Below are 121,896 nucleotides of genomic sequence, written 5' to 3' on the forward strand. Positions count from 1 at the left end.
CTGTTATAATTTTCCATTATATCTATTTTCTGAGCTAACAGTTCTTGTGTCTCTTTAACTTTTTTATTAGATTCCTCTAATTTCTTTTTTAAGTCCTCTACCTCCATTTCTACTGCTGCTTCACGTTCTTCCACCTTGTCCATTCTTTTTCCCATTTCTGATAAGGTCACATCTATTTTATTCATTTTCTCTTCTGTATTGTTTATTCTTTTTCTTAAATCATTAAATTCTTGCGCTTGCCATTCTTTAAATGACTCCATGTATTCTTTAATAAGAGAAAGTATATCCTTTGTCTTGCCTTTCCCTTCTTCTTCTATTTCACTGTACTCTTCCTCTTCCTCTTCTTCTTCCTCTGGGTTGGCCAACTGTTGTTTCCTTGTTGTCCTTTTCTTCTCTTCTTTCTTGTTTTCGCTGTCTTCTATGTTCTCCTCTTGCTGCAGCTGGTCTGCAGCTGTCATTGCCGGCTGTGGAGATCGACTCCCCAGCTCGCCACCCCTCCTGTCGGTGTGTTTTTTCGCATGCGCGATTGCGCACTTTTACTCGGCTCAGCGAGCCATTTTTGTAGTCCACTTTCTACCGACCTGAGGGAGCAGGTTTCTCTCTCCACCGCGGGCCTCTTCGAACAGGTAAGGCCTTCTCCTTCTTCTTCCGTTGTCTTCTCTTCCTCTCTTCTTACCGTTGGTTTCGATTTTTCTTTTTTCGTTGCCATCTTCTTTCCACCTTTATACTCACTTTACTTTAATTTTTATTTTTGTGCCTTTGTGTTTTCCTTTGTTTTTTCCGACTTTTCTGGAGAGGGCTGGAGTTCACCGTCCGGCCACTACTCCATCATGTGACTCCTTACATAAGAATCTTCTTTGTGACAAGAGCCACCATAAGACTAAGAAAAGGAATGGTAAGGTACAATAGAATGTAGGAAGTTGAGGTAGTCTGGATCAGATAAAGGTCTCCTAGCCCTAGATAGAAGTACCAATCCTACATATCTAATTAGCTAACCTTACACAGATTTATACATAATAAATTAGCCAACCCTAGATAGGATGAGTCAACTCTGCATACCAAGAGATTGTAGCCCCGAGAATCAGGAAGGTGTGAATAAGGACAATGACATGATGGGACACCCACAGGATACCCCCTGGTCCTCCAAGTGTACTGAAACTGCACGTAGGCAGGAAGGATTGCCTATGCCAAACCCATCCAGGGGGCAGAAGAATGTAAGGGGGAGGGCACTCTGATACTGAAATTGACTGTATAAAAGTTGGGTGAGCCCCAGTATGTGTGTGTATTCCCAGGGTAAGGGGAAGCACCCAACTTTGCATTGTTGTTGTAATAAATGTTCTTTGATCTCAATTTTTGTCTCGAGCAATTTCTTTAAAGGTACTTTAATTTCTAACAAATGGGGGCTCGTCCGGGATCACACTCCCTCCACTGACAGAGTGCCCCGACGACGAGAGTAGGTGCACCCCAGCTGATTCAGCTGGACTCACGGGCGACGGGTGGCTGGTCAGTGGATATCCGATATCCGAGAAGAGGCATTGAGAACAAACGACGGGAGGAAACGCGCTAGAGCATTGCTACTGGAACTCGGTAAGAGGAATTTTACTTGCCTATAAGTATGGGAATTATGAGTAGCAAGGAAGAGAGTCCTGGTTCAGGATGTGAACACCAGATAGCTACGTACAGCCCGCTTGGGTTGATGTTATCTGAGTGGGGCACGGGAAAGACCCGTGGGAAAGACAAACTGACAATGGTCAGGTATTGTTGTATTGAATGGGTTAAATGCCCGGTTAAAGGGAGCTCCGTGTACTGGCCAAAGTTCGGATCCGAGGATGAATGGATGTGTCAAGCTTTGAACATCTGGCTCTATCAAAATCAGAGAGACAATGTTGAGAGCAGGGAATATGCAGCCTGCTGGCTCAAGGGACCCATTGAACAACTGGTTTTGAATGAGAAAGAACTCAGGGATAAGAGCGAGGAGGAACCTTTTGTCCCTGAATCACAGGGGTGGGATGTGTTAAATTCCCTCCCTCCACCTTATGTTCCTCCTATGCCGGCTCCTATCTTTTCTTCCCGTCCTATGACCTACCCTTCTGCACCTCCCCCTCCTCCCCCACCACTAGAGAAGAAAGAAGAGAACCGGTATGGTGACTCGCTCACAAAGCGCTCGATTACCACCTCCATTGACAGGAGAGATTCAGAACAGCGTGAGATCCCTCAGGAAGAAGGGGCAGAACCCTGCGATTCACTTCTCAGGGAACAGGAACACAAATTTAAGAAACCAGAAATCAGCTGGATGCGACCCCTGCGGGAGGTTCCCGTGGGAGAAGGTCTTGGGTTCGTAAATGTGCCCCTGACCAGCACTGAAGTACGTAATTTTAAGAAAGAATTGATCTCCCTGATAGAAGATCCCCAGGGATGTGCCGAACAGTTAGACCAATTTTTGGGACCAAACCTGTATACTTGGGAGGAATTAACATCCATCTTTAAGACTCTGTTTACTTTAGATGAGAGGGGAATGATCCGACAAGCAGGCATTAGAGTCTGGGATAAGGAACACCAAGGGGGGCACGAGGCGATCCCTGGAGAAGTCAAATTCCCCCTCACAAAACCTAATTGGGACAAAAATACCAGTGGTGGCTGCACACTGATGGAAGAATACAGGATTAATTTGATCAAAGGAATCAGAGAATCTGTCCCCAAAGGACAGAATTTCAAAAAAGCCTTTGAGGTTCCCCAAGGTCCCGAGGAGACCCCCTCTGCATTTCTCAATAGATTGCGCACGGCAATTCAACAATATGGGGGTCTCGACATAGAATCTCCAGCAGGGGAACAATTGGTTCTAACGGGTTTTGTTACCAACTCAGCCCCAGACATCAGAAGAAAGCTACAAAAGACAGAAAATTGGCACGAGCAAGGAATTACCCAGCTACTGCAGATTGCTCAGAGAGCATTTGTCCAGAGGGCAGAAGATAAACAAAAAGGGAAGGCTAAAATTTTAATACAAACAGTCAAAGGAATAGTAGCTGATCATCACAAAAAAGATAAGGATTACTGGCCAACTTCTGTACGCAGTGAGGGGAGCCACGGGTGGGGAGGTGGGGACCCCAGCAGGTGGAGGAGTAGAGGAGGATTCCGGGGACGACGTGTGCCCCCTAGAAATTTTGGGAGAGATTGGGAAACAGGACCTCTTATCTGTTTCCATTGTAAAAAGGAAGGGCACTTTAAAAAGGAATGCCCACTGCGAGCAATGGACACACGCTCCTATGCCCTGATGGAGGCTGATTACGAATAGGGGGGTCACGGTTCTCAGCCAATACACACCGTGGGGCTGCACGGAGAACCATTAGTTAATTTATGCATAGGACCCCACAGTGATAAGATGATATTTTTAGTCGATTCTGGAGCCGCCCGATCTAGCATTCTACACCAACCCCAGGGGGTTAAAATAGAAGGGACAGTTACAGTTTCTGGGGTGGGAGGACGAGACTTTCCAGTCCCGGTATTGCGAGAGGTCAGAATTCAAATGGGAGATAAGATCATAATTGAGGATCTTCTATTACTTCCCCAAGCCGGAGTATGCTTGCTAGGAAGGGATTTACAGGACTAATTGGCTATCGGTACCCGACCTTTACAATCAGGCATTGGAGTACAATTCTATGTTTTGAACGAGGAAGATCGAAAACTTATAAATCCAAGAGTATGGGCAGGAAAGGGCAATAGAGGAATCCTCGACATTCCTCCACTACAAGTCACTTTAAAGGAATTGTTAGACAGAAACAGTACCCGATTCCGATGGCTGGCTGAAAAGGTTTACAGCCCGTAATTGACCAGTTGATTCAGGACGGCATACTCGAACCCTGTATGTCTCCCTTTAATACCCCGATTTTACCTGTTCAAAAACCAGACGGCACCTACCGCCTAGTACAGGACTTGAGGGAGCTTAACAAATTCATTCTTGCCCGTCACCCGGTTGTACCTAACCCCTATACCATCATGAGTAAAATTGACCCCCATAATCAATGGTTTAGTGTCATTGATCTCAAGGATGCATTTTGGACTTGTCCATTAGCTACAGAGAGCAGAGACATGTTCGCCTTTGAATGGGAGAACCCCTTTACTGGCCGTAAAAACCAATACCGGTGGACTGTCCTTCCACAAGGCTTTACAGAATCACCCAATTTATTTGATCAGGTCCTAGAACAGGTATTAGATGAAGCTCCTCGGAGAGAAAATTGCCAACTCATACAGTACGTTGGTGACTTGCTAATTACAGCGAGGACTTATGAATTAGCTAAAGATTTTATGGTAGCACTTTTAAATTTTTTAAAGAAAGGTCTGAGAGTCAGCGAGTCCAAACCACAATTTGTGCAATCCGAGGTCAAATACTTAGGACATCTAGTGAGTCAAGGAACCAGGAAAATTAGCCCAGAGAGAATAACTGGTATTATACAGATTCCCCCTCCCAAAAATGCCCAGGAACTCAGGAAATTCCTTGGGTTAGTGGGATTCTGTAGAATCTGGATGGAAAATTATTCTAACCTGGTCAAATTCCTTTATGATAAGATTCCCAGTATAGGAACCGAACCCCTTGACTGGACGGATGAAGAGATCAAAAATTTTAACTCTGTTAAACAGTGCCTTACGCGTGCCCCAGTTTTAGCGCTACCCGACCTAAACAAACCTTTTGACTTATACACTAATACCAAAGCTGAGGCAGCCACCGGAGTGCTCACCCAAAGCAGGGCAGGCTATAGACAACCAGTAGCTTTCCTGTCAAAGCTTTTAGACCCCGTTTGTCGCGGCTGGCCAGAATGTATACAAGCCATAGCAGCCACTGCAATTTTGGTTGAAGAAGGGCGAAAGATTACTTTCGGCGCCCCTATGATAGTTCATACCCCTCATACAGTCCGCAATATTCTCTTACAGTGGGCTGGAAGGTGGCTCACGGATTCGAGAATTTTAAAATATGAAACGTTCCTAATGGACAGCAATGATTTGACCTTACTTACAACCAAAACTCTCAACCCAGCAGCCTTCCTCATCTCTCCAACTAATGACCAATCCTCAAACGATTTAGAACATGTGTGCTCAGAGGTTATCGACTTACAAACCAAAATTAGGGAAGACCTAACCGATGTCCCTTTAACTGAAGGAGAAAGATTGTTTATTGACGGCTCTTCACGTTGTATTGCAGGAACCCGCTATAGTGGGTATAGTGTAGTGGACGGTAAACAGGAACTGGTGATCGAAGCCGGTCGCCTCCCTGGTCATTGGTCAGCACAATCCTGTGAGCTATATGCCCTCTGTAGAGCACTCCACGAACTAGAGAACAAGGTAGGAACTATCTACACTGACTCTAAATATGCTTTTGGTGTAGTCCATACCTTCGGTAAGATATGGAAAGAAAGAGGGATGATAACTGGCAAAGGACAGAAGTTAGCCCATGAACAGTTAATTACCCAATCCCTAGAGGCTTTAACACTCCCGTCCGAAATTGCCATTGTACATGTGCGGGGACACCAGACTGGTAACAGTCCTGAAGCTAGAGGAAACAGGCAGGCTGATGCAGCTGCCAAACAGGCAGCATTAGCAGAAAAGATTCACATGCACCAGCTACTGGCCACACCGATAGAGATTAAAAAGACCCCCATCTTTTCACGGGAAGAGGAGGTCTCAATGAAAGATAAGGGATTTTGCCAGACTGCTGACGGGTTGTGGTGGACAGTAGACGGACGGCAAGTCCTTAACAAAGCCATAACTCGCCAAGTCATAGATCAGTTACATCAACAAACACATTGGGGAACCCAGTCCCTTGTTAATACCTTTGGACGTTTCCTTCACTGCCCTGGCATATACAATATTACTAAACTTGCTACTAGATCTTGTCCCATCTGTCAGAGGGTTAATAAGAAATCGATGCGCCAAGTAATACCTGGCGGTCGCGACATTGCCGTTCGCCCGTTCCAGCGCATACAAATAGACTTCACTGAACTTCCTAAGATTGGTATTTACAAATTTCTCCTTGTCCTGGTCGATCATTTTACACGATGGGTTGAAGCTTTTCCTACCCCGAATGATCGCGCCAGCACTGTCATCAGAATACTCATTGAATGTGTCATTCCATGATACGGTATGATGCAGACCATTGATTCAGATCGAGGTACGCATTTCACCTCTCAGATTCTCCAGGGTGTCTGCAAGAACCTAGGAATAGACTGGCAACTACATACCCCATGGCATCCCCAAAGTTCGGGTCGAGTCGAACGTATGAATCAAACGTTGAAACTTCAACTCACCCGACTTCATGAAGAGACTGGTCTTTCCTGGATTAAATCGTTACTATTAGCCCTGATTAGAATTCGGACAGCCCCTCGTAAAGATCTTGCAGTCTCACCGTACGAGATGATGTTTGGGCTCCCATTTATGGGGTTCCACACTGATTCCCCCATTCCTGAGGCTAATGACCAATACATTTCAAAATTTTTACGAGGGCTTTCTACTTCCATCCATGATTTGAAACAAAAGGGACTATTAGCCCAAACACCACCCTTAGACTTTCCTATACATTCTATTAAACCTGGTGATTGGGTTTATGTAAAAGCATGGCAAGAGGATCAACTAAAACCTGCCTGGGATGGTCCCTTCTGTGTACTTTTAATTACAGACACTGCAGTAAGAACAAGAGAGAAAGGCTGGACCCACATTCAAAGAATCAAACCAGCTTCTGAACCACAACATCACGACACACAGACTCAACCCTCAACCTCATCCTTCAGACCTGAAACTTACACTGCGCCGTGACAAAGTGCCGTAATGTTACATTTATTGTTGTATTTTTTTAACTGTTTATACATTTATTGTTGTATTTTTTTAACTGTTTATACATTTATTGTTGTAATTTTAACTGTTTATTTTTTTAACTGTTTATTCATTTATTGGGGTATTGTTTGTTAACTGTTTATGTCACTTCAGTACTCGCTATGTTTTAAGTCCTCCTGGAATAGAGGCAGCAGAGGTTACAATTGTGCTACTTTACAGTGTAGACAGGGCATAGATTTAGGGCATTTTTAATACGGACCAGGGGGAACACAGTAGCGATAGTCAGTTAACAGCCTACATAGTGATTAATCAATGTACATTTCACACACAGGGAGAGACTCACAGGCAAGCTCCAAAGCACAATTAATTCACGAGAAACAATCCCCCCGCAGCTTGGTCTCTTTTCATCACCCCGTGAAGGGGAGCACCAGTTACCAACAACGTGAGCTGCTTGGCACCTCAATATCAGACTCCAGACAGCCTTCGGAGATCGCTGGCCCTAGGGTTCGGGGCTGAAGAGGACATCAGATACTAGCCACAATTCAACGGAACCGCCTGACTCTCGCTACTCGTTCGCTGCTGAAGGCAGCGTTTCTCACAGACTGCTACTCGTTCGCTGCTGAAGGCAGCGTTTCTCACAGACTTCGTCAGGACAATGCTTACAAAAGTCGGGCGGTTAAAGACACTGCTTCAATATTTCAACGTGAATCTGCCCATGCCCATGTTCAGACGTGGCAACTTCGGACTGATGTGGGATGGACTAGACTCTTTACTGAGAACTGGAGCCTGATACCCGCAACCCTAATAAGCAGCTGGACTCGCTACTCTGACCTTCATGGTGCTCCCCTACCTAAAGACTTTACACAGGTATTACAATTCGGTTATTGACCAGCTGGGTAAAACAACAACTTGAAAGATCAGTATTACTGATCTAAAAGAAAAGTGAGGAAGTGGGGGGGAGGGGGGGGGGGATCAGTCACACTGACACCAGTAACCAAAGATCAGTAACACTGATCATGGTGAAAGATCAGTATTACTGATGTAAAAGAAAAGTGAGGATTGTGAGAGATGGGAAAATTGATCTAAAATTATGAACATGGAAGAAACTAAAATTCATCAGTTAATGGCTGTAACCAGTACAAACAGGATGAGCTTGGGGATTAGGATGCAGGAAAGCAGAATCAGCACGATTAACATAAGAATCTTCTTTGTGACAAGAGCCACCATAAGACTAAGAAAAGGAATGGTAAGGTACAATAGAATGTAGGAAGTTGAGGTAGTCTGGATCAGATAAAGGTCTCCTAGCCCTAGATAGAAGTACCAAGTCCTACATATCTAATTAGCTAACCTTACACAGATTTATACATAATAAATTAGCCAACCCTAGATAGGATGAGTCAACTCTGCATACCAAGAGATTGTAGCCCCGAGAATCAGGAAGGTGTGAATAAGGACAATGACATGATAGGACACCCACAGGATACCCCTTGGTCCTCCAAGTTTACTGAAACTGCACGTAGGCAGGAAGGATTGCCTATGCCAAACCCATCCAGGGGGCAGAAGAATGTAAGGGGGAGGGCACTCTGATACTGAAATTGACTGTATAAAAGTTGGGTGAGCCCCAGTGTATGTGTGTATTCCCAGGGTAAGGGGAAGCACCCAACTTTGCATTGTTGTTGTAATAAATGTTCTTTGTTCTCAATTTTTGTCTCGAGCAATTTCTTTAAAGGTACTTTAATTTCTAAGAAAAGGGTTGCGAGTATCAGACTCCAGTAACCGGTGAAAAGTCCAGTCCATCCCGCAGAGGACCGAGGTTGCAAAGTCTGTCCCTGGGCATGGGAAGTTTTTCAACGTCCTGAAGAAGTGTTCTTAACCGCCTGCCCGTTGTGAGTAGTGTCTTTAAGGAGTCCTTCACAAGTGCTGCGTTCAGCAGCGAAGCTGTAATCGAGAGGCAGGCGGTTTTGTTGAAGTGTGTCTGTTAAACGTTGTTTATCTTCAGCCCGTTACCTCAGGGCCATTGTGTTGTGTTGGATGATAATGCCCAAGGCTGCATGGAGTCTGATTAGATGTTTCAGATGGCAAGGAGTGTTAGCGATCTGTAGCTGCTGTTGCCGTTTATAACTGGAACTTCCCTTAACGATGCAGTAGTAAGGATTGTGAATGCCGGCGGAACCCAAAGGATGTTTGAGAAAAGACCAGTCTGGGGAGGATTGTGTATTACAATCAGAGATGTGTGTAACAGTATGAGTAGTCGAAGCCTGTCTGTGTACATTAGCAAACGTCTTCTCTTTCTCTGTCTGACAGGTGTATTGGTTACTAACATTCAGTGTGTCTGTGTCATATCGCTCTCTTTGTGCTACAGATTTAGAACTGATACCTTTAATATCTATGTGGGAAGTTAAGTGCTAGTCTCTACAGCTGTTCTGATCCCCTGGTCCGTATTGGAATCCCTTATTAAAACATATCTTACTATGGCTAAAAACTAAATCTACACCTTGTCTAAACTCTAAAGGAAAAAAATTGTGACCTCTGCTGCCCCTATTCCAGGAGGACTTAATACATTGTGATTAATTAAGTGATGTCCCAGAAATGGAGAAGCAACAATTAAACAATACAATAAAGAATAAAAACAACATTACGGCACTTTTTCACGGCGTAGAGTAAGTTTCAGGTCAGAAGGATGAGGCACTGCACGCCAGGTGGCGGGTTGAGTTTGACTGTCGTGATTCTGTGGTTCGGTAACTGGTTTAATCCGTTGGATGTGGGTCCAGCCTTTTTCTCTTGTTCGCACGGCAGCGTCTGAAATCAAAAGTACACAGTAGGGACCATCCTAGGCAGGTTTCAGTTGGTTATCTTGCCATGCTTTGACATAAACCCAATCACCAGGTTTAATAGAATGGATAGGAAATTCCAGGGGTGGTGTTTGGGCTAATAATCCCTTCTGTTTCAGGTCGTGTATAGAAGTAGAAAGACCCTGTAGAAATTTGGAAATGTATTGATCATTAGCCTCAGGGATAGGGGTATCAGTGTGGAATCCCATAAATGGAAGTCCAAACATCATTTCGTATGGTGAGACTGCAAGGTCTTTACGAGGGGCTGTGCGAATTCTAAGCAGGGCTAATGGTAAAGATTTAATCCAGGAGAGGCCAGTCTCTTCATGAAGCCGAGTGAGTTGATTTTTCAAAGTTTGATTCATTCTTTCAACTCGACCTGAACTTTGGGGGTGCCATGGGGTATGTAGTTGCCAGTCTATTCCCAGTTTCTTGCAGACACCCTGGAGAACCTGAGAGGTAAAATGTGTTCCTCTGTCTGAATCAATGGTTTGAATCAGACCATATCTTGGAATCACAGATTCAATAAGTATTCTGATTACAGTGAGAGCTCGATCATTCGGGGTGGGGAAAGCTTCAACCCATCGTGTAAAATGATCTACCATGACTAGAAGATATTTGTAAATACCAATTTTAGGAAGTTCTGTAAAATCAACTTGTATGCGCTGAAACGGGCGAACTGCGATGTCACGACCGCCAGGCAGTACAGGGCGCATAGATTTCTTATTGATTCTCTGACAGATTGGACAGCTGCGAGTAGTGAGTTTAGCAATTGTATATATACCGGAGCAGTATAAAGATCGTTGAAAGGCATCAACAAGCTCCTGAGTTCCCTAATGTGTCTGTTGGTGTAGCTGATCTAGCACTTGGTGGGTTAATGCTTTGTTAAGGACTTGACGTCCGTCTACTGTCCACCACAACCCGTCGACAGTTTTGCAAAATCCCTGATCTTTCAATGAGACCTCCTCTTCCCGTGAAAAGATGGGTTTTTTTTTAATCTCTAGTGGTGTGGGCAGTAATAGGTGGATGTGAATGTTTTCCGTAAGTGCAGCCTGTTTGGCAGCTGCATCAGCCTGTCTGTTGCCGTTAGCTTCAGGACTGTCACCACTTTGATGTCCTCGGACATGTACTACGGCTATTTCAGTCGGGAGCGTCAGAGCATCTAGGGATTGGACAATTAAGTGTTCATGGGCTAACTTTTGTCCTTTACCAGTTATCATTCCCCGTTCTTTCCAGATCTTCCCAAAGGTGTGGACTACACCAAAAGCGTACTTAGAGTCAGTGTAGATAGTGCCTATTTTGTTCTCTAAACCGTGGAGTGCTCTACATAGGGTGTATAATTCACAGGATTGCGCTGACCAATGACCAGGGAGGCGACCGGCTTCAATCACTAGTCCTTGCTTCCCATCCACTACACTATACCCACTATAGCGAGTTCCTGCAATGCATCGTGAAGAGCCGTCAATAAACCACCTTTCACCTTCTTTTAAAGGGACATCAGTTAGATCTTCCCTAATCTTGGTTTGTAGGTCTATGACTTCTAAGCACTCATGTTCTAATTCATTTGTGGAATTGTCCAAATTTGGAGTAACGAGGAAGGCTGCTGGGTTAAGGGTTTTAGTCGTGAGCAGGGTCAAATCATCCCTATCCATTAGGATTGTTTCATATTTTAAAATTCTAGGGTCCGTGAGCCATCTCCCAGCACGTTGTAACAGAATAGTGCGGACTGTGTGAGGGGTGTGAACTATCATAGGGGCGCCGAAAGTAATTTTCCGTCCTTCCTCAACTAAAACAGCAGTGGCTGCGGTGGCTTGTACACATTCTGGCCAGCCACGACAAACGGGGTCTAAAATCTTTGATAGAAAAGCCACTGGTTGTCTATAGCCTGCCCTGTCCTGGGTCAGTACTCCGGTGGCTGCACCTCCTTTGGCATTAGTATATAAATCAAAAGGCTTATTTAAGTCGGGTAGTGCCAAGACTGGGGCACGCGTAAGGCTATGTTTAACGAAGTCAAAATCTTTAATCTCATCGTCTGTCCAGACTAGAGGTTCGGTCTCTATAGTCGTGAGTTTATCGTAAAGAAATTTGACAAGGCTAGAATAATTTTCCATCCGGATTCTACAGAATCCCACTAAGCCAAGGAATTTCCTAAGTTCCTTGGCATTTTTGGGAGGGGGAATCTGCAGAATACCACGTATCCTCTCTGGACTTATTTTCCTAGTTCCCTGACTTACCAGATGACCTAAGTATTTAACTTCTGATTGAACAAATTGTAATTTGGATTCGCTCACTCTAAGACCTTTCTTTTCTAAAAAATTTAAAAGTGCAACAGTAAATTCTTTAGCCAATTCGTATGTTCTTCCCGTAATTAACAAGTCGTCTACGTATTGTATTAGCTGACAATTGTCTCTCCGTGGAGCCTCATCTAATATCTGTTCCAGGACTTGACCGAATAAATTTGGAGATTCTGTAAAGCCCTGAGGAAGGACAGTCCACCGGTATTGATTTTTACGTCCAGTAAAAGGGTTTTCCCATTCAAAGGCAAACATGTCTCTGCTTTCTGTTGCTAAGGGACAGGTCCAGAAAGCATCTTTGAGGTCAATCACACTAAACCATTTACTCTGGGGATCGATTTTACTCATGATCGTATAGGGATTAGGTACAACAGGGTGACGGGTGAGAATGATTTTGTTCAACTCCCTTTAGTCCTGTACTAATCGATAGGTACCGTCAGGTTTCTGGACAGGTAAAATCGGGGTATTAAAGGGTGACATAAAGGTTCGAGTATACCATCCTTAAGCAGCTGGTCAATTACGGGCTGCAGACTTTTGCGGCCAGCCATAGGAATTGGGTACTGTTTTCTTCTAATTGTTTGTTGCGAGTCTTTTAAAGTAACTTGGAAGGGAGGAATGTCTAAAACTCTTCTATTGCCTTTTTCTTCCCATACTCTTGGATTGATAAGTTCTCGATCTTCCTCGCTTAAAATATAAAATTGAACCCCGATGCCTGATTCTAGTGGTCTGGTACCGATAGCCAATTGGTCCTGTAAGTCTCGTCCTAATAAGCATACCCCAGCCTGGGGAAGTAGTAGAAGATCCTCTACTATTACCTTATTTCCCATTTGAATTCTGACCTCTCTTAATACAGGGACTGTGAAGTCTCTTTCTCCCACCCCTGAAACTATCATTGTCCCTTCTATTCTAACCCCCTTTGGTTGGTGTAAGATACTAGATTGGGCTGCTCCAGAATCAACTAAAAATATCATGTTGTCACTGTGGGGTCCTATGCATAAATTAACTAATGGTTCTCCGTGCAGCCCCACAGTGTGTATTGACTGAGAACCGTGACCCCCCTATTCATAGTCTGCTTCCATCAGGGCATAGGATCGAGTGTCCCTGGCTCGCAGTGGGCAATCCTTTTTAAAGTGTCCTTCCTTTTTACAATGGAAACAGACAAATGTTCCGCACTTCCCCACCCGTGGCTTCCCTCACCGCATACAGGAGCTGGCACACAGTCCCTATCCTTTTTAGGTCGCTCATCTACTACCTCTCTGACTGCTTGGATTAATGTTTTTGCCTTCCCTATTTGCTTATCTTCAGACCTCTGGACAAATGCTTTTTGTGCGATCTGTAGAAGCTGGGTTATTCCCTGCTCATGCCAATTTTCTGTCTTTTGTAACTTTCTTCTAATGTCTGGGGCTGAGTTGGTAACAAAACCAGTTAGTACTAATTGTTGCCCTGCTGGGGATTCTAAGTCGAGACCCCCATATTGCTGTATTGCCGTGCGCAATCTGTTCAGAAATGCGGAAGGGGTCTCGTCGGGACCTTGGGGAACCTCAAAGGCTTTCTTGAAATTCTGTCCCTTTGGGACAGATTCCTTGATTCCTCTTATCAAATTAACCCTGTATTCTTCCATCAATACCTGACCATCATTGGTATTTTTATCCCAATTAGGTCTTGCCAAGGGGAATTTACTGCATCTAGTACTGCATCTAGTCCCCCTTGGTGATCCCTATCCCAGACTTTAATCCCTGCCTGGCGGATCATTCCACGCTCATCCAAAGTAAACAGGGTCCTAAAGATAGATGTTAACTCCTCCCAAGTATATAGATTTGGTCCCAAAAATATGTCTAACTGTTCAGCACATCCCTGGGGATCTTCTATCAGGGAGGTGAGTTCTTTCTTAAAGTTACGCACTTCAGTACTGGTCAGGGGCACATTAACGAAACCGAGACCCTCTCCTACGGGAACCTTCCGCAGGGGTCGCATCCAGTTGGTTTCTGGCTGATTAGGTCTGGGTTCCTGCTCCCTGGGAGATGGATTGGGGGGCTCTGCCCTTTCTTCCTGAAGAGTCTCACACTGTTCTGAATTAAAGTCTCCTCTCTCTCCTGTCAACGGGGGTGGTAATCGAGTACTTTGTGAGCGAGTCATCATACCACTCCTGCTCTCTTCTCTAGTGGTGGGGGAGGTGGGGAAGGTGCAGAAGGGTAGGTTATAGGAGGGGGAGGAAAGATAGGAGCCGGCATAGGAGGAACATAAGGTGGAGGGAGGGAATGTAACACATCCCACCCTTGTGGTTCAGGGACAAAAGGTTCCTCCTCTCTCTTGTCCCTGTACTCTTTTTCTTTCAAAACCAATTGATCAAACGATCCCCTAAGCCAGCAGGCTGCATATTCTCTGCTCTCTAGGTTATCTCTCTGGTTTTGATAGAGCCAGATGTTCAATGCTTGACACATCCAGTCATCCTCGGATCCGAGTTTTGGCCAGTACACGGAGCTCCCTTTTATCGGGTGTTTAACCCAGTCCCTACAACAATACCTGACCATGGTCAGTTTGTCCTTTCCACGGGTCCTTCCCGTGCCCCACTCAGATAACATCAACCCAAGTGGGCTGTGTGTAGTTATCTGATCCTCACATCCTGAACCAGGACTCTGTTCCTTGCTACCTATATTTCCCATACTGAAAGGCAAGTAAAATTCCTCTTACCGGGTTCCAGTAGCAAGGTTCTAGCCTGTTTCCTTAACGTTTCTTCCGTCGTTTGTTCTCAATGCCTCTTCTCGGATATCACTCGCTTCTTCCACTGACCAGCCACCCGTCGTCCGTGAGTCCAGCTGAATCAGCTGGGGTGCACCTACTCTCGTCGTTGGGGTACTCTGTCAGTGGAGGGAGTGTGATCCCAGAGGAGCCCCCATTTGTTAGAAATAGATGTACCTTTAAAGAAATTGCTCGAGACAAAAATTGAGAACAAAGAACATTTATTACAGCAACAATGCAAAGTTGTGTGCTTCCCCTTACCCTGGGAATACACACATACACTGGGGCTCACCCAACTTTTATACAGTAAATTTCAGCATCAGAATACCCTCCCCTTTACATTCTTCTGCCCCCTGGATGGGTTTGGCAGAGGCAATCCTTCCTGCCTACATGCAGTTTCAGTATACTTGGAGGACCAGGGGGTATCCTGTCGGTGTCTTCTTATGCCATTATTCCCATTGTCCTTATTCACATCCTAGCCCTTGTCCCCATTCACACCTTCCCGACTCTCAGGGCTACAGTCCCTTCATCTGCAGGGTTCGTTGATCTTGTCTAGGGTTTACTAGTTAAATATGCATACTTGAAAATTCTGTTGTATGGCTTACTAATTATATATGTATAACTTGCTAATACTATCTAAGGTCTTCTAATTATTTATGCAAGCCTTGCTAATTCTATCTGGGGCTTGGCGACCCTTATCTCATTCTAACTCTACTTCTATTCTCAATTGTCTGTCCTTCTCTCCTTCATTCAGTGAACTTGCTGGTGTAGGAGATTCTTATCTTACTCAGACAGTGTCAGCTTCCTGCCTTCTAATATCCATGTCTCATGTTGTTTGCACTGGCTTCATTCATTTACTTATGTATCAATTTTATTTTCTTCATTTCTTCATGTTCATATTGCAATGTCAGTTTTTCTCATCTCTCACAGGGTTAAGTTAGGTTAGTTAAGTTAAAGTGTGATTCTGTTTTCATGTTTAAAGATAATTAAAAGCAACTTTTGGTGAATATCTCTTGCTGCTGGGCTTTGGGGTCCTCTAGGCTCGTAACACACTCATTACCAAATCAAGAGGGCATAAGCTTATCAGAAGGGAGGAATTTCAGATAGTCTTTCCCCACACACGGTGGTGGGTAGAGAATGTGCTACAGGAGGAGGTGGTCGAGGTAGATACATTTACAATGATTAAAAGGCATTTTGATAGGAAAGGTACATGGGGATAACAGTCCCAACGCAAGCCAATGGGATTTGCGTCACAGCACAGGATGTCTCGCTGTACAGGTCGGTGGTGGGCCGGACGGCCTGTGTCCCGCTGCAGATGGGAGTGGGGTGAACGTCTACCACAAGAGGCTGAGATTCCGGTTCCCCGCGGGGCAGTTGCTGCAGCCTTTATGCCCTTCCCCGGGCAGGGACAGCGGGTGTTGGGAGCCTGGGTCTGCACTAACCGGCGGGCGCTCGGACCCACATTAATGAGGGAATGAGACTACAGCTCCTAGAATGCTGTGCGGGGCCCATCGCGGTCACGTGCATGTAACCCCGTTGATCATCTGACACGCAGCCGGTGTCGGACCGAAGTGGAGCTGGTCGATGTTGGGTGAGCCTTTTCTAGGGGCGAGGGAGATGGGGGGAGCGCGAGACCTCCAGTCTGATGGGGAGTAGGAAGGAGGAGGGGGGGGGGAGAAGGAGGAGGGGGGGGGGGAGAAGGGGGGGGGGGGGAGAAGGGGGGGGGGGGGAGAAGGGGGGGGGGGAAGGGGGGGGGGGGAGAAGGGGGGGGGGGGAGAAGGGGGGGGGGGGGAGAAGGGGGGGGGGGGAGAAGGGGGGGGGGGGAGAAGGGGGGGGGGGGGAGAAGGGGGGGGGGGGGAGAAGGGGGGGGGGGGAGAAGGGGGGGGGGGGGAGAAGGGGGGGGGGGGGAGAAGGGGGGGGGGGGGAGAAGGGGGGGGGGGGGGTCTCCCGTCGGGGGGGGGGGGGGTCTCCCGTCGGGGGGGGGGGGTCTCCCGTCGGGGGGGGGATTGTGGGTAGAGGCAAGGGGGGGTGGGAGAGATCTCCAATCTGGAGGGGCAGAGACTGGGGTGGGGTGGCGGTGCTTTTGCGTACCAGATTTATTAGCCGAGTACATACAAGATATCTCATACCACCCTGTAATTCCTTTTCCTGTGGCTGTGGCAGAATTATCACTATTTGGCAGCGCAAAAAAAACCTGATTCAACATACATATGTAAACAAATAAAGAAATGTTAATGAACTGACTGCAATGCAGGGAGAGAGAACAAAATCAGGGCGGCGTGTTATAGTGGTTAGTGTAACTCCTCTACAAAGCCATCGATTGGGACTGGGGTTTGAATCTCGTGCTGTCTGTAAGGAGTTTGTACATGTCTCCCCATGTCTGCATGAGTTTTCCCTGGGGTTTCTGGTTTCCTCCCACTGTTTGAAACGTACAGGTTGATGGGGTGTAATTGGGCTTCATGGACTCTGAGGGCTGAAATGACCTATTACCATACTGTATGTCTACATTTAAAATTTGTAAAAAGTAAGTCCTTATATGAGTCCCTGATTGAGTTTGTCGTTGAGGAGTCTGATGGTGGAGGGGGAGCAGCTGTTCCTGAACTTGGGGGTGTGAGTCTTGTGGCACCGATACCTATTTCCTGATGGCAGCCACGAGAACAGAGCGTGTGCTGGGTGGTGTGGATCTTTGACGGCAGTGTTTCGTGTAAATGTTCTCAATGGTGGGGAGGGTTTTTTCCTTTGATGGCCTGGGCTGTGTCCACTACCTTTTGCAGTGCTTTACGCTCGGATATTAATGTCCCTATACCAGACTGTAATGCAGCCTGTCAGCACATTTTATTTCCCCTTTGGACCAAGGGATTATCTAATGTAGTTTACTTGGTTTCTAACCAGGACTATTTTTAAGAAATATTGTTAAATAAACAAATGTGAATAGGTTTTTCAATTTACATTTATATTAATTTGTGATATGTATGTGACAGACCCTGTTTTTTGTTTTATTAGAAGATTGTATGTAGGATTTATGTTAAACTCACTAAAAAAAATTTTAAAAGGAAAAGAAAAAGCACACTTAAACGTAGAGATACAGCAGAGAAGCACAAACTGCAGATGCTGGAATCTTGGGTGAACAGTGAGCTGCTGGAGGGGGTCAGCTGATCAGGCAGCATTCGGGGAGAAAAATGTCTTGATAAAGAGTCCTGGCCTGCAACGTTAACTGACCATTTGTGGCTGTGGATGGTGCTGGGCTTTTTTGCACACAGGTACAGGTAGTTTAAGAGGGCACGCTGGCCTTGGATACTGGGGACTTGGGCAGATCACACTTGAAGTGTTGTGTACAGTTTGACCAAAAGAGGATATGCTCTCTCGAGTAGGATGTGCAAAGGTTTACCATGCCAACGTTTGGTTGGTTAGGTTTATGGAGGGATTAGACCAGACTGAGAGGGAGGAATAGCATTCTTCCCCATTGCAACCATCCTGTGATTTTGTGGAATCCTGTTGACATTGTCTGATGTTTCTAAATTTTGTGGAGAATGAGCTTCTCTGCTGCAGGAGAAGGTCATATAATTTTAGTGGCACAGCAACAATGGATCAAAAATTTGAGTTCATGAAAAAGACAATGTATTTCCATTATGCCTTTTGCAAATCCAGTGCCATCTGCTTGAAATAAAGTAAGGGTTTCAGTGGAGTGCCAGCAACCCTTTCTCAGTGGACTAGGACCACTGTCTTAAATGGAGGTTGCATGTTCTCTCTGATTGTGACTTTCCTGTGGTTACTCCAGTTTCCTCGCACTTCCCAAAGTCGTGGGTTGACGGGTTAATTGGACACTAAATGGTCCCTAGTGCGTAGATGAGCATTAGAGTCAAGGTGAGTTTATTGTCATGTGCAGATACACTAACATTCTTTCTTGCGACAAGATGCAGGATATTCAGGTGAGATGCACTCTATAAAAGTACAAAAAATAAATGCAAAACAGTAAAAGAGAAAATAAATATAAAAAAATAAATATTCATATTTGCAGGAAGTGAAAAAACATGATATTTCAGTATTGGTTTTGGTGTAATTTATGGTTAGGATTAGTAAGGAGAGGTTCAAGAGCCTGGAGCCTGATAGCAGTTCTTGAACCTGGACTTCAGGGTTCTGTCCCTTCTGCTTGAAGGGAGGATCAGGAAGAGGTTGTGAGCAGGTGAAGGGGTCCTTAATGATGGTAGCCTTCTTGTGGGAGTGCTTTCAATAGTCAGTACTTGGTTGAGTTCGCCATTCCCCGTGGCCTGTGCTCCTGGGCACTTGGGTTTCCAAAGCCCGGCTGAGAGTTGTGGGCAAGGTGGTGAGAATAAAATAGTGCTGATGTAGGTGTAAATGGGTGACTATTGGAGAGTGTGGAGTGATATATTTTCATGCTGTGTGACACTGACCTTTGTGTCCCGGTTCCTATTGTAAAGTAGGGAAGTATCTGACAACTTAGCAAGTTTCTATATTCATCAGACCAATGGAGAGGGTTAAACCATGGTAGAAATGTTAAAAAAAATTGCAGACGCAGGAAATCTGAAATAAAAAAACATAAATTCCCAAACCACTTAGTAAATCAGGAGGTATCTGTGGAGAGAGAAGCAGAGGCATTAACCTGAATTGGATCTCAGCGCTGCTGATTGAGGGATAAATAACGGCCAGAACCCTGGGAGGAGTTACCATATGGTAGGGTGGGCTGAGGGTGTCAAGTTTGTGTCTCCGCCGGGTGCTGGCCCCTTAAACAGAGCACTTTCAGTGGAGCCTGCATGACACATGCCTTTTGGCCCATCTTGTCCGTTCTGCCTGACCTTCAGCCACCTCTCCCTTGCCAGCAGAAAGTGCTTGACTGGTTACTAGGTAAACGGTGGGGGAGAACCTGTCTGTGTGTCCCACTCAGGAGGTGCTGACCAGCCTGCGGGTTGGTGTACGAGCTCACTGATCGGGTGGAGGAGAGCAGGGGAAGCTTTTGTTCTAGCTGAAGAGTCTTTTCATGTAATTTTCCCCCTCCTCTTTGCTTTTCAGATGCTGTGAGAGACATCGAGAGGGAGATCTGCGGTATTCAGCCCTCAATGGAATAATTACGTTTGTCAGGCTTGTGCACCCACCCCGACTGACCAGAAGCCCTAGTCTTAGCTATTAACCCATACGACACAGCGGTCCTGTGCTTGTGGATGGCCTGCTGTGAAGCCTTGGTGAACAGCAACCGAGGGGATTGGGGCCAGGTTGGAAATACTGGCGAGCTGACTGCCCTCCTGCGGAGCTCTCCCACCCAGCAGCCGGTGAAGCGGGGAGGGACGCCAGCCTTGGCGGCAGTCTTCATCGTGGTGAATGCTGCGCTGGGTGCGGGACTGCTGAACTTCCCCTACGCCTTCTCCACGGCAGGAGGAGTAGTGGCCGGGATAACCCTGCAGGTGGTAAGCTGTAGAAACTCTAGTGGTTCTATCTCTCTCCTTCTTGCCCCGCACCATTAGTGCAAGCACTGGGGACTGTGGGATTCGATCCAGCCCTAAGCCAGGGAAGCTCAGTCGCAAGGTGAGCAGAGCTGCATCTTCCCAGCTCTGGAGTCCCGGGTTTGACCCCCCTTCTCGGGCAATGTCTGTGCAAAGTTTGGACGCACTCCCTGCATCCAAAGACATGCAGGTTGGGAGGTGAATGAGTTGGTGCAAGTTGCCCAGAACGTGTTGCTGAGTGCAGGGAGAAGGTGGCATAGTCTGTGCAACACGACTACAGTCCCAGTGACTCAGGTTCAAATCTAGTGCTGTCTGTGTGGAGTTTGCATATACTCCCTGTGACCGCGTGGGTTACTTCTGGGTGCTTTGGTTTCCTCCCACATTCCAGGCATACGCCATTAACAAGTGTGATTGGACTGTATCTCTAAATTATTTTTAAATGTATTAATCTTGGACAATATTCAAGAGTATTACAAGGGACTGGCATTGATTTAATGCTATGGGGTGTTGATTCTGAGTGAGCTGATGGTCCTGGACTCTGGGCACCTTCCCCTGGAGCTCGTTGAGAGTTTCCCACTCAGATCCCAGAGACTGGTGCCCAAAAGCTCGGGCAAGCACTCAGTGAGGCAGGAGATGGGAGCAGGGTCTTTGGGGAGGTCTGCTTTCGGTGGGTGAGGGTAGCTGAGGTTCGAAAGTGCAGTGCTCTGCCTCCCCGAAGTTTTAGGAAAAAACTTGGCATGTTGCAGAGTGCCAGAGACAGGCAAGGTAGTGCCAGTGAACTGGAATCTCCCGAACCACTCTCCTGAACCCGCTGCTGTCAGCCCTGGAACGTCGTGTGCAGTGAGGTGTGTGTCTTCCCTTGCAGTGCCTGCTGCTGTTTATAATCGCTGGTCTGCTCATTCTGGCTTACTGCTCACAAGTCAGCAACAAGGCCACCTACCAGGAAGTGGTGCGGGCTGCCTGTGGCTGCACTGTGGGCACGACCTGTGACGTCCTTGTGGCCATCTACACCTTCGGCACCTGCACCGCCTTCTTGATAATAGTCGGTGATCAGCTGGACAAGAGTGAGTCCACGGGGGAGAGGGTAAGGTGGGGGTGGGTGGTGGATCAGGGGGTGGGGGTGCCTTAGGGAGTGGGGAGGGTGGAGAGCCTGTGTGGGGAGGGGGTTGGGAGCCAAGGGGATAAGAGGTGCTGTGCTGAGGTGCGGTTTAGGGGGCAGGGAATCAGGGGCATCAGGAGAACATGGTTGTGGGGGGGGGCTGGGGGGGTTCAGCAGCCAGTCAGCAGTGTGGAGTTGGCACAGGACAGCACACTGGGTTCACCCGCTGCCTCCAACTGGGCACCAGCGCTCCCTTCCCCTTCCCCCACCAGGCAAAGAGTTGATGGAGGAATTCAGCAGGTCAGACAATAACCATGGGTGGAAGTGATGGCTAGTAGGTCACACAGTATCCATAGCAGTATCCTCTCCTCCCACTTCTCTCTCTTTCCCTATCCATCTGTTCCTTTTCCTCTAGCTGCCCACCCCTTCCTTCTCCATTCAGCGATCTAATCACTTCTCAGCTCTTCCATCCTCTCGCCTTGTCCCCCTCTTACCTGTAAGCCTGTACCCCCCCCCCCCCATCTGCTCCACCTTTTTATTAAGGTGCCTGCCTGTTTTTTTTCTTGTACCTTGACAAAGGGCCCAGGTTCCGAAATGTTGGTCGCCCTTTGCTTCCTGTGATGGTTTGTGACTTGTGGAGTTCCTCCAGAATGATTGGATGTTGCATTCGACCTCAGCATCTGCAGATTTCCTTACTTAACTCCACTCGTCCAATTTCCAGGCAGTTCCTGAGGCAAAAGTGATTCAGCATTTCAGGATAGAGATTTTGGCCTTGTCCCTCCTCCTCCCAATAAATGTGCTGGTTCAGGGGGCATGGTGAGCATAGCAGTTAGCATAACACTATTTCAGGGCCAGCGACCCGGGTCCGAATCTGGTGCAGTCTGTAAGGAGTTTGTGCGTTCCCCATGTGGCTGGGTGGGTTTTTTTCAGGGGCTCCGGTTTCCTCCCACCCTTAAATGGATGGGGTTTGTCGGGTATTTGGGCAGCACGGGCTCATAGGCCTGTGGCCCTGCTGTATGTCTAAATTTTAAAAATGTAAATTTCAGTCCTAACATTGACACATAAAGCTTGCGTAGTCTCCACCAGTGAGAGGCTCATGTTCGCCTTAGTTTGACTGAACAGAGGGAGATGTTGAAGTGAACAGTGAAGCCCAAGGGAAATCAGTGGGTCAGGAAACATGCTCTAGGTCATGATGGAACTAGATGGGAACTTAGCAAGTAATAAAAGAAAGGAAGGGATAAGAGGTGCGAGGATACCTGACGGCAGGTTGTAGGGGAGGTGGGGAGACGGGTAGGGGAGGGCAAGGTTTGAGGGGAGCAGGTAAAGGAGAGATGGAAACAGTGGGAGCCAATTGGGGTGATGGTTGCCTGATGCAGGGAAATTTAATATTCATGTCATTTAGGTTGTCCAGGAGGGAGGTGATCCTCTAGTTAACATTCAACCTCGCCCTGAGAGTGGATGAAGCTGAGGACAGATGTCTGTGTGGGAATGGGGAACATAGAACATTCTAGCATGTTACAGGCCCTTATGTTGGGCCTGCCTGCAGAAAGCTACTCCACAACAGCCTAATTTTTCCCTACCCCACACCCATAACCCTTGATTTTTCTTACACCCATGTGCCTATCTGAGAGTGCCAATCTGTACTGATTGTTCCAGCCTCCACCACCATCCCCAGCAATGCATTCCAGCCACCCATCACTCTCTGTGTAAATAAATTTAAAAAAACATGCCTCTGACACCTCCCCTGAACTTTCCTCCACTCCTCTTAAGCAGATGTCCTCTGATATTTGCTATTGTTGCTGCAGGAGAAAGGTGCTGGCAGTTAACCCTATCTACGGCCCTCATAATTCTATGCCACTTGTTAAGTCCTCTCTCATCGAAAGTCTCTCTGAAGAGAAAAGCCTTAGCTCTGTCAACTTCGTCTCATGTGAAATGTTCTCTAATCAAAGCAACATCCTGGTAAATCTCCTCAAAACCCTCTCCAAACCTTCTTCATCCTTCCTGTAATGAACCAACCAAAACTGAACGCAATACTCCAGAGTTTTATAGATCCGCAGCATTACCTCTTGGCTCTTGAACTCACTCCCCTGACTAATAAATGCCAGTCCCAACTATGCCCTCTTAACCACCTGATAACCTTGAGGGATCTATGGACCTGGACTAGAAGATCTCCGTTCCTCCACACCATTGAGGATCCTGCCATTATCCACGAACTCCGCCTTCAAGTTTGTCCTTCCAAAGTGTATCACCTCACACTTATCTGATTGAACTCCATCTGCCATATTTCTGCCCAACACTGCATTCTGTTGTAAAGTGACTGGAGCTCTATTTAATGTCAATTTACTCACTCAGATTTGAAATCCCCTGCTGGGATTTGAACTCGTGTCGGTGGAGACAGTGGTCCAGACCTCTGGCTGCTGGTCCAGTGTGTTAGCTATAATTATTACCTCCTGGTATGTTGTTACTCCCCTTCCTCCTTTGAGCATCTTTGAGCATCATCCTGTTAGTTCTACACCTGTTCTCTCCTAATGCTGACAATGTTCCCTTTGGAACTGGTTGAAACTACTTCTGCCCTTTCTTCCACTTGCCTCCCACTAGCTTTAGCAATGCATCCATTCCCCGACATACATCCAAGTACTGTTCTTACCGACCGATCTCAAAATGGATGCAATTCAGATGTATGTTAGCATGGCATGTAGTCCTCACACTGATCCCACTGTCCCACACTCTCCCAACAGCCTATTATCAGTCCCCACACTGTTCCCACTGCCCCATGCTCCTCCGAAAGCCTGCTTTCAGTCCCCACACTGATCCCACTGCCCTGTGCTCCCCTAACAGCCCGCTCTCAGTCCCTACACAGATCCCACTGCCCTGTGCACCCCTAACAGCACACTCTCAGTCCCCACACTGATCTCATTGCCCCACATTCCCCTGACAGTACACTCTCAGTCCCCACACTGATCCCACTGCCATGCACTTTCCCGACTGCCTGCTCTCAGTTCCCACACTGATCCTACCGCCCTGCACTCTCCCGACAGCCGCTATCAGTCCCCACACTGATCCCACTGCCCCGCCCTCTCCCGACAGCCGCTATCAGACCCCACACTGATCCCACTGCCCCGCCCTCTCCCGACAGCCGCTATCAGTCCCCACACTGATCCCACTGCCCCGCCCTCTCCCGACAGCCGCTATCAGTCCCCACACTGATCCCACTGCCCCGCCTTCTCCCAATAGCCCCTATCACTCCCCACACTGATCCCACTGCTCCGCTCTCTCCCGACAGCCGCTCTCAGTCCCCACACTGATCCTACCGTCCTGCACTCTCCCGACAGCCGCTATCAGTCCCCACACTGATCTCACTGCCTCGTCCTCTCCCGACAGCCGCTATCAGTCCCCACACTGATCCCACTGCCCCGCCCTCTCCCGACAGCCTCTATCAGTCCCCACACTGATCCCACTGCCCTGCCTTCTCCCAATAGCCCCTATCAGTCCCCACACTGATTCCACTGCTCCGCTCTCTCCCGACAGCCGCTCTCAGTCCCCACACTGATCCCACTGCCCCGCCCTCTCCCGACAGCCGCTATCAGACCCCATACTGATCCCACTGCCCCACCTTCTCCCGATAACCCCTATCAGTCCCCACACTGATCCCACTGCCCCACACTGATCCCACTGCCCCACCCTCTCCCGACAGCCGCTATCAGTCCCCACACTGATCCCACTGCCCCGCCTTCTCCCAATAGCCCCTATCAGTCCCCACACTGATCCTACTGCCCTGAACTCTCCCGACAGTCCGCTGTACCTGTACAGCATTCTTTTATCCTGAGAACTGAGAGAGATGCTGTGACGTTCACAATGCTGGGATATTGTACGCACGCTGGAATATTGGCGGTGGACGAATGACCAAGTGTAATTTTTATATTAACATAAATTTTCTCTTTTTTAAAAAAAAAAAAAATTTACAGAGTAATTTTCTTCAGTTGGATGTTATCAGTCGTGTAGGACGTAAGTAGGGGAGAGGCTGTAATTACTGCAAACCTGTGTCCTCCGTGGCCACCACGCAGAAGGTGGTGGGTGCCTGGGAGAGAGTGCAACAGCAAAGTTTGCGAGGCACTTAGACTCGTGAACTGGCAGGGGAAGAAAGGGATCAGACTTAGCACGGGTATGGTGGGCGGAAGGGTCTGTTCTTGTGCTGTAGTGAACTTCTAATTCCAAATCAGCAGATGAGGTCTAAAGTGGGATGAGGAGGCCTCTGTCAGAGTAGTTTAGTCAATGCCTCTGCCCTGGGGTTGTCCAGACCCCCCCCCCCCCAAAAGTGTTTGATGAAAGTGTTCTGTGCAGGAGGATTTCAGTCTGTAGAGGCTGGGGCCGGGCTCAATACAGAAATGTGCTGGAGAAACTCAGCAGGTCATGCAGTCTCCACAGGAAGTAAAGGGACAACAAACATATCAGTCCTGGGACCTTTGTCAGGAATAAGTTGTAAAAAAAATAGGCAGAATTAAAAGGTGTGGGGGGGAAGAGCAAAGACTAATAGGTAAGAGGGAGGCCATAGCTGGATACAGGTGAGAGGGTAGATGAAAAAAATGGCTGAAAAGTAATGGGAAAGAAAGGAGTGGGGAGCTGGAGGCAGATGGGTAGGGAACCAGAGAGACATGATAGCAATGGGTTGTTTTGTCTTGCAGTACTGGAGGGATTGCTCCACACAGCTGAAGTCGATGACCACTGGTACAGCGACCGCAAGTTCACCATCTCGGTCCTCTCCGTTCTGGTCATCCTACCTCTCTCCATTCCCAAAGAGATTGGGTTCCAGAAGTATGCCAGGTTTGTGCATTTACTGCTATGAATGGTGGACTTCTTGCCTGTGTGGCTATGAAGGAACATACTCAGTTTCCAGTCTGTTACATCAGCCCTGGTTGACCAGGTTGATGCAGTTAGAGGTGAGGAAGGGGTGAAGAGACAATGTCAGTCAGTCTTCGCTGTCCATCCTCTTGCTATTCAACAGTAAGCTGCGACATTTACTGCTGGCAATGCATGTTACTTCTTAACCTCCTTACCAATCTTGAGTGTGCCCATTGCCCCACTAAGTCCTGGCTGGCATGTGATCCTGTGCCCAGGGACTTGCCTTTCTCTTCCACGCTCCCACCTTTTAGCCTGTGCTCCTCCCCCTCCCCACTTTTTAACTTGGGCATCTACCAGTTTTTCTCGATTCCCAACGAAGGGTTCAGGCCTAAAACTTTAGTTACCCTTTTCTTCCTGTGTATGCTGTGTGAGCTGCTGAGTTTCTCCAGTACATGGCACACAACCCCAGTATCTGCAAACTTTCTTGTTTAACTTCTGCCCTTTGCCATGATCTCCTCCCTCAGCCCGTGAACTGATTCAATGATCATCCTCTCTTGTTTCTCTTCCTCTCCTGAGTTTTCCCATCCCTGAATCTTCTCCAGAACCAAAGTCCTAACTCACTGTTTATTGCAACTCGAATCACGTTTAAACCTCCTCTTCATCTCTTGGCCAAACACACCACCTTGGGCAATTCTGAAGATTGAGAGAAAAGACTTGAGATCATAGTTCAAGTTTATTATCAACTGACTGTACGCATGTACATTTGGTTAACGGCTGGTACAACAGAAACGTTCAAATGACTCTTTGATGGGCATGTGCGTGTAAGAAAGATAGAGGGTGTGAAGTGTGATTGTTGTGGAGTAGGTGTACACCAGTCAGCACAACATTATGGGCTGAAGGGCCCGTACTATCTACAACCAGATGGAACAGCATTTCTCTGGAACATGGTGCCCACAGAATACTTTTCTCACACAGCATATAATAATCACATGTACATAAAAATGTAAAATGAAATAAATGTATAAATATTCTGGAATATTCTATTTCATTAAAGACCCACGGCAACAGGATGCTGTTCATCATTCTCACATCCTGTGGGATGAACTTCTTTCCCAGCCTGGCAGTTGTGATTTTGATGTCCCTGTACCTCCTTCCTAATGGCAGTGGATAAAAGATATTGAAAAGTCTAAAGTAAAAACCAGAAGCTGGTCAAGTCACTTGTGTAGGAAGAGAAACCAAACTGGGAAGGAGGCAAAGGAAACTTGTTCAACCAAATGGAGGGTCAAGTCTAAGTTTATTGTCGTCTGTGCTGAGATGCAGTGAAAGGGAAGAACATGATAAGGGTAAAACCAGGGAGACCATGGGAATGAGCTGTAAACAAGGTAATTTGGCCAATGAGTGAAAGGGGGGAGTTTGAAAATCAGAATTGCAACATTAAGTGCTGGAGTATGTGCCCATCAGGTCAGGCTGGGTTTGTCCCCAACTACTGAGGGGAAGGAAACAAACATCAAAGCCAGCGGTACAGATGGACGAATGATGCAGAAATTAAGTCACCCGAAGCTGTAGAATTCAGTATCAAGTCCCGGCAGAAGGGGAGACGTTCCTCAGACTTCCTTTGGACAGCCGTATGGCTTGGAGAATTGAAGTGGCAGGGAGTGGAGAAGTTAATGATTGCCCCTGCTGGCAGAACACAGGAGCTCCTCAAGGCATTGACCGATTTGGCAATCTCTCCCGTTGTCTGACCTTTGACCCCTCCCCCCCCCCCCCCCCCAGATTTGGAATCTCCTGATCCTCAATTCTGAGGATGTACTGCTCCTTGGCCATTTTCCCAGTGGGTGGTGAACCTGTGGAATTCACTGACCACTGAAGCAGCGGAGGTGACCTCAATAAATATATTAAGACATGGTTGGGTAGATTTTTACATTGTAGGAAAATGGGGCAAAGGCAAATAGGTAGAGATGGGCCTATCATCAGATCAGCCATGATCTTGTTGAATAGCAGGGTAGGCTCGATGGGCTGGATGGCCAACTCCGACTCATACTCCTGTTTCTTATGCCACTGCCGCTCTCACATTCTAATACCCCTGCCCAGCCTCTAAAATCACACCTCTATGCCATGCCCTTTGACAGATTGCAGAGGTCCATCAGGATGAACACCAAGACTCCTTTTTTTTCCAGTTGTTTCCAATTTGCTTGCCCCCACTCCATTTGTGCAGTGAGATGGCGTTGGTGTGTCAATGGGTGGTGAAACTGGTGCAGGAGATGGGGCCCTGGGTGGTTTGGCCTTTGCACATGAACTGACAAGTGTCCTTCATTCAGATCCAACCCAAACCAGTGCCTTTTGTGAGGTTTGGGAAATCACCAACTGCTTCTAGATCAAAGCCCTAAAGTCTCAGGCTGGTATTGAGAGGAATCAGTACAAGCTTATGGCAGTTCACTTGACCGGGGTGGTTAATACTGATACCAAGGGTACAAGCATACCTGGAGGTCAGTGACTAGTGGTGTCCTGGGACCCCTGCTCTTTGTAATTTTTATAAATGGCTCAGATAAAGAACGGGAGGGGTGGGTCAGTAAGTTTTCAGATGACATGAGCTAGGAGGTGTAGTGTGGAAGGTTGTCGTAGGTAGCAACAGGATATACACAGTTTGCAGAGTTGGATGAAATGGCAAGGAGTTCAATCTGGGTAAGTGAGGTGATGCACTTTGGAAGGTCAAACCTGAGTGCGTGGTTCATGGCAGGATTCTTAACAGTGTGGTGGGAACAGAGGAATTTGGGGGTACACATCCATAGATCCTTCAAGGTTTCCGCACAGGTTGGTGGGAAAGTTAAGAAGGTGTATGGTGTGTTGCCAACATTAGCAGTTCAGGGGATTAAGTTCAAGAGCTGTGAGGTAATGTTGCAGCTCTATAAACCTCTGGTTGGACCACACTTTCAGTATTGTGTTCAGTTCTGGTCACCTTACTGCAGGATATGGAAGAGGGTGAAGAGGAGATTTACCAGGATGTTGCCTGGATTGGACAATGTGTTTTATGAAGCAAGGTTGAGAGAACTGGTGCTTTTCTCTCTGGAGTGAAGAAGGATGAGTTGACCCACTAGAGGTGTATAAGATTGAGAGGCATGGCTAGGGTGGACAGCCAGCACCTTTTTACAAGGGCGACAACAGCAAATACCAGAGGACATCTGTTTAAGGTGAGTGGAGGAAAGTTTAGGGGAGAGGTAAGATACTTTGCTCATGGGGTTCGTTCAGTAGTTTGATGGCAGCAGGAAAGAGACTGACCTTGAAGAAATTGCAAACCACCAGGGTCTTCTTTCTAATAGGAATCAATTCCTTTATTGTCATATAATAAAAAACAGTGTAATATTACACGGAGTTTGCCTTTTGCCTGCCATAAGGCAGACAGATTTGCCACTGGCAGAAATTGCCTGAAACGCCTCTTACAGTGAGAGAAAGAGAAGCAAAAGAGAATTCCCCCCAGAGTCACTAAGAGTCTGTGCATTCGCCTCCAGCACTCCCGCAGCCTCACAGTCCAGTTCAAACCATCAGTGTCCTGAGCTCCGGATCTGATCCTCTGGCACAATCAGGAACCCTCCAGCACCCTCTCGCCGCTTGGTTCCGATACCTGGTAACCCCTCAGCCACTCAAACCAGCAATTCGCCACATGATGTGAATCCCCAGTTGCAGTTGCCAGCTGCCTGTGTGGGTTCCTCACCTCGAGTCTCCACCAGCCTGCCACCTGCAGAACCCCTCCCTGGTCCGCCACCATGGTCACCTTCCTGTGGTCTTCTCTTTTGCTTCTCCTTCTCAAACAGGGTGTCCTGCGCCAGTCCTCTGCTTCCTCGGAGTCTGCAACCCCTTGTGGCTGCTGCCGATTGTAGGCACTGCCATCTTGGGCACAGACCCCGCGGTTGCATTATTTTTAAATAACTCAGCTGTCAGCTCCATTAACAGGCCATTGCAAGCCTGTATGGAGCTGATGGCGGTCGAACTCCACAGAAGTGCTGTCTCCACTCCCAGCAGCAGCACTGAGGTTACAGCAGGTCCACCATTTTGTTTTGAAGAGACTCTGTGGGTGGGGGGGGGGTGAGATGGGTTCTTTGGTACATTGGCTGCTTTGCCAAGGCATTGAGGTGTCAGAAGAGGGGAGGTTGGTCTGTGTGATGGCTCTCTGCATCTTCCCTTAATGCGTTGGTGATTGGCTATCATTTTTTTTTCTTTCTCTTCAGCACCCTGAGCGTGTTGGGGACTTGTTATATAACTGTTATAGTTATCATCAAATACATCTGGCCAGATGAAGACATCATTATTGGGGACATCCCGACCAGGTAAGTGTTGTCACCCTGGCGTGTGCTTTGCCTAATGTGGTCAATTAGATCATGTTTGCAGATGACACAAAGATTGGAGGTGTAGTGGGCAGTGAGGAAGCTTTCAAAGTTGAAGCAGGGCCTGGCCTGGCTGGAAAAATGGGCTGCAAAATGGCAGATGGAATTAAATGCACATGTATGGTGCTGCACTTTGGTGGGGGTGGGGGTGGGGGGGACAAAGCAAAGTCGGACTGGAGGAACTCAGCAGGTCTCGCAGCGTAAAGTGACGTTTTGGCCGGAGCCTTTCTTCAAGGTGTGAATGGAAAAATAGGCATGCAGAGAGTGGTGGGAGTCTGAAGTGGTGAATCTGGGCTTGATTTCACCATTAAGAGAAAGGTTGATAGGAATGTGGACAGGAGAGGTATTTGGGAGGGTGAGGATATGGTTTTTGTGCAGGTCAATGAGACTAAGCAGAATAATAGTTTAGCATGGACTAGATGGGCCCAAGGGCCTCCATTTTATGGTTCTCTTCATTTTGAGGGGTTGCTGAACCAGAGAATATTGCACCTTTCAGGGAAATGAGAGGGATTTTTGGAGTGTGGGTTAGGGGACTGGATGTGGGCTGGGATCACAGCACAAACCAGCCCCTCGTTTTCTTTCTATGTATCAAGACATGCAAGAATAGAACCACACATCTAGAGTTTCTGTGCTCAGTCAACCCATACATATGTGTGTAGCTGAGCAGAGAGGAGGGGGAATTGTGCTGAGAAACAGCAACGGAATTTGTGCTCTGCCTGTCTGCTGTGGCAGCTCGGAGTGACCAGGGACCAACCAAGAAAGTTGCCATTGTGCTGTATTGGCTTGTGGGGTAGAAGTGCAAGGCATCACTGAGTTAAACAAGATCATCTGCAGGTGTTAGGGTCGTGTACGAATCGCAAACATGCTGGAGAAACTCAGCAGTGTCCGTAGGGAGTAAAAGGCCTGGGCTCTTCGTCAGGTATAAGCAGAAACTTTATCTGTAAAAAGTGAAGGGAGGGAAGTTTAGGGGAGACATCAGGGGTAAATTTTTTACAGAGAGTTGTGGGGGCCTGGAATGCCTTGCAGGGATGGTGGTGGAGGCTGGAACATTAGGGGCATTTAAGAAAATCTTAGGCACATGGGTGAAGGAACTATAGAGGGCAGGGGAGAAGAGGGAGGAAGGGGGCATGGGGAGAAGAGAGGAAGGAAGGGGACATGGGGAGAAGAGAGGAAGGAAGGGGACATGGGGAGAAGAGAGGGAGGAAGGGGGCATGGGGAGGAGGAAGGGGGCATGGGGAGAAGAGAGGGAGGAAGGGGGCAGGAGGAGAAGAGAGGAGGGTGGATCAAAGGGAGAAGAGAGGAGGGAGGAAGGGGCAGGGGAGGAGGGAGGAAGGGGTCAGGAGGAGAAGGGAAGCGGGGGAGGAGGGAGGAAGGGGGAGAAGAGAGAAGGGGGTAATGGGCAGGGGGAGAAAGAGAGAAGGGAGGCAGGGGAGGAAGGGGGCAGGGGAGGAGAGGAGGGAGGAAGGGGGCAGGGGAGGAGAGGAGGGAGGAAGGGGCAGGGGAGAAGAGGAGGGAGGGAGGGAGGAGGGTGAAAGGGGGCAAAGGGAGAAGAGAGGGAGGAAGGGGCAGGGGAGAAGGGGTCAGGGGAGAAGAGAGGAAGGGGACAGGGGAGAAGGAGGAAGGACTCAAAAGGAGGAAGGGCTCAGGGGAGAAGGAGGAAGGGCTCAGGGGAGAAGGAGGAAGGGCTCGGGAGAAGGAGGAAGGGCTCAGGGGAGAAGGAGGAAGGGCTCAGGGGAGAAGGAGGAAGGGCTCAGGGGAGAAGGAGGAAGGGCTCAGGGGAGAAGGAGGAAGGGCTCAGGGGAGAAGGAGGAAGGGCTCAGGGGAGAAGGAGGAAGGGCTCAGGGGAGAAGGAGGAAGGGCTCAGGGGAGAAGGAGGAAGGGCTCAGGGGAGAAGGAGGAAGGGCTCAGGGGAGAAGGAGGAAGGGCTCAGGGGAGAAGGAGGAAGGGCTCAGGGGAGAAGGAGGAAGGGCTCAGGGGAGAAGGAGGGAGGAATGGCTCAGGGGAGAAGGAGGGAGGAAGGGCTCAGGGGAGAAGGAGGGAGGAAGGGCTCAGGGGAGAAGGAGGGAGGAAGGGCTCAGGGGAGAAGGAGGGAGGAAGGGCTCAGGGGAGAAGGAGGGAGGAAGGGCTCAGGGGAGAAGGAGGGAGGAAGGGCTCAGGGGAGAAGGAGGGAGGAAGGGCTCAGGGGAGAAGGAGGGAGGAAGGGCTCAGGGGAGAAGGAGGGAGGAAGGGCTCAGGGGAGAAGGAGGGAGGAAGGGCTCAGGGGAGAAGGAGGGAGGAAGGGCTCAGGGGAGAAGGAGGGAGGAAGGGCTCAGGGGAGAAGGAGGGAGGAAGGGCTCAGGGGAGAAGGAGGGAGGAAGGGCTCAGGGGAGAAGGAGGGAGGAAGGGCTCAGGGGAGAAGGAGGGAGGAAGGGCTCAGGGGAGAAGGAGGGAGGAAGGGCTCAGGGGAGAAGGAGGGAGGGCTCAGGGGAGAAGGAGGAAGGGCTCAGGGGAGAAGGAGGGAGGAAGGGCTCAGGGGAGAAGGAGGGAGGAGGGGCTCAGGGGAGAAGGAGGGAGGAAGGGCTCAGGGGAGAAGGAGGGAGGAAGGGCTCAGGGGAGAAGGAGGGAGGAGGGCTCAGGGGAGAAGGAGGGAGGAAGGGCTCAGGGGAGAAGGAGGAAGTGCTCAGGGGAGAAGGAGGGAGGAAGGGCTCAGGGGAGAAGGAGGGAGGAAGGACTCAGGGGAGAAGGAGGGAGGAAGGGCTCAGGGGAGAAGGAGGGAGGAAGGGCTCAGGGGAGGAGGGAGGGAGGAAGGGCTCAGGGGAGAAGGGAGGGAGGAAGGGCTCAGGGGAGGAGGGAGGGAGGAAGGGCTCAGGGGAGGAGGGAGGGAGGAAGGGCTCAGGGGAGGAGGGAGGGAGGAAGGGCTCAGGGGAGGAGGGAGGGAGGAAGGGCTCAGGGGAGAAGGGAGGGAGGAAGGGCTCAGGGGAGGAGGGAGGGAGGAAGGAAGGGCTCAGGGGAGGAGGGAGGGAGGAAGGAAGGGCTCAGGGGAGGAGGGAGGGAGGAAGGGCTCAGGGGAGGAGGGAGGGAGGAAGGAGGGAGGAAGGGCTCAGGGGAGGAGGGAGGGAGGAAGGGCTCAGGGGAGAAGGAGGGAGGAAGGGAAGAAGAGAGGAGGGAAGAAGGGGGCAGGGGGAGAAGAGATGAAAGGGCAGAGAGAAGAGAGGAAGGTGGGCAGGGGAGGAAGAGAGGAGGGAGGAAGGGGCAGTGATTGGGAGGTGGGTGAGGGAGCATGTTGTGAATTTTGAGAGCTGGTTAACATTTTTGTCTCTGTTGGTAGGCCTTCCTCCTGGATGGCAGTGTTCAATGCTATCCCAACCATCTGTTTTGGCTTCCAGGTATGGTTTCTCCCTCTCCCTTCTAGTTTTGTGTTGCTGGCTTCCATCGTGGTGAATGAAGCTCTCAGATGCAGCTCAGTACTTGAATGAATGGGTTCTCAGGCAGCAGGACATCTGAGTTCTGCAGAGGAGGGTGGCGCAGCAGATCTGAGAGGAGGCTATAGATGTATCGCTGCATCATGCTGCTTGATTATGGCCAAGTTTCATCTCCTTGTGGGAAGGACCTGTATCAAGACAGTGGGTGAGGAAGGGTTTGGGTTTGCCCGTGATACTTCCTCCATGTGATGACCTGTCTGGAGTCGATGATCACAGCCGCAGGGAGCCAATTCAGGAGTACCCCTGCAGGTGTCCTCTCAGGTTTCTAATGATGATATTTGGGGAGGCACGGTTAGTGTGGTAATTAAGCCCAACATTACACAGCACCAGTGACCTGGTTCGAATCCAGTACATTCTGTAAGGTGTTGGTGCTTCCTGTGATTGATGTGGCTTTCCCGTGGCTGCTCCGCTTTCCTACCACATTTCAAAGACGTACAGCATTGGTAGGTTAATTGGTCACGTGGGTGTATTTGGGTGGCACAGGCTTGTTGGCCAGAAGGGTCTGCTACCGTGCTGAGTCTCTAAATTAAAATTTAAAATTAAATGAAATAATCAGGCAAGAGCAATCCGAGGTACAATCCACTTTCAGGCTCCTGCTGGAAGAGAGGGGTGGGGATGTTTCCCAACGTCCCAATTATCGTGGAGTTGTAGAGATTTACAATAGGCCCTTTGGCCTACAGAGGCCCTACTAGTCTTCACACACCTATCTGCATGCACCACACTACACCTATCTGGCAGCTATTCCCTGGATGAGCTACCGGTAATTCAGTAAATAGGTCTTGGATTAAATTTTTTAATTTTTAAAATGTTGCCTGTAGTCGTATTTTTAAATCTTTCATAATATACAGCATTATTCAATAGAACAAATAAGGCTTAAAAAATGTACTGATTTTTTTTTCCATTATTGACCACTTTCCTGTGGGAGAAAATCAAAATGTGTTTTCAACCCAAAAGAGGATAGAAGTGCTCAAAAGTGCAGTGAGCATGTCAGAAGACTGATAGTGATCTAAATATTGATACAGATATACCCCACTTTACGAATTATGAAAATTTGCTTTTGTAATCAAAGCCATGTTTGCTTTTATGAAAGGATTTGAATGGGTTTTTAGCTGTTATGAAAACACCTCCAATAGTAGTGAATGGGTCTTCATTTTACGCCATTTTGGATAACAAAAGTTTCCTAGGAATGCTCTAGTATGGTAAAGTGGGATATACCTGTACTAGATAATTGGGACTCGTCAAGATCCATCTAAAAGCTTTTTAGCATCCATCCATTATCAAGGTTGGGGCTGCACTAGGGAGAGCAGAGAGGTTTCCCAGCATGTTGCCTCATTTGCAGGACGCAGTTCTAGTGAGAGATTGGATAGGCTGGGCTTGTTTTCAAGTCTGACTGTACGTGTGCAACCTGACGAAGCAGCTGGGCTGAACACTTTTCTAACCTACTCAATAGGCTGACCACAATTGATCCTGATGTCTTACAGCAGATCCCTCAGCCAGTCCTGGATGACCTAGACCTTTCGCCCTCTACTGATGAGATAAATAAAGTGATCTGGCAGATGAATTCAAATAAAGCAACAGGACAAAATGGTATTCCTGCCAAGATCTACAAAGCTCTAAGCCCAAGCACATTAGAGGCATTCTAGGACCTCCTGGAAGACATCTGGATCACAAAGGAGATGCCTGATGACTTCCACAATGCCTTCATTAAGGGTCTCTACAAAAATAAGGGAAGCAAATCAAACTGCAGGAACTACAAGACTATCTTACAGCTGTCCATCGCAGGCAAGAATTTTACCTGCATCCTCCTGAACAGACTTGTCACTGTCTCAGAAAGGAATCTCCGGGAAGTGTAGTGTAACTTCAGCCAGACGGAGTACAGTGGACATGATATTTGCCGCGAGTCAAGTTCAGGAGAAGTACATCGAGTAGAACAAACCTCTTCACTCTGTCTTCATTAACCTGACGAAGGCATTTGACACTGTAAACAGGGAGGCCCTCTGGATCATCCTGAGACGTTATGGATGCCCAAGGAAATTTGTAAAAATGATTCAGCTACTCCACGATGGAATGTCAGGACTGTTCCTCTGCAGTTGCATTTGCCATTTCCAATGGGGTGAAGCAAGGCTGGGTACTAACCCCAATCTTGTTCAATCTTTTCTTCACTTGCATGTTGTCACGTGCTGTCCAAGTCTGGAGGAGGGAATGTACATCAGGTACCAACTGGATGGCTCTCTCTTTGATTTTTGCCACTTGAATGTACAGATGAAGTGCCTGCACACTGTCATCCAAGAAACCCTTTTTGCTGATGACTGTGTGCTCTTGGCGCACAAAGACAGTGATCTACAGTTGATGCTGAACAAAGTCTCAGACACTGCTACGCTCTTTGGCTTGACCATCAACCTGAACAAGACTGAAGTACGCCATCAGTCTGTGCCAAACACCAACACCATTGAACCAAAAATCACTGTTGATGACACCCAGCTGACAATACTTGGGGAGCATCATCTTAAGTGATGGATCTTTGGACAAAGTTGACTCCAGGATCAGCAAGAGATTGACTCCAGGCTCTGGGGGGGGGCTGTGTACCAGAGTGCTCAATCAGCTGAAAGTCTACAGAGCTGTGGTCATCCCTTTCTCCTATATGGATGTGAGACCTGGACTCTGTACTGATGTCACATCAAACAACTGGGGAAATTCCACATATGTGCCCTCCATTCCATCCTTGGAATCCATTGGCAAGACCGTGTCTCCAACCTGAAAACCTGATGTACAAAGTCCACTAGCATTGAGTCCCTGATCATCAGAGCTCAGATGCAGTGGGTGGGACATGTTATCAGAATGGACAGCCACCGTATGCCTCTATCGTGAACTGAAGACTGGAAGGAGACCTCAAGTTCATCCACGCAAGTGCTATAAAGATGCTTAGGAATCCCTATGCTACTGTGGCAACCAGCCAAGAGAACTAGAAGCTGCAACTGCTGACAGGTCTGGTTGAAGAGCCCTGTGCTATGAAGCCTACACTAGTTTTGAAGACAGGCCATGAATGGCGTCGCAGAGCAGCAGCTACAGTTTTTATAGTGCCCCCATTGGGGCACTAGACGCTGCGCTTCCAGACTGGGACTGCAGTCACCTTCGTGTCCACAGATGAACTGCACAACAACGTGTCTTCTTTGAACTGAAGGACGACCAATATAATATCATCTGACTGCATGTGAGCAATCTGACAAAGCAGTGTTTGTCCAGACCACGATGTCCACACATACACAAAGAACATTTCTCACACAAAACATACTAATTACATACATTTATATTTTAAAATATTCTGGTATTATTTACTTGTATCATTTATAAGAGAATCCAGGTAACAGGATACTGTTCATCAGTCTCGCAGTCTGCAGGACTGATTTTGATGCTTCTGTGCAACCTCCTTGATGGTAGTAGGTCAAAGATCCCATGTACTGGATGGACAGGAACCTCAATAATTCTTGGAGCCCTATTTAAGCAGCGCTCAGGTTGAATGGAAAGGAAGACGCCAGTGATTTCTCGGCTGTTTTCACGATCCTCTCTATTGACTGATGATTTGTAGCTACCATTCAACACATTTGTGTTGTCAAGATGAGGTCGGTCGAGGAGGAGTCACGTGATAGAGTAGTGGCTGGTCGGGGAACTCCAACCCTCTCCAGAAAAGTAAAAAAAAGATAGAGAAAAAACAAAGGCACAAACATAGAAACCATAACAGTGAAAGTGAAAGTGTGGAGAAAATGGCAGCAAAGAAAGAAAAAACAAAAACAACGGGAAGAAAAGAAGAAGGAAGGACGTCGGAGGAGGAAGGTGAAGGCCTTACTGGTACGAGGAGGCCCGCTGTGGAGAGAGAAGCCTGCTCCCTGAGGTCAGTGGAAACCCCGAACTCAGGACTACAAAAATGGCTCACGGAGCCAAACAAAAGTGCGCATGCGCGATGCGCAAAACAAAAATAACACTGACGGGAGGGGGGACCAGCTGAGGAGTAAATCTCCACAGCTGAAACAGACAACTACCACACAACAGCAAGACTCTCAACAGGAAAACATAGAAAATAACGAGAACAAGAAGGAAGAGAATAAAAATAGGAAATCAAAGAAACAACAGACGACCAACCCTGAGGAAGAAGACCAACACCAAGACACTTTTAATAAAAATAAGAAGAACAAAAATACCCAACAAAATAAAATAAACAACCCAACAAGAAAACCAGAAGAGACAGAGGTAAAGGACACAGATCCTGGAGTGGACTCAGAAGAAGAGGAGGAAGAACACAGAGAAATGGAAGATGAAGGGAAGGGCAAGTATATGGATATATATTTTTTTAAAGAATATATGGAAACTAAAAGAATGGCAGACGCAAGAATTCAGTGAAATAAAAAGAAGAATAAAAGTACAAAAGAAACAATATAAAGATAGTGGGCCTTAAGGAAGATGAAGAAGGCAAAAATATGAAAGAATTTATAAAAGAATGGATCCCCAGGGTCCTGGGAAGACCAGAATTACAGGAAGAAATGGAAATAGAAAGGGCACACAGAACATTAGCCCCTAAACCACAACCACAACAAAAACCAAGATCCATTCTAGTAAAATTCCTAAGATATTCAACAAGAGAAAATATATTGGAGAAGGCAATGAAAAAAATAAGAGAAGATAAAAAACCACTGGAATACAAGGGTCAAAAATTTTTTTTCTATCCAGATATAAGTTTTGAACTCCTGAAGAAGAGGAAGGAGTTCAATGCAGCAAAAACGACCCTATGGAAAAAAGGTTATAAATTTATGTTAAAATACCCAGCGGTACTTAAAATAGTTATTCCGGGGCAGCAAAGCAAACTATTCTCGGATCTGGAAGAAGCACAAAAATTTGCAGAACAACTACAAAACAGACAGAGAGATGAAGAGATGTAACAAGAACAAAAATGACAACAAACATATATATAAAAATAGAGTATAAGTAAGAACTAAGAAGGGAAAGAAAGGGAAGAAAGGAAGTAAGGAGGGAATTAAGAGAGTGACCTTTGTTATATATGAAGATTAAAATCTTTTCTGGGGGGTGCTGGGTGGGGAAGAATAACAGTCACTGCGAAATCAGTTGACGCTTGCGAGCGGATTCGCAAATCCAAATGGAGAGTGGAGATGTGATTGCCCGACAAGGGACAAAGGGCAACTCAGAAAGGGGAGGGACTATTGGGGTTAAAGGAATTTTAGATATGAGAATAGTGGAAATATTTTATGTTTTAGAAATGTTGTCTTATAATGTGTTCAAAAAAAAAAGCAGAAGTGGATAAGAAGGGAAGGTGGTGATGAGGAAACGGAAAGGAAAGATAAACGAAGTATGAGATGACTTTGTTGAACTATATGACTTTAAATATTAATGGAATACATAACCAAATCAAAAGGAAGAAACTGTTAAATTTACTGAAAAAACAAAAAATTGATATAGCATTCGTACAAGAAACACATCTATCTGAAGTGGAACACAAGAAATTAAAGAGAGATTGGATAGGACATGTAACAGCAGCATCATATAATTCAAAAGCCAGAGGAGTAGATATATTAACCAATAAAAATGTACCAATCAAAATAGAAGAGAAAATAATAGATCCAGCAGGGAGATATGTAATGATAAAATGTCAGATATATTCAGAATTTTGGAATTTACTCAATGTACATTCACCTAATGATCAAAAATTTATGCAAGATATCTTTTTGAAGATAGCAGATACGCAAGGGAACATACTAATAGGAGGGGAGTTCAACTTTAATTTGGACTCAAACATGGATAAAACTGGAAAAAAAAACTAACAGAAAAAACAAAGTAACCAAATTTATAATTAAATCGATGCAAGAAATGCAACTTTTGGAAATATGGAGGAAACAACACCCAAAGGAAAAGGAATATTCATATTATTCGGGTAGACATAAAACATACTCAAGGATAGACCTATTCCTGTTATCAGCCTATATTCAAGGGAGAGTTAGGAAAACGGAATATAAAGCTAGACTATTATCGGACCTCTCACCCCTGTTATTGGCAATAGAGCTGGAGGACATCCCACCAAGAATGTATAGATGGAGATTAAACTCCATGCTACTTAAAAGACAGGATTTTAGATAATTAATTGAACGACAAATTAAAATGTACTTTGAAATAAATACAGAATCAGTGAAAGATAAGTTTATACTATGGGACGCAATGAAAGCATTCATCAGAGGGCAAATAATAAGTTATGTAACTAAGATGAAGAAGGACTACAATCGGGAAACAGAACAGTTGGAAAAGGAAATAACAAATATAGAAAAAGAATTAGCAATAAAGGAAGATACAACTAAAAGAAGAGAATTGGCAGATGAAAAAATAAAATATGAAACATTACAAACATATAAGGTAGAGAAGAACATAATGAAGTCAAAACAGAAATATGAGTTAGGAGAAAAAACGCACAAAATTCTAGCGTGGCAGCTTAAGACAGAACAAACTAAAAGAATGGTATTGGCATTAAGGAAAAAAGACAAACAAATTACATATAATCCAACGGAGATCAATGAAAACTTCAGGGAATTCTACGAGCAACTATATCAAACTGAAAACGAAGGGAAAGAAGACAAAATAGATGAATTTCTAACTAAAATTGAACTACCAAAATTACAGAGGAGCAAAATAAATTAATAAAACCATTTGAAATAGAAGAATTACAGGAGATATTAAAAAAACTACCCAACAATAAAACACCAGGAGAGGATGGATTCCCAATAGAATTCTTTAAAACATTTAAAGACTTATTAATTCCTTCCCTCCTGGAAGTAATCAACCAGATTGATAAAACACAAAGCATACCAGATTCATGCAAAACAACAATAATTACAGTAATACCAAAGACAGGGAAAGATCCACTTGCACCAGCGTCATATAGACCAATATCTCTACTTAACACAGATTATAAGATAATAGCTAAACTATTAGCAAACAGATTGGCCGACTATGTGCCAAAAATAGTAAATCTAGACCAAACTGGATTTATTAAAAAAAGACGAACAACAGACAATATCTGTAAATTTATTAACTTAATTCATGCAGTAGAAGGAAATAAACCTCCAACAGAAGCGGTTGCTTTCGACGCAGAGAAGGCCTTTGACAGAGTAGAATGGAATTATTTATTCAAAGTACTACAAAAATTCAGCTTACCAGAGAAATATATTAATTGGATTAAAGCATTATATAAAGGGCCATTGGCGAAAGTGACAGTAAATGGATATATATCAAAACAATTTAACTTAAGCAGATCAACAAGGCAGGGATGTCCACTATCTCCCTCACTGTTCGCGTTAGCTATAGAACCACTAGAAGAACTGATAAGAACAGAAAATAAGAGGGATAAAAATAAAAGAGAAGGAATATAAAATCAGTCTATTTGCAGATGACGTTATAATATACTTAACAGAACCAGAAATATCAATAAAAGAATTACATAGGAAATTGAAGGAATATGGAGAAGTATCGGGGTACAAGATCAACGCAAATAAAAGTGAAGCAATGCCAATGAATATTGCGGATTTCGCAAAGTTTAAGAAAGAATCGCCATTTAGATGGCAAACACAAGCAATGCGATACCTAGGTATACAACTAAATAAAAACCTCGGCCATCTATATAAACTCAATTACCATCCATTAATGAAAAAATTACAAGACGACTTAGAGCATCGGAAAGACTTACCACTAACACTGATAGGAAGGATAAACTGTATTAAAATGAACATTTTCCCAAGGATACAATACCCATTTCAGTCATTACCAATACACCTAACAGAGAAATTCTTCGAGGAGTTAAAGAAAATAATAAGGAAATTCTTATGGAAAGGGGGGAAACCGAGGATAGCACTAGATAAATTAACAGAATGGTACAAACAAGGAGGCTTACAACTACCAAACTTTAAGAATTATTATCGAGCCGCACAATTTATCAAACAAGGGAAAAGCCAGATTGGACCAGATTAGAACTAGATAAAATAGGGGAGAAGATACCTGAACATATACTATATAAATGGGATGAAAAATTGGTGCAACGTAGGAATTCACCGGTATTGCATCATCTGCTCAACATTTGGAAGAAGATTCATATAGAAAGGAATAAAACAAATTACCAACTACCAAAACTAATATTGACGCAAAATCAACTAATCCCTTTCACAATATATAACCTTTCCTTTAGAGAATGGGAGAGAAAAGGGATCAAAAGAATAGAAAATTGTTTTTCGGGAAATAAATTATTATCCTTTGAACAAATGAAGGATAAATATAATATAACTCACGATACAATGTTTGATACTACCAACTGAAAACCTACTTGAAGGACAAATTGGGAAACAGTCAGAGGTTACCAGAAGGAAGCAATTTTGAATATGTGATTACAGACACAATGATAATTTAAAAATTTGTAACAAACATGTACATCAAACTGCAAGAAAAGGAGAACGAGGAAACAAACAGTAAACCTTAACAAAAATGGGAACAAGATCTAAACATAAAGATAAAGAATGAAACATGGGAGAAGCTATGCTCCGGAACTATGAGAAATACAATAAACACGAGGTTACGCATGATACAATATAATAGGATACACAGGCTATACATCACACCTCAAAAGTTAAATAAATGGGACCCAACAGTATCAGACAGATGTTTTTGCTGTAAAAAGGAAACGGGAACAACAATTCATGCGATTTGGACATGTGAGAAAGTGGAAAAATTTTGGGAAGATCTAAACCAGATATTAAATAAAATCACAAAAAGCAATATACCAAAAAACCCAGAGATCTACCTCCTAAGTAATATAAGAAACAAAGAATTTGGACTCGATTTGGATGGAGCACAAAAAAGATTTGTTATGATAGCCCTAGCTGTAGCAAAAAAATGTATTATGTCAACCTGGAAATTAGAAGACAACTTGAGAATACAACAATGCTATATAGAAATGAATAAATGTATTCCATTAGAAAAAATAACGTATAATTTAAGAAATAACATTGCAATATTTGAACAAATATGGGAACCATACATGAAATACAATAGAGAAATCCTACCATGGACTTCCACCACCTAAAATGACAGAAGGAGAAGATAACGAAAAGAACTGACTCAGTAAAATTTCTTGTTTATTTTTATTAAGTGACAACATTGTTTAACGGGTTTAATGTATCTTATAGATTGAACTTCAAGTAAATGGGGAAGGGGGTGAGGGAGGGGGGAAAAAGGGGGAAAAAACGACACTGTATATATTTAAGAAAAATGTCTGTATGTAGCTTGGTCAATATGGTTTATAGTGTGAAAAATAAAAAAATTAAATAAAAAGGATGAGGTCGGTCACCTTGCCCTCCTGCGCCTTCCTGACTAATGAGGAGGTATTGTGGGTCCAGGATCTTCTGTGCGCACCAAGGAACTTTATGCTCTCCACAATGGAACCATTAGTGTGCGATAGAGACTAGTCGACCTTCATTCTCCTAAAGTCCACGATCGTCTGCTTTGTGTGGTCCATGTTGAGACTCAGGTTATTGTCCTCAGGCCATTTTATGACCCTCCCAACCTACTCCCTGTAAGCCTACTCATTGTTGCCGATGATGCCAATTACTGTTGTGCCATCCATTAACTTAATGATTCTATTTGAACTGAGTCTGGCACTGCAGCCCTGAGTCAGTAGCAAGAACTAGGGGGCTGAGCACACAGCTCTGAGATGCACTAGTGCTCAGCGTGATCTAACCAGCATATTATAGAGCCACAATGTTACCTTCAAGGCTCTTTAACTCAGTCCCCTGATTAATGAAGGCCATACACATCTTTGACACCCTGTCGACCTTTGCAATACACAAAAATGCTGGAGATACTCAGCAGGTCATGCAACATCTGCAGGAAGTAAAGTAAACCAACCTTTCATGCCTGGGCCCTTTGTCAGGAATAAGAAAAAACAGGCAGGTGCCCCATTAAAAAGGGGGAGGGAGGAGGAGAGAACAAGTGGGAGAGGATAAGCACAAGGTAACAGGTCAATAGATGGGTACACGTGGGAGGGTAGGTGAGAAGTGATAGGGGGCACTGGGGGGCTTGGGTTCCCAGTTCCGGACTCTGCACTGCGGACTAGTGTGGGTGCCTCCTGCGGCATATATTCTAGGCTCTCCAGGATGGTGATGGCATCCTGTACTGTTTTCGTGTGGTGGGCCCCATGAGCAGCAGAACGATCGACTAAAGATCGGGGCTGCGATAGTTACGAGGTGTTACCCTCGTGTTCTCAATGAAACTTTGGTCTGTGACCCCCTCGTAGATCCCATTGATCAGTGCCCACTCCCTGATGACTTGGGTGCCCTCCCCTACCATGGCCCAATGTGGTCTCCCATGGAGGTTCCATTTCAGTCGGGTGGGATAGCCTGATAGGAGAAGGAGGCAGGGTGATGGTGGGATAAAGAAAGACTCGTGTTCTCTATTGTTAATGGAGTTAAGATTGTATTTGGTGACCAATTGTGCTTTTTGTCTCTTTCTCCTTGCTCCCTCATTGTCCACAGTGCCACGTGAGCAGTGTTCCTGTGTTCACCAGCATGGAGAGACCGACTGTGCAGCGCTGGGGCTGGGTGGTGACTGCAGCCGTGGTGGTCTGCCTGTTTGTGTATATGGGCACAGGTACGGTGCACACCTGCCCTACTGTACATCACTGAAGCTAACAAGACCTTTGGGTGAGGGGCTGTTGGACCTGGAGACAATGTGGTCCAGAAGGTCCATTGGTAGTTGAGAGTGAAGTGCAAATCTTATGGTTAAGGCTGCTTTATTAAATCTTCAAACAGAGTCAGCCTATACCAGGGAACAGGCAGGCAAGTCATTAACTAAGGTACTTGGTGTTTGGGTTCGTGTGGGTCCCACAGGTTAAGAACCAGACCAAAGTTGAGATACAAAGCACACGTTTATTTTGGGGATACAACCGGGACAACAGGGTCAATATGTTAGTCAAACACCCACGCAAGGGGGAAAATATACACTTTGGATAACAAGGGAGGAACCGATAGAGGAATGGGGGAAATTACATGAACATACACATTCAGCAGTCAGGATCAAGGTTCCTCCATCCCTTGATCGGTACGGAAATGGCTCTTGCTACCTGACCTCGGGACTCACCCCAACCAAAGAGGCAGAACAAAGGTCCTTTATAGTTCTGCAGCCAGTACTGGGGGGCCAATCACTTGGGGCAGGCTGGGCCCTGTTGGCTGCTGTGGCCAATGGCTCGAAGCCAAGTGCAGGGGCTCAACAGGGGTCAGCTGAGGTGATTCACCTGGGCCAATTGGGTGAAGGTCAGGGCTGAGTCTGGGCAGGGTGCCTGGACTGCAGCATCTGGTCACTTTGATAGCTTGGGGTGAGTCTTTGACCTTGATTGGCAGGTAGTGGTCGTGTGTCCCCGCTCCCCCCCCCCCCCCCCCCCCCCCGAACAGGACGCTGCATATCCATTGCATTTGGTGACAGGCATTCAATGTGACCACTAGAGACTCTTGAGTCAGTGAAGAAGGTAGAACAAGTTGTCTAATCCTGCACCATATTGGAATGAGCTGGCAGAGGAACAAGGAGTGGGTAAGGCTTTGTCAGTCAAAAGATGTTTGGACAGATTAAATTTAAATTTAGACATGCAGCACGGTAACAGGCCATTATGGCCCACGAGTCTGTGCTGCCCAAATACACCCAATTGACCTACAATCTCCGGTACATTTTGAAGGGTGGGAGGAAACCAGAGCCTCTGGGGAAAACCCACGCAGATATGGGGAGAATATACAAATTTCTTACACACAGCATGGGATTCGAACCCTGATCTCAGTTGCTGGCACTGTATCAGTGTTGCGATCACCACACTGCCCACTAATGAATAGGACAGGCTGAGTTCAAATGGGATTAGCCCAGAATGCCGTTGCTGGGTGTGGTCCTACCAGTTCCCACGGTTTGACCAATGATACCTTCTCTCTGCAGGTGTTTTTGGTTTCCTGACGTTTGGCTCCAGTGTGAATGTGGACGTCCTGCTATCCTACCCGTCAAATGACATCGCCATGGCCATTGCCCGAGGCTCCATTGTCCTCTGTGTGCTTACTTCCTATCCCATCCTTCACTTCTGTGGCAGGTGAGGTCTGGACTGGGTTTGGCCAACCCTGGCCCTTGAATCGGATCTGTCACCTGTAACTGCTTTCAGCAGAGTCCAGTGCTGAAAGATGGGTGGGGGCAGACAGGGTTACATTGTGCCTGAGGGGTAACTACGATGATATGAGGCATGAATTGGCAAGGATAGACCTGCAAGGGACACTAGATGGACAATGGAAGGGATTTAAAGACCATTTGGAGCAGCTTCAAAAGTTGTACAGAATTACACAAGAAAATCTGCAGACACTGGGATGAATGCAATACACAAACATGCTGAACAAACTCAACAAGTATGCAGCATCCACAGGAAGTAACATAGCAGATGAGATACAACGTTAAGAAATGTTCAGTTCTACATTTTAGCAGAGGAAATAAACAGGCAGAATACTATTTGGATGGGGAGAAAATTCAAACCTTGGAAAGGCAGAGAGACCTGGGCGTCCTCATGCAGGGAAACCTAAAAGTTAATGACCAGGTGGGATTGGTAGTGAAGAAAGCGAATGCTATGTTGGCATTCGTTTCAAGAGGAATAATGTATAAGAGTAGAGAGGTGTGAATGAGGCTCCATGGGGCACTGGTGAGACCCCATTTGGAGAGCTGTGTACAATTTTGGGCCCCCTATCTTAGTAAGGATGTGATGTGATTGGAGAAGGTGCAGAGGAGATTTACTAGGATGAGTCCTGGAAGGCAGGGGCTGCCATATGAGGAATGTTTGTATTCATTGGAGTATAGAAGAATGAGAAGGATCTCTTAGAAATATTTTGACTTTTGACAGAGTGGATGGAGATCATATGTTTCCCTTACAGTCTTGAAATTATAAGTTATCCGTTTAAAACAGATGAGACAAAATTTCTTTAGTCAGACGATCGTGGATTTGTGGAACTGACTGCCGCATACAGCAGTGAAGGCCGGATCACTGGGAGAGTTTAATTAGGAGATATAGGGCATCAGGGGATATGGGGAAAAGGCTACCAATTAGAACTAGGATGAGTATAGTTCAGCTTAGGGTAGAGTTGCGGAATAGACTCAGTGGGCCAAATGGCCTACTTCTGTTCCTTTATCTTGTGATCTAGTAATGTTTCGGACTTGGGCCTTTCGTAGGGTTTAAGCAAAAATGAGCAGGAGCCTCCCACACTGACATGCCTGTCCATGGCCTTGTGCACTGCCAATCCAAGGCCACCCGCAAATTGTATTCAATCTGGGCATCCTCCAATAAGATGGTATTAACATTGAACTCCAGTTTCTGTTAATCCCTCCCCCCCCCCGTCTCTCCCTTTCCTGATCCCTTTGTCTCCTTTCCTCCAGCTTGCTAAGCCTTTCCCTTCCCTCCTCTATCAGAGAGATACCCTCTCTCTCATCACTTCTCATCTTTCTTTTCTACCCTCTCGCTTCTATCCACCTCTGACCTGTTAGCCTGTGCTTCTTCCACTGCCACCTCCTCCCCACATCTTTTAATTCAGGCACCTGTTTTTGCTTGTACCTTGTGAAGGGCCCAGGCCCAAAACGTTGGTTACCCTTTACATCCTATGGATGCTGAGTGATCTGCTGAGTTTCTCTAACACTCAAAAACTGTACATCTCTGTTGGATGTAAAAATAAAACTGAGAAAGCACCTCAACTGTGGCTGATGAAGGAGTTCTGGGTTAGTGTTAAAACCAAACAAGGAGCATGTTAATTAGCCATGGAAAACAGCCCTGGAAAGAGGCTTCCGCACTTTTCAACTCCATCCCATAACAAGGATCTGCTCTTTGTCGTCCCCAACTCTGTCCCCTGTAACATGATGAGAATCTGCTCTTCGTCACCTCTACTCCATCCCCTGTAACAAGGATCTGTTCCTCATCCCCCCCAACTCCATCCCCTGTAACATGATGAGGATCTTCTATTCGTCCCCAACTCCGTCCCCAGTAATGTGATGAGGATCTGCTTTTTGTCGCCAACTCCGTTCCCTGTAAAGTGATGAGGATCTGTTCTTCGTCCCCTGTAAAGTGATGAGGATCTGGTCTTTGTCCCCTGTAAAGTGATGAGGATCTGCTCTTCGTCCCCTGTAAAGTGATGAGGATCTGGTCTTTGTCCCCTGTAAAGTGATGAGGATCTGCTCTTCGTCCCCTGTAAAGTGATGAGGATCTGGTCTTTGTCCCCTGTAAAGTGATGAGGATCTGCTCTTCGTCCCCTGTAAAGTGATGAGGATCTGCTCTTTGTCCTTTGTAAAGTGATGAAAATCTGGTCTTCGTCCCCAACTCCGTTCCCTGTAAAGTGATGAAGATCTGCTCTTTGTCCCCTGTAAAGTGATGAGGATCTGATCTTCGTCCCCTGTAAAGTGATGAGGATCTGCTCTTTGTCCCCTGTAAAGTGATGAGGATCTGCTCTTCGTCCCCTGTAAAGTGATGAGGATCTGCTTTTTGTCCTTTGCAAAGTGATGAGAATCAGCTCTTTGTCCCCGTAAAGTGATGAGGATCTGCTCTTCGTCCCCTGTAAAGTGATGAGGATCTGCCCTTTGTCCTTTGTAAAGTGATGAGGATCTGCTCTTCGTCCCCTGTAAAGTGATGAGGATCTGCTCTTTGTCCTTTGTAAAGTGATGAGGATCTGCTCTTCGTCCCCAACTCCGTTCCCTGTAAAGTGATGAGGATCTGCTCTTTGTTCCCTGTAAAGTGATGAGGACCTGCTCTTTGTCCCCTGTAAACTGATGAGAATCTGCTCTTTGTCCCCTGTAAAGTGTTGAGGATCTGCTCTTTGTCCCCTGTAAAGTGATGAGGATCTGTTCTTTGTCCTTTGTAAAGTGATGAGGATCTGCTCTTCGTCCCCTGTAAAGTGATGAGGATCTGGTCTTTGTCCCCTGTAAAGTGATGAGGATCTGGTCTTTGTCCCCTGTAAAGTGATGAGGATCTGCTCTTTGTCCCCTGTAAAGTGATGAGGATCTGCTATTTGTCCTTTGTAAAGTGATGAGGATGTGGTCTTCGTCCCCAACTCCGTTCCCTGTAAAGTGATGAGGATCTGCTCTTTGTCCTTTGTAAAGTGATAAGGATCTGCTCTTTGTCCTTTGTAAAGTGATGAGGATCTGCTCTTCGTCCCCAACTCCGTTCCCTGTAAAGTGATGAGGATCTGCTCTTTGTCCCCTGTAAAGTGATGAGGATCTGCTCTTTGTCCTTTGTAAAGTGATGAGGATCTGCTCTTCGTCCCCAACTCCGTTCCCTGTAAAGTGATGAGGATCTGCTCTTTGTTCCCTGTAAAGTGATGAGGACCTGCTCTTTGTCCCCTGTAAACTGATGAGAATCTGCTCTTTGTCCCCTGTAAAGTGTTGAGGATCTGCTCTTTGTCCCCTGTAAAGTGATGAGGATCTGTTCTTTGTCCTTTGTAAAGTGATGAGGATCTGCTCTTCGTCCCCTGTAAAGTGATGAGGATCTGGTCTTTGTCCCCTGTAAAGTGATGAGGATCTGGTCTTTGTCCCCTGTAAAGTGATGAGGATCTGCTCTTTGTCCCCTGTAAAGTGATGAGGATCTGCTCTTTGTCCTTTGTAAAGTGATGAGGATGTGGTCTTCGTCCCCAACTCCGTTCCCTGTAAAGTGATGAGGATCTGCTCTTTGTCCTTTGTAAAGTGATAAGGATCTGCTCTTTGTCCTTTGTAAAGTGATGAGGATCTGCTCTTCGTCCCCAACTCCGTTCCCTGTAAAGTGATGAGGATCTGCTCTTTGTCCCCTGTAAAGTGATGAGGATCTGCTCTTCGTCCCCTGTAAAGTGATGAGGATCTGCTCTTTGTCCTTTGTAAAGTGATGAGATCTGCTCTTCGTCCCCAACTCCGTCCCCTGTAAAGTGATGAGGATCTGCTCTTTGTCCTTTGTAAAGTGATGAGATCTGCTCTTCGTCCCCAACTCCGTTCCCTGTAAAGTGATGAGGATCTGCTCTTCGTCCCCTGTAAAGTGATGAGGATCTGCTCTTTGTTCCCTGTAAAGTGATGAGGGCCTGCTCTTTGTTCCCTGTAAAGTGATGAGGATTTGGTCTTTGTCCTTTGTAAAGTGATGAGGATCTGCTCTTCGTCCCCTGTAAAGTGATGAGGATCTGCTCTTTGTCCTTTGTAAAGTGATGAGATCTGCTCTTCGTCCCCAACTCCGTTCCCTGTAAAGTGATGAGGATCTGCTCTTCGTCCCCTGTAAAGTGATGAGGATCTGCTCTTTGTCCTTTGTAAAGTGATAAGATCTGCTCTTCGTCCCCAACTCCGTTCCCTGTAAAGTGATGAGGATCTGCTCTTCGTCCCCTGTAAAGTGATGAGGATCTGCTCTTTGTCCTTTGTAAAGTGATGAGATCTGCTCTTCGTCCCCAACTCTGTTCCCTGTAAAGTGATGAGGATCTGCTCTTTGTTCCCTGTAAAGTGATGAGGATCTGCTCTTTGTCCCCTGTAAAGTGATGAGGATTTGGTCTTTGTCCCCTGTAAAGTGATGGGTATCTGCTCTTTGTCCCCTGTAAAGTGATTGGGATCTGCTCTTTGTCCCCTGTAAAGTGATGAGGATCTGCTCTTCATCCCCTCGACTCCATTTCCTGTAACATGATGTGGATCTGCTCATCGTCCACTTGAATCTTTCGCTCAACTCCCTTACCTCCCCAATCTCAATCTTCTGGTGGAGGGTTCCAGGGTCCTGACCAAGCCAAGTCATCTCTCCCATTCGCCCATGACCCAGCCAAACCCTCTCTCCCCTCATTCCTGACCCACCCCAGCTTTCTCTCCCCCTCGTCCATGAACCAGCCATGTTGTCTCTCTCCTCACCCCTGACCCAGCCAAGCTGTCTCTTCCCCTTGCCCCTGACTCCTCCATCAGAGATAACCATCTCCCTGTGCTGATGAGATTTTGACTCACCTCAATACATCCCAGTTTGGACAGGAGGGGAATTCATTAGCTAAACAAAGAGGCACTCCACATGGAAGCAGGCCATTTGGCCCTCTGCTGTCCATCGATCTGTTTATACTAACCCTACATAAAATTCCACTATCCACCAGTTCCCTCCAGATTCTACCCCTCACTAGCGCTCTAGAGGCAATTTACAGCACCTGGTTAACCTACCATGGGGATATGGAGGGACAACCACTGAGTCACAGGGAGCACGTAGAAACTCCACCAGGACAGTGCCCGAGATGAGGACGGAACTGAGATCACTGGAGGTGTAAGGCAGCAGCTCTTACCTGCTGCACCACCAGGGAGCCCCAGCTCTTCCTCGACGAGCTGGCTCCATGTTTATCTCCTGCTCAAGCGAATGGCTTTAATCTGTCCTGGCTCTCTGCCCAATATGGGGCCTTCCAACTGCTAGGCAGAGCCAGGCTGGGGATCGGGGTTTGGTGGAGGGCAGGGACAAGATCAATCAAGCTGCTCAGAGTAGTCACTGGGGAGTGGCAATGAGAAGGGGCTGATGTTTATTGTCATATGTAATGTACATATGCACTGAAATTCTTTGTGGCTGAACAGGTTCTTTAGGGGAATAAAAGCCTACAAAACAACTTTTAAAAAAAAAAAGATAATAGAATACTTTATTGAATTAAAAGAGACAAGTGCAAAAGCAAGCGAGTTGCAATAGTGCAGACTGTCCTTTTGTTGGAGCAGTTCCCTGATTAGTGTAACAAGGGGAGGTTGAGGAGCTGTTGGAAATAAACTGTTCTTGAACTGAGAGGTTCTGTTCTGCAGGCATCTGCACCTTCTACCTGAAGAGGTTGTGATGGGGGCCCTTCATGATGTTGGCTGCTTTCTTGAGCCAGTGCCTCACATAGACATCTGCAGTGAGGGATTGGAGCCTGTGGTGGACCTGGCTGTGCTTGTCACCTTCTGCATTCCTGGACTGTTGAATTCTCAAACCAGGCTGTGATGCAAGCAATCAGTGGGGATCTGCAGTGGACCGGGAGATTGGTGGACAGGAACATCATGATTATTGGGGCAGGAACACTCCTGATGCGGAAATCATAAATAAATCAAAATTTCAAGGAAGTCCACAGCTTTGGCAGCAACTGGTGCAGAGTTTGAAGTGAAGCAGATTCTAAGTTGCTGAGAAAGGGAAATTATGCAACGGTGTGGAGACAGGAGAGAGACGAAATGGAACTGCCTGAGAAAGACCAAAGTTTGCCTCTGAAAGGAGGGGTGAATTAAATCTGGCATTACCAGAAGCTGCCAAAAATGTAAAATGCCAGCTAGTCCCAAGGACTAGCGGATCAGGTTAGAAAATGTGATGCCTTGACTAAATGAAATAACTGGGATCATGTGCCTGAGATGAGAGGCAGGGGTGAGCGGTGCTGGATGCTTTTGAGACTGGAAGGCTATCACCAGTGGGGTTCAATGGGCTTTTTGTCATGACTTGGATTTTAAACAAAGGGAGAGATACAGCCCTTCAGCCCATCGAGTCCCTGTCCATGTTATCAGGGGTTCTGAGGGTGGACTGGCAGCACCTTTTTCCAGGGGCAACATGCCTGAGGACATCTGTTTAAGGTGAGTGGAGGGAAGTTTAGGGGAGATGTCAGGGAAGTTTTGTATTCAGAGAGTGGTGCATTGCCAAGGGTGGTGGTGGAAGTTGGTACAATCGAGACCTTCTTAGATAAGCTCATGGATGTAAGAAAAATAGAGGGTCATGGGTGTGAGGTAGGGAAAAATTACATGGTTATGGAATATACTTCCATAAGTCACCACCACGTTGTGGGCCGAAGGCTGAAGCCTCACTCGCCGTGACCTGCCATAGACCACTCTAACACTTCTTCCTCCTCTGGATCCATGCATTCAACCACTAAAACGTGATCCCACCACCAGACTCATCTTTCCCTCTCTGCCTTCTGCACGGACCACTCCCTCCACAATTCCCTCACCCACTCAGCCCTTCCCTTCATGGCCATGCGCGGTCCTTCATGGCCATGTGTCCATCTGGAACAAGTGTTGTATCTGCTTCCACCATTACCTCTACTGTTTCAACCACCCATTGCTTTCTGGGTAAAACCTGCACCACACGTTTCCTTTAAAATTTCCACTCCCCTCACCTCTCTAGTATTTAACCTATTCACCCTGAAGATAAAAAAAATTCTGATTGTCTACCCTATCCACACCTTCACAGAGTTTGATCAGCATTCTCCTCAGCCTCCAAAGTTCCAGAGTAAACAACTTAAATTTATCCAAGCTCTCCCCTAAACTCATGCCCTTGAATCTTGGCAATATCCTGGTTGAAATTCACCATCCTTTCCAAAGACTCCACATCTTTCAGAAGTGGTGCACCAGAACTGTGCCCAATGTGGCCTAAACAGTTATCTGGAGCTGCCACATGTCCCTATTGCCCAGTTTCCTCACATGGATACTTTCAACAAGGTTTTTAGTTATGTCACAAGGGGGTTGTTTGCACTGAACAGGGTGGAGAGGAGATTTCTAAATCTCGTCATTCTCATCCCTTCACTTATTTCTCCCTCTCCCTGATGTCTTTCAAACTCTCCCAGACTTGCCGTACTCTCCACAATGTTTGAGACAAAGACACTTTGTTCCTTTATTTGCCCCTGTGCTCCACAGTTTTAAATTTGTAATTAAACAATTCACATGTGATTGAAATGCCCATTCCAGATTTTCTTCAAGGTTATTTGTAGACATTTTGGTTTGACCATGTGGAAATTACAGCACTTTTTATACATAGTCTCCTCATTTCATGACATTTGGCTTCACAGGAATTTGTGAGGACTCAGGCATGTTTAATTGCTTCATTGGTGCAGGTAGAAGAGAGCTGGGCTGGCTTCTAAGCTTTTGATCACCTTTGGATTCTGTCATTACCATTTTTCAACGACGACCAGAGTTGTGCCAATGAAAGTCAAAGAAGCCATTATGAGGCTGAGAAACAAGAATAAAACAGTAAGAAACATCACCCAAACCTTAGGAAGACCACAATCAGCTGTGTGGAACATCATTAACTAGAAAGAGCTTACTGGTGAGCTCAGTAATCGCAAAGGGACTGGTCGGCCAAAGAAGATCTCATTGCTGATGACTGAAGAATTCTCATTATAATGAAGAAAAATCCCCAAACGTATGTCCGACAGATCAGAATCAGGGGGCAGGTGTGACTACTGTTTGCAGAAGACTTCCTGAACAGAAATACAGAGGCTACGATGCAAAACATAAACCACTAGTTAGCCACAGAAAAAGGATGGTCAGATTACAGTTTGTCACAGAGTATTTAAAAGAGCCTGCAGAATTCTGGGAAAAGGTCTTGTGGACAGATGAGACCAAGATTAACCTGTGTTAGAGTGATGCCAAGAGCAAAGTGTGGAGGTGTAAAAGAACTTCCCAAGATCCAAAGCATCCCACCTTATCTGTGAAACGTGGTGGGGGTGTTATGGGTGCCACAGGTACTGGCGCACTTATCTTCATCGGTGATGCAACTGCTGATGGAAGTAGTAAAATGAATTTGGAGGTGTGCAGAAACATCTGCTCAAGTTCAAACAAATGCCTCCAAACTCATTGGATGGCACTTCATCCTACAACAAGACAATGATCCCAAACATACTGCTAAAACAACAAAGGAGTTTTTCAAAGTTTAAAAAAAGGAAAATTCTTGAACGGCCAAGTCAGTCACCCGCTCTAAATCTAGCAGAGTATGCCTTCCATATACTGAAGAGAAAACTTCAGGGAACCAGCCCCTGAAACAAACAGGAGCTGAAGATGGCTGCAGTAGAGGCCTGGCAGAGCATCACCAGAGAAGATATTCAGCACCTGGTGATGTGTATGAATCATAGGTTTCAAGCAGTCATTGCATGCAAGGGAAAAGCAACAAAAGTACTAAACATGACTAATATACATGCGATTGCTTTGTCCCAAATATTATGGTGCCCTGAAATGAGGATGTATAAAAAGTGCTGTAATTACTACATGGTCCAACCAAAATGTACCCAAATAACCTTAAATAAAATCTACAATGTGCACTTGTTAATATTTTTTTCCTTTTTTTGTTAAATTGGGATAAAAGTGAAATTATGTCATTAATGGAAGGAGACTATAGTCAATGCTAAAGGGATACCCAGTTTAAATGGCCAAAAGATGGTATTAAATATTTAGTGATTCATACAGATAATAATTTGAACTATGTATATAAATTGAGCTATTTATCATTATTTAAAAAGGTTGAAGAAGATTTTTAAAAATTGATCTGATAACTTTAGTGGGAAGGGTCAACTGTATTAAAATAAATATATTCCCAAGACTATCTTTTTCAAACATTTTGTATTTTAATGCCTCAAAAATGTTTTCAAGAATTGAACAGACATGTAAGGAAATTTCTCTGGAAAGGTAAAATGTCAAGATTCTCTCCAGAAAAATGAACATGGAAACATGAATTGGGAGGCTTTCAGCTTCCTAATTTCAAAATATCGAGTCGAACAAATGAAATAGGAGAGAGAAAAGCAGAAGAATTCATATACAAATGGGATGCAAAATTGATGGTTGGTGTAAAAGAAACACCATTGTTGGAGCACTTGATTAATATCTGGAATAAAATAAATGAGGAAATCGGTGCATTAGGACGTATATCACGCAAAATGCCTTTGACTCAAAATTCTCATAACTTTTTCAAAAGGTGGTCAATTTTTAGAGAGTTAGTTTTGTAAGGGGAGTGTAAATGTTGAAAATCATTATAAAAGAGGTCAGTTAATGTCATTTGAACAAACTGAGAAATAAATATGGAATAACCCAAATTACTCTTTTTTTTGTTTTCATTTGAGAGCATATTTGAGGGACAAGCTCGGACCAACCATGTTGTTACCTGGTTGTAGTGAAGTAGAAATTCTTATTAGGAGAGGAATTGTTTAAAACTGTGGAACACAGGGTCAAGTGAAGGAAAAAAATATCTTTGTCTTTGTCCCAAACATTATGAAAAGCATTGTATTTCTCGGTCACTCTCCCTGGTTCTTACTCATCACCCCACCCTCCATCTCCCCCCCCCCCAAGCTCCTTTTTCCAACCCTGCCCCCTCATCAGCAACTTTCTCTTCTCCCCACTCCCGCCCACTCCCCACACTGCCCCCTTCACCACCCCCTTTTCCACTGGTATCCCAGTTAATTGGCCATGCAAGGTCCCAGGATAGGAAGATCTTTGTGGTGTTTCCACTGGGCCACCCTTAACTGGGGCACAACTCATCCTTGGGGATCAGAGTGTTCTATCTTCAACTGGAAATGGGTAACTTTCTGCTGTCCCTTTCCCACTGGTTTTTATCAGCACACTGGTGTCAGTAAACACCGGGGATACGAGTAGGGGTCAAGGTTGTTAATGGCTTCATTTGACATCTGTGTTTTCCACTGGACCTAGTTAATTCCTGACAGGGAGCCAGTGGGAAATGGGCTTCGATCACCCCATTCCGCTCCCGCCTCGACTGCCCTCCCTTGCCTGCTCTCATTCCCTTTCCCCCCCCCGCCATCCCTCCACCCCTCCCCTGCCCTGCCTCCACTTCCCTGCCCTTCCCCCTCCTCCCACCGCACCCTCCCTTCCCCGCTGTTCCCCTCCCCCTGCCGCACCCTCTATTCCCTGCTGCGGCCTCCCCCTCCCCCCCCCTTGCAATCCACTGGCCTGATGGGTGGTTGAGAACTGTTTCTGACTCATGAAACATCCTTCACCACAGGTATTGAATAATTACACACACACCCAAATGGTTTTGACATGATCTAACCGATTTCAAACAATGAAACACTTATTTGATATTGGCCTTGTCCCATCTGTAGCCCTCAGTTTTATTTCATCCTCATCCACATATTTAAATTCAATTTTATTTTCATACAAGCAGATTGAACTGTTTCTCTGGAGTACTGTGCACATACTTTTGCCTACAATCACACACATTCGTAAAGATGTCATGCAAATCTATGTAAACATTTAGGAATAATTTGCTTGTTTCATTTGTCAGAGACTGATGGGTACGGTAAACTATTTGTCCCTCTTAAGCCAGCAGAAAGAAGCTTTTCCCTAGTCTGGCACTCCTGATTTTCATTCCTCTACACCTCATTCCTGATGGTAGCAGGTCCAAGATGGAAAGGAGAAAGGATCCTCAGTAATATTTTAAGTCCTGTTTAAGCCTTGCTGCTGGTGAATGTTGTCCTGGCCTGCGAGGCATGTGGACTGTGGGTCCAATCTCCTCGTGATTGCACTATCAGCAGTATTTGCATGAGTTGTTCCTCAACATAGAATGGGGTTATGTTAATTGCAAGTCCTACCAGTTTTAATAATTACATTTTGAATACCTTTATTCCATACTGAGAAAAAAACATTATCGTACACAGCTGGGCACGAAGAATGTTTGAAGCATTGAATAAAATTAATTCAAAGTAGTGTACCACATATCACAAGCACGGGAACGAATCTGAATTTGAAATTAAAAGTAGGGATGTGTGTGTACACCGTAGTCCAGAGAAACTGCTTTGTCTGGTTTTATTTCTACAGTCAGGTGATAATAACTTGGAACAAAAATGTGGGGTTGGATGGAAGGGGAAGATCCTGTATCTCCTTCCTGATGGTTGTGGGTCATGAAATTCTTGGTTACAGGATACTGATGATCAATCTCACAGCCTGCAAAAAATGCTAATTTCCAGTCCTCTGTTCGATGCCTCCTTTCTGATAGTAGTGGATCAACGATACTGTGTGCTTTGGGCTTGATTTAAGCAGTACTTCCCCCTGAATGTTGTCAACAGAGGAAAGGGAGACCCCAATAATCTCAGATGTTTTGACGATCCTCTGTATTGACTTCTGGTCTGATGCTTTGTGGCTGGTATTACCACACAACACAGCCAGACAGGACACTCTCAGTTGTGATCCTGTCAAACAAAAATTGTCAAGTCGGAGGCCAATAGCCTTGCCATCCTCAATCTCCTTAGGAAATGTAGGCACTGCTGTGTGCAGGATAGATCGTCTGTTACATGCACACCCAGGAACTTTGTGCTCTGCACTCTCTACAATCCATCCATTGGTGTGTAATAGAGAGTGGTTGATCTTTGTTGTGAACTCTATAATCATCTCCTTTATCTTGTCCACATTGAAACTCAGATGGTAGTTCTCGCACCATTGGACGAGAACATTCTCCTGCAAATTGACTCATTGTTGCATCTACTTGTTTTACCTTATTCCTAATGAAGGCACCATGCCCGATATGTTAGCTGGTCTTTACTTCCTATGGGTTTCTCCACCATGTTTGTGTACTACACATCTCCTGAGTCAAGGATGCTCACGTCAACCAGCTGATGGGTGGGACCTGTCTTGGCCTGATCTGGTCATCTCCTTTGATCCAGGGCTGTGATCGAAGGACTGTGGCTCCGTTACAAGGGGGAAACTCTGGAGATGGAGAGGTCACGAGAGAGGCGCCGCCGATTACTGCTGACCATCACCTGGTTTGTGCTGACGCTTGTCTTGGGGCTCTTCATTCCAGACATTGGGAAAGTGATATCCATTATTGGAGGATTGGCCGCTTGCTTCATCTTTGTGTTCCCAGGTACTGGATGTGGGGGGGAATGAGGGGAGGGGAGAGAGAACAGCAGAAGGGTGGGGAGGGTGTAGGTGAGCAGCTGAATGGGTGCAAAGCAAGCAAGGAGTAGGCAGGTTTGGATGGCCACACTGAGGCTTGCAGAGATCCTGGGGATTTTGGCAGATCTGCATAGCCACTCCAGTACTGACAGTAGTCCTGGGAATTCACCACACTCCCTGGCAACCTGGTGCAGGTGAGAAAACAGAAGCTGTAGGTCAACCTGCATCTGTGGAGGGTGATGGCCAGTCAGCGAGCCTTGACAAAGATTAAGTTTCTACTGACCCTTCCCCCTTCTCATTTCTCACCCGTCGTCCTGTTGAATTTCACCAAGTAAGGGTGGTTTGAGGGTCGAAATCAAAACAAAATCTCTGCAGAGGTCAGAGATCTGAAATAAAAATGAAATGCCAGAAACAGGCAAGAGGACAGTCTGTGGGTTGGTGTCAACAAGGGGGGGATTTGTAGTAAATGGCAGAACGGGAAGAACACCAGTGGCCTGGGACACAGTGGCTGCAAGGATGTGCATATCAATTCAGCAATGAAACCAAATTCACTTAATCCCATCTGCCTGTATGTGGTGAGTATCCCTCTGTCTCCAATTTGTCCATGTGTCTGTCTAAATAGACACCCTAGATGCATGTCCTCATGTGACGCTTTTTGAACATAGAACCTCAAACAATGCATGATATTGTGCTAACCCACTCCACCATCGATTTACCCTTTCACTACCTCACACCCATAACCCTTTATTATTCTTGCATCCATGTGCAAGTTTAAGGGTCTTAAATGTCTCTAAAGTCCTTACCTCTGACATCTCCCCTAAACTTTCTCCCACTCACCTTAAACAGGTATCCTCTGGTATTGGCCATTGCTGCCTTGAGAAAAAGCTGACCATCCACCTGATCAATGCCTCTCATAATTTAAAACTCTCCCCTCAGCTTCCATCACTGCAGAGAATACAGCCCCCATTTTTCCACCTCTCCTGATGGCTCATGCTGTCTAATCCTGGCAACATCCTGGTGAATCTCTTCTGCACCAAGGCCACCACCTCCTTCCTGTAGCGCAGAGAGCAGATCTGCACACAGGGCAAGTTTGTGAGCCTTGTCTTCATTTGCTTTCTACAAATCTTTGATGTGTTATCTGCGTGGTGCCGGAAGTGGATTTGGCAGGGACCTTCAATAGAGAGAAGGCATGTTTAATCGATGTACAGGAAGGAGTGTGGGGCTAGAGTTAAGGAGCAGATCAGGGAGTTGACAAGCTCTGTGAGGGAACATTGCGGTTCTGTGGCTCAACTTCTGCATTTTTTTTCTGTGCCCTCAGGTCTCTGTCTGATCGAAGCGAAGCGTGCTGAGATCCAGCACGCTGGCTGTGCCAGGTAAATACCAGCTGGTGGGATGGCATGAATCCTGCACCCTGGGTGCTAGTTTTTGTAAGATGGTGTAGTTTCTCCACTACCTTATAATTTGTTCAAGTGTGAAGACGGAGGGGAAGACATCCTGTTGGGCTACATAGAATATTACAGCACAGTACAAGATGTTGTGCCGACCTATGTAAACTATTTCACAATATAATTTCTCCCTCCCTTGCACCAATGACCCTCTATTTTTCTCGCATCCATGTGTCCATCCAAAAGTCTTTTGAATGTCCCAATTGTATCAGCCTCCACCACCACCCCTGGCAATGCATTCCAGGCACTGTGTTTAAAAATACTTACCTCAGACATTTCTCCTGAACTTTCCTCTCAAATTAAACAGATGCTCCCTGGTACTTGCTTTCATTGCCCTGAGGAAAAGGCTGTCCACCATATCTAAGCCTCTTCTAACATTGTGCACCTCTATTAAGTTACCTCTCATCCTAGCTCTGTTACAAACAGTCCATACCAGCCCAGTTTTCGCTTTCACGTGAGAACTTTTGGGCCATCTGGTTTTGGAATTGGGAAGGATGGGAGGAAGACTTTAAATATGACGCATCTCTGCTCCTTCTCTGTGCCTCCCATTCTCTGTAACATTTACCGCCAGTCTGGACAGGAACATTGAACCCTCAAACCAGTTCCACTTGAAGTGAAATCTGTGACAACCCCTCCATCCCCCAACCTCTACCTTTCTCTCCTCCCCCACCATAACTCATAACTCAGCTAACAATGTCAGTCTGGGATTTAACATGAACTAGCACCAAATATACAATTTACAGGAGAATCTTTCCAACTCCTCCCACATTCTTTTCATTTTTCAATTCAGTCCATGGCTCCAGTTTGGAGGCTTTTCTTCCAAAACAATGGCAGTGGTTTGTCTTTATCTACCCATGGTTTCTTTTAATACCCAAATTCATCCCTAAAGGTCTAAACCCAGAGGAATGCAAATTTACCCCCTTATCATTTCAAGCTGGGTTTTTTTTGGTTAATCAGTGCTGCGACATGTCAAGATTGCATGTACAGTGAGTGAGTTTGTTTTGCAAGCAGACCAGCTAGTCACCACCTATTGTATGGCAGTAAAGTCATAGTATAGAGTGCAAAGATACAGATAGCGATTAGTTAGAACAGAGCAAAGGCAACATTATTTCACCAATGTGAGGTTTGTTTGGGGGTCCAACGACTTCAGTTATTTAGGTTTCTGTTCCCGGGAGAAGTGGGTGCTGCTCATGGAGACTGAGGCTGCCAATGGGGTTTGGCTTGTATTCGATTGAATTTATGAGAATGAAGGGTGATCTTATTGAAACATTTGTAACATTGAAAGGTATAGACAGAGTAAATGTAGAAAGGCTGTTTCCCACGGTGGGAGAGTCTAGGACAAGAGGGCACAACTTCAGGATTGAGGGGCATTCACTTAAACAGAGATGTGGAGGGATTTCTTCAGCCAGAGTCTGGTAAATCTGTTGGATTTGTTGCCACAGGCTGTTGTGGAGGCCAGGTGTATTTAAGACAGACAATGATAGATTCTTGATTATCCAGGACATCAAAGATTATGGGGAGAATTGCCAGGCAGTGAGGCTGAGTTGGGGAAATGGGGCAGACTTGATGGGCTGAATTGCCTATTTCTGCTTTTGTCTTGTGGGCTTTGAAAGGCTTTAGACTGGCACTTCTGTGACATGAATTGACCTGCCAGGTTGTTGTCCAGCTCTCCTCATGTGCTGGCAGGAGGATAGCAAGCTCATATCATGTCAGGGTTCTTACCCTCTGAAAATGAACACACTTTCAAGGCAGGACTGAGGTTCACAATCCTTCTCCTCCTTTGGTTTTATGGCTAGATGAGTGTAGTTCTAACAGTGTCTCTCTCTCTCTCCCCCTCCCTCCCTCCATCTCAACCCCCCCCCCCCCCAACACCTCTTAGCTGGTGGGCTTCGGTGCTGTTCGGGATCTTCATGGTTTGTATGGGAGCCTTCATCTTTGGACAGAGCACCTCGAGCTCCATCTACCATGACTTACGCAAGTGACCGCTGCTCCCCACGTCCCCTGCCCGTCCACTACATTGAACGGACCTGACCAGGTGAACCGTGCCACCCATCTAGGCAGATTCTGCCTGCTCTGCAGTGAGAGATGTGACGGAAGCTGCCTGATGCTGTGGGATTAAAGGATTCTCCAACAATTGGCCTCAGGAAGACAACTGCTGTGTTCTGCCTCTCCTGTTGCCTCCGACACTGAAACACACGAGACACCAGCCTTTCTACTCGTTTTGCATCTGTGGACCTTGCTCTCGATGCCACTTTGCAACTGAAGCATTGAGGCTCCCTTGTACTGTGGGGGAAGCTGTTGCGCAGTTGTTGACAGGACCTTGCAGCAGATGCTGGTGGTGATCTCTGACCCCCAAGGCGTCTGGTCTATAGCAATGCCTCTTGAGAGCCCTTGAGATTCTCTGTTCCCTGTCCCAGCGAGCACTGGGCCTTCCTCCCAGGGAGTTGAGCTGCGAGTGTTGGATACTTTGATTTGGATCTCTTCATTTAATCACTGGTCACAGTGATGGTGGAAACATTCTGCAAGTCTTTACTGGTGAAAGTTTTAATAGAATGGTTTCTGCCATGCAGGCCAAATGCACAAACTAGTTTACCTCTGTGCCTGACCTGTCACTCCCCACCCAGCCCATTTCCACTGATTCCTCTCTCCTCCAGTATCTGCCAGTTCTATGCTGTCGCTGGGCACCAGATAGATCCAAAACCATGATAGAGCTGCCAGGTGAGGAGATGGGGGCCTGCTCCAACTCCCAGGGTGCCTGGAACAGAGTCTTGTGTGTGTTGGGCCAGGCCAGTGCCTTTTTAAATTTACTGGAAGGACGCAGATGTTAGTTCCGAGCTGTGGTGGGGAAGGATGGTTGTAAACCTTTACAGCAGAGTTAGGCAGCACAAACTCTGTGTGGACAGGTCAGCAGTGCTCTGCAGGCTGGAGTGGCCCTAGTTTTCTGGAACCTGGACTGTTGACAAGTCAACCACCCTGGGACTCGATCTAGGATATCACTACTTTCTGCTGTCCAATTTTATACTTTCAATAAAGGTTCAATTTTTATCATAGAAGCATTATTAATCTGGATTCTCACATGCTGTGGAGTGCACTGAACCAGTTGTAAATCCATGTATAGGAGTTTTCTTGGCTGTGGTTGGTTGGGGACTGTTCTGGCAAAACAAACCTGCACTTTTTTGCCGATTCAGTGCAGCAAGGTGTCCAACTTTGAGGGCCTGGGAGGAAAAGGGGTGGCAGACACTTACCCATGTGGGCCTGCGGACTCGAGGGTGGCAAGGAGTGAAGGACCATGGTCCAGTGTTGGGAGACTCAAGACATGGAGAAAGGTCTGTGTGTGAACCTGGGGCCAGAATTGGTGCAGGTGAAGGAATGGGTGACGAATGCTGTTAGCATTCCCAAGTCCCTCTGCCCAACAGCATGCTGCAGTCCTTCAACTATTTATAATAATCTGATCTATTTTTCCTTCCAAAGTGGATGTCCTCACATTTGCCAACATTGTACTCCATCTACCAGACTCTTGCCCACTCAATTAACCTATCTCTTAAATAAATGTTTTAAAAATTAGACATACAGCACAGTAACAGGCCATTTCAGCCCACGAGTTTATGCCGCCCAATTTACACCCAATTAACCTAGATATGGTACCCTCAGTCACCTCTCCCAAATCATGAACAGTTGTGGGCTCAGCACTGATCCCTGTGACATTCCTCTCACTCTGATTGCTAATGAGAAACACCCATTTATCCCAACTCTGCCTTCTATCGGTTAACCAACCCTCTATCAATGGTAATACATTACCTCAACTCCATGCATCCTCATCTTATGCTGGTCTTTTATGTGACTACCCATTATGTGGCACCTTATCGAACGACGTTTTGAGGATCAAGCTCCTGAGTGATGCACATGGGGAGGTACAAGGAGATGGAAATGAGTTGCGTACTGAGCCCCGTGTGCTCTGACTACCTGACCCATTGCTGTTGTTTGGCTGCTTCAAGAGCAGTAGCAGAGGTCAGCCAGCAAATACTAGAAAGCAAGATGGTGCAGTGCACCCAAAACATCTATAAAGGATCCTCAACGTGAAACAGTCACTGACTATTTCTACCCACGGGCTCTGCCTGACCGGCTGAGATCCATCAAGATTCCAGCATTTGCTACTACTTCACCATCCCAGTAATCCTCTTCAGTGCCCTTTCCAAAATCTCCACAACTTTCCTGTAATGGGTAGTCACAATGCTTCAAGTGCTGTCTAACCAAAGTTCTATTGGTCCGGCCACAACCATGTTACTTGCAGGCAAGTTTTTAAAATTAAATAATTAATGAGCAATGGGTTTTTTCCAGGAAATAGTTATTTAGGTTCACAGTCTTTCACATTATTTCCTGGAAATTGATACAGTGAAACCTTATTAGAACGTGAATTGTTAATCTGTGGAATTGCTTATAGCGCAGATGTCTGTGGACCCCAAACTTTGCAAATAAATTGATTAAAATTCTGAATCCCAATATTAAAAGAATGCACTTGCTTTCTTTCATTGAAATTGTTAGTTCTAGATAGTGGATCCTTCAAAAACTGGGAATATTTGGGTTTGATTATCCGTGTGCACTCTGTTCTGTGACTTGGCTGTGATGCGGTGTGAAATCTTGGACCCCAACTACTGCATTCCAATGAGGTTTTACTGTAGTATAGGAAGCTCTTGGCTTACCCTGGATAACCCAATCCACCATGAGACAAAGCAGTTTTGGGTGATTTATTTGCAGTTCATTTAATGTCAGAATACTCTGTTGAGCTCAACCCAAAGGTACAACCCCATTCTATCCAGTCCCTGGCTTGGATACCCCACCAAGGCAGCATTTCAGGTTGAAGACCTACCAGTATGTCCATTCCAACCAAAACAGGTATACCTATTGCATTGCAGGTGTACAATGTTCATGTGCTGCAGGTGAGGTTGACTCAGTCCCCTCACACCTGGTCACACTCAGCCTGGGATCTCTCAGGCCTGAGACAGACTGTCAGGGAGCAGATGTTTCAGAATAAGGATCAGAGATTGAGGTGTGGTGTGTTCCATCCAACATTTACCAAGTGTTCTCCACACCAACCTCACTGTAAACCAAGAGTTACTCTGGAAAAAAAAAGTACATTGAAAAGAGAGGGATCTTTAGCCCCTTCCCCACTAGAGGGAGAGTTGATTCAATTTTTTTAAATTCTTCCCACAATTAAAAAAAATTAACATATTAAATCATTGATGAAGATGTCCCCAAAGAGTACTTGTTTTGTGCTTTTTCATTGATCAGTAAACTCCATGAAATTCCAAACGTGGCCTTTAGTTTGTCAAAAAAAGCTCCACCACTTAACTGAACGAAGCAGCTGAATTTCAGCCCCCGCTACCTCTTCCGTAGTGTAGACATTCTCCATGCTATCAGCAGCAGTACAGAGCACACATCAGTCTGGTGCAGCAACTGGTCCAAGCCTGGGACGCCTCAGCCCTGGTGCTATTGATTTGTTCCGTCAGATTGTGTTTATACGTGTGTGTGTGTGTGAGAGAGAGAGAGAGAGAGAGAGGTGGCCAATCATAAGGTTATTGGGTAGCAGGCCAACGAGCTGGGAAACCAAGATGGGCCCTGGCTCAGTACGGAGAGTGGGAGAGATAGGATTTGAACATCTGCAAGGCTTGTTTGGGTGCCCATTGTGGGACCATGTGTCCAGCTCCCTGTGGATCAAGAAAGAAGCATTAGAACAGGTCTTAGGCCAGACGGACATCCCCTGGTAACAACAATTCGCATCAGCATTCCTCACCCAAACCCAAGAACCAAGTGATGCCTGAAGTGCGTCATGTTCAGGCACTATGTCATCAGTGATGTCAGCCCATTTCCCATGACACTGCCTGCTCTTTGTGACATCACAAATGTAGCAGCAACAGTGTTTCTTTTATTTGACTTGTACTGTTTATCTTGGCAACCAGAAGGTTTATTGGGGCAGTGCCAGTACCCTGGCAACAAGAGGGGGAGAACACATTCCATGGGAGTGCCTGTCACCCTCCAGCTGCCTCCAACCAACTCACTCATTGCAAAGAGAGAGGCTGGAGGGACCCAGCAGGTTGTGCAGCACCCGTGGAGACGTTTTACGCTCAGTTACTGGATTTCTGGAAGAAGGACTGCTGCCTGGACAGAGGGCGATCACTGTGGAGGTCGGGGTAATTTCATCCTAAAGGAGCATTTAAATAGGCAGCACGCTGGCACCCTCTCTGGGCAACAACAGGTGGGCTGTAGATATTGGGGTTGTCAGCAGTACCACTGGCTGGGGGGGGAAATGTGGCCAGTAGAAGAAGGGAGTGGGAGTGGAATGAGGAATCTGCCCCACCACAGTGACTGCATTCCAGTGGAGCAAGAGGGAGGATCATTTACCTTGATGGTCAGGAAGGTGAGGTTCCCATACTGCTCGTAAAACCCAGCAATCTGGTGGTCACAAACCCACGGCTGGTACTCGACTGTTTTCTGATGATGAAGCAGATTATCTGTAAGTTTCTTCATTTTAAATGTTAACGATACAGCACAACAGAAGGCACTTCCAGCCCATAAACTGGTGCCACCCAATTACACAGAATTAACTAACCAACCTGGACATTGTGGAGGGTGGGAAGAAGTCAGAGCACCCAGGAAAAGCACACACTGTCATGGGGAGAACAGTGCCATGTTTGAACCCAGGTCACTGGTGCTGTAAAAGAATGATGCTAACTGCCGCCGTGAGAATGTTCTGGAGTGACACAACAGGAGTGGAGGCAGACAGACCCTGCCAAATCCTTCCCTCTCTCATCCCACAGACCCCCTTCTGTCTGGAGGGGTACAGGAAGACTGAGCTCGACACCTCATGCTGGGAACTACTGTGCATGGTGAGAGCCTTTGACAGTCACTAGGATCATCTCAGTGTCTGGGTTCTGTTTCTGAGGTCAAGTACCTTTTGCAAGGTATTCCTATTAAAAAAAAATTCCCTTCCTTTGGTGATCAGTACAATACTCTGGTTCATCAGCCCATCCACCACACGAAATACTCACTCCCAACCCACAGTGAGTATCATCTACTGAATGCCTCACACTCACTCAGCATCCCTCCCTCCTGGGTCTCTGGTTGGGAATCCTTTACATACTTGCCAACAAGAACCTGTGGCAGAGGGAAATGTGACCCCTTCCATCTTCTCAAGGACAGTCAGGGGAAGAACAATAAACAGCGTCTTCCCACCAACATCCACAACCCAAAACTGACTTCAACCAGATTGGAATCTCAGCAAGTTCTTCTCTCGTTGAATTTTTCATTCCCTTGCTTCTCACACACACAGGAACAGGCCTTTCTGCCCATCTTGATTCTCGATCCTCCAAAATATTCTGTATGAAATTTAAGCTGCAGGTGGGGGAGGGGAGGAGATTTTTGAAGAAGCGCTGTCTTAAGTTTAACTGTGAGTAGGGTTGGGTGAAGATTATTCTGGGCTTTAATTGTGCAGGGGAAGGATGAATTGCTGTACACGTATGTGTTGGACGATGGGGCTACAAATTGGGTTGCGTGCCCTTGACTGCTCCTAGCAGCCTTGGGTTTGGTGTAGAATTGGTCGCCTATATCGAGTTGGCCATTTAGCATCCTGTAAATACAGGTCAGGAGGTGTACTTCATGTCTGTCTTGGAGAGAGCTCCACTTTAATGAACCCAGGAGCTTTGTAACACTTATCTGTACTGGTGACAAATTGGGCTGCCTGTCTCTGGGCTCATTCAATGGGAGTAGTGTTCTTGTTTGTATCTAGGTCCCATGCAGCTACTGCGTATTCCCAATGTCGTCTGAAAAGGATGGGGCACAGCTTCTCCTTGGCAAAAGTTGGACAATGATCAGAAAATTTTGGACTTCTGCTGCCTTCACTATTGTGTGATGTGTCTGATCATTCCCAATGGAAGTCATTCTGGATTTTGACGCCAAGATATTTGGTCTGTTTGGTTTCATCAAGGAAATTATCCAGGATTTTGTCCGATGTTTTACTTAGTCTGCGATGACCACCATTGCATAGAAAATAGGAGCAGGAGGAGGCCATTTAGCCCTTTGAGAGTTGCTCCACCATTCACTGCCATCATGGCTGATCATGTGACCTCAGTCCCCTGTTCCTGCTCCCCGATCCCTTCAGCCAAACGCCACATCCAACTCCTTCAAATAAATCAGCCTCATCAACTTTCAACATGCATAGGCTCACCTCATCCCAGTCCTAAATGGTTTCTCCCTAGCTCTCGGGCGCTCCATTCCAAAAGCCTCTTAACTGTCAGCTCCCTCCACACAGCCCTTCCCCCACATACCAGGCACCCACCACTCCTTGCAAAAAAGAAACTCACCCTCAAAATCTTTAAATCCCCCCCCCTCACCTCAAACCCCTCCCCTCTAAATCCACCCTGGAAGGAAGATTCTATCCACGCCTCTCCAGGTCTCCCCATAGCCTCCAACATGCCATAGAAAACAACCCAAGTTTGTTCCACCTCTCTTTAGAGCTGATGCACCCTCCCCACCTCCTTCCTGTAACACGATCACCATGATTATTATCTCTTACTGTTTCCAGCGCTGGGTAAGGTTGGCTGTGCAATTAGCAAAGGAGGTAACAGCCATGCCTACAAGGGTGAAACACTGGGCAGAATGCCATCCTTTTACTGATGAAAATCTAGCTCACCTTCTGTTTCAGGGATCGCACGAACCAGTGGTCTCCCAGAAAGTTGCAGGCCATGTCAGTGTCCCCGTTATAAACCAGCACACGCAGACCCTTGCTGAGGAGCTGCAGGTAGAAGTCCTGCATGGTGTCATAGATGTGCTCGTAGCCTTCACCAACCACTTGACTTCAGAAAGAGAAGAACAGAACCGCAAAGGTTATAGTCACCTTTAGAAGCACATCAAAACTGCACAGCTTCATATCCTGGGTGGAGTGGGTTCAGGGGTCATCCAATCAAACTAGCTCTCCGATAGAAGGAAGGGAACTGGAGGAAAGGAGATAGAGGGATGAGGGAAAGAGAGAGAGACCAGGGGAGGGGTTGTTCATCCAGGACTATTATATAGTGATTTCGAAAGGGGCAGTTCCCCCCCAAACCCAGGGTCAGTAGGAAGATCAAAGGGGATGGTCTGAACATTTCCAGCACACTCAACCCTCAATGCTCATTGTGTGCTATCCATCAGGTGAGGAGGGGTTGGGGGTGACTGCCTGGGATGATGACAGGAAGAATGGGACTGCTCGGGACGGGACCACTCAGGGTGGTGACTGAGCGGGACAGTGAGTGACTGGCAGGGATGGGACCCTCAGGATAGAACCACCAGGGACAGTGACAGCCAGAGATGGTGACTGGCTGGGATGGGACCGCTCAGGATGGAGATTGACCAGCACGGCTATTAACCGGTACAGTGATGGTCAGGACAGGATCACTGGGTTGGTGATCACTTGAGACGGTGACTGCCCAGGACAGTGACTGCTCAGAATGGTGACTGGGTGAGATGTAAATTTACCCTTTCATATTGCTAAATAAATTGGTTTACTACCTTTTAGAAACAAGCTACACTTGTTTGTAGCGTTAATTGTTGTTTTAAATTTGCAGTAGACCTCGTGCCAAGAAAGCGATGTTTGTTCATTGTCTGTGTGTATGGGGCTTGGTGGGGGGATGGGTGGAAGATGTGGAGGCACTAGGGATGTGGCCTGGGAGCCAAGAGGGCAGCAGCCCAAAATGTTTGGGAGCCACTGCTGTAATATAACCTGAACCACCTATATTCTCTGTGAAAAATCTTTCTTCAACTGAGTAAGTGAACCTTCCTAATTTGCCATATTGAATTGAATTGCTTGTCATGTGTCCCTGAGATACAGTGTTTTGCACACCATCTATTCAGGTCAACCTATCCTTGAGGGCAGGTTGTGTAAAATGAAACAAAAGTTCAGAGTATTGTGCAAGGCAAAGAGGTCAAGTTAAGATGGGCAGTATCCCTTTATCAGGTCTTTCCTCACCTGCAGACCTCCCAGACCGGGATTCTCTGTGGAATGTGCAGAGCCGTTCTCACATCAGCACGATTTAGCCAGTTCCACTGAGCTGTACCATTGATGCACGGAGGAGTCATTTTATGGGCTGCTTCTCTGGTCTGGTGATTGAGGAAGACGGCACAGATGTTGGTAAACGTACAGCAGAAGAAACCTCCGCCCAGTAGCCAGAACATCCGCAACTTCTCCAGATCTTGCCCGATTTAATTCCAGGACAAAGAAATAGAGAGAGCTGGGGACACACGGAAGGAGTTTGACCCTTAGGGAGTCTGTCGAATGAGAGTTAAGGGTTGGAGTTCGTCAACTGTACTCTTGGAGAGATGGGCCCATTGCATGTTGAGGCCTGCAGAGGTTTTCCAGCACATTTGTGCATTGCTCTTGACCCCAGCATCTGCAAATATTCTTGCTTATTTTAAAAAATTTGGAGATGCAGCATAGTACCAGGTCCTTCCGGCCCATGAACCCATTTTACCAATTAACATACGGTGGAACATGGGAGGAATGTACAAACAGCAGTGGATTCAAACCCAGGTCACTGGTGCTGTAAAAATATAAAAGAGCTGGAGAAACTCCACAGGTCCCACAGTGTCCATAGGAGGTAAAGAATTTATAGCCAATGTTTCAGGCCTGAGACCTTCTCAAGCTTAACATAGTGCTGCAATAGTGTTGTGCTAACTGCTACGTGAACCATGCCAGGATCTGGCCTGCCTGAACTGCTTGCAGCAACAGGGCTTGGGAAAGGGTTAGTTAGTTTAATAGGATTCTAAGATGGGATTAAATGGGATTAAAATTTGAGCCCCCAGAATATGACATCACTGGCTCACTTGAAGTTTAAATGGGGGTTGCATGACAAGAAGTTGTGGGTGTGCCTTTCTGGTTAAGTTACTGCACTGGTAAACTAGAAGTCTGGACTGATTACACTGTTGCTTCGTGAACACTTTTAGATGTATTTTATGAATTTTGGGCTGTTGATCATGAAAATCACCTTTGTAGTTGCACTAGGCCTGCAGCAAGCAAAAGAACCACATTTTCGACTGGAGTGTCAATCCCATAAGTAAAGTAGTCATTCTCAGCGTTGCCTGGAAAAGAACAGGGTGGGCGGCAACATTGGGCTCCTGAACCCCACTTTTGGTGGCATAAACACCAACGGTCTGAACTGGGGTTACTCCCTGCTGTGGACATCACTGGCTTCATTGGTGCCATGAGGAAGGCCCGAGCCTTAGGGCATGATGCAGCAACTTGGTCGATGGAGGCCCTGCCATGCTTCTTGGTGTGCCACAGGATATCTGCACAGTCTGCTACTTTGTGTGGGTCACTGAAATCGTTGTCAGCAATGAGGAGGTGGATATCTTCTGGCATCTGCTCAAGAAAGACTTGTTTGAACAGTAAACATGCCTTAGGGCTGTCCGCTAGTGCCTGTATCTCATTCATTAAGGCCGATGGTGTGCGGTCGCCTAGGTCTTCCATGTGGAGCAACCACGCTGCACGTTCATGGTGGGAGAGGCCAAAAGTATGGATCAGGAGCGCCTTGATTTTTTTCATACCTATCCACAGCTGATAGATGGTGTAGGAAGTCAATGATGTGGCCTGCTGTTTCCTGGTTGAGTGAACCAACCACATGGTAGAACTTGGTGGCATCCGAGATGATTTGCCTGACCTGGAATTGGGCTTCAGTCTGTTCAAACCAGACCTGCAGCTGCAAGGTCCGGGAAGTCAGTAGTTTCAGTGAAACTGCATTGTGTGTGTTTGGGTCAGTCATCGTTGGGTCCAAGTGCTGTTTGGACCGTCGGGGTCACCAATGTAATCGAAATTGAGTTGAACTAACCGACTTTAATAGAACTCAAGCACTTAAATCCCTCAGAACCTAATGATGCTTGCAACTCCCAGGACCTTTATGATATCAGCTGCTAGGCTGTGAGCTGCCTCTTACAGTCAAATCTGCCGCTGCTCGCCCACAACTCTATGAGCCGGTTCACCTGTTGTGTGGGCAAGCTGCCACACCCTAACATTTTCCCATCATATACAGTTTTTTTAGATATAATCTAATTTTGTGATTTCATGTCATATTTTCAATGATGCTTCGAGCAGTCAAAACCACGAAGTGCAACGTGTCATTGAAAATTCATTTTATGAGTTCACACTTGATCTCCTTCCTGGCTGATCTTGGTGCAGTCAGTGACGAAAGTGGTGAAAAGTTTCACTGGGACATTGCGACCGTGGAAAAACAATATCAGGGCCACTGGAATCCATCAATGTTGGCTGACTATGTTAGACAATGACACAAGAGGCATTTGAGTACAAATGAAAATCAGCGGCAAAACATTTTTAGGTCAGTTGAACTAACCCAATGTGTCAGCATCATTATGTGATTAAACATGCTGAATTCAATAAAAGTTAATTTAATTTTTATCCAGCTTCCTACATGATACAGCAATTCTGAAATTATCTTTGTGTTCATCTTGAAGTTGTCATTCATGATCCCAATTTTTTTTTTCAGAAGCAAATCTTTTTTAAAAAAAAATTTAAAAAAATTTGTTGTCCAGTGTTATCCAGAGACAGGAGGTCAACTTTCACTGGCAACTACTGTGGAAAATGGATGCCAATCAGTGCAGGGAATGTGGGCAGTAGGCAGTTCTACAGGTGGGAAGGGTATGGGGTCCCTTAACAGAAGAGGGGAAAAGGTTTTCATACCGTCACTGTGTGAAATTGATAAAACCGGAAGAGATTCTCTATGTCTCTGTGAAAACGAGCAGAATTCCTCTGCATCCCGCCAGAGCAGTCCATGTACAGCGAGTATACATTGAGTCCACTATCGAAGATGATGTCTTGCACGTGTCGGATCTGTAGAAAAGAAAACTCTAGGCTCAGCCCATCATTCAGTTCCTACCCCCCACCCCCCCACCATCAAATCTGAGCTCCTCACTGACCCAGGACCATCTGTCAAGGCACTAAGAGCAGACGGTAAAGCCCCAGGGACAGAGCATTCATTAAAGTGAGGTCAAATGGCTCATAACAGAAGGGGTTATAGAATCCAGCACAAGCCCATGGAGAGCCCAAGAAATGGTAGGAAAGAGCGGAGAAAAACAACGCATGGTCATTGACTACAGTCAGACCATAAACTGGTTCACCTTGCTAGATGCCTGCCCACTTCCTCGCATCACAGACATGGTCAACAAGATCACCCAATTCAGGGTTTTCTCAACCATCAACCTCAAGTCGGTGTACCACCAGCTACCAATCTGGCCAGACGACAGCCCTTATACTGCCTTCGAGGCAGATGGCTGCCTCAACCACTTCCGGCATGTCCCTTTAGGAGTCACTGGAGTTATCCAGAGGGAGATGGACCACATAGGTGATGACTATGGACTCAAGGCTACATTCCCCTACCTGGACAATGTGACTATCTGTGGCCACGACCAGCAGGACCATAATGCCAGGCGGCCAAAAGCCTACACCTGACTATAACCAAAAGAAGTGCATCTTTAGCACTTCACGGCTGGCCATCCTGGGTTGCATGGTGGTGAATGGTGTCAATGGGCCATTGACTGCATGCACCCTCTGTTGAAACTCCCATTATCCCAGACTCTCAAGGCCCTGAAAAAGTGCTTGGGCATATTTTCCTATTATGCCGGTGGGTCCCCAAATACACGGAGAAAGCCTGCCCCCTAGTGAAATCGGCTACATACCCCCATTGGCAGAAGCCCAAACTGCATTCACACGCATCAAGAGTGACATCGCCAAGGCAGCGATGCATGCTGAAGATGAATCCATCCCCTTCCAGATGAAGAGTGATGTATCCGACTTCGCCCTGGCCGCCACGTCAGGCCCATGGCATTCTTTTCCCAAACCCTCCAGCACTCAGCCATCGAGAAGGAGGCCCAGGCCACAGTGGAAGCTGTGCACCACTGGAGGCACTACCTGGCCAGAAAACCATTCATCCTACTGAGTGACCAACATGCAGTCACTTTTATGTTTTACAACAATCAGCAGGAAAAATGAAGAACGACAAGATCCTGAGGTGGAGAAATGAGCTATCCACCTACAACTACGAGATCTTGCACCGGCCTGGGAGCTCAACGAGCCTCCTGATGCCCTGTGCTGGGGGACATGCGCCAACACGCAGCTAGATCATCTCCAAGTCCTCCACAAGAACCTCTGCTGCCCCAGAGTCATCAGGCTCTACCACTAGACCCCACAACCACCCTTACTCGGCCAAAGACATCAGGGAGTTGACACACAACTGCCCAGTCTGCGCCGAGTGCAAACCCCAGTTCTACCGGCCGGACAAAATCCACCTTTTCAAAGCCACCAGCCCCTTCGAACAACTGAGCATTGACTTTAAAGGACAAATAGTCCCACTTTCCCATCGCCATCCCCTGCCCAGATATCACCATGGTCATGGTCATAAAGGCGCTACGTGGTTTCTTCACTCTGTTCGGGTACCCCTGCTATATTCATAGCGACCAGAGTAAGGAGCTGCACCAGTACCTGTTGGCCAATGGCACAGCCATGGGCAAGACCACGGGTTCTAACCCCCGGGGGGAAGGGCAAGTAGAGGGAAAATGCCAGCGTTTGGAGGGCAGTTCTCTTCGCCCTTAAATCGAAAGGACTGCCCATGTCCTGGTGGCAAGACTCCCTCCCTGATGCGCTCCATACTACCAGGTCCCTTCTCTATACGGCCACGAATGCAACACCGCATGAAGGGCTCTTTTCCTTCCCCAGGAAGTTGGCATCCAGAACTACACTACTGTCCTGCTGACAATCCCTGGGCCTGCACTGCTCCGAAGCACATCAGACACCACAAAACTGACCCTCTGGTCAAAAAGGTCCACCTCCTCTACGCCAACCTCCAATACACCTACGTGGACTATCAGGATGGATCAACAGAACACCGTCTCCATCCAGGATGCGTGCAGGAGACCCCCTCAACTGACCGGCCAATCCCCTCCCCCAGTAACCTGACCAACTAGCCCCACTATTGGCGCCTGTATTCGTGACCCAAACTCCAAACAACCCAAACAGCACCACGGTGCCAAACCACCGCCCCCCCCCCCCCACCTCCCAGCCACTGTTGCACAAGACACTGCCCGGGAACTGACAGCTGTACCTCAGCAGACCCTGCAACTATTGCAGCGACAGATGAGACCACTGGACAGGCTGAATCTGTAAGGGACTTTGGAACCTCACTTCGCTGGACTTTGTTTTAAAAGGAGGGGTAGATGTGGGACTACCACTACATATATAGATGTATATATGGGCTGGCCCACCCACGAACCTGTGACTCCTCCCTCCCAGATATCCCCATAAAGGCTGTTACGCCCAAACCCATCCCTCAGTACCTGCCTTGGAACTGGGTCAGCAACATGCAAGCTATGCTGACACTTTAAGGCGATTAAAGCCTGTTAATCGCAATTCTCTGGTTGTGGTTGTACAGGAAGTTAACATTCAAAGAGAGGCTGAAAGGTACAGGAGGTGTTTTAGGAGCACTGATTAAAGAGGAAGGTAAAACACAGGAGGATCCCAGCCGGTCTCAGAGTTCCAGCAGCGACTGTGTATCTACAAATCCACAGCATCTGCAAACTTTACTCTAAAGAGGGAGTTAACATCATTTTAAAGGACATCAAGCTTGGATGAGGTGTGGATCAAGCTGTGGAATACTGGAATACAAACAGCATCAGTGGCTGTGGTGGACAGACCACTTAGCAGTAATAGTGAGGTAGCATCAAGCAAGAAATAAGCAAAGCATGCAATTATAGCAGTTATCATGGGTAACTTTCATATGCATATGGATTGGGAGAACAAAACTGGAATAATGTCCAAATGTGCTGGAGAAACTCAGCAGGTAACACAGCATCCATAGGAGGTAAAGGGTAACCATCATTTCAGGCCTGGGCCCTTCATCAGGGATACAAAAAAAAGCAGATGCTTAAATAAGAAGGTGGAGCGAGGATGAATGAAAAGTGGAAGGAGGGGCAAGGGGAGGAGCACAGGCTAACTAATGTAAGAGGTAATAGGTTCATACAGGTGGGAGAGAAAGAAGCTGAGAAGTGATGGGGAGAGTGGAAGGAAGTTTGATAGGAGAAAGAAAGGAAGGTGTGAGGAGGAGGAGGAAAGGAAACAGGGATAGGGCAACAGACACGGTGGGGGAGGGGGGTGTTAGGAGAAATTAGAAAAGTCAATGTTAATGCTGTCTGGTTGAAGAAGATAGATGAAATACAAGGTGTTGTTCCTCCAATTTGTGGGTGGCCTCTATTTGCCAGTGTATGAGGCCATGAGCAGACGTGTTGGTGTGGGAATGGGGTGCGGAACCAACTGGTAACAATTCAGTGGGAGAATATCCTGGAGTGTGTAAGGAATGGTTTCTAATTTAATTTAGACATACAGCACGATAACAGGTTTTTTTCAGCCCATGAGTCCATGCTGCCTAATTTACACCCAATTAACCTACAGCCCCCGGTACGTTTCAAATGGTGGGAGGAAATGGGAACCCTTGGGGAAAATCCATGCAGACACAGAGAGAACGTATAGACTCCTTACAGGTAACACGGGATTTGAACCCGGGTCCCGATCACTGGCGCTGTAAAGGTGTTGCACCAACCACTAAACCAACTGTGCCACCCAAGTTTCTTCGACCAATATATCAGGGAACCTACTAGAGAGCAGAGAATACTAGGTGGGGAATTAAGGCTGGATTATTTTGTAATCTTGTGTGTGGCCCCTTGGGGAAGAGTGGCCACAAAATGGTGAAATTTTTAATTTGGATAGAGAATACCAGAATGTCTATTATACCAGAATGTAAAGAAGGGTAAATACAATGATATGAAGCATGAATTGACAAGGTTAGACTGACCAGATACACTTGATGGGTCAATGGTAGATAGACAATGGAAGGGATTAAAGAGGAAATTCAAAAATTGTTCACCATAAAAAATGAAACTGAGAAGCAGTTTAACTTTGGCTAATGATGGAAATGCAGGATAACATTGCATCCAAAAAAAGGGTGCATAAGTTAGCTAGGAAAAGCAGCAAACTTGACAATGGAAAAATCTAGAATTCAGTAGAGGAAAACAAGATGGCAGAAAACAGAGTACAAGAGGAAACTTGGAGAGAACATAAAAACTGACTGCAAAGCTCTTGGTGTGCACAGAGATAAAGGACTAGTTAAAGGTAGGTTCCTTGCAGTTAGAATTTGGGAAATTTGTAATGGTGAACAAGGAAATTATAATAGATTTATTAGTTCTGCCTCATAAGGAAAATACCTGTAACATATGAGGGATCAGAAGAACTGGCATAGAAGAGGAATTAACAGATATTGCTATGTCATTGAATTGAAAGTCAATAAATTCCCAGGTTCTGATAGTCTGCATCCCAGAGCACTTTGGGAGATGGCCCTGGAGATTGTGAATGCATGAGAAATTCTTTTTAAAGATTCTTCACTCTCTAGGATGAGTTTCAGAGTTGTGTTGTGGCTGTGCCTTTGTCCCAAGATATCTGGCAGTATTGAAAGGTTTTGATCCAGATGGGAAAAATAGATTCTTTACAGAACCCAATGAGGCAAAGATGTTTGAAAGAGAGACAAGCAGTGGGTGACACTTGAAATGAGTGATAATACTGAATGATTATCGTTGATAATACAGAGAGGGAAAAAGGAAATATTAAAATGTTTTTTTTTCCAAGAGAGATTATTGGGGAGGAAAGTTTTAACCTGAAGGATCTATAAATTAGTAAAAATTTGTAAATGGTAAAGATTATATTGATCTAATGCAGCAAGGTTTAGTACAGTAATTCGAGAGAGTTAGTTGGGATTGAAGGACTAACCTCTACAGAATCGTGAGAGCTGGTGTGGTTTCGACTGCAACTCGTAGAGATCAGGGTTTTAAAGATGTGATTTTAATAATGTAAGCCGGGGGGGGGGGGTATTTTTTTCTGCTTTCCTTTCTTTTCTTTTTCTCAATACACATAAATATATCAAGAATATTAAGAAATATACTATTCATGTTATAAAAATGAGAGGGATGGGGGTGGGAAGATGGACGGTTAGAAGATTTAGTAAAGAGGTCTGATGGCTGGAAAACTGAATGTTATTAGTATTAATATTAATGGGATACAGAATCAAATAAAGCGGAAAAAACTATTAGTGTGTATGAAAAAAGCAAAAATAGACGATTTTTTACAAGAAACACATTTGACAGAAAAAGAACATGAAAAATTAAAAAGAAATTGGATAGGAACTGTATTGGCATCTTCATTTAATTCAAAAGCGAGAGGTGCAACAATATTGATAAATAAAAATTTACCAGTGAAAATACTGGACACAACCGGAGATACAGCAGGAAGATAATGTTATTTTAAATTGTCAGATTTATTCAGAACAATGGACTTTAATGAATGTATATGCAACTAATGTAGATGATGGAAACTTGTACAAGATAGTTTTATGCAATTATCAAATGCTGAGGGAAAAATCATATTAGGGGGAGATCTTAATTTTACTTTGGACCCAAAATTGGATAGGTCAGGTGATAAAATTATGAAAAATGAAGTAGCTAAGATAGCAATAGATTTAATGAAAGATATGGGGTTAGTGGATATATGAAGAAGAATTCACCCAAGTGAAAGAGATTATTCTTTTTGGCATAAAACATTCACAAATAGATATGTTTTTAATTTCTGCACAACTTAAATTTAGAATGCAAAAGGTTGAATGTCAAGTGCAAGTCTATACGATCATTCACCTTTAATTTTATTATAGGAAGAACCAAAGAGAGGTTATAAGTGGAGATTAAAAACAAAATTGCTGAAGACAAAAGAATTTTGCGACTTTATGAGACAACAGATTCATTTTTTTCCTTGAAACTAACAATGAGCAAGTTTATAATATGGGGTTCAATAAAGGCTTATCTAAGAGGTCAAATAATAATTTATACTTCAAAAGTAAAAAAGGACTATATGAGAGAGGTGGATCAGTTGGAAAAAGAAATAATGAAACCAGAGAAGGAACTACAAGTACAAAAAATGAGGAGAAAAGAATATTGTTAGAAACAAAAAAAAAGATTTAATACAACACAAACGTATAGAATGGAGGGAGATATAATGAGATCACAACAAAAATATGATGAATTGGGTGAAAGAGCAATGACATAGGGAGGAATAGAGAAGAGGTCCTGAAAAGTGAGTATAGGGAGTTAGGTAGGTAGTTAAAAAGGACTGCAAAGGAAGTAATCTCTGGATTACTGCCTGTGCCATGCGACAGTGAGAGCAGGAACAGAATGAGATGGAGGATGAACACGTGGCTGAAGGGGTGAAGGGCAGGGATTCAAGTTTGTGGATCACTGGGACCATTTTTGGGGTAGAATGTATCATTCTTGGGGTACAAAAAGGACGGGTAGCATTTCAACCCCAGGGGGAACCAAGATTCTGGCGGGGACGTTTGCTAAAGTTACTCAGGATACTTTAAACTAGAATGGCTGGGGGGGAGGGAACCAAATGACGGAGAACAGCAAGGAGAAGGTTAGAGTACAATCGGAAAAAGCTTGTAGACAGTGTTTGAGGGGGGAAAGGCAGGTGATAGAAAAGGGGGATGCTCTATTCGAAGATGGACAGAGGTCAATTGCAAAAGATCAAAAGAGAACTGTTGGTAAAGATACGGACATACAGGAAGTAAAAAGTGGGAAATCTCTAAAATGCTAGGAACATTGTAAGGAAGGTGGATGAGCTGACGGTATGGATTGACACTTGGAAGTATGACGTGGTAGCGATTAGTGAAACATGGTTACAGGAGGGATGTGACTGGCAGCTAAATATTCCTGGATTTAATTGCTTTAGGTGTGATAGAATCAGGAGGGCAAGAGGGGGTGGGGTTGCACTACTTGTTAGAGAAAATATTACAGTGGTGCTTAGGTGCGATAGAATAGAAGGCTCTTCCAGGGAGGCTATTTGGGTGGAACTGAGGAATGGGAAAGGGGAAGTTACAATTATAGGGGTGTATTATAGACCACTGAATGGGGAACGTGAAGGGGGAGTCACGTGATGGAGTAGTGGCCGGTCGGGGAACTCCAGCCCTCTCTGGAAAAGGTTAAAAAAAACAGAGAAAACGCAAAGGCACAAACACGAAAATTAAAATAAAGTGGAAGTAAAGGTGGGAAGAAAATGGCAACGAAGAAAGAAAAGTCGAAAGCAACAGGAAGAAGAGAAGAAAAGACATCAGAAGAAGAAGGTGAAGGCCTTACCTGTCCGAGGAGGCCCGCTGTGGAGAGAGAAGCCCGCTCCCTCAGGTCAGTCGAAGTCCCGAGCTCGGGACTACAAAAATGGCTCGCGGAGCCAAGCAAAAGTGCGTAACCGCGCATGCGCGAGGAGTCGCACATGCACGATGCGCAAGACAAAAAAACACTGACGGGAGGGGGAACCAGCTGAGGAGTCAATCTCCACAGCTGAGAATGACAGCCACAGCACAACAACAAGAGGAAAACACAAAAAATAACGAGAGCAAGAAAGAAGAGAGTAAAAGGAAATCAAAGAGACAACAGATGACCAACCCAGAGGAAGAAGAAGAGGAAGAACACAGAGAAACGGAAGAAGAAGGGAAGGGCAAGAACATGGATATTTTTTTTAAAGAATACATGGAATCAATAAAAGAATGGCAATCACAAGAATTTAGTGAAATAAAAAGGAGAATAAAAAGTACAGAAGAAAAAATGAATAGATTAGAGATGGTCATGTCAGATACAGGAAAAAGAGTGGACAAGGTGGAAGAACGAGAAACAGCCATAGAAATGGAAGTAGATGACTTAAAAAAGAAATTAGAAGAACCTAATAAAAAGGTTAAAGAGGCACAAGAGCTGTTAGCTCAGTAGATATAATGGAAAATTATAATAGAAGAAATAATATAAAGATAGTGGGCCTTAAGGAAGATGAAGAAGGCAAGAATATGAAAGAATTTATAAAAGATTAGATCCCCAGGGTCCTAGGAAGACCAGAATTACAGGAAGAAATGGAAATAGAAAGGGCACACAGAACATTAGCCCCTAAGCCACAACCACAACAAAAACTAAGATCCATTTTAGTAAAATTCCTAAGATATACAACAAGAGAAAATATATTGGAGAAAGCAATGAAGAAAATAAGAGAAGACAAAAAGCCACTGGAATACAAAGGTCAAAATTTTTTTTTCTATCCAGATATAAGTTTTGAACTCCTGAAGAAGAGGAAGGAGTTGAATACAGCAAAAGCGATCCTATGGAAAAAAGGATATAAATTTATGCTAAAGTACCCAGCAGTACTTAAAATAGTTATTCCAGGGCAGCAAAACAGACTATTCTCGGATCCGTAGGAAGCACGAAAATTTGCAGAACAACTACAAAACAGACAGAGAGATGAAGACATGTAACGAGAGCAAAAATGACCACCAACTATATGTATGTGTGTATATGGGTATATATATATATATTTATATATATATATATATATATATGTGTGTGTGTGTGTGTGTGTGTGTGTGTGTGTGTGTGTGTGTGTGTGTGTGTGTGTGTATGTATATATGTGTGTACATGTGTGTATGTGTATTTAAGAGAAAATATATAGAGTATAGATGAGAATTAATAAGGGAAAGAAAGGGAAGAGAGGAAGTAAGGAGGGAATTAAGAGAGTGACCTTTGTTGTATATGAAAATTAAAATCTTTTCTGGGGGTGGCTGGGTGGGGAGGAGTTATGGTCACTGCGAAATCAGTTGACGCTTGCGAGTGAATTCGCAAATCCAAATGGAGAGGGGAGATGTGGTTGCCCGACAAGGGATAAAGGGCAACTCAGGAAGGGGAGGGGATAGTGAGGTTAAAGAAATTTTAGATAGGAGAATAGGAGATAGGAGAATAAGGGAAATGTTTGATGTTTTAGAAATGTTGTCTTATAAAGTGTTCAAAAAAAAAAAGCAGAAATGGATAAGAAGGAAAGGTGATGATGAGGAAACAGAAAGGAAAGATAAACAAAGTATGAAATGGCAATGTTGAACTATATGACTTTAAATATTAACGGAATACATAACCAAATCAAAAGGAAGAAACTGCTAAATTTACTGAAAAAAGAAAAACTTGATATAGCATTCGTGCAAGAAACACATTTAACTGAAGTGGATCACAAGAAATTAAAGAGAGATTGGATAGGACATGTAACAGCAGCGTCATATAATTCAAAAGCTAGAGGAGTAGTTATATTAGTCAGTAAAAATGTACCAATTAAAATAGAAGAGGAAATAATAGATCCAGTAGGGAGATATGTAATGATAAAATGTCAGATATATTCGGAGTTTTGGAATTTACTCAATGTATATTCACCTAACGAAGAAGATCAAAAATTTATGCAAGATATTTTTTTGAAGATAGCAGACACGCAAGGGAACATACTAATAGGAGGGGATTTCAACCTTAATTTGGATTCAAATATGGATAAAACTGGGAAAAAAATTAACAGAAAGAACAAAGTAACCACATTTATAATTAAATCGATGCAAGAAATGCAACTTTTGGATATATGGAGGAAACAACACCCAAAGGAAAAGGAATATTAATATTATTCGGGTAGACATAAAACATACTCAAGAATAGACCTATTCCTGTTATCAGCTCGCATGCAAGACAGAGTTAGGAAAACAGAATATAAAGCTAGAATATTATTGGACCATTCACCCTTGTCATTGACAATAGAGTTGGAGGACATCCCTCCAAGAATGTATAGATGGAGATTAAACTCCATGCTACTGAAAAGGCAGGATTTTAGAGAATTCATTGAACGACAAATTAAAATGTACTTTGAAATAAATACAGAATCTTTGAAAGATAAACTAAAGTTTATACTATGGGACGCAATGAAAGCGTTCATCAGAGGGCAAATAATAAGTTATGTAACCAAGATGAAGAAGGACTACAATCAGGAAAGAGAGCAGTTGGAAAGGGAAATAGCAAATATAGAAAAAGAATTAGCAATGAAGGAAGACACAACTAAAAGAAGAGAATTGGCAGATAAAAAAATAAAATATGAAACACTACAAACATATAAGGTGGAGAAGAACATAATGAAGACAAAACAGAAATATTATGAACTAGGAGAAAAAACGCACAAAATTCTACCGTGGCAGCTTAAGACAGAACAAACTAAGAGAATAGTATTGGCATCAAGGAAAAAAGACAAACAAATCACATATAATCCAATGGAGATTAATGAAAACTTCAGAGAATTCTACGAACAATTATACCAAACTGAAAACGAAGGGAAAGAAGACAAAATAGATGAATTTTTAACTAAAATTGAACTACCAAAATTACAAACAGAAGAACAAATTAAATTAACAGAACCATTTGAAATAGTAGAAATACAAGAGATAATAAAAAAACTACCAAATAATAAAACACCAGGAGAGGATGGATTCTCAATAGAATTCTATAAAACATTTAAAGATTCATTAATTCCTCCCCTCCTGGAAGTAATCAACCAGATTGACAAAACATAAAGCTTACCAGATTCATGCAAAACAGCAATAATTACGGTAATACCAAAGACAGGGAAAGATCCACTCGCACCAGCGTCATATAGACCAATATCTTTACTTAACACAGATTATAAGATAATAGCTGAACTATTAGCAAACAGATTAGCAGAGTATGTACCGAAAATGGTAAATCTAGACCAAACTGGATTTATTAAAAAAAGACGCACAACAGACAATATTTGTAAATTTATTAACTTAATTCATGCAGTAGAAGGAAATAAAGCTCCAACAGTAGCGGTTGCTTTAGACGGTGAGATGGCCTTTGACAGAGTAGAATGGAATTATTTATTCAAAGTACTACAAAAATTCAGCTTACCAGAGAAATATATTAATTGGATTAAAGCATTATATAAAGGGCCATTGGCGAAAGTGACAGTAAATGGATATATATCAAAACAATTTAACTTAAGCAGATCAACAAGGCAGGGATGCCCACTATCGCCATTATTGTTCGCGTTAGCCATAGAACCACTAGCAGAACTGATAAGAACAGAAAATAAAATAAAAGGGATAAAAATAAAAGACAAGGAATATAAAATCAGTTTATTTGCAGATGACGTTATAGTATACTTAACAGAACCAGAAATATCAATAAAAGAATTACATAAGAAATTGAAGAAATATGGAGAAGTGTCGGGATACAAGATTAACGCAAATAAAAGTGAAGCAATGCCAATGAATAATGCGGATTTCTCAAAGTTTAAGAAATAATTACCATTCAGATGGCAAATGCAAGCAATGCGATACATAGGTATACAAATAAATAAAAACCTTGGCCATCTATATAAATTCACCCAACCCCAACCAACCAATTTTCCCTTGCAACCGCTGCAATCGTGTCTGCCTGTCCCGCATCGGACTTGTTAGCCACAAACGAGCCTGCAGCTGACGTGGACTTTTTACCCCCTCCATAAATCTTCGTCCGCGAAGCCAAGCCAAAGAGAGAGAAGATACTTAACAGAACCAGAAATATCAATAAAAGAATTACATAAGAAATTGAAGAAATATGGAGAAGTGTTGGGATACAAGATTAACGCAAATAAAAGTGAAGCAATGCCAATGAATAATGCGGATTTCTCAAAGTTTAAGAAATAATTACCATTCAGATGGCAAATGCAAGCAATGCGATACCTAGGTATACAAATAAATAAAAACCTTGGCCATCTATATAAATTCAATTATTATCCACTAATGAAAAAATTACAGGATGACTTAGAGCATTGGAAAGACTTACCACTAACACTAATAGGAAGGATAAACTGTATTAAAGTGAACATTTTCCCAAGGATACAATACCTATTTCAGGCATTGCCAATACACTTGACAGAGAAATTCTTCAAGGAGTTAAAGAAAATAATAAGGAAATTTTTATGGAAAGGGGGGAAACCGAGGATAGCACTAGATAAATTAACAGAATGGTATAAACAAGGAGGCTTACAACTGTCAAACTTTAAAAATTATTATAGAGCCGCACAATTAAGATACCTATCAGATTTTTATCAAACAAGGGAAAAGCCAGATTGGACTAGATTAGAACTAGATAAAATAGGGGAGAAGATACCCGAACATATATTATATAAATGGGATGAAAAATTGGTACAACGTAGGAATTCTCCAGTATTACATCATCTGCTCAATATTTGGAAGAAGATTCATGTAGAAAGGAATAAAACAAATTGCCAACTACCAAAACTAATACTGACGCAAAATCAGCTAATCCCTTTTACAATAGATAACCTTTCCTTTAGAGAATGGGAGAAAAAAGGGATCAAAAGAATAGAAAATTGCTTTTCGGGAAATAAATTATTATCCTTTGAACAAATGAAGGATAAATATAATATAACTCACGATACAGTGTTGGCATACTACCAACTGAAATCCTACTTGAAGGACAAATTGGGAAGCAGTCTGAGTAATTTTGAATATGTGATTACAGACACAATGATAATCAAAAAATTTATAACAAACATGTATATTAAACTACAAGAAAAGGAGAATGAGGAAACAAATGGTAAAACTAAACAAAAATGGGAACAAGATCTAAACATAAAGATAAAGAAGGAAACATGGGAGAAGTTATGCTCAGGAACTATGAGAAATACAATAAATACGAGGTTACGTATGATACAATATAACTGGTTACACAGGCTATATATTACACCTCAAAAGTTAAATAAATGGGACCCAACAGTATCTGACAGATGTTTTCGCTGTAAAAAGGAAACGGGAACAACAATTCATGCAATCTGGACATGTGAGAAAGTGAAAAAATTTTGGGAAGATCCAAATCACAAAAAGCAATATACCAAAAACCCAGAGATTCTCCTCCTAAGTAACATAAAAAACAAAGAATTTGGACTTGATTTGGATGGTGCACAAAAAAGATTTGTTATGATAGCCCTAGCTGTAGCAAAAAAATGTATTATGTCAGCCTGGAAATTAGAAGATAACTTGAGAATACAACAATGGTATATAGAAATGAATAAATGTATTCCATCAAAAATATAACATATAATTTAAGAAATAATATTACAATATTTGAACAAATATGGGAGCCATACATGAAACATAATAGAGAAAACCTACCGGGGACATCTACCACCTAAAATGACAGAAGGAGAAGAGAATGAAAAGAACTGACTCAGTGGAATTTCTTGTTTGTTTTTATTGAGTGACAACATTGTTTGACGGGTTTAATGTATCTTAGATTCTGAACTTTAAATGAATGGGAGGGGAGGTAGGGAGGGTGGGAGGGGAAGAGGGAGGGGGGAGAAAACGACACTGTATATATTTGAAAAGGAAAATGTATGTATCTTGATCAATGTGGTTTATAGTGTGAAAAAAAAAATTAAAAATGGGGAACGTGAATTAGAGGAACAAATTAGTAGGGATATAGCAGATATTTGTAATAAGCACAGGGTAGTGATTGTGGGGGATTTAAATTTTCCAAATATTGATTGGGAAACCCATTCTGTGAAAGGGCTGGATGGGTTCGAGTTTGTAAAATGTGTGCAGGATAGCTTTTTACATCAATACGTGGAGATACCAACTCGATTGGGAGTTGTGTTGGATTTACTGTTGGGGAATGAGATGGGTCAGGTGACAAGAAGTATGTGTGGGGGAGAACTTCGGGTCCAGTGATCGTAGTACCATTAGCTTCAAGGTAATTATGGAAAAGGATAGGTCTGGGCCCAGAGTTGAGGTTTATGAGTGGGGAAAAGCTAGGTTTGAGGAGTTGCGAAAGGATTTACAAGAGGTGGATTGGGGCAATTTGTTTTCTGGGAAGGATGTAATAGAGAAATGGAGGGTCTTTTCAAGGAGAGATTTTAAGAGTACAACATCTTTATAAACCCTGTTAGGTTGAAAGGTCAGGTCAAAAGTTTGAAAGAGCCATGGTTCTCAAGGGATATTGGAAACTTGGTTCGAAAAAAGAGAGAGTACTACAATAAATAAAAGAAACAGAAAAAAAAGATGTTTGGATACTATAATGAATGTAAAAAGAATCTTAAGAAATAAATTAGAAAAGCTAAAAGGTATGAGGTGGCTGTAGCAAGCAGGGTGAAAATAAATCCAAAGGATTTCTACAAATATGTAAATAGCAAAAGGAAAGTGAGAGATAAAATTGGTCCAATGGAGAATCAGAAAGGACAAATGTGTGAGGAGCCAAAAGAGATGGGGGATATTGAACTGTGCAGGGTAAAGGAAGCAAAGGGTGTATATATGTGATTAAGATAGTGATTAAGAAAGAAGTAGTACTGGAGCTTTTGAAACATATAAATATGGATAAGTCTCCAGGTCCTGACAGGATTTTCCCCAGGACCTTGAGTGAAGTTAGTGAGGAAATAGCTGAGGCTCAGGCAGTGATTTTTCAAATGTCATTAGAGACGGGTATAATGCTGGAGGATTGGCATGTTGCGTATGTGGTTCCTTTGTTTAAATTATCAGCCTGTAAGTTTGACGTCTGTGGTAGGTAAATTGATGGAAAGCGTTCTTAGAGATAGTATATATAAGTATATGGAAGAACAGGGTCTGATCAGGGACACTCAACACGGATTTGTGCGCGGAAGGTCTTGTTGAATTTTATGAAGAAGTGACTAGGAATGTTGATGAGGGTAGAGCAGTGGATATTGTCTATATGGACTTCAGTAAGGCCTTCGATAAGGTTCCGCATGGGAGATTAGTTAGGAAGGCTAAGTCCTTGGGTATTAATTTGGAGATAGTCAAATGGATTCAACAGTGGCTGGAAGGAAGGTGCCAGAGAGTAGTAGTAGATAATTATTTGTCAGGATGGAGGCCGGTGACAAGTGGTGTACCTCAGGGTTCGGTATTGGGACCATTGCTGTTTGTCGTATATATTAATGATCTGGAGGATGGGGCGGTAAATTGGATTAGTAAATATCCAGATGATACTAAAATAGGGGAAATTGTGGATGATGAAGAGGGTTTTCAAAGATTGCAGAGGGATTTATTCTGCTTAGAGGAGTGGGCAGAAAGATGGCAGATGGAGTTTAATGCTGATAAGTGTGAGGTGCTTCATTTTGGAAAGAATAATCAAAGCGAGACATATGTGGTAAGTGGGAGGGCATTGTAGAATGCAGTGGAGCAGAAAGATCTAGGAATAATGGTACATTGTTCCCTGAAGGTAGGAGCACATGTGGATAGGGTGGTGAAGAAGGCCTTTAGTATGCTTACCTATATAAATTAGTGCATAGAATATAGGAGTTGGGAAATAATGATCAAACTGTACAAGGCATTGGTGAGGCCAAATTTAGAGAACTGTGTGCAGTTCTGGTCATTGATTTATAGGAAGGATATTAACAAGATAGAGAGAGAGAAGAGAAGATTTACAAAAATGTTGCCTGGGTTTCAGCATCTGGAATACAAGGAAAGATTGAGCAAATTACATCTTTATTCCTTAGAACGTAGTAGAAGGCTGAGAGGGGATTTGATAGAGGTGTTTAAGATGTTGAGAGGGATAGATAGGCTTTTCCTATTGAGAGTAGGAGAGATGGATACAAGAGGGCATGGGTTGAGAGTTGATGGGCAAAGGTTTAGGAGTAACATGAGGAGGAACTTCTTAGAGAGTGGTTACTGTGTGGAATGGGCTTCCGGGAAAGGTGGTGGAGGCAGATTCAATTTTGTCATTTAAGAAAGAGTTGGATAAGTATATGGATGGGAGGGGGATGGAGGGATATGGGGAGAGTGCTGATAAGTGGGATTAGAGGAGGGTACTTGGATCAGTGTGGAGTAGAAGGGCCAAATTGGCCTGTTTCCGTGCTGTAATTGTTATATGGTTATATGGTTATGTAAAGTACCAGCATGGCAATTAAAAACAGAGCAAGTTTCTAGAACAATAATTGCTACTAAGAAAAATACTGGCCAAGTTATTTATAAAACACGGGAAATAAATGATAAAGGAATTTTATGCAAAACTTTATCAATCAGAATCTTTTTTTTTTATTTTTCACACTGTGAACCATATCAACCCAAATATATACAAACGTTTCTCATTAAATATACACAGTGGCATTTTCTCTCTTTTTCCCCCCTACCCTCCCTCCCTCCCTCCCCCCCTTCCCACTGCCCTCCAAAACCCATAAATATTGAACATATACAATACAATAAAACCATAAAACAATGTCTTCACACAATGAAAAATAAACAAGAAAAATGTGTCATCTATTTTTACACACTGAATCATGTTGTTTTGTCTTCTTATCATTTTAGGGGGTGGAGGTCCGAGGCAAGCCCTCTCTGTTATGTTCCATGTATGGTTCCAAATTTTTTCAAATAATGTGACTTTATTTTTTTAATTATATGTTATTTTTTCCAATGGAATACATTTATTCATTTCCATGTACCATTGCTGTATTCTCAGGCTCTCTTCCATTTTCCAAGTTGACATTATACATTTTTTTGCTACTGCTAAGGCTATCATAATAAATCTTTTCTGCGCTTTATCCAATTTGAGGCCTAATTCTTTACTTCTTATGTTACTTAGAAGATCGATCTCTGGATTTTTTAGTATGTTATTTTTTGTGATTTTATTTAATATCTGATTTAGATCTTCCCATAACATTTTCACTTTCTCACATGCCCAAATTGCATGTACTGTTGTTCCCATTTCCTTCTTACAGTGAAAACATCTATCTGATAATGTTGGATCCCATTCTTTTAACTTTTGGGGCGTGATATATAACCTGTGTAACCAATTATACTGTATCATGCGTAACCTTGTGTTTATTGTATTCTTCATAGTTCCAGAACATAACTTTTCCCATGCTTCATTTTTTATCTTTATGTTTAAATCTTTTTCCCACTTTTGTTTAGGTTTATAGCTTATTTCATCATTTTCCTTATCTTGCAGCTTAATGTACATGTTCATTATAAATCTTTTAATTATCATTGTGTCTGTAATCACATTCAAAGCTGCTTCCTTCTGGTAATCTCAGACTGTTTCCCAATTTGTCCTTTAAATAAGCTTTCAGTTGGTGGGGGTATGCAAACATTGTACCATGAGTTATTCCATATTTGTACTTCAACTGTTCAAATGTTAATAAATTATTTCCCAAAAAACAATTTTCAATTCTTTTGATTCCTTTTCTCTCCCATTCTCTAAAGGAAAGGTTATCTATTGTATAAGGGATTTGTGAGTTTTGTGTTAATAACAATTTTGGTATTTGGTAATTCATTTTTTTTCCTTTCCAAGTAGATCTTCTTCCATATATTAAGTAAATGATCCAATACTGGTGAGTTTTTATATTGCACCAGATTTTCATCCTACTTATAAAATATATGTTCCGGTACCTTCTCCCCTATTTTATCTAGCTCTATCTTAGTCCAGTCTGGTTTTTTTCCTTGATGGTAAAAATCTGATAAATACCTTAATTGTGCGGCTCTATAATAACTTTTAAAGTTTGGTAACTGCATACCACCTTGGTTATACCTCTCTGTTAATTTATCTAATGCTCCCCTCGGTTTCTCCCCTTTCTACAAGAATTTCCTTATTATTCTCTTTAGTTCATTAAAGAATTTCTCTGTTAAGGGAATTGGCAACAATTGAAATAAGTATTGTATCCTTAGGAAAATAATTTTAATGCAATTTACCCTTTCTATCAACGTTAGCAGTAATTCTTTCCAATGTTCTAAGTCTTCCTGCAATTTCTTTATTAGTGGCTGATAATTTAGTTTGTTCAAGTGGTTTAAGTTATTATCTAACCTGATACGTAGGATTTGGATTGCTTGTGCTTGCCATTTAAATGGTGATTCTTTTTTAAATTCTGTATAATCCGCATTACTCATTGGCATCACCACTTTTATTTGCGTTGATCTTGTACCCCGATGTATCTCCATACTCCTTCAATTTCTTATGTAATTCTTTTATTGATATTTCTGGTTCTGTTAGGTATACTATGATGTCATCTGCAAATAAGCTGATTTTATACTACTTCTCCTTTATTTTTAATTATTTTATTTTATTTTCTGTTCTTATCAGTTCTGCCAATGGTTCTATTGCTAAGGTGAACATTGAAGGGGATAATGGACATCCCTGTCTAGTTGACCTACTTAATTTAAATTACATATCCATTTACTGTTAACAGATTGAACCTCTGTAACACTTTAAATAAATAGTTCCATTCTACTCTGTCAAAGGCTTTTTCTGCATCTAAAGTAACAGCCACTGTTGGCTTCTTATTTCCTTGAACTGCATGAATTAGATTAATAAGTTTATAGACATTATCCACTGTTCGTCTTTTCTTGATAAATCCAGTTTGATCTTGTTTTACTACTTTTGGTACACAATCGGACAATCTGTTTGCTAATAATTTCGCCATTATCTTATAATCTGAGTTAAGTAGAGATATTGATCTAAATGATGCTGGTGTTAATGGATCCTTCCCAGTCTTTGGTATTACTGTAATTATTGCTGTCTTACATGAATCTGGCAAGTTCTGTGTTTCTTCTATCTGGTTCATTACTTCCAGGAGAGGAGGAATTCATAACTCTTTAAATGTTTTATAAAATTCTATTGGAAATCCATCCTCTCCTGGTGTTTTATTATTCGGCAGCTTTTTTAATATATCCTGTACTTCCTCTATTTCAAATGGTTCTATCAGTTTGTTCTGTTCATCTTGCAATTTTGGTAGTTCAATTTTAGCTAAAAACTCTTCTGTTTTATCAACTTTCCCCTCGTTCTCAGATTGGTATAATTGTTCATAAAATTCCTTAAAGTTTTCATTAATCTCTATTGGGTTTATTTGTTTGTCCTTTTTCCTTGATGCCAATACAGTTCTTTTAGCTTGTTCTGTTTTAAGTTGCCAGGCTAACATTTTATGGTTTTTTTCTCCCAATTTGTAATACTTTTGCTTTATTTTCATTATGTTCTTCTCCACATTGTACGTTTGAAATGTTTGGGTTTTTTTTGTCCGCCAATACTCTCTTTTTCATTATATCATCCCTTTTTACAAGTTCCTTTCCTGTACTTACTATCTCCCTTTCCAACGGCTTATTTCCCGATTGTAGTCCTTTTTCATCTTAGTTACATAACTTATTAACTGCCCTCTAATGAAGGCTTTCAATGCATCCCATAATATAAATTTGTCTTTCACTGATTCAGTGTTTATTTCAAAATATGTTTTAATTTGGCATTCAATAAACTATCTAAATTCCTGCCTTTTATGTAGCATGGAGATTAACCTCCATCTATATGTTCTTGGTGGGATGTCCTCTAGTTCTATTGCTAATAACAGGGGTGAATGATCAGATAGTAGTCTAGCTTCATAACTCTCCCATCAATATGGGCCAAAAACAAAAACATATCAATCCTTGAGTATGTTTTATGCCTACTCGAATAATATGAATATTCCTTCTCTCTTGGGTGCTGCCTCCTCCATATATCCATGTTTCATTTCCTGCATTGATTTAACCATAAATTTGGCTACTTTATTCTTTTTGCTTCTCTTTTTTCCAGTTTTATCCAACATTGGATCCAAATTAAGGTTAAAATCCCTTCCTATCAATATATTTCCTTGTGTATCTACAATCTTCAAAATAATATCCTGCATAAACTTGTGATCTTCCTCATTAGGTGCATATATATAGAGCAAATTCCAAAATTCTGCGTATATCTGACACTTTATCATTACATATCTCCCTGCTGGATCTATTATTTCCTCCTTTATTTTGATTGGTACAATTTTATTAATTAATATAGCTACTCCTCTGGCTTTTGAATTATATGATGCTGCTGTTACGTGTCCTACCCAGTCTCTCTTTAATTTGTTATGTTCCACTTCAGTTAGATGTGTTTCCTGCACAAATGCTATATCTATTTTTTCTTTTTTTTGGTAAATTTAAGAGCCTCTTCCTTTTAATTTGGTTATGTATTCCATTAATGTTTATAGTCATATACTTCAATGTGGCCATCTTATATCTTGTTTACACCTCATTTCCGCTTCCTCACCACCCTTTTCCCCATTTTCATCTCTCAGTTTTCCCTTTTTAAACTCAATGTATGACAATACATTTAAAACATAAAATACTCCAATAATTCCCACACCCAATAATCCCTTAACCCCAAATTCCCCCCCTCTCTGAGTTGCCCCTTATTCCTTGCTGGGCAATCGCAACTCCCCTTTCCATTTGGATTGCGATCTTGTTCGCAAGGATCAACTGATTTTGCAATGACGGTTATTCTCTCCCCCACCCAACACCCCCCAGAAAACACTTTTTTTAACCCACATATAACAAAGCTCTCCCTTTTTCCCTTTACTTCCTTCCTTCCCTCCTCTTTTCCCTCTTTAGTTCTTTATATATACATCATTTTTACATCTTTATATATACTTTATCGCCATTTTTCATTCTTATTACATCTCTTCATCTCTCCTTCTGTCCTGCAGATGCTCTGCAAATTCTTGCGCTTCCTCCGGATCCGAGAACAGTCTGTTTTGCTCCCTAGGTATAAATATTTTAAGCACAGCTGGATGTCAATATGAATTTATATCCTTTTTACCATTGGATCAATTTTGCTGGATTAAACTCCTTCCTCCTCTTTAAGAGTTCAAAACTTATGTCTGGGTAAAAAAATATTTTTTAACCCTTATATTCCAATGGTTTATTATCTTCTCTAATTTAATTCCATGCCCGCTCCAGTATATTTTCTCTTGTCATATATCTCAAAAATGTTACTAAGATGGATCTTGGTTTTTGATGTATCTGTGGTTTTGGAGCTAGTGTTCTGTGTGCCCTTTCTATTTCCATTTCTTCCTGCATTTCTGTCATTCCCAGAACTTTCAGGATCCATCCTTTTATTTGTTCTTCAAAAAAAGCTTTATCTATATTCCGTCCATTTGCTTTACCTTCTATTTCTCTGTGAAGATCTTGGTCGTCTTCTTCCTCTTCTTCTGTGTCTGTACCCGTGTTTGTGTCTTCTTCTTCTCTTCTTTGTATCTGTGTCACTTCTGATTTTCCTGATGAGTTCCTTGTATCACTTTGTCGGGCCTCTTCTTGCTGGGCCTCTTGCTGTTGGTCCTCCCCTTCTGGGCTGCTCATCTGTCGGGCCTCCTGCTGCTGCTCCTCTTGCCGTTCACTGTTGACTTTCTTTCTCGCCTGGTACCTCACTCCCTCTCCTGTCGCCTTCTTCATCTTCCAGCTGAGAGCCCTGATGTCGGGCATCCCTCAGCTGGTCGTGCCATAGTTGTCCGCTCCTCGGCTGAGCCCCCCTCCCACCAGTAAAATGTCAGTTTTTTCTTTTACCCTTTTATTGCGCACTGCTCATGTGCAACTCCTTGCGCACTTTTGTTTGGCTGAGAGAGCCATTTTTGCAGTCCAGTGGTCGGGGGGGTCACGACTCCGCAGGGCCGCCACCAACCTTGGAGGACGGACGTTCTTCGCCACCATGGCTCCCTGATCCTTCGTGCAGGTAAGGCTTTCTTTCTTTTCCAGTGACTTTTCTTTTTTTCCCGTTGTTTTTACTTTTTCCTTCTTGGGTGCCATCTTCTTTCTCTTCTCTGCAACTTTATCTTCTATTTTATATTTGTTGAACTTTGTCTTTTCTTGACTTTTTTTCTTTTCTGGATAGGGCTGGTTTTACCCTACTGGCCACAACTCCATCACGTGACTCCCCCCATCAATCAGAATATTTGAAGGATGATAATAAAATAGAAGAATATTTGTGACAAGTTAAATTTCCTGTGTTAGATGAAGGTGAAAATTAGAATTATCTACTACTTTTTTTGAAATAGAAATTTACAAGACCTAATGTCATTATAGAATAATAAAGCACCAGGTGAAGATGGTTTCCCACCAGAATTTTAGAAAGAATTTAAGGAATTATTAGTAGCTGTATTAATGAGGGAATTAGACCAAATGAAAGAGGTACATGACCTACCAGTCTTTCAAAACAGCATTATTAACTAATTCCGAAGAAAGGGAAAGATTGTCTACAACCTACTTCTAGATCTATATCACTATGACTACTGAATACGTTTTATAAAATTGTATCAAAATTATTAGCTAATCAGTTAGCTAAATTTTTACCAAAATTAATTAATATGGATCAAACTGGTTTTATTAAAAAATAGAACAGCGGTAAGTTTGATAAATGTAGCACAAAATAGAAAGATTCCAGCAGTAGTGGTCCCGTTAGATGCAGAGAAAGCATTGGAGGGGGATTTTTTTTTGTTTAAAGTACTTAATACATTTGGGATTCCAAATACTTTTGTAAATTGGATAAAAGCATTGTATGATCAGGCAAAAGCAAAAGTGGTTACGAATAGACAAATATCAAAACCTTTTATCTGGACAAGGTTGTCAATTGTCACCTTTTTTATTTGCATTAGCAATAGAACCATTGGCAGAAATAAATAGAAATGATAAAGAAATTAAGGGTTTTGAGATAGGCAATAAAGAGCACAAAATTAGTATGTTTGCGGACGATGTCATAGTATATTTAACAAGATCAGAAGTATCATTGAATAAGTTGAATATGAGATTAAAAGAATATGGATTAGTATCAGGTTATAAAGTTAATGTTAATAAAAGTGAGGTGATGCCTATGGTTGATATGGATTATTCACAATGTAAGAGATTGACAAAATTCAAGTGGCAAAAAGAAGCAATTAAACATTTAGGAATAAAAATTGATAGAAATATAAATAATTTATTTTAGTTAAATTACTCACCGATTTTAAAAAAGATAGAAAAAGATCTGAGAAGATGGAAAGACCTACCAATAATGTTAATAGGATGGGTGAATTGTATTAAGATTAATATTTTTCTAGGAATACAATATTTATTTCAGTCATTACCCATTCATGTGCCAGAAATGTTTTTTCAGAGTTTGAATAAAATTATACTAGAATTTATTTGGAAAGGTAAAATGTCAAGAATTAGTCTTGAAAAATTAATATGGAAACTTGATCAGGGAGCGCGAAGATTACCAAATTTTAAAAATTATTATAAAGAAGGATGACTTTCAGAGTGGCATTGAATCAATTTCACTGTCTCCCTGGTAACCTAGGCCCATGAGCTCGGAACAGAATGCACGATCAATACAGCATAGGCAGACAATGGAGCCTTCCCTCGGAAGTGCCCATGTAATTAAGCCCTGGGAGAGGAGGGTGGTGTGGGTTTGCTAATCCTGCCAGTGGGTTTGGTGCATTTTGTAGAGGTCGCGTGGGCAGGATCTCCCACTGCTTCAAAGTGCCCGATTTAGAAGGGCCCAGGAGGCCAGGAACCTGTTTGTAGTCACCCACTGTGCTTGGTTTAGGCCCAGGGTAGATACCGGTCAGTTCTGACTGAAGGAAGCCTGTGCTGGGGAGATGGAGTGGAGATCCACCTCATGCAATGAATGAAGGGAAACCTACTAATTCCACGCAGACCCTGTCGGTGTTGTTGTGAAAGTTGCAGCGTTCACCTGTGCAGCAAAACTGGTTCAGTTTGGACCACAGTCTGAAATGAGGAGAGAAGACAGGAAGTAATCAGGTTGCATGGCCCAACTGGAGCAGGTAAGACCTTTCCACACACACACCCCGGACCCCTCTCCCTCCCTTAATCTCACATCAGCATCACTTCACAGCTCCCTGTGGTCAATATTTCCCCCACATCAGCAGGCCAAGGGTACATACAGACTCACTGGTGTCGACGACAATACCCAATAGGCAAAAGAGTCGGAGCAGACATTGGTCATTAACATTGTTCTGTCTACCTCAGTAAGTGGTCGAAGCTTCAACTGATTGACCCCAGGAGAAGTTAACCAATCCTCTTTAACTTTCCTGCCCACAACATGAAGTAGAGGTATTACATCCACATATTGGAACAAAAATTGTCCATAGAGTGTGTGATGGGACGGTGTGGAGGGAGCTTCACTCTGTGTGTAACCAGTAGCTCGGTAGTGTGTGACGGAATGATGTGGAGGGAGCTTCACACTGTTTGTAACCAGTACCCCGGGAGTGTGTAATAGGATGATGTGGAGGGAGCTTCACACTGTGTGTAACCAGTACCCCGGGAGTGTGTAATGGGATGGTGTGGAGGGAGCTTCACTCTGTGTCTAACCAGTACCTCAGGAGTGTGAAGGGACGATGTGGAGTGAGCTTCACTCTGTGTCTAACCAGTACCCCAGGAGTGTGTGACAGGATGATGTGGAGGGAGCTTCACTCTGTGTGTAACCAGTACCACGAAAGTGTGTGATGGGACAATGTGGAGGGAGCTTCACTCTGTGTGTAACCAATACCCTGGGAGTGTGTGATGGGACAGTGTGGAGGATGCTTCACTCTGTGTGTAACCAGTGCCCTGGGAGTATGTGATGGGACGGTGTGGAGGGAGCTTCATATGTTTGACCCACCGTGTCCCTCACCAAGTTTCATGCGGCTGTCAACATCACCTCGGAGACTTGTGGCCAGTCAGAACCGGAGATCAACTCCTGAAATGGGAGCAGGTCCTCACACATTGTCAATCATAGGACTCAAAGCAACCGATCAGACAAAGTCAAATGACTCCTAGTGCAGAGATCCAAACGAGGTACCTACGTGTCCCCAATGAGTCCATGGTAATAAGCAAAGTAAACGAGCGCCTGATCGTTGTAATACCGGCTGCTCAGTCCATTCCCGACTGCAAACCCCTGCAACACAGGACACAGCTCATCTCAGTATCAATACATGGGGACTATGTCACTTTCACTCATTGTCCCCTAGACTACATGGAACTCATGTACCTTGAAGAAAGGCTCAGGCCTGAAACGTCAGTAATGCATCTTCACTCCCTACGGACACTGCAAGCCTGGCTGAGTTCTTCCTCCATTTCTGTATGCTTGTTCTACAAGCTCAGCAACTGCAGACTTCTGTGTTTCACCCCAGACTAAGTGTGCCTATTGTCCAAATTCACAAGGTGGACACTGAGCCAGTCCCCAGCTGAGGTGAGCTTGTAACATCACTGATTTACCACAGTTTATAAACCAATGAAGAATACACTCACTTGTTCCTTTCAGCCACCATGAAGTCACCTTTTTTTACTCCTCACCAGACTTCACACTGAATTCTTCCATTCCCCAAACACCACCCAGCTAAACCCCTCTGGCTTTCTCACTACCACACGAATGATCCTGACACTCTCACTCTTCTCCTCCTGCATCTGGGATCCATAACCCGTATACTGGCACTTAACACACCCACTCCCCACATGTCACATCGCCTACATCATCAGTGGTGGCCGGCACTGCTCTCGACGAAGGTAAGTAAGTGATTGTGACAGGCTCACATGGCTGATCCTAGGGGATGGAGGTGCTGCCCTGCAGAAACCTGTGGAGCCCTTGTCTCAGGGTAAAACCCTGGCGGGAGGGAGAGGTCAGGACGCCTTATCTAGTCCTCAGTAGAAGTGATTCAAGCTGGTTCTCAAAGAACCTATTATTTTGCAGGAACGTCTCTGGTTCATTCCTAAATCACTTGTGGACAAATCTCCAAGTTTACCCTGACCAGGCCAGTCTAACTCTGAGAGATGAACAGGATGGAGAGCACAAACGTGCAAACAGAGAGGATCTCAGCATCTGTGTTGAAATGAAGCACAAATACCTTGAAGTGGATTTCAGCTGCTCCGTCTGTGATCTTGAAGGCCAGGGTTGGCGTGTAAATCCCACCATAACTTTCACCAAATATGTAGAAGGCATTCTTTGTGAAGTTTGGGAACTTCCTGAAGAAATCCAACAGGGCCAGGTAATTGTTCTCTGCGACCTGTAGGGGTGGGACAAATGCACAGGTGGGAGGTGAAGGTTTACTCCCCAATTGACAGAAGACCTACATACACCATCTTTATTGTAAAAAAAACAAAGAAGGGCAGGAGGAGCTCAGCAGGTCTCGCTGCATCCGTAGGAGGTAAAGGTGTATTACTGATGTGTTGGTAATCAACCTTTACCTCCTATGGACGTGGTGAGACCTGCTGAGCTCCTCCTGCCTTTCTCTGGTTTGACTACAATCACAGCGTCTGCAGACTTTGTGTTTCACTCCACCTTTATTGTTTCCTGGAAAAGTGCTGTCCTACGGTTCATGCTGAGCCATGTTACATTACTGTAACCTCATGTCCTGGGCATTGAATTGAATTGTCGGTCACGTGTACATGATACAGTGAAAACAACTTTACATCGAAACATAGAAAATAGGTGTAGGAATAGGCCATTTGGCCCTTCAAGCCTACACTGCCATTCATTATGATCATGGCTGATCAGTACCCAGTTCCTGCCTTCTCCCCATACCCCCACAAGGGCCAAATCTAACCTACACTTAAATATTGACAGGGAACTGGCATCAACTACTTCCTGTGGCAAAGAAATCCACACATTTACCACTTTGAGAGAAGAAATTTTTCCTCATCTCAGTCCTAAAAAAATTCCCCCTTATCCTTAAATTATGGCCCCTGGTTCTGGTTTTTCCCAGCATTGGAAACAACCTTCCTGCGTCTAGTCTGTCTAAACCCTTAAGAATTTTATAAGTTTCTATAAGATCCCCCCTCAATCTTCTAAATTCCAAAGAATACAAGCCTAGTCTATCCAACCTTTCTTCAAATGCGAGTCCCTCCATCCCAAGTAATCCAATGCAATCCAGGCAAGTCAACAAGTCAGCAGGTAAGTGTAATAATAACATAGTACACCACACCACAGTACATGCCCTTCAGCCCTCAAAGTTGTGCTGACCCCTATATCCCTAGTATTAAACCCACCCCACCCTGTGACCCTCTATTTTTCCTTCATCCATGTACCTGTCTGAGAAGCTCTTTTATGTTCCTTCTCATCATTTGTGAGTTGTACAAACACTAAATTTAATTGTTTAACAATTCAGTACAAACATTAAATTTAATAAGTCTACAGTCATTTCAGAAGTCATTGCCAGCCAAAATAACTGCTGCCCAGCCTCGCTTTCGTCTCTCTTCTCAATTATGTCATAATGATGGTTAGTCCTTCCAAAAAGCATCACCTCACACTTATCTGGATTAAACTCCATCTGCCACTTTTCTTCCCAATTCTGCATCCTGTCTAGATCCTCTTGTAACCAACAACAACCTTCAGCTCCATCCACAACACCTCCAATCCACCCTCCGTGTCATCCACAAACTTATGGACCCATCCTTCTGCCTCTTCATTCAGTTTATTTATAAGAATCACAAAGAGCAGGGGTCCCAGAACAGATCCCTGGGACCCCTTCACTAGTCACCGACATCCAGGCAGAATACTTTCCTTCCACTACCACTCTCTAATTTCTTCCTGCTAGCCACACAGCCAAGTTCCACTGATCCCGTGACTCATTATTTTCTGGATGAGTCTCTCATGGGGGACCTTGTAAAAAGCCTTGCTAAACTCCACGTAGACCATATCTACTGCCCTACCCTCATCAATTTCTTTTGTTACCTCCTCAAAAAATTCAATTAGGCTCGTGTGCCAAACTGGCTAAGTCTTAGTCTGCTAAGGTAGCACTGAGTCTGTTAATAAAAGCCAAGTAATATTCCATACACTTGTCTGAACTCTTTTGATGGCATATCATCCTCTCCAATAGTTTACTCACCACTGACGCAAGACTCACTGGTCTGTAATTCACAGGATTCTCCCTGTTACCTTATTTTAAACAAGGAGACTACATTTGCCATTCTCCAATCCTCCGGCACCTCCCCTGCAGCTAAAGACAATTCAAAGTTCATAAACTTCCCCCAGTTCTCTCTTCCCTCACTTCCTACAGCAGCCTGGGGAATATCTCGACCAGACCTGAGGACTTGTCAATCTTGATGTTTTTAAGAAGATCCAACACAGTCCTCTTCCTTAATCTCCACACTGTCCAGTGCACAGGCCTGTTCTATTCCGACCTCACCCTTTCATCTTATGAATACTGACTTAAAGCATTCATTCAGGACCTCCCCAACCTCCTCCACCTCCAGGCACGTTGCCTCCTTTATCCTTTAGTAGCTCCTCCTTCATTCTCATCATCCTTCTGTTCTTCACATATGCATAGAACGCCGTGGGGTTCTCCTTAATCCTACGTCCCAAGGCCTTCTCGTGCCCCCTTCGAGCTCTCCTAAGTCCTTTCTTAAGCTCCTTCCTGGCTACCATATACTTCTCACCAACCCTTCCTGTTTCCTGCTCCCTATATCTAACATATGGTTCCTTCTTCCACTGACCAGCTGCCTGATTTGTTTCATCAGCCATGGTTCTCATTTCCTACCATCTGTTCCTTGTCCCATACCTATCCTGAACCCTGCACAAGTGGTCCCTAAACCTCCTCCACATTACTTCTGTGCTTTCACCCTTGAACACCTGAAAACAAGTGTAGAGGTCAGTGTGACAATAAGTCAAATGGTGAAAGTACAAAAATGTTGTACACCAATAAGAGGAAAGTACAGTTAAAAACAGTGTGAGGGTGTCATCATTTACAACAGGATGTCCATTCAACTGCCTGGTAACAGCAGGAATCTAGAGGTTGATGTTTTCAACCTCGTGTCTCTTCTGTTTGATGTGGGGGGGTGGGGTGGGATGGGTCGGCAGCTCTCCAGAGACAGCGGGAGCAACGGACAGAGGCAATGGAGGGAGGTGAGTGCGTGTGATGGCTTGAGCTACGCTCACAACTCTCTGCATCCCAAGCTGTGATACATCCAGATGAGACGCTTTCCACAGCTCATCTGTCCAAGTTGGGAAGAGTCCTTTGAGGTTTCAGGGAGCATTGGCTGAGATAACTGGGGGATGGGAGGGGGTGGAAAATAGACAGGTTCAAGAGGCCAGAGAAAAGATCATTCTCTCCAGGTGGGACAGAAAAAATCAACTCTCCAGGTGGGACAGTGAGCACCAGCTGCTCTATTGCCTGCCCAGTGCATGACCTATTCATTGATGATTGAGCATAGAGGTTTCTAGGAGTTAATCTGCACCAACCCCTCCATGGTGACCAAGAAATTCTTAGATGTGGGATGTGGGGTGAAGTTGAGGTAACATTATTACTGAGTAGTTACAAGCTGTCAATGACCTTGTCCCATTTCTTGTTTTGGGACAACAGAACCTGGGATGTCCCAACAGAGAGGGGGCAGCCTGGCAGCCATCATACCTGTTTATCGTTGGTGGCATAGTCTCCACTGTCAGAGTAGGAGAAGCCAACTCCAGCTGGAGACTCCAGATATAGCATGTTTGCCACCTTGTTCCAGCTATACTCGTTAATGTAGAGAGTGCTGCCATTATCGTTCACCTGAAAGCAAACACATTGCAGTCCGCTAGGTTATGGTTATGGTGGAACACAGTAGTGCAGGTGTGACCCAACTGTACTGAAGAGGCTGGCCCACTCAGTTCCTGTAACTCTCCCCATAAGGTCCCCTAATAAAGGCTGATTGACCTAGTCTCCTCCCTCAATACCAGCCTTGAACCTGGGCTAGCAGCATGTAGAGAGAAGCCCGATGTTTATGGATATTAAAGCCTTTAACTACTAGCTTTGTGTCTGCTTTAGGTGATTGATCGAATCACAATTTAATATCCAGAATTACCAGACATGGACAAGGCGATCTGTGAGGAGAAGCTGGAGGCCAACACAAGGGAACTACATTGCTTAAACGCCTACATGGGCGCCACGAGATCACCGCAGACAATTACGATCTGCTCTTTTCATCGGTGGGACACCCCAAGTATACCAAATAACACTTGCCTGGGAGAAGTACAACGGTACAATGGCCCTACTGTGACAGCAATACGGTGCCCCAATGAACACCATGTATGCCCGTTAACTACTGGTCACCCAACGCCAGGACCCTGGTGAGTATGTTGACGATTTTGTGAGGCCCTTGAGGGAGCTGGGATGTGACTGCAGTGGCTTACCAAGTGGAGCTCATCAGTGATGGGTTAATGGCTGGCTTCTGTTCCAACCACATCTGGGAGCGGCTCCTGGAGAAGAGTGACCAGACCCGTTAGGAAGTCATGCAACTGGCTTGATCACTGGAGACACCCCAGAAGAACACAGAGGCCTACTCGGCAAGCCACCCAACCGCCAGGTGGGAAGCACCGGGACCGCCATCTTGGGACTCGGGGTCCCTGACTGATGCCGCCGCCGGGTTCTATTCCGCCGGGTTGGTGAGAAGTATATGGTAGCCAGGAAGGAGCTTAAGAAAGGACTTAGGAGAACTCAAAGGGGGCACGAGAAGGCCTTGGGACGTAGGATTAAGGAGAACCCCACGGCATTCTATGTGTATGTGAAGAACAGAAGGATGATGAGAATGAAGGTGGATAAAGGATAAAGGAGGCAACGTACCTGGAGGTGGAGGAGGTTGGGGAGGTCCTGAATGAATGTTTTAAGTCAGTATTCATAAGATGAAAGGGTGAGGTCGGAATAGAACAGGCCTGTGCACTGGACAGTGTGGAGATTAAGGAAGAGGACTGTGTTGAATCTTCTTAAAAACATCAAGATTGACAAGTCCTCAGGTGCAACTACTGCGGCCAGGGAAAACACCCGCAGAAGTATTGCCTGGCCCATAGCACAACCTGCATGAACTGTCGGAGGAAGGGCACTACACGAGGGTAGCCCACTCTAAAACCCCCACCCAGCAGCGTTGTGTGCAGACTGCGACCTGCGTCGCCATCTTGGGTTGACCTTCTTCCGCCGTCACTTCTGTTAGCTGAGAACCAAATAGCGGGAATGGGAGAAAGATGACACGGGATGATGTCACGTCTGGTGTTTCTTCTGGACCCCACTGAGTGTGATCCATGGGGGCGGCTAACTTCGGGATCTCCATGGCGGCTATCTTGGCGGCAGCCGTCCCAACACTACAGCAGCAGCGACTCCGACAATGAGTTGACTTTGCCCTCCATCATGCTGCACCAGAACGGGCTGCACTAACTGGTGAGATTGATGATGGACATCAAGGTAAATGGTCGCACCACAGGCTGCCTATTCGACACAGGGAGAACAGAGAGCTTTATATACCTGGGCACAGTCCAATGCTACACCCTGCCACTGTCCCCTGCCAATGCAAGGTAGAATTAGCGTCCAAATCCCACTCCACGGAAATCCGCAGGTGCTGCACCGTGACCCTAACCATTAGGGGCACGAAGAATAAAAACTTCAAACTGCTCGTGATGCCCCATCTCTGCCCCAGTCATACTGGGGGGGGGGGGGATTTCCTGTGTTAGCTGATACAGTTTGACAGGCCCCACCCTCCCTCACAGTCAGAAATAACCAATTCCTGGAGGGCCCGCCCTTCCCTCTGAACGCGGGTAAACAGACACAGGAACGCCATCCAGGGCACCCGACCTGTGGGTTGGCCACCCTCCAGGTCCCTTCATTTCCAGCACCCTCCCCACCCATTCCAGGATCTCACCCCGGACTGCAAACCTGTAGCCATGAAAAGCAGGCGATGTAGCCCCAGGGACAGAGCGTTCATAAAAGCTGAAGTGGGCCAGCTACTAGCAGAGGGTATCAGTTACAGCCCATGGAGGGCACAGGGAGTGGGGAGAAGCACCGGATGGCCATCGATTACAGCTACACCATCAATGGGTTCACTTTACAGGATGCCTACCCCCTCCTCTACGTGGTCGACATGTTGAATGAGATTGCCCAGTTCCGGGTCTTCTCCACCATCGATCTCATCAGCGTACCACCAGATCCCCATCCACTCGGAGGACGTCCATTCACAGCGTTCTAGGCCAATGGATGCTCTACCACTTTCTTTGGGTCCTATTCAGCCTCACGAACAGGGTGTCATTGTTCCAAAGGGAGGTGGACCGCATGGTGGATGACAATAAATTAAAAGCTACCTATCCATATCTGGATCATCTCACCATCTGTGGCCGGAACTAGGAGAAACACAAGAACCTGCAAAAGTTCTCATTGAAAGTACAGCCAGAATAAGTAAGTATTCAGCACCACGCATCTGGCAAAACTGGGATACATGGTAGAGCCCCTGACCCTGAGCACAGGCATCCCCTTCTGGAACTCCCACTGCCCTAGAACCCTAAGGCTTTAAAAAGGTGCCTGGGGTTCTTCTCATACTATGCCCAGTGGATCCCCAGTTATGCAGACAAGGCCCACCCCCTGGTGAAAACCACAACCTTTCCCCCATCGACGGAGGCCCGTAAGGCTTTCAAGGGCATTAAGGATGAGATAGCCAAGACGGCGATACATGCCATTGATGAATCCGTTCCGTTCCAAGTGGAGAGCGATGCCTCTGACTTCACACTGGCTGCCATGCTGAACCAAGCAGGCAGGTCCTTGGCATTCCCTCCAGGGCCCCGAACTCAGGCACTCCACCATTGAGAAGGAGGCACGGGCTATAGTGAAGGCCGTGCACCACTGGAGGCACTATCTGGCCAGCGGACCCTTCACCCTGCTGATGGACCAGAGAGCCGTCACTTTTGTTTAATAATAAACAGCAGGGGGAAATTAAAAATGACAAGATCAAGATCATAATTACGAGATCTTGTATCTGCCAGGGAAGCCCAATGAGCCACCCGATGCTCTGTCCAGGGGAATCTGCACCAGGGCACGTAGATTGCCTCCAAGCCCTGTACGATTACCTCTGCCACCACAGGGTCACCAGGCTCTACCATTTTGTGAGGGCCAACAACCTCGTAGAGGAGATCAGTCTCATCAGATCATCAAGGCCACTGGCCCCTTTGAGATGTTCAAGTCAGCGTACCACCAGATCCCCATTCGCCCAGAGGACTGTATGGACTTCAAGGGTCTCCTTCCATCCATGTACCTCCTGAATATCATGGACAAGTACCCACACTTCCCATTCACCATCCCCTGCCCAGATATGACCACGCCTACAGTCATTAAAGTCCTCTGCAACCTCTTCACCTTGTTCGGACACCCCAGTTACATTCACAGTGACTGGGGGTCCTCATTTATGAGTGAGAAGTTGCGTCAGTTCTTCCTGTCCAAGGGGACAGCCACAAACAGGACCACCAGCTCCAACCCCCGTGGGAACAGGCAGGTGGAAAGGAGAATGGCAGGCAATCCTCTTGGCCCTCAAGTCAAAAGGGATGTCAGTCTCCCAGTGGCAAGAGGACCTCCCAGAAGTGCTACACGCCACCAGGTCCCTACTCAGTAAGGCCATGAATGTCCCCCCCCCACGTGAGAAACTGTTCTCCTTCCCTAGGAGGTCGGCATCGGGAACCAGGCTGCCAGTCTGGCTTAGGACCCACAAGGTGGACCTGCTGGTCGAGGAAGCGCAACTCCTGCATGTGAACCCCAGTATGCCCATGTACAGTTCTCAGACAGGTGGGTCAGTATCCGTTCGGGACTTGGTTCAAGCAGGGACCCTGGCATGGGAGGTGCACCCAAAACCCATCATCGGCAACCAGGTATCGTTCAGGTAAATAATTTCTTACAACCACCACCAAAACACACCTCAGGCTTCACCTAAGACCTCTACAACCAATCCCCCCCCCCCCACCAGAAACTATTCAGCTCCCGGACACTCTAGCCACCGAACAAGTCACCGTTCCGCAGGAGCCAACAATCAAGGGCTGCAGCGATCGTTGGCCGCTGAATTTGTGAACTGTTATAAAGTGCATGACCAATGACAATGGACACTGCTCTGCTCCACCACACTGGACTTCTTCAAAAAGGAAGGGGTGAATGTGGTGGAACCTCACTGGACTGCAGATCCTGTAACTCCTCTCCATTAGATCCCCTAATAAAGGCTGATAGTCCTAGTCTCCTACCTCTATACCAAGGTTTTCCCCCCCCCCCCCCACCCCTTAGCTACTATGCTCTAGGGAGAGATATCCCAGGCCTCGTTATAACTTAAGCCTGTCAGTCCTGGTGACATGTTTAATCCACAACATCCCCTCCACTGAACCTTGAACACACAATACGCCCCATCAAGTCACAAGAAGACTCACATGAAAAGGGCCATTTTCAGAGAGGAATCCATCCAGGGAGCTGCATCCAGGTCCCCCGTTCAGCCACAGGACCACAGGGTCTGAGGTTGGGTCTTGTTGTGATGTCACAAACCTGAAGGACAGGAAAGACAATGGAAGCAAAAGTCATGAATGAGGAGCCTTTAGGACCACAAGCAGACAAGCAACTCATCGGACAGGACCGTTTGGACTTGATCTTGTTGAAAGAGGTGAATCCCTCAGGGTCATTTCTACCCTTTGAAGGCATTGATCCCGTCATGACCAGGGGAACGTGGATGCACTTTCCAGCAGAAGCAATCTACCTGTGGTCTACAATGTCAGAAACAGGTTCAGGGAGGTGGATGTAGAGACATAATATTCTCTGATTAGGGACTCCATACTGAAGGGACAACAATACAACCAGAGTTTGGCTGTTCAGGAACAAAACCAGGAATTGATCATACAATGGAAGCAGAAACCTGGGACGCTCTGCTGACAATGGATTGGGAGCCAGGATCATTCTGGTGTTGAGAGCCGTGGATTTTTGTGAGACAGATTATTGGGATGTGGAGCACAGTTGGCCAGTGGAATTCTGGTGAAAATTAGGTGTGAACTAATTGAATGGTGGAACAGGACTGGTAATGCACCTTTTCCCTAGTTTGCAGGCAACTCAAAAGTGCTTACGGTTGGGTATGCTGGATGTTTGGTACTTTGCTGGGACAGAGTAGTGAGGCCAACTGTTGTGCATCAGTGGAGATCCTGTGGCATGTTGGGATGTGGAGCACAGCTGCCCAGTGGTGTGAAGGAGTGGGTCTTCCTTGTGATGCGTTTGTTTCAGGTAAACAGAAGGACGGCAACCATTGCCACAACATGAGGCAGTTCATATTCAACAGATAAATTCAAATAGGTCACCCTGGTCATGCTGTTCTCATTCACTGGCAGAGATTAGTGGGCACTGGCAAGGATGCAAGGACACTGGAAAGGCCAGTATTCCCAATTGCACTCCAAAAGGTGATGGGGATCTGCCTTGCTGGGTCACTGGAATCTCTGGGGTAGGAACAACCTTGCAACAACAATGAGCTACATCCAAGCCAACAGTAAGGAAAAGGAAAGAGGCTTTCTCAGGGTCCTTGGTGTCCTTGACCAAAGTACTTCTGAAGTGTGTCCACTGCTATCAGGAAGAACAGGGGTTATACCAACAGTTGCTCTCCACTCCAGGGACCTCAGCTTGATCTTTCAGTCCAAAAACTTTCTCCCTCCTTCAAAATTTCCTGCAAGTTCAAATCTATCCACAACTAAAACTTCTGACTCATGTCATATCTGGATCCAAGGAAAGGTGATCACACTCTTGGGTGAAGCAGACAAATATGTTGAAGAAAGTCAGCAGGTCTCCCAGCATCCACAGGAATTAAAAGGAAAAACAAATCAAGACAAGTCGCCTATATTTAATCGCTCATCTCATGCTCGCATGGTAGGACGAGAGAGCATTTCTCCAGGACCACAGAACATACTTACATAGATACAAGCTAGGAAAGCAGTTAACACATTAAAATATTAAGGTATTAAGACACATACACTGAAAGTCCACAGTGCTCTATCCACATCTGTACTGGGAGTTCAGGAGCCTGTCGGCTTGGGGGGAAAAATCTGTTTCCCACTATAAGCATAAGGGCCCGAGGGCTAAAGGTACCTCCTGCCAGATGGCAGAGGGGAGAACAGTTTACATGCAGGATGTGTGGAGTCTTTCACAATGTTTATTCTGCCTGCATCAAGTGTAGTAGATGTCCTTCATGCTTGGAAGAGGTTCCCCAATTATCTTTTCCACTGACTTCACTATCCTCTGCAGGGTCTTGCAGTCCAAAAGTGGTACAGCATACAAACCAGGCGGTGATGCAGTTGCACAGGATGCTCTTAATACACCCTCTGTAGAATGTGGTGAGGATGGGAGATGGATTTTCCTCAGCCTTTGCAGGAAGCAGAGGCGCTGCTGGACTTTCTTGGCGATGGAGGGAGCTGGTGTTAAGGGACCAGGTGAGATTCACCACCAGGTACACTCTGAGGAACTTGATACTCTTGACGACTTCAATGGTTGAGCCATCAATGGTCAGGGGCGCATTGTCCACCCAGGCCCTCCTGAAGTCAATAACCATCTTGTGTCATCAGCGAACCTGATGATGTGGTTTGAGCTGTGTTTAGCTGCACAGTCATGGGTCAGCAGAGTGAACAGCAGTGATCTAAGCACCCAGCCCTGGGGGTGGGGGGTGGGGGGGGTGGGGCTGTATGCTCAGTGTGATGGTCTTGGAAATGCTGTTACTGATCCAGACTGACTGAGGTCTCCCCAACAGGAAGTCAAGAATCCAACTGCAGAGGGAGGTGTTTAGACCCAGCAGGCTCAACTTCCCATCAGGTACTGAGGCATGATTGTGTTGAATGCCGAACTGAAGTTGATAAACAGCAGTTGAATATATGAACCCTTATTTTCCAGGTGGGTGAGGGCTAGATGGAGGGAGGTGGTGATGGCATCATCCATAGAGCAGTTGAATCTGTATGGGTCCAGTGACGGGGGAAACAGGAGCTTGATGTGCCCATGACGTGCCTCTCGAAGCACTTCATGACAATGGACGTGAGTGCAACAGGGCAATAATCATTGAGGCAGGACACAGACAACATCTTTGGCATAGGGACAATGTTGGCGGCTTTGAATCATGTTGGGACCACGCTGTTCCTCAGGGAGATGTTAAAGATGTCCTGTTGAAAGGCAAGACCAAAAGTTTGAGGGAGCCGTGGTTTTCTAGGAAAATACAGGATAAGAGGGAGGTCTATGTTAAATATAAGAAACAAAAGATTGATGAGATGTATGATCCTTACTTAGACTGCAGAAAGAACCTGAAGAGAGAAATTAGAATGGCAAAAAGAAGGTATGAAGTGTTCATAGGTAATAAGGTGAAAGTGAATCCCAAAGGTTTTTACAGATATGTGAATAGTAAAAGGAGGGTAAAGGATAGTTGGGTCCACTGGAAAATGGAGAAGGTGGACTATGTGAGGAACCGAATGAGATGAGGAAGATATTGAATGATTTTTTTTCTCATCTGTATACACAAGGGAAAGGGACATTGGACTATGTGAGATTAGTGAGGCAAAGGGCTTAATTATGGAAAGGATAGGGATTAATAAAGAGAGGGTTTCGGAGCTTCTAGGGTCAATAAAGATGTATGTCTCCTGGTCCTGATGGGATTTTTTCCCATGACGTTAAGGGAGATGAGGGAGCAAACAGCAGTGACTTTTCAACAATCACTGGAGGAGGGAATGGTGCCACAGGATTGGAGGATTGCACATATAGTTCTGTTATTTAAAAAAGGAACAAGGTGCAGGCCAAGTAATTATCGGCCAGTAAGTTTGACTTCGGTGGTGGGGAAAGTTATGGAGGGTATTCTTAGAGATTGTATGTACAATTATCTGGATAGGCAGGGATTGATCAGGGGCACCCAGCATGGGTTTGTGAAGGGAAAGCTATATTTGATGAATCTAGTTCAGTTTTTTGAAGAGGTGACAAGAAAAGTGGATGAAGGTAGGGCGGTTGACGTGATCTATTTGGATTTTAGTAAAGCTTTTGATAAGGTTCTGCATGTAAGGTTAGTAAGGAAGGTTCAGTCACTAGGGATTAATAGAGAGATAGTGAGATGGGTTCCGAGGTGGCTGGAAGATAGACAGCAGAGAGTCATAGTTGGCAACTGTCTGTCAGGATGGAAGCCTGTGACAAGCAGTGTGCCTCAGGGATCGGTGCTGGGTCCCCTGTTGTTTAACATTTATATTAATGATTTGGAGGGGGTGGTTAACTGGGTAAGCAAATATGCAGACAATAAGAAAATAGGGGGAGTGGTGGATAGTGAGGAAGGTTTTCTTGGATTACAGAAGGATTTGGTTTGTTTGGAAAATTGGGCTGAAAGATGGCAGATGGAATTTAATGTAGACAAGTGCAAGCTGCTGCATTTCAGGAAAAATAACCAGAATAGGACATATGCAGTTAAGGGGAGGGCATTGCAGAATGCAAAATAACAGAGGGATCTTGGGGTTATGGTACAGAGTTCCTTGAAGGTGGATTCCCATGTAGACAGGGTGGTTAAGAAGCCATATGGTATGCTGGCCTTCATAAATCATAGTGTAGAATATAGGAGCTGGGAGGTGATGCTGTGACTGTTTAAGACATTGGTGAGGCCAGGTTTGGAGTACTGTGCACAGTTCTGGTCTCCAAATTAGAAGAAGGATATAGATAAGGTGGAGAGGGTGCAGAGAAGATTTACAAAGATGTTGCCTGGCTTAAAATACCTAGAGTATAGAGAAAGATTAAGGAGACAGGGACTTTATTCATTGGAATGTAAACAGCTGAGAGGGGATTTGATAGAGGTATTTAAAATTATGAAGAGAATAGATAGACTAGACGTGAGTAAACTATTTCCCCTCAGGGCAGGGGAGGTTGGAACAAGAGGGCATGAGTTAAGGGTAAGGGGGCAAAACTTTAGGAGACATGTTAGAGGATGCTTCTTCACTCAGAGAGTGGTGGCAGAATGGAATGATCTTCCAGAGGAGATAGTTACGACAGGGTCCTTTCTGTCATTTAAGAGAAGGTTGGATGTGTACATGGATATGAGGGGGTTGGAGGGTTATGGGTGGAGAGTGGGAGGGGGTTCAAGTGAACCGGGGCGGAACCGTCGGGCCGATATGGCCTGTTTCCGTGGTGTAAACTGGTTATATGGTTATATGTCAGTGAGAACATCTGCCAGCTGAGCCATACATCCCCTGAGCCCTCTGCCGGGAATGTTATCCAGTCCAGTAGCTTTCCGTGGGTTGACCTTGCCTAACACTCTCCTCACGTTGACTACTGTAACACACAGCACCTGATCATTTGGAGGAGAGGTGATCTTCACTGCCATGCTGTTTTTCGCCTCAAAACACACATAGAAGTTGTTCAGTGCACCTGGGAGGAAGGCATCACCAGCCCAGACAGATGGTGTAGTCTTGTGGTTGGTGATATCTTGAATGTCCTTCTACATACATCGCATGGTGTGCAGGAAATGACCATGAATGCACTGGGCATGTGCACACTTAGCTTCCCTGATGGCCTTAGACAGTTTGGCTCTTGCAATAGCTGGGGCTACCTTGTTGACTGCTCTGAAGACATTGTCACAGTTTCTGAACAGCACATATACCTCTGCAGTCCTCCATGGCTTCTAATTAGACCGAGTATTGATAGTCTTTGGCACAGAGATGTTGTCAGTACACCTACTAATGTAGCTGGTCACTGATGCCATATACTCCTCCAGATTGATGCAGTCGCCATTGGTTGCTGCTTCCTTATGCAGTCAGTAAATGCCTGCATAAAAAGGTGATGGGAAGGAGGGAGTGAGGTGAGGAGAACTTGGTAACAGGGAAGAGATAATAGGAGTTATCTCTGACCTGTTGTCTGTCCTCCTCCACTCACCACTGCACTGCTCCCTGCAGAGGAGTTGATGGCTTAGGGTGAATGATTTGACTCAGTTGGCACATGGTCACCTCTCCAAAACTCTGAAGTACAATGGAGGACCTGACTGTTGATCATAGCTAATCATCTGCCAGCCTGGTCTCCCCTCTACATTCCATTCCAATGTAGTCTCTCGACCCAGAAGGTCAACCATCCTGTTGTCTCCACAGATGTTGCCTGACCCTCCAAGTTGCTCCTGCAGCTAGTTATTCATCTCAGACTCCTAATCTAGATGGCTGTCAAGATCTATGCACCACTGAAAATATTCTATCTGATGTATCACAGTGTGGTATGGGAATTGCTCTTCCCAAGACCACAAGAGACTGCAGAAGTTCTGAACCCAGCTCAGGCCATCACCAAACCTGCCCCTTTGCAACTAGAGCCTTGACTTCCTCATCGGAAGACGAAAGTCAGTGCAGATCAGTAAAATCAACATAGGCGCACCACAATAATGCATGCTTGACCCACTGCTCCACTCTCTCTACACCATGACTGAGTGGTCAGGCACAATTCCAATGTCATCTACAAATTTGTCAATGACACCAGTGATTCACCCTGACAGGCAGAATCACAGACAGCAATGAGGAAGCATACAGGAGGGAGATGGATCAGCTCGTCACAACAACAACCTTGCACTCAATATGATCAAAACTAAAGAACTGATTGTGAAATCAGGAGAACACAAACCAGTCCTCATCGAGGGGTCAGCAGTGGAAAATGGTAAAGAACTTCAAATTCCTGGGTGTCAACATCTCTGCAGATTTATCCTGAGACCTTCACGTTGATGAAATCATAGAGAAGGCTTGCCAGCTTCTATATTTTGCTCCGTGTTTGAGGAAGTTCGGTATGTCATCAAAAGGCTCATGCAGCTTTCTACGGGCACACTGTGGAGAGCATTCTGTCTGGGTGCATCACTATCTAGAATGGAGGTGCCAGTGCACAAGGCAGGAAGAGGCAACAGAGAGTTGTGAACTCGGCAAGTGTTACCATAGGCATGAGAGTTCACTCCATTCAGGAATTCTTTAAAAGGTGGTATCTCAAGATAGCAGCCTCTATCCTCAAGGACCCTCACCCTCCTCTCACTGCTACCATCAGGAAGGAGGTACAGGAGCCTGAAGACACACAGGTTTCTGAATGGACACAGATACAACCACTTTTTTTTCATCTTTTGCTCTATTTATTTTTAAATAGAAGATTTATGGAAATATAATTTATAGGAATTTTAGCACCTGTAATGAATAATACTACTGTCACAAAACAACAAATGTCATAAAATTCATTGCAATAAACCTAATTCTGATGCAAATCAAGAACACGTATGCTCCCTCTGGTGAACGAGAAGATCCAATGGTGCTAAAATGAAGAACAGTGGATATCAAAACTGCGAATGCTGGAATCTAAAACAACAGCATAAGAGGCAGCACAATTAGTGCCACGCCTTTACAGCTCCAGTGACCAGGGTTCGAATCCTGAATCCTGCACTGTCTGTAAAGAGTTTGTACATTCTCCCCGTGTCCTCCGGGTGCTCCCGTTTCCTCCCACCCTCCAAAGGTGTACAGATTTGGTGGGTTAACGGGTCATTTGGGTGGCATGGGCTTCTGGACTGAAAGGGCACGTTACTGTGCTGCCTCTTTAAACAAAACAATGCCGTGTCAGGCAACGTCTGTGGAGATAGACACCCTTCAACATTTCAGATGGAAGACTTTCACCAACCCCAGGTGTCTCGGCCTTGACACTCCACCTGCAGCAGCAGAAAACATTACCTGGCCATTATCACACTGCTGTTTCTGGGATCTTGCTCTGCTGCACCCCATGTGATAGTGGTGACGATGTTTCAAAGGTGCAACATTAGCTGCAGGACCCTTTGCTGTGTCCTGGAAATGCAATTCCCTTTGTTCACTCAGGCCATGTCCTGTTGATTTACAGATGTTGCAACAGGGGACAACATGGTGACCGGGGGAAAGGCAGGTCATTCATTTCCAAAACAAATACCACTTGCCACTTACAGTTTACAGAACCTGGGACAGTTGGTCACAACAGTCACATGGTGTTCAAGGCAGGTCAAGCTGACCTTCCGTCTGTCTGTCTGCCACCATTGCCCACTGCAGACTGGTGTTGCTGGAGGGGTCAGACCCCTCACCCACTGGGGACAGCTGGAGCCTGGGTTCCCAGACCCCTGGGTAAAGCCACAGCAAATCCTGATCAGCATAGGGCACACACACAAACACACACACACCCTCGTATGCGCACCCACACACCCTCATATGCGCATGCACACCCACATGCCCCACACACATGCCCGCATACATGCCCACCTCCACGCACCCACAGATAGAATCACACACCATGGAATCAGGCCATTCAGCCCAACGTCCATTCTGACCAATAGGCCCCCCAGCACTTGGTCCGTCCCCTGTGTCTGAGTGACGTCAGTATCCATGCAGACACAAGGCAGTGGTTGAAGACCCTCACTCAGCCCTCTGAGACTGGCCCATCTGTGGCCACAGTTCTGGCAGTCTGTGACTCACCACCTTCTCCAGAAGGGGTCTGATCTCCTCCCTCCCCCCAGCTCCGATTCACCCCCTCAGCCAAACAAGAAGCATCACCAGCTGGTAAACAAGGAGTCAACAGCTGCTGGGGTCGGGTTCAGTACACCAACGTGCTGGAGAAAATCAGCAGGTCAAGCAGCATCCACAGGAAGTGAAGGGCAGCCAAGACTTTGGGCCTCAGCCCTCCATCAGGTGGGGGAGGGGGTGGGGCACAAGCAGGCAAGGTGCATGGGCAGAGGGCTGATAAAGGTGCTTCCAGATGAGAGAAGGAAGGTGGAGGGAATTGGCTGTTCCTCATTTCCAGGGACAGATCGGGGAGAAGGCATTGATAAGACCATGAGAGGTCTGGAGAGAATGGATGGTGCTGATGATTAGAGCGGTTAAAGGTCACAATTCATTGGCTTGGGTAGTGAGGTACAGAGAGAAAGTTTGTATTGCGTGAAGTGCAGTTCAACGAGCCAACCCATACCTAGTACACAGTGCAAGGTTACACAGAAGTCAGTACAAAGCAGAGACAGTGAATGGTGTGAGGCTCCTTCAGGAGTCTAATAGTGGCAGGAAAGAACCCGTCTTTGTATCTGGTGGTACGTGATCTCGTGCTCATGAATCTCATTCCCGATGGGAGGGGGGCTTAGAGAGTGTGGCTGGGGTGGGATGTTGTCTGCTCTTCGAGCCAGTGGGAAATGCAGGTGGAGGGGAGAGGGGGCTTTGTATGGTGATCTGAGCTGCATTCACAACCCTCTGCTTCTTCTTGTAGACTCGGGTGGTGGGGGGTGGTGGGAGCATCCCTGTGCCACACAGTGATTCACCCTGACAGGTAGAAACCATTATAACGTAATGTATGGAATTGCTTTCCAAAACTGAAATGGCTGGAATCGGGAGAGCACAGCCTACAATTGTGGTGCCTTCCGAGAGGGAATGAGATAAATGTATTGTTGAGCGTTGTTGGAATAGAGTTAGAGTCATGGAGTCACTCGTCATGAAAACAGGCCCTTCAGCCCAACGTGCCCACACCAACCAAAGTGTCCCACCCACATTAGTCCCACCTGCCTGTGTTCGGCCCATATCCCTCTGAGCCCGTCCTATCATAAAAACAGAAGAAATAGGAGCAGGAGTCAGCCATTCGGCCCGTCGACCTGCTCCGCCAATCATGGCTGATCTGATGATGGGCACATCTCCACCCACCTCCCTTTTCCCCAGATCCCTTAATTCCCCCACTATGTAAAAATCTATCCAACCTTGTCTTAGATATATTTACTGAGGTAACCTCCACTGCAAATTTCACAGATTCACCACCCTCTGGGAAAAGCAGTTCCTCCCCATCTCCATCCTAAATCTACTACCCTAGATATTGAGGCTATGACCCTAGTTCTGGTCACCCCTGCCTCATAGACTAACTCCCTCATCTCTGGGATCAAACTGGTGAACCTCCTCTGCGCCGCTTTAAAACCCAGTGCATCCTTCCTCAAGTCAGGAGACCACAACTACATGCAGTTCTCCATATGTGGCCTCACCAGTCCCCTGTACAGTTGCAGCAGAATCTCCCTGCTCCAGCGATAAAGGCCAACATTTGCCTTCCTGATTGCTTGCTGCACCTGCAAACCGGTCTTCCGACAGAAGCAGAGGCATGCCTGGCAAATGTATATTTAACTGTCTGGACACGCCCCTTGGTTGACTGTACCTGTGACCCCACCCACAGACTCCTGAATAAAGGTGACTGTCCCACAGCCCCCTCCCCAGTTCAGGACAGTCGACCAGCCTCCATTCTATTGGGAATAAAAGCCTGTCAGTTTTGCATAATTTCCAGTCTTTTGTAGTTACTGATGGTGCATCAGCATACCTCTTTGAAGAATGGGTCAGACGAGTGGGGAGGTGAAAGCTGGGGAATGGGGCAGGACCTTGAAGGAAGAGGGAATCCATGAACAAACAGAAGACACCCCATGGTAAAGTGGAAAGCAGTGAATCATTGCCCATCCCAGCATTAGGATCAGTTTAGCAATCAGGCTTTCCTAATCTGTAATTGCTGGTTATTTACTTTAGAAACTCAGTATCTGGGAGCTGGTTTATGCAAGTTTTAAATAAATAGGAACAGCATCCTCACCTCAGGAGTAACACGTGGCTTTTACATTCCACAACTTGGATTAGACATCTCATCCAGGCAGGCATCACTGTGCCGGTACAACAGACCATTGCCTCGTTGGAGATGTGGCCATCTGTGTGAGTCTATTCTCTATGGAGGATTAAAGAATCTTGTTTCTTTTCAAAGAACATTGTGGGCATTCTCCTTGGTGATTGTGAAAATGGGTGATGCTCATTTAGTCATCGTGTTTCCTGCAGCAGGAGAAAACCCAACTGCACTTCAAAAGTATTTCTTCAGTTGCAAAGGACTTTAGAGAACCAGCAGCACAGAAACAGGTCCTTCACCCCATCCAGTCCGTGATGAACTTTAACTCTCCCTAGTCCCACTTACCTGCACCCAGACCCAGACTACAAGGAGTGTAGAAGGAATCTTAAGAAAGAAATTAGAAAGGCCAAAAAAAGGCACGAAGAGGCTTTGGCAGACAGAGTAAAAATAAATCCAAAGGGTTTCTATAGGTACATTAAAAGTAAAAGAGTAGTGAGGGATAAAATTGGACCCCTTGTAGATAGCGAAGGTAGGCTGAGTGAGAAGTCAGAGGAAATAAAATTTTGAATGATTTCTTTGCCTCGGTATTCACTAGGGAAAAAAATATTGAACCAGTTGAAGTAAAGAAAAATAGTGGTGAGGTCATGAAGCATATAAGGATAACTGAGGAGGTAGTGATGGCTGTGTTGAGAAAGATAATGGTGGATAAATCTCCAGGACCGGACAAAATATTCCCAAGGACACTCAGGGAGGCTTGTGGACAGATAGTGGGGCCATTAACAGATATTTAGGATGTCACTGATTATGGGGGTAGTGCCAAAGGATTGGAGGGTGGCGCATGTGGTTCCGCTGTTTAAGAAAGGGTCCAAATGTAAACCTGGGAATTATAGGCCCGTGAGTCTGACGTCTGTGGTGGGTAAGTTGATGGAAAGTGTTCTGAGGGATGGTATTTACAAATATTTGGAGGTACAGGGATTGATAGGGAGTAATCAGCATGTTTTTGTCAGGGGTAGATCATGCTTGACAAATCTGATTGAGTTTTTCGAGGGGGTTACAAAAAAGGTTGATGAAGGGAAAGCTGTGGATGTTGTCTATTTAGACTTTAGTAAAGGTTTTGACAAAATTCCCCACAGGAGGTTAGGAAAAAAGGTGGAGGCATTAGGTATAATAAGGAGGTAGTGAAATGGATTCAGCAATGGTTGGATGGGAGGTGTCAGAGAGTAGTGGTAGAAAATTGTTTGTCCAATTGGAGGCCGGTGACTAGTGGAGTTCCTTAGGGATCGGTCCTGGGTCCACTATTGTTTGTTATATATATTAACAATCTGGAAGTAGGGGTGGAGAATTGGATAAGTAAGTTTGCGGATGATACAAAGATTGGTGGTGTGTAGATGGTGTGGTGAAGAAGGCATTTGAAATGTTGGCCTTCATAAATCGGAGTATTGAATTTAAGAGTAGGGAGGGTATGATGAAATTGTACAAGGCATTGGTGAGGCCAAATTTGGAGTACTGTGAACAGTTTTGGTCACCAAATTATAGGAAGGATATAAACAAAATAGAGAGAGTACAGAGAAGGTTCACGAGAATGTTGACAGGATTTCAAGGTTTGAGTTACAGGGAAAGGTTGTGCAGACTAGGGCTTTTTTCTCTGGAGCATTGAAGATTGAGAGGGGACTTGATAGAGGTGTTTAAGATTTTAAAAGGGACAGACAGAGTAAATGTGACTCACACACGTGTTTGGGATGTGGGAGGAAACCTGGGGAAACCTATCCCATCACAGGGAGAGCGTGTGACCTCCACACAGAGAGAGCTCGAGATCAAATCTGTTTCCATTTTCATTTCATAGGCATTTCAGAGAACAGGGAATCTCTACTGGAACCTTGTTCAATATTTCCCACACAACTGATGTCACTAAACCTTATGCCCTATCACCTCCCTTCCCCAGCTTCTTTCCCTCTTCATATAGGTGTCTGTATAGAAATGTCTCTCTTGAGTGTCCCTTTCTGCCCGTGGATGCTGTCTGCCCTACTGAGTTCCTCCACCATTTCTTGGTCTGCCCTGGGAATGATTCCACTCCCATCTCCAGTGCCCTTATTGGAGTTGCCTGGGGATCTGGTCCTCTTTGTTAAAGGCACTGAGCAAGTGCAGGTTTCCTTCATAGAATCGGGGCTGGTTACTGGGAGAGAAGAAGCTGTGGTCTCACTCGCTGGCATTCTCCACTCAACCCCTGAAACGTTCTCCCCTCAAATCTTCCTCCAACCTTCCCTGGGGCCACACCCGGAATCGTAGCCCCAGACCCCTGGTAATACTTTGGTGAATTTTCCACCCTGTTCCCACCATTCTGAACCCCCTCCTCCAACATGCATGCCTGAACTGCTTCCGTTTTGCATGAAACTCAGGGACCAGTGGTTCTTCTTAAATGGCACAGAGTGTGTCTGTATTTGTGTGTGTGTGTGTGTGTGTGTGTGTGTGTGTGCCTGCATCTGCTTGCGTCTGTGTAACAGTATATGTCTGTGTGACTGTGTCTGTGTGTGACTGTGTGTGTCAGTATGTCTGTGTGACTGTGTGTGTATGTCAGTATGTCTGTGTGACTGTGTGTGTCTGTGTGTAATGTGTGTGTTTCCACCAAGTGACAGCAGCTGCCCACAGACTTTCACCTGAACCTCCCCTAATATCCCAACCCCAAACCACCCAGGGTTCAAAGATCTGTGGCACGGGGTCTGCAGGCGCTGGGATCCGTCTGTTCTATTTCTACATTCTTTATTTATCCTTTTAATGTTCTCTGTGGCATGAATTGCAATCAATTACCGATTTGTTAAGAGATTTTTTTTACGTGCTTGCAAGCACGCACTGCAGCGCCGAAGTGCAGAGAAACTTTGCCCATCTGCTGTCCTTCCGGACCCCGACGGTCCGGTTCCCCCTGAGTTGCAAACTCCAGATGGGGGTGGGTGGGGAGGGAACAAAAATCCTTTACTGAACAAAAAACGATTCGCAAAAGCTTCCAGCATCGCCCACTCGTCCTGCAGAGCCCACAACCCAGACTGGATGCCTGTGGATAATTGGACAGTGTGAGGAATCACACACACCCTCATGCATATTCCAACCAGAATTATTTGGGAAGTGATCAGAAACAATCAGAGCTGCAGCATTTCCTGTCATCTCCCCACTACCTTTCACCCAACTCCGCAGCTTCAACCAGTCGTAACTTCTTCGACCTCTTTATCCAGGATGAGGAGTCTTGAGGTTGTGCTTTCCCTGTGGAATCCAGATATCAACCCCATTTACTCACCAATAATGAAGATGTATGCCAGGGCTTGCCTCTAGATAGCCCGACCACTGCTTGAAGTTGATTTTGGTGTTCAGACCTGGCAAGGAGAAGACTTCATCTTGGGAGGGCTCCCCCAGAACACCACTTACACCCAGTAGCAACAGGAACCAGAGCATTGTGACTCACTGAGCGGACAGCCAGCGAAAGCACCAACAGTCCCAGAGAATACCCGGGGAATGACAACATCCGTGCTGTAAATGCATTCAGACTCTGATTAGAAACGTCACATGATGAGTTTCTTGGAAACAGGTTATTGAAACCAGCCAGAGTGGGGTGTGTGTGTGTGTGTGTGTGTGTGTCTGCCTGTGGCATGCACGTTTGTGTGTGTACATGAGTGCTTGTGCTGTGCGTACATGCTAATCTGTGGAAAACTGATGCATGTAGGTACCAACAATATGGGAAATGCAGTAGATAGAGGGGAAATAGATAGATGTGTATTGGATTTCCAGAAGGCATTCAATAAGGTTCCACACAAAAGACATCCAGAAGATAAGGATGCATGGAGTTGGGGCAACATATTACCATGGAGAACCAATAGAAGGAAGAGAGTTGAAGAAGTGAGTGTTTCTCTGGTTGGCGATCATTGGTATTTTGAGCACCATAGGGGTCAATACTGGGCCCACAACTCTTTGTTGATGATTTGGAGGAGGGACCAAGTGTCGTGCATCTCAGTTTGCTACAGAGAAAAATAGAAAATCACATTATTAGTTAAATGGTGAAAATTTGAAGTGTGTTGTGCAGAGGGACTTGGGAGTGCTTGTGAATAAATTACAAAAAGTTGCTGACAAAGAAGGCAAATGGGATGTGGCCTTCGTAGCTAGAGGGCTTGAATTTAAGAACAGGGAGATTGTGCTGCAACTCTACGTGGTACTGGTGAGGCCGCACCTGGAGAACTGTGTGTAGTTCTAGTCTCCTTACTGAAGAAAACATATACTGATGTTGGAGGTGGAGCAGAGGAGGTTCACCAGGTGGATTCCAGAGAGGTGAGGCTTAGTCTATGAGGAGAGATTGTGTCGTCTTGGACTGTACTCACTGGCATTTAGAAAACAAGAGGCGATCCTTAGAAATGTAAATGATAGATAACAGGAAAGTTGTTTCCACTGGATAGGCGAGACTAGATCCGGGGGACAGAGCTGGGAAGTAGATTTAGGATGAAACTGAAGAGGATCTGCTTCTCCCAGGGAGTGATGAAACTGTGGCGTTCTCTGCCCAAGAAGCAGTGCAGGCTGCCTCTGAATGGATGTATGACACAGATACCTGGATTTTTGCATAGTAGGGAAATGAATGGTTCTGGGGAGATGAGTGCACAGCCAGATCAGCCATGATGTTGTTGAATGGCGGAACAAGCTCATTGGGCCAGATGGCCGACTCCTGCTCCTGTTTCTCCAGTTTTAGTGAGCCGGGACTCTGACGAACCCAGGAGGAGCCTGGCCCAGGTGC

The 121,896-nt window shown here is 45.1% G+C and overlaps 2 protein-coding genes across 4 annotated transcripts; one reads left to right on the forward strand and one right to left on the reverse strand.

Moving 5' to 3' along the window:
* Positions 1-15,994: 15,994 nt before the first annotated feature.
* Positions 15,995-63,081, forward strand: slc38a7 (solute carrier family 38 member 7). 3 transcript variants are annotated; one of them, XM_069900949.1, is made up of 11 exons: positions 15,995-16,274; positions 19,712-20,103; positions 21,005-21,203; positions 25,921-26,059; positions 30,301-30,399; positions 33,764-33,821; positions 44,489-44,603; positions 45,930-46,077; positions 58,352-58,450; positions 59,902-59,956; positions 61,908-61,995. In XM_069900949.1, the coding sequence occupies exons 2-10, from the start codon at positions 19,861-19,863 to the stop codon at positions 59,930-59,932; spliced, it is 1,131 nt and encodes a 376-aa protein (XP_069757050.1). In that variant the 5' UTR covers positions 15,995-16,274; positions 19,712-19,860; the 3' UTR covers positions 59,933-59,956; positions 61,908-61,995. The 3 variants fall into 3 exon arrangements, with proteins under 3 accessions (XP_069757050.1, XP_069757051.1, XP_069757049.1); XM_069900948.1 differs by having other exon boundaries at positions 15,997-16,274; positions 58,352-58,551; positions 61,908-63,081; XM_069900950.1 differs by lacking the exons at positions 58,352-58,450; positions 59,902-59,956 and having other exon boundaries at positions 61,908-63,081.
* A 1,678-nt stretch (positions 63,082-64,759) lies between these two features.
* On the reverse strand, positions 64,760-120,659 carry LOC138744576 (lysosomal protective protein-like). The gene is made up of 11 exons (XM_069900947.1): positions 120,418-120,659; positions 106,943-107,054; positions 102,159-102,296; positions 98,658-98,816; positions 97,620-97,711; positions 96,459-96,543; positions 72,747-72,896; positions 70,026-70,156; positions 68,715-68,877; positions 66,428-66,517; positions 64,760-65,733 (listed from the first exon to the last, which is right to left on the reverse strand). The coding sequence occupies exons 1-11, from the start codon at positions 120,570-120,572 to the stop codon at positions 65,650-65,652; spliced, it is 1,359 nt and encodes a 452-aa protein (XP_069757048.1). The 5' UTR covers positions 120,573-120,659; the 3' UTR covers positions 64,760-65,649.
* Positions 120,660-121,896: the final 1,237 nt, after the last annotated feature.

Source organism: Narcine bancroftii, chromosome 10, assembly GCF_036971445.1.
Source record: "Narcine bancroftii isolate sNarBan1 chromosome 10, sNarBan1.hap1, whole genome shotgun sequence".
In the NCBI taxonomy this organism is placed as follows: domain Eukaryota; kingdom Metazoa; phylum Chordata; class Chondrichthyes; order Torpediniformes; family Narcinidae; genus Narcine; species Narcine bancroftii.

Coding starts and splice junctions, on each gene's coding strand:
- LOC138744576 (XM_069900947.1), bottom strand. CDS start 120,572: ATGCTCTGGTTCCTGTTGCTACTGGGTGTAAGTGGTGTTCTGGGGGAG. Junction 107,055..120,417: donor GGCATACATCTTCATTATTG/GTGAGTAAATGG, acceptor CCTGTCCTTCAG/GTTTGTGACATCACAACAAG. Junction 72,897..96,458: donor ACAGGGTCTGCGTGGAATTA/GTAGGTTTCCCT, acceptor TCTTTTCTACAG/ATCCGACACGTGCAAGACAT.
- slc38a7 (XM_069900948.1), top strand. CDS start 19,861: ATGGCCTGCTGTGAAGCCTTGGTGAACAGCAACCGAGGGGATTGGGGC. Junction 30,400..33,763: donor ATTGGGGACATCCCGACCAG/GTAAGTGTTGTC, acceptor CTCTGTTGGTAG/GCCTTCCTCCTGGATGGCAG. Junction 44,604..45,929: donor GTTTGTGTATATGGGCACAG/GTACGGTGCACA, acceptor TTCTCTCTGCAG/GTGTTTTTGGTTTCCTGACG.